The 144,179-nt window shown below is 35.8% G+C and overlaps 1 protein-coding gene, 1 long non-coding RNA gene and 1 other non-coding gene across 5 annotated transcripts; 2 read left to right on the forward strand and 1 right to left on the reverse strand.

The window, feature by feature from the left end:
* Nucleotides 1-1,119: 1,119 nt before the first annotated feature.
* Nucleotides 1,120-110,784, forward strand: LOC145689828 (UNC93-like protein). Of its 3 annotated transcripts, none has more exons than XM_081764045.1 (6): nt 1,120-1,440; nt 90,581-91,248; nt 94,012-94,225; nt 99,069-99,225; nt 102,947-103,214; nt 107,776-110,784. In XM_081764045.1, exons 2-6 carry the CDS (start codon nt 90,594-90,596, stop codon nt 107,994-107,996), a joined length of 1,515 nt encoding a protein of 504 aa, XP_081620171.1. In that variant the 5' UTR covers nt 1,120-1,440; nt 90,581-90,593; the 3' UTR covers nt 107,997-110,784. The 3 variants fall into 3 exon arrangements, with proteins under 3 accessions (XP_081620171.1, XP_081620172.1, XP_081620169.1); XM_081764046.1 differs by lacking the exon at nt 1,120-1,440 and adding an exon at nt 35,059-35,151; XM_081764043.1 differs by lacking the exon at nt 1,120-1,440 and adding an exon at nt 82,688-82,854.
* On the forward strand, nt 4,651-4,724 carry TRNAQ-UUG (transfer RNA glutamine (anticodon UUG)). Its single transcript has one exon. It is a non-coding gene; the product is annotated as a tRNA-Gln (tRNA).
* On the reverse strand, nt 95,811-102,929 carry LOC145689829 (uncharacterized). The gene is made up of 2 exons (XR_014132112.1): nt 100,338-102,929; nt 95,811-96,158 (listed from the first exon to the last, which is right to left on the reverse strand). It is a non-coding gene; the product is annotated as an uncharacterized LOC145689829 (long non-coding RNA).
* Nucleotides 110,785-144,179: the final 33,395 nt, after the last annotated feature.

Here is a 144,179-nt window from a genome sequence, read left to right on the forward strand (position 1 = left end):
CCCTGTAGGGGGACATTTTCAGGAGGAGAGAGGTAATATTTGGGATTTTTTCATCTCCCACTGTAATAAAGCTGTGCATCAATTTTTACAAAAATTTGAGATTGTCAAGTCTGATGACTTGTTGATTTGACATGGAATGCCCCCTATGTTACGTGATTGGTTTATTCCATATCTGCAAGATCGGAGACTGTTCGGTCATGTATGGCTCCAGCAGGATAGAGCACCAACCCATTATGCTATTACTGTTAGAGAATACTACCTTAATGAGGTATTTTCTGATAATGGATTGGACATGATTCTGTCCATTGACCACCTTGAAGTCCTGATCTGTCATTTTGTCACAATGCCTTATTAAACAAAAAGTTGCTGCCACACGTTACGAAACAGTTGATGAACTTAATGATGCTGTTCAACGTGCATTCACTACCATCATGCCAGCAATGTTGAGGAGAATTTCATCGCACATAAAGGAGAATCATACTCTATTATGAAAACGATGGTGTACACATAGACACTCTGGAATAAATAGTAAAAATGGTCACACTACCTCAAAGTGGTCCTCTGCCACGATCCCGTACTAATACAATGCGACCATCTATGAATATATGGACACGCGATGAGGGATAATCTTTGTGATCACTCTGTATATAACCTCGTTGCTAACGAAGGCTATAAATACTAATCAATCAATCAAACTGTAGCTCTTGTTTTACATAGCTTCGTTAAGAATCAATTAAAACATTGTGTTTTATATAGCCTCCATGGTGACGAAGGACGTAAATACCAATCAATCAACCAAATTACAATAAGCCTCATAGTAAACACGTTATGTTTCATTAAAAATTGAATAGATTTTACGAAGTTATCGTGAAACAGATACATACACACAGACAGACAGACGCAGAAGCTCGATTCAACAATGTTGAAAGAAATCGTCGTTCGGAAAGGTCTGATTGCTGTGCTTGCTATAAGGGAGAGAACTAGTTCATACTATCTCGACTGCCACAGGCTTTCACCTGTTAGATAAGGAGAAACTGGATTTGACGCCAAGACATCATGAGGATATGCTGTTTCCTCAATATTCAAACGACCTTCAAGCCATATTTTATAACGTTCTACTGAAAAAAGACTAAATAAGTGGGATCTGTTTGGTGGAAGTTGTTGTGTAACGTTACAGGAACTGCACATTCACACAATCAAACGTGGAAATGATTTGCGTGTTGCCATCTGCAAATGAAATTTTTCCTTCAAAAGGTTGATTTGACGGTGTTGCGTTCCATTCATTGCACTCACATTCCTTCTGTATTTAACGCAACATCTAATTTCGCTGTCTGAAAATGTTTAAACAAAAATACGTCAACGTACAGGAGTGATAGAAGCAGGTGTACCAGAGTTCAGTTCCAAGTGAATGATTTGATAGCGGAATTCCTATTATATAAGGTAAATTTTATTTAATTTTATTTTCATTTCTACAACTAATTTCTATAATTAATTTTGGTCGTTGGTGTCAACAAATTCAATTTGGCAAGTCTTTACTTTGACTCCAACTGTGACTTTAATCGGTTCTTATAGGTTTAGTAACATTGTGGCCCTTGTACTTATAGTATAATTCTTAACTTCGTATAGTAACATTGTGGCCCTTGTACTTATAGTATAATTCTTAACATCGTATAGTAACATTGTGGCCCTTGACTTATAGTATAATTCTTAACAGAAGTCACAGTTGGAGTCAAAGTAAAAATTTGCCTTCAATTTTAAAGTATACTTAACACATAGACCTAAGGATCCAGTTTTATATTTAAACTTTAATAAATATTTTCAGCACTGCGATTGCATGAGACGGACCTGGAATCAAATTCTAGTTTAACCGGTACCCTTGCAATAGTTTTTTTTTTTTTTTTTTTTTTTTAAGCGATCGGTGGTTAGTTGGATTGAAACTATAAAATTGCTTTCAGCATCAATGCTATAATAGACATTGACCGAACAATATGACTTCTTGCTAGGAAAAAAGACATCTTCCGGGCCAAAGCAATGTATATTAACCACATACCCATAGGTGAGCTCAATTTCTGTCACATATTCGTAGTGTGGTGGAGAATACCTAGTTTTACGCGAAGTGATCTTTCGTGATGGTCTATGGCCTAGGGTTGCTAGCGAGAAGAGACCATTTTCATGACAATATTTGCGACGAAGCAGAACTCTTTCACTACAAACAGATATACTTGGAGACGAGACAAATCTTTAAATACAAACATATTTCTAGACGAGACAAAGTTATTTCCATACAAACAGATATATTTCGAGACGAGGAGAGTTGTTTCAATACAAGTAGATAAAGGTTTCGAGACGCGACGTCATTTTCACGACGCATTTTAGAGACGAAACAGCCTCAAGTCTTATTTCGTTCACATTCCTATTGTGGACTCCTTAATTACATTAGATTGAAGTAAGGCGTAGGTTTCGGTCCATGCAAGTAGTAGTGTTGCATTAGAATATCAAGACGAGGCACGATCATCGAAGCCAGTTTCAATAATTCCACCAGATTCTCCACTGGAAGTATCACCTCCTTCCAATGATCAATCAAAACGCCCCATGATCATTAGTACCCTTTAGGTGTAGGCATATAACAGTGCTGCATAAAATTTATTTGATATGAGACGAGAAACTTTAAAAATTTATTTGATATGAGACGAGAAACTTCAAAAATTTATTTGATATGAGACGAGAAACTTCAAAAATTTTTAGAACAAAGAACATGATTTTTTTTGAAAGCTAAAATTAAGAAACATGAATTAAATATGATAATACTAAAAACAAAAACGTTCGGGACATGAAAGGTATCAACAACTGTGGGAAAGGCTATCAATATCGTGCGTATATATTACAGAAAGGCGACGATACAATTCTTATAGATACAGATAGTATTTTGAATAGATGGAAACATTTCTTTGGCAATTTCTCAACGCACAGCTGAAACATAACATAGCATACGTAGAGAAACTTAAATACATACAAGGAGATCAGTATATTCCAGTGCCTAATCGAACAGAAATAGAAATTGCTGTAACGAAATTAAAGAAACACAAATCCCGGGTGTAGATGAAATTTCTGGTTAAGTTAATTTTAGCTGGAGGGGGAAAATTAGGAAACAAAATACACAAACTAATTATCTTCGTCTGGAACAAGGAGGAATTGCCACAACAAATGAAATCTTTCAGTTTAACGTCCCACAATTATACCCTTTAGGCTAAGGGAGACAATGATTAAAGCAAATAGATGATGATGATGATGATGATGAAAGAGTTGGTGGAATGAGAAAGTGGGAGGAAACTAGAATACCGCGAGAAAACCCACGGACACAATGTTGTCCGAATTACCACAAGAGTGGAAATACTCAATCATTTCTTTAATTGACAAGACAGGCGACAAAACTGATTGTAATAACACCGGCCTGCGAAATAAAACTTTTTCTCTCCGGCAAAAGCTTGAGGAGGTGATTTAACCTAATTTAGCTGGGCTGATTTCAAATATCGAAACCGTTTTGGCCTATCATGTACAGTTTTTTTTTTTTTTTTTTTTTTTTTTTTGCTATTTGTAATCGAAGTGTTCCATATTGTTGTAATTTCGATAGAAAACACCATAATGCCTAGGTAGAGAATATGTGTAATTTGAATGGGACATGATCAACGAATATACAGAACACTACTTTATGTAACAGGTTTATTCGTGACAGGTATAAATCTCACCACAAAAACACTAAATTTTTGTCTATCACATACAGTTTGCTACTATATGAAATCAATTCTTTTCATACTGTTTTAATTTCAACACAAAGTTCACCATGAGAGACAATATCTGCAATGTGAAGAACATGATCCAATTGTAACGAATATACAAAAAAGCACTACTCAATGTAACATGTTTATTGCTAGAATGTAATGGATCTCACTACAAGAACACTTATTTTTTGCTGCGCTTTGATGTGTTCCTGAGTAAGGTTATCTCGCACTAGACACCAACAGTAATCTGACATCATGGATACATCCCATCGCCCCTGATATCTTCGTTCCATTTCTTTTATGTCTTGATGGAACAGGTCACCATGTTCCTCGCTGAATGCTCCTAAATTTGCAGGAAAATAGTCCACATGGCTGTGCAGGAAATGTAATTTTTAAGCTCATGTGGCAACCTAATTTCTGCAAGTTGTACAGCATGGTTTCGATAATCTGTTGGTAATTGTCATCTTTAACATTACCCATGAATTTGCTGGAAACATCCTTGAATGATTCCCATGCTTGACGCTGTGTTTCGTTCAACGTCGTAGTGAATGTAGGATCCTTCATAAGCTAGAGCTCCTCCGTGGCTAAGTGGTTAGCGTAGGCGCCTTGGGCGCGGGAGATCCGGGTTCGATTCCCGGCGGGAGCTCATGTAGTTCGGATTTCACTTTAATCAGTAGGTCCATGTTTCATATAGCCTCGCTGCTGAAAAGGGACGTTAAACTCAAAATCAACTCAACTCCTGCATAAGCTTCCGAATTTGGGAACCGTCAAAAACTCCTTCCTTAATTTTGGCATAAGACAGTCCTGGAAATTTTTGACAGAGGTACCGAAAGTAGGGACCACTTCTACCCAAACTCTTAACGTACTGGTGGCCCCGCATGGCGTAGTCGCTAACGCTCTCGCCTTTGGTGCGAGCGGTCCCGGATTCGATTCCCGGTGGGGGCACTCGGTCGAAAAAGTGTAACACGCTTTTTCAGCCCAGCCACCCTGAATGAGGTTTTCCTGGGTTTTCCTCATTCACACCAGGCAAATGCCGGGGTGGTACCTAACTTATAGGTCCCAGGGCGCTTCCTTCCTTCTCTTTCCCCGGATAGTGTGCTCGCCAAGGGACGTCATCTTTCAAATCGTGAAGGATTAAATGGCCTTAGATGCCGAAAACCCAGAAATCTAAAATCCTAAAATCTTAACGTACTGCTTCATAATCAACAATTTTATGTTTAAAGGGGGCAATAGCCCATTTTGAGGATCAAGTAATGGACGATTTACAATGATTTTTTGCTCCTGGAACGAACTGTTTCCTCTTGATCCACTGAGATACTAACCAGTGTCTATCCTTGTCCCGAGAGTCCCACACACAGAAAACACGGGAACTTTGTATAACCTGCTTGCTGTCCCAACATGATACCGCACACTTTTAAATCATAGCACAGTAACCATCTATGTTCATTGTATTTCGATTTCTACAAAACCATAGATAAATTGTGATAGTTTTTACCAAGAGATGTTGAATGGGCAACTGGCACTGAAGCAAGTTTATTCCCATTGTTCAGAAGAATACCTTTGAAACTTCTTTTACTCGAATCAATAAACAGACGCCAATCTTTTGCTTGGTAAACTATTCCAAGACGACGAATCAAGCCAGGAATATCACAGCAAAACACAAGTTCTTCTTGAACAAAAAAACTGCCTGAATTCTTCCTCGCGATTTCTGTAACAATACGAATTTGTCCCAGGAATTAAAAGATTTCTCTCTTTTAATCTTGATCCTAAAAGTTTACTCTTTTCTTTAGAGAGGCCTAGGTCATGCATCAAATCATTTAAGTCACACTGATTAAAAAAACGTGGAGTTTTATCTTCAACATCCGGTATAAGGTATCATCATCACCATCCTCCGCAGCTGAAGATGACGAAGACACACACTCTCTGGTATGCAACTGCACATATTTGCACTTTTGGGGAATATAGCGCATGAAAATGTTTTAGGATAAACGCATTCTGGATGTAGTGTGAATTGAACTATGATGAATGTGAGAGCAAGTGTTAGTTATTAGACGTGTGATGATCCCCATGCACGCACTCACAAACTTGAATATAAGTCGATTCTGCGAATTTTGCACCCAAACCTCGTTGGGGCTTCGCCGCTAAGCCCCATCTTATTCCCAATATTTAGTCATACTTCTCGGTCATTCACCCACAAAAATAAACTCTAGTCATCCATATTTGATTAATGGTGGCGACATTTTGAAACGCCAATGTTTGCTAAACAATCTACGGGCCATAAGGTAGTATCATATTTAAAATGGTGTTGATTAATTCACTTTTTTTTGCAATGCGTGCACAGAAGTGAGATTGGAATCAACCGTAATCAACACTCGCTCCAACTCAGTGTTCGAATCAAAGAACTGAAATGAGCACACGTATTTCACGATGCAAGATATGAAAGTTCCACAGCATTTAAGATTAATATCGTATGAGATGAACGTAAAAGGTTACGTATTCACATGATCAAGAACAATGTATTTTGGATAATTTTCGGTACGTTAATCAAAATCATTTTAAAAAGGCATCCGATATTCGGTCGGTTTACCATACTTTTATGTTCACAGCTGTAATAATTTATGACATCTTAGATTACTAATGGTATGCCATATCGATCCATACTAGCCCAATTAGATGAATAACGTTGTCGACGAGATGAGATGAGAAATAAAGATTTCTTCTGTCGTCTCGATTTGTACATTTATGTACAAAATTTATGCCGCGTCACTAGAGGTCTACGAAGGGTGTGGTATAACAACATTTAAACCATATTTGTTGTTGAAGTATATTGTGTAGTGCAGTGGTTCTCAAACTTTCCGATAACACGGACCCTCTGTTCATTCGGAAAACGATCTGCGGACCCTTTTGCAATGCTATCTGAAATTTCACATGGTTTTAAAAAAACATAGGCCTACTAGTTAGAATTACCACTGACAAGAAAAATAATGCAATAAGTAATTTATTCTAAAGATACATCATTGTTTAATAATGAACGAAATTTCAATTGAAAATACAGAAACTTTCAAGACTAAAAATCATTTTTTAAAAAAGGAAACCCACTTGATAAACAATGTTCTCAAAAGTGAGGTCACTAATGTGAGAAATGTAAGTCTGTATTTTTTCCATAATTACATTGAAATCTCGAATAAGTTTTGTCACCATCAATCTTAGGTCCGATTCCACATTAAGACGATTTCGCTTTAAGATTTTTTAAAACTGCTCTTCAAAAAGTGCCCTATCAAAGAAGGAATTTCTCTCACTTTAAGTAGTCCTATATAACGGTTGACCGGCTTCAGGGCAGAAATTTAGTAAAATAGAAAAAATATTTAAATTTACAAACGTAGGTATTATTTCTAATTGCATTCATTCTAGTACCTGAAAAATACGTTTTGCATAACAGCTGAGAGTTTCATTTTATTACAAGACATTTCAATTTTTAGGCGTCGCGGATCCCCTAGCTAGGTCTCGCTGACTCCCAGGTGTCCGTGGACCCCACTTTGAGAACTGCTGGTGTAGTGAATAGCGTATCTTTAAACGTTGCTAAATTCTTTTCATTGTGTTTCGTACAATTCCTATTTCTCGTCTCACCTGGAATTTATAAATCAGTCAGTTTTCACGGAGTATTCCTGTTTCCTCCCACATTCGCATTCCACCAATCCTTCCATCATCAATAACTTGCTTTAATCATTCGTCTCCCGTGGCCTAAAGAGCATAATCGTGGTACATTAAACTGAAAAATTTCATTTTTGAATTTATAAATGTACTTCTTCTTGTCTCGACCCATTTCTTTTTCGAAATTTATCCTATCGTGGGCCGCTCAAAATAGGCGAATTACAAGGCATCTGTCTGCCATTTTATCTGAATTTCTTCTGCATTAATGATCGTAGGTACTGTAAGTCTCCTTTCTTAGTAGATAATAACAAGGGGGTCAATTTTCCTTAAGAACCCTTAATTCTCCAAAGAAATATTATTCTTACTTCCAATAACAAATTAGGGGCTGCGGTGGCTCAGTGGTAGAGCGTTCATCTCTTCTGCTTGGGGTCCGCACTGTGTACGTGGGTTTTCGCGGGGTTCTCCTGTTTCCTCCCACTTTCTTCATTCCACCATTTCATTCATTATTTCATAATCACCGTCTCCTTTAGCCAAGCCGCCATATCCGTGTGACGTAAAACTCGAAGATTTCATTTCATTTCCAATAACAAATTCGTCATTAGTGCAGATCGCGATTCGAAAAACAGGACAATTCTCAGCCAGGGGCGGATCCAGGGCGGACTTCTGGATGAGGGAAAGCGATGGAGGGTAATAAATAAAACCCATTTAAGAGCTCCAAACTCTGGAATGGGTTTTATTTATATATAAAATAAGAAAGTTTCCTCTCCTGGGAAACGACGCCCCAATCGCCCCCCTGGATCCGCCCCTGTTCTCAGCTCATTTTCGAGACAAGATGGGAAATTTCACGAGTCTCGTCGGGAACACTAGTTCACCCAAAATTTTAGATGTCAATACTATTTAATGTTATCCTATTTACAGTATACAAATTCGTAAAAAAAAAAAAAAATTGTAGGAACATAAAGAAAAGTATTTATAAATGTTTAAAGATACGCTAGTCTTTATACTGTATGGTTTCAATGTTATATCATATTCTTCGTCGATCTCTCGTGACGTGAAAGGATTCTGGCAATTTCTAAATGAAAATAGGAAAAAAATCTCGATATACATTTTGTAGATAAATTTTCAAAACGAGACAAAATGGGAAGCTTTTTTTTTTTTTTTTTTTTTTTGGAAATCGAGACCAGATTTCTGAAAAATTTAGAAGATAAAGAAAAATTTATTTTTCGTCTCTTCTAGTGGGGAAAACTACCTCCACGCAGGCCCGTAGCCAGCCCCAAAATGTAGGGGAGTCGGTAGAATTTAGGGGGGGCCGACCCAACCATATTATAGTTGATCACCATATTATAGTTCATTTGCAAGCCTACCATGAAAATTTTTGGGGGCCAGTGAAAATTTAGGGGGGCCCGGCCCACCCTAGCCCCCCCGTGGATACGGGCCTGCCTCCACGGTGTGTCCTTGATACAAACATACTGTTCTTCTGTACACTATAAACTTCTTTATAGATACAGGTTGCTACTGATTTCAATCTAAATGTTGGCGTCTTCTTCCAAAAACAAATTTCGATGACGCAGTCTGGGATCCTGGTCCTACGTCCCTTGCGGATATCGTTGTCATTGAAATAAAAGGCATGGGCTACTGCACTAACCTTTTCGCTCCTATTTCCTAATTGTTTTTCAAACCATGTCATACCTCAGTTACTAAGCAGTATGTTAAACACTGCTAGGAGTGTGAGAGTCACTGTTAGAAATGTGAAATGAAATTAGGGATGCGCACGAGACGAGTCGAGACAGGATTTTCCTGACAAAATTCAAGTCGAGACACGGTTCTTCCAATAGTGAAATATACATTTTTCGAGTCGAGACATCACATTTACAGCACATTTTCGAGACGAGACAGTCACAAATCTTGTCTCGTGCGCATCTTTAAATGAAATGAAATCTTTAAGTTTTACGTCCCATGATTATGCCGGTTAGGCTAAAGGAGACGGTGATGATGAATAATGAATGAAATGGTGGAATGAAGAAAGTGGGAGGAAACGGGAGAACCCCGAGAAAACCCACGCACACGGTGTTTGTCCACCACAAAGTTCACTTGGCGGGGGCTGGGATCGAACCCGGGACCCCAAGCACCAGAGGTGAACGCTCTACCACTGAGCTACCGCGGCCCCTTGAGAAATGAGTGAAATAGTAGAATGAAGAAAGTAGGAGGAAACGGGAGAACTCCGAGAAAATTCACGAGCACGGTGTTTGTCCACCACAAAGTTCACACGGCGCGAGCTGGGATCGAACCAGGGACCCCAAGCACCGGAGGTAAACGCTCTACCATTGAGCCACCGCTCCCCCTGTTAGAAATGTGTGTGTCACTTTTAGCAGCATGTGTGTGTCACCGTTAGGATCATGTGTGTCACTCCTTGAAACGTGTGTGTCATTGATAGGAGGGTATGTGTCATATGTTAATTTGATTCTATTCAACATGTCCTTTTCATTCTCTTGAAAAAAAAAACTGCATATGAAAGAAATCTCAAGTAAAGCCAGTACCTCTGTCAACCCTGCCACGCGGTTGACGCTACTTGTAAACAAGGAAATTAGTCCCCTACTTTTCCACACGCATAGATAAATGAAAAGATTAATAGACTCCTATCATGGCAACTGTGAACTACGAAGAGCTTGGGGTGTTCTTACATTAAAATAAGAATTCAAAAATCTTTCAAATGTAAACAAAGGCAACTAACGATCACTTCAGATGTACAGTACAAGTGAATTCACCAGAAGGAACTACAATAAGAATTTTGTTCCATTCCCACCCACCCGTTGCTTAGTACTGTCCAAATAATTCATTGTAGATAACAAATCCCATTAAGTCCTTTCTTCAAAGACAGTTGTGGTCATTTGTCTTTCAAATGAATTCCTTACATTTTCTTTCTGAATTCACATTAGGTGATTCTGGCTTATCTAGAAACAAAAACGAAAGGTGAATGACCACACTGGCGCCACTAAGGTTCCAAACTAGATTTTATCTGATTTCACTTGTCAATCAGAAAATCTCCGGGTAGTATATTGTATCCAAGTTTCGCTTCTATTTTCTCTCTCTTTATATATATATATATATTGAAGTAGCCAATATTCAAAAATGTATTACCGGTATTGGTAGCTAAACAGTTGTATTATTTTTATATTTTCCAAAAACAGAAATTCTTTCTAAAGGTATGGTAGGTCCATGCTTCGCTAGTTAAATAAAGTGGATAATATGTAATACAACTTAGTGTTAAAAATGCCCTGTTAACACGTTAGTTAACACGTAAGTTCCAAGAGATAATAAGCGACAAAATCATATTTTCTGTATTGAATAAATATGTAGTACAAAACAGATCGAAAAAAAAAAAATATTACGAAAACACTGAAGCAATCAAACGTAATCGTGAAGTTACTTCAGATAATTTGACAGTTTTTTTTTTTTTTTTTTTTTTTTTTTTTTTTTTTTTAACACAGTTCCTCACTTGATGAGGCAATGAAATCAATTACTTTTTCTTTTTCTACATTCTGGAATAAATCTTTTCCTGTAAACATAAAAAGTAAAGGAGACAAATGGTTTTGACTTCATCGTAAGTCTTAGAAAATGCCCTCTCAAATGTGACTTGAGTGCCCTCCCGCATGCGAACTTAGGCTTCCGCAACCTTTTTGATAGGAAGACTCACGAAATCATTTGCGATCGCGAAAATTCGACCAAGGCCTAGAGGTCCTGCGCCTCGTGATCCCAGCATGGCGCCTCGGGTCCTTGGCAGTCGCCAAGTAGCCAACGTGGCCAGTCCAGCACTGGTTTGTTCCCCTGCAATCAAAAGTTACGGCACTGAAACCCACTAATTCTCACTTTGGGACATGAATTGATACCAAAACTATATTCCATGGTCTCGCAGTCCTTAAAGTTCTATAAGCACTCTAGATTGTTTTTAGTTGTTTGATGGTAGGACTCAGTCTGACCCGCTGATCCTGAAGTAGGCAGTATAATACAGACCCTAAGGCATAACTGCAGAATTGTCCAGTACTTGAGGTCAAATATTCATTGTTCAATTTCTCATGAGACATTATTTCTAAATCAAGATTATCATGTTTTGAATGCACCAAATATAATTGCATGTTTCGTCCAGAGATGGAGTGGGTTGTGGATCAGACTTATGAGTGGGTCAGTGGGTCGTTGTCAATAGAAAGTGACCCGCTGCAACTCACCACCCACCGTGACCCACTCTGACTCACCATGACCCACTCTGCTCAGTGCATTGCAGGCAGTATCTTCTGAACACTGATAAATTTTTCTAAGATTTACTTTCAAGGCCTCCATTTTTCTTCCGTTTCCATTTGTTTCTATTTAGTTACCTGAGATGAGCATATCTAACTTAAGTGGAAAAAGTAGGGGAGACCAGGGCACGTTTTCCACCTGCCTTTAGTTCTGAAAGGATCCGGTAGATCGCTCCTTCGAGTAGACTGGCTGAAGCAGTAATGTACTACGCAAGTTTCAGTTGAGTAACTGTGTTGACGTAGGCAGGCAGGCCCGTATCCAGGCGGTGTCTAGGAGGGCGGCCCCCCCTAAATTTTCGCTGCCCCCCTAAAATTTTCACGGTAGGCTTGCAAATGCACTATAATATAGTGATGAACTATAAATAGTTGGATCGTCCCCCCCCCCCAACTTCAGCCGGCCCCCCTACATTTTTGGGCTGGCTACCGGCCTGGGCAGGAGATCTTGTGAAATATTTTTTTCGAATGTGAGTAAAGTATCAGATCTGTATTAAAACTTAAAATAAATATACTAGCATTAAACGTACTGCTTTGACATTGCATGTGCTAAAGATGGTGTTCTTTCTTTACGTAATGATGTGTTTATTTTGCAACCCATTACCCGTCAAGGTTATGTTGAAGTTCAAAAATGGCGATGGGGCAGGTTTACCAACAACATACGGGGCACGTATTCCAATATTTTTCCGGTCTCAGTCAGTTTCTCTAATTTTAGCAGGACTATAACAAATGCATGTAGGGCCTACTGTGTAATAAAAAATCTCCGAAATGACAATGTATGGCACAAAATATGTAGCCCTTGACCAGGCACGCAGCCAGGGAAGGTGTAAACATCCAAGCCTAAAATAAACTTTAATTCGAGTGATGAAGATTGTTTATGTATTTATTGCTTTAAACCTTTCTCCAACTCTCAGGTAAAGTGGGTGAGGTGCACAAATACAACAACTGGGCACACGAAAACTGTACAGAAGAAGATGTATTTTTTGCTTGCGTTCATTATGATTCAGACAATGATGACTTTTGTTAACTTGTTAACTAGGACTACCATAATCTCACTTCTGTATACTGTCCAAGCAACAAACAATAGGTACATTTTCAGTAAAAGCAACGATTTATTACCTGTGTTTTAGCATGTGAAGAAGTTCGAACACTTGCCTTGTATAGTTTTAGTAGGTTGGCCAACTTGCCCCGCGTACGGGGCACATTTTCCAACGTCACATGATCACATTTAACCATTGATAGTGAAAATCTATATTCATTTTGTTAAAAAAAAAAAAAACTGTTCCACTTTGTTCACAAAGATATAAGGAATATAATGATATCCTATTTACCTCTAAATAGGTTTCAGATATAATACAACACATGCAATTAAAAGAGTTAGCAAATGTGCCCCGGTCTCCCCTACTTCGGGCACTTTTGGATATTGATCTTTGTAATTGTAATAATAGCAATCGGACTTATTACTTGGCTTTCAAAACACATACGAATTTTACACTGTTTTTATTTTATTTTCCCTTTATCTTGGTCTAGTTTACCTTGATTTGATACTTTCAAATGTCATCTTATTTTCCATGAACAGTATCTGTAATTCAACAAGGAAGTAATTATACATGATAATTAAATTAAAAGTAATGGTATTATGTCCCATGACAAACACTTTACCATTTTATATGATAACGGTCAGGTTCACTGATATTGTAACAGAGCAGTAATTGAGCGAGATAATTTCACAGCCTTGTTTTATTACAAGTGAAAACTCTTTAGTCAGTGGAGAGGAGGGAGTGGATCATGGATCAGATTTAATGACGATGGGTTTTGGTGGGTAGTGGGTCAGAGTGGGTCATGGAAGGTGGTGGTTCGGAGTGGGGCATGGTTGGTGGTGGTTGAGGTAGGTTATGGGTCACAATGAGTGGTGTATCAGTTTATCATGGGTCAAGTTTTGATTGACCAATGCCATCTCTGCCTATAGTCATCTCCCCATCCCAAAAAGTAATACAGTCGCTTCGAACATAGACCCGGGGCGGATCCAGGACGGACTTCTTGGGGTTGTAATACTGCTACTTAGAGCTACTTTTAAGAGCTCCAAACTCTGCGATGAGTTTTATTTATATATAAAATAAAAAAGTTTTCTCTTCTGGATCCGCCAGTGACATAGGCCATACTAAAAGATCTAACAAAATACTGTTTTGGGCTGAGGACGACTCAGCGGAATGTCCCATGTCCAACAGGACAAGTCTTAGAGGTTTGCTTGATTCAACTTTGATATCCCTAATAATAATAATAATAATAATAATAATAATAATAATAATAATAATAATAATAATAATACGCTAGCTTTTCCGTACGGTAATTTTCACATACATTTTGATAGACCTTCCAGTTAAATTTAAGTAATTGTTTTTACATATAGACTTACACAAGAAAGAAAATTATTGATTTAGTGAGAATATATATATATATATATATATATATATACTATCTGCTGCTAAGAGCAGGAATTTGGACGTGGGAGTAACAAAGAGAATGTAAGCAGTGGCGCAAATCTGTCATCATCATTTGTGGGGACGGGTAAGACAGTCCCTTTTTTTTATGTTCAAAATATTTATGAAGTTGAAAAAGAATGCTGTGGAGGATCAGAGAAGCAGAGCTGTCTTCAACATTGGGAAGCGGACACATTTGAGGCTTATTCTGGGGAGAGACTCATATTACGTTAGATGAATCTGATTTCTGAGGTGAACCTGTTATATATTATATAATCAGACAATATAGATGAAGTGGCAGTCGGACAGAAATCATCATTTCTCTCCAAAACACAAATTTCAAATCGGTTTATTGGGGGAACAGTTCCCCCAGTTCCAAGATTGAGGGGGACATGTCCCATTCATCCTCCGGGATTTGCGCCAGTGAATGTAAGAGAGGGTGAAATTAAAAAAAAAAAGTATGTGGCGTTCTGTGACCGCAGAATCACGGTGATCAATAAAGGGATGATTTACAAAACAAGGCTACCAATGATATACGGAGCAAAAATATGACCAGTAAAGAAAGCGTAGGAAAAGAGATTTAATATTACCGAAATAAGAAATGCTGCACTGAATGTTGTAACGTTGCATGCTCACACATACAACTGTGGTCCCGCGTTCAATTTGTCCACAGGTAAAAGTCAAACCTTGCCCAATTAACAGACACAATTCCTTCCTTTACCTGCACACAAATCAAACACAAGCACACTAGTCGAGTTAGATTCCCCGATTCTTGTTTTGGCAATAGCAGAGTAAAAGCACTGAAAAATAATATGTTTTTTTTTCCTGGAAGCAATCAAGCCTGTTTTGACTAGGAGATATATGTAAACTCTCAAAATTCAACTTGAACAATTTATTATAAACAGAATATAGGTATAACAACAACAAGAAATTTTTAAACCCCGTAGCAAAACGATTAAATATTGAAATAACTCCAAAAACTTCCCAACAAATGACAATTTCAACAATTAACATTTAATTTATCCAAAGTTACGAAAATATCAAATTCTTTGAACAATAATTAGTCAAAAGCAACGTGAAAAGTTTCAAAAGATACAATTTTACCCGTATATACATTTACTCTTTCAATTCACTGAAGTTTACCACCCTTCCGGCACTCAGTGACAATCCGGATACACGTGAATAATTAATTTTGCTTTTCTTTCCCCAAAACTCACAATATTTATTGGTTAGGTTAGGAATTAACAGTAATACGTCTACTCGGGTATTACGCGTTTGTTCCCACATGAAAATTCCTACTTAAATATTCTCCCAATAATATTTTTAAAGTTGGCATAAATGTGCTTAATGGGATCCGAACCCAGCATGCGCGATCCGAACCAATATATATTATAATGGGATCCAAACCCAAGGATTGGGAGTCCCATGCACTGCTCTGACAAATAACGCGAGGACGAATAAATTTCGAATCTCCTTCTACAGCCAAAAGAGGTTAAATAATTCGTCCTCACCTTATTCCCCAGGACAGTACTAAGAGCACACCCAATACTCCACGTTAGTAGAAAAATAGCACTCTACTTACCAAAGAAAACACACACAAAAAATTCTTAAACATGCATTAATATTCATAATATTCTGTTCACACACTAATTGAAGCAATCTTTCATATAGTATCAAGCCAACTGTCACATAATTCCAAAACCATATGTTCGAAAGGGAATTTCAATGTTATATCATACCGAAAAATGAATTTAACTAATTTCAAAGAGTCTTAATCTAACCCTTACCCTTTCCAATCTTCAAGTGACCGAATTGCTGGGCAAACCCACCCAGCTGCTACAGCCACAAGTGCTGCCATCTCTTGAGATTCGAGGGAACTCCTCGTGACAAGCACTCATAAGTGAAGTGGAAGGGCATCTATTGAGTAGAAGCCGTATTACCTAACTCCTACCTTTACATCCAAATATACAATTATAATTCCACCACAAATTCTTTTTTTTTTTCTTCGACGGAAACGCTATATACGTTACATATAGATCCGTCTGCCCAAAAATTTTTAATTACATCCATCAAAAGTATATGCGTTTAAGGAGAAAAATCTTGATCTTAATTCTAATTACAAATTCCATGCATTGCATGCTTATAGACAAAAATTTTACAACTTACAGTCTCCATCCATCTATACTTTGAGGACGTGCTTTATTACAATGGTAAGATAGATCCGCGTACAAATGAGTATCCATTTTCGGGTATATACTGGAAGATCGTCTTCCCTCATTCTTTCGGACATAACCACAAAAGACATTAGGACCAAAACCACGGACAGCTCCTGCAGGATACAAAAATTAAGCGACACAAACAATTCACACAAACATGTCACAAATATATACATATATATAGAAACATGATAAAATGATCTTCCCTACAAAAAAATTTTTTTTTCTTACACCTAAACCTTTTAGTCTCCAACCTGGTTCACGGGTTGCGCATTTCTCGGCAGAATATACCGTTTACAATGCTGAACATGTCTCTTTATTTTGACCTGGGGGTTGTCCACCTTCTCCAACCATAAGGTATTCATAGTTGGTTGACCAACTACATAATAAGGACCCTCCCAAAGTTCAGCAAGTTTTGGGTTGAAATGCTTTTCTAATGATGCCTTCATGAATCTTTTGGTTAAGACTTGGTCACCAACTTTAAAGTTAACTGGCAAATGCCTCTTAGAGTAGGTCTTTTCACATCTTTTCCAGGCGTTCTCCAAATTTCTTTTTATGATTTCATATTTCGTATTTTTATCGACTTCTTCGTCTAATATTCCCAAATCTACTAGCCACTTGACATCAAGCGGGCTGTACATGGTTCTTCCATAGTAGATATCACATGGAGAGAGACCCGTAGTTTCATTAAGACTCACATTGATAGAGAAAGCAATTTTAGATAGTAATTGGGCCCAATTCCTTTGATTCTTATCAATGTACGCCTTCAGAATTCCCTTCAAACTACGTATCGTTCTCTCACAAATGTTCGGAGATGGATTATAAGGCGAAGTTTTTATGTCCTGTATCCCTAGGCTGTACAGGAAATGAGTAAAGTACTGTGATACGAAATATGTCGCGCAATCATGAACCACCTTAGAGACAAATCCAGTTCTTAAAAATATATCCATCAATTTCTTACAAATAGCTTGACTTGAGAGTTTCCTTAAAGGTTCTAAGAATACAAACTTACTACAGGCGTCCACTACAACTAATACATATTCATACCCCTGACTACTAGGCCATTTCCCGGCAATATCAATAAAAAACGTGTTGTTTGGAGCTTTTACATGTCTCGTATAATAATTTCCCTGAGGCAAGGTGTTCCTATCACGAATCCTTTGACATTTAGAACAAGATCTCACAAACTCACTGATATCTTTAAACATATTCGGCCATGTCATACGTCTAGCAATGGCGGCAGTTGTCTTTCTTACCCCTCTATGAGCACCACTTATCAACTGAGAATGGAAATAGTCTAGTATAGTTGGTACTAAACCTTGTGGAACTACTACTCTATAACCATCCCCAATCTGGCTCTTCGTTTTCTTTAACAAGATACCATCTCTCAAAACATACGAGTCTACACTTTCTTTCTTTTTTAATTTACCTATAATTTCTTGAAGATCTTTATCTGACTGTTGATGTTCTTTCAAAGGTTCGTTTAACAACGGCAATTTCCAAAAATTTACAAAACTCAAGTTGACATTTTTACCATTATCTTTGATAACCTCAGCTGTATTAGGTTCATTAGTATAGAATTCTACATGATTTCCTATTCGCGAGAGGAAATCTGCAGCAATGTTAGAGCTCGTCCTGATATGGAGAATTTTAAACTTAAACTGAGAAATTTTCTCCATCAGAGTACCGTACTTCCTTTGCCGTTTATGATTATGTAACAACCAAGATAAAGCCTTCGAATCTGTGTAAACTACAAAGAAATTATGCAAATAATATTCGAAACGTTCTAACGCCAAAGATAACGCCTTCGCCTCCAACTCGTACACATTTTTGCTCCAATCTGATGGTGGTATGGCCTTTGAAAACATATGTACTGGCATTAATTCGCCATCTTTATTATATTGAGATAATATCGCACTGTAGTTTTTCAGAGAAGAATCACAATGAATAACAAAACTTGAATTCATATCCGGGACCTTCAGGATTACCTCGTCACAAAACGCATCTTTAAGTTTTTGAAAAGCATCATCGTGTTCTTTAGTCCATTTAAATGGAACTTTTGCGGAACGCATCTCCTGTAAAGGTGCAATGAGTTCAGCAAAGTTATGTACAAATTTTGAAAAGAATTGGAAAAATGCACACACCCTATTCAAGCCTTTCCTATTCTTGGGTTTCGGTAAATTTTTAATGGTTTCAAGTCGGTCCTCATCTATGGTCATCGTTCCACGTTCAAATTGAAACCCTAGATATTTTATTCTGGTTTGAAACAAAAGAGTTTTGGAAGGTGATACAGTTAACCCAGCTTCCCTGAACCTACTTAGAACTTCCTCAACCAGTTTTTTATGTGATTCTAAATCAGGTGTAAATATTAACACATCGTCATAAAATATTTCTAAGTTATCCCCAATTAAGCCATCTAATATTTTAGACATCAAATAACTCAAAACATGAGGTGAAGTTGATAACCCCATTGGCAAACGCCGAAATTGATACATCTTATTCTTAGTTACAAAGGCAGTTACCTGTTTACTATCCTCAGTGAGCAAGCACTGGTAAAAACTTTTCTTGAGGTCAATCTTTGAAAATATATGGTTATTTGATATGCTAGAGATAACATTTTCAAGATTGGGTGACGGAAAGTTCCGTGTAATTATCTTTTTGTTCACAGAGCCGTAAGCCACGACTAATCTCTTACTTTGGTCCCTATTCTGGACCAAAAAGCATGGACTGGAAAATGGAGAAGCATTAATCTCTTCTACCACCCCCTCTTTTACTAAATCTTGAATAAAATTATCTAATTCTTTTTGTTTATAGTTTGGTACACTATACGGTTGTAACTTAACTGGAGTTTTATCAATTAATTCAATTTGATAATAGAAATCCTTCACACATCCTAAACGATCCGAAATGATATCTGAAAAGGAAGTTACTAAATTATTTACATAATTTTGTAATTCAGGATCTTGAACTAAAAGTTCCGAAGAAACTTTATAATTACCTTCAGAAGGTGCTGCATTCTGCCCAGAATCAGTAACCTGAAGCACCTCATGATCCACATAGGTTTCCAATTCGGCAGCCAACTGTTGTTCTCCAAGCGCCTGCTGTTCTGATCTGCAAGTCTGATTTTGTAAGGTTCTAGGGAATCGAGCAGCCTCCTCAGCCCCCTTCGAGCATGCGGGAGTGGGATGAACCACGCTATCCCTAGAAGATAAAAAGTTTGTCCGAGGAGTAGACTGTTGTAGGTTAGATGGGGGATTTATAGGAATTATTAACTTCCTAGCTTGGATTTTGTAAAGACTGTTTGACACATCTATCACTGCTTGATATTTTCGATGGAAACTATTTCCCAATAAGAGATCAAACTCTGAAGATGGAACTATATAAAAGTTTTCTGTAAACTGTTGAAAACCCATCCGAAAATATAAGCGAACTCGTGATTTTACTGTCACTTGTTGATCACCAAGTCCTACAACTTGCAAACTAACATCTACTTCTCTGATTTTACACTGTTTTTGCAGATTTCTAAAGAATACTTCACTCACAAAGCAGGACTCGCTCCCTGTATCGAGGATTGTGTTAACTAATTTCCCTTTTATATATGCAGGCACAACCAGAAGATCTCTATTATGTTTATTAGGTTGTGAAGAATTTATATTTTGGAAACCAGATTCATTCACCAATGACGTATGTTCAGAATTTCTACCCAAAGCACTGTTCCTTTTTCGAAAATGTTTGTTTGAACTCGAAGAACTAGTCACAATATTCTTCCTAATGGCACCTGTATTACCTTGATATTGTTCACTACCTGATGACGTATGAGTATTCTTACCAGAAACTATTACATTTTGATTTTGTTCAGGATTTCCGTCTAAACATCTACCTTCTACCAAATTTACCGGTTTATTATTTACACTAGGTTGACTAATTACATTACAAGTAGCCGTTTTATTTGTTATTCCCTTATGGGGATTTTTATTTACACTACCCATTACTGGTCCGACAGCATTTCTCAATTTGTAATAATCGCTACTATATCTATACATATTATCAAAATGTAAAGCTGCGTCCTCAAGCTGTTCAAAAGTCATCGGTACTCCCCTACAGTTGAAAAATTTATGAACCATTGGACTAACCATATTACAAATTAAGTTACAAATCACTGGTTCTTCGAAGTTCATATCTAAAACATGTATTAATGCAAATTTTTCCTCCACAAATTCATACAAGGTTTGATTTTCCCTCATAACACGGTAAAACTCTAAACGCATAAACTGTGTTCTAGCCAAAGGTGAGATGAATTTAATGACAAGTTGTCTACAAATGTCTCCCCAAACCGATCCTGTACCAATCATCGACTGCAAAAGATAATTAAATTCCCCTTTAGTCCGCGCTAAACTAGCTATTAAAATAACATCACACGGTAAATCTTTACTACGCACTATTTTGTCTAGTTTCAAAATGAATTGGAATGACAATTCTGTATTTGTACCGTCTACTAAAGGCAATTGATTAGTCTCGGCTAACAACAATTTATACACCCCTTCGGTTGCTAATTTATTAAAATCAAACTTCAAATGCTCAGAACGCATATTATGTCTGTGTACATTTCGTCTATCTAAGCCTGGAACAGAGGAAGAACGTATCCGTGGCCTCCCACGATTTGGTTCAACAAAGTTACTATCAAAATTTGTCGCAGCATTATGAAAGCAAGGATTTTCAAAAGCTACATAACCTACAAATCCTTCTTCACTACTCGAACTACTACGATCAAAATTATCTATATTTTCATAATTCTGCCTATTATCCATCATTCCTGTAGCCAGAATGCAAAATTATCCGTAAATTCTTCTCCTTTTACAAACAATAAGCAAATGCGCAACAACTCGTGCCAACTTGTGCTAGGTGCACCCTCAAAAATTTCTTCACACAAATTTATTTTCTTATCATATATCTCCTGAATATTACTCTGCGCTTTATTTCCAACATTAAATTCTAATCTAAGCAAGTATATAGCCAAAACAAGTGGCACTTGAAGATTGGAAAGTTGTAACGTTGCATGCTCACACATACAACTGTGGTCCCGCGTTCAATTTGTCCACAGGTAAAAGTCAAACCTTGCCCAATTAACAGACACAATTCCTTCCTTTACCTGCACACAAATCAAACACAAGCACACTAGTCGAGTTAGATTCCCCGATTCTTGTTTTGGCAATAGCAGAGTAAAAGCACTGAAAAATAATATTTTTTTTTTTCCTGGAAGCAATCAAGCCTGTTTTGACTAGGAGATATATGTAAACTCTCAAAATTCAACTTGAACAATTTATTATAAACAGAATATAGGTATAACAACAACAAGAAATTTTTAAACCCCGTAGCAAAACGATTAAATATTGAAATAACTCCAAAAACTTCCCAACAAATGACAATTTCAACAATTAACATTTAATTTATCCAAAGTTACGAAAATATCAAATTCTTTGAACAATAATTAGTCAAAAGCAACGTGAAAAGTTTCAAAAGATACAATTTTACCCGTATATACATTTACTCTTTCAATTCACTGAAGTTTACCACCCTTCCGGCACTCAGTGACAATCCGGATACACGTGAATAATTAATTTTGCTTTTCTTTCCCCAAAACTCACAATATTTATTGGTTAGGTTAGGAATTAACAGTAATACGTCTACTCGGGTATTACGCGTTTGTTCCCACATGAAAATTCCTACTTAAATATTCTCCCAATAATATTTTTAAAGTTGGCATAAATGTGCTTAATGGGATCCGAACCCAGCATGCGCGATCCGAACCAATATATATTATAATGGGATCCAAACCCAAGGATTGGGAGTCCCATGCACTGCTCTGACAAATAACGCGAGGACGAATAAATTTCGAATCTCCTTCTACAGCCAAAAGAGGTTAAATAATTCGTCCTCACCTTATTCCCCAGGACAGTACTAAGAGCACACCCAATACTCCACGTTAGTAGAAAAATAGCACTCTACTTACCAAAGAAAACACACACAAAAAATTCTTAAACATGCATTAATATTCATAATATTCTGTTCACACACTAATTGAAGCAATCTTTCATATAGTATCAAGCCAACTGTCACATAATTCCAAAACCATATGTTCGAAAGGGAATTTCAATGTTATATCATACCGAAAAATGAATTTAACTAATTTCAAAGAGTCTTAATCTAACCCTTACCCTTTCCAATCTTCAAGTGACCGAATTGCTGGGCAAACCCACCCAGCTGCTACAGCCACAAGTGCTGCCATCTCTTGAGATTCGAGGGAACTCCTCGTGACAAGCACTCATAAGTGAAGTGGAAGGGCATCTATTGAGTAGAAGCCGTATTACCTAACTCCTACCTTTACATCCAAATATACAATTATAATTCCACCACAAATTCTTTTTTTTTTTTTCTTCGACGGAAACGCTATATACGTTACAATGTGTGGGATAACAAGAACAGTGAGGGAAGTGGTGATGGTATGTTCTCTTGATATGCTGAATAGATTGCCAAAAACCAATTGTTAATGTATATCACCGTTTCTGTTGTGTGGTGGTCAACGTTGAACCGGAAATGGTTAATTTCTACCTCTTCCGGTTTGAGTAGAAAGTTAACGGAGGAGATTGAATCTATTCTCGGAATGACCAATCGATTCCATAAAACACATTTTCGATATCTTTTATCGTTTCGGCTTGTGAAAATTAAAATTGAAACCGGAAATACTAATAATAAATTTCAACCAGTACCGGTCTTCGTAGAGTGTTGCGAGTAGTGATGATATGTTCTCTTGATACGCTGAATCAACTGCTAAAAAAAAAAAACACTTGTCACTATCTATTATTATCTATGGCGATCAGCGTTGAAACCAAAAACAGATTATTTCTACCACTTCCGGTTTGAATAGCCGGTTAACGGAGGATGCGGACCACTCTTGAGATGCTGAATCGATTGCATGAAAATCCTTCTCGATATTCCTTACTGTTTTTCTTCTATGTATGGGAATCTATGTTAAAACCGGAAGCAGTAGTAGATTTCAATCATTTCCAGTTTCCGTAGAGTATTGTACGTTCTCACCAGACGATTAATCGAATGCTGTCTATTACCGTTTTTTGTTCTATTGGGATAAACGATGAACATGAAACCGGAAATAGTTAATCTTAACTACTTGCGGTTTGAGTAGAGGCTTAACGAAGGACATGGAATCTATTTTTGGGATGATAATCGATTTTTAAAAAAAAAAAAAAACAAAAAAAGCTACTCGATATGTTTTACCGCTTTTGCTATATGGAAATCAGTATCAGAACTGGAAGTACTGATAAATTTGGACCATTTCCGGTTTGTGTATTGTGTTGTGACGATACATTCTCACGAGACACTGAGTCAATTGAAGAAAACCTTTTCCTCTATATCTATTATCGTTTTATTCTATGGTGATATAGCTACTACATTAAAGCCAAAACTGGTTAATTTGGCTACATTCGCCTCTGCTTGTGCAACCTATTCATAGACGCTGAATCGACTGCAAAATAATAATAATAATAATAATAATAATAATAATAATAATAATAATAATAATAATAATAATAATAATAATAATAATAATAAAGTGAACCTTATTTCTTGTATCGTATCGTATGAACACCAATTATGAGGCAAGACAAACTGCGGGATGAGAGCTGGGCACATCTTTAAAAAATCAGGCCTGTCTTTCCCTACACACGACTTCTTATCTAGAATTACTTGCATGTCGCCATTTTGAAACTCTTCCATCTTTTCCAGCAATTTTCTTTCCGTTTGTTTCTTTTGAGTGAAAATATGTTTTTGTTTCGTCTTCGTATTCTCAGAATTTCCCTGCAAAAGAGGATATACTCTTTTACTTGAATACTGTATTTTTGTCGTTTTTTTTTTTTTTTTTTTTGGTCAGTTGCGTCAACGTGACATTACGCGACGCAAAGACTCATAAAACAATCTCAGTCTTTGCCAGGTTGTAATTTAAAACATATTAATAACAGAGTCAATCACAAAGTACTATTACATAAGCTAGGCGAATATAATTTCTCTTCTCCCTTGATCAAGTTTTTTCCATCATATTTAAATAATCGAAAACATACTGTTATATACAAAGAATATGAATCATCTGATTATATTGCATATTCTGGAATTCCCCAAGGCTCTAATCTAGGTCCGTTATTGTTCCTTTTATTCATTAACGATCTCCCTGATTATATATTATTAAGTAACAAATTGCTTTTTGCTGATGACCTCAAAATATATGGTAGGATAAAGACCATCCATGACTGTCTCGATTTACAACGTGACATGGAAAATATTGCTAATTGGTGTTCTCTTAACAAACTTAATGTAAACATAAACAAATGTAACATTTTATCGTTTACCAGAAACAAAAGTCAAATAGAGTTTGATTACTCAATGAATCAGATCTTACTAAATAGATTAAATTCAGTCAAATATCTTGGAGTTATATTTGATACGAAACTGACATTTAATAACCATATAGAGAACATAGTTAACGAATCTTTCAAGATGTTAGGGTTCATAATTAGAACTGGAAAGGAATTTAACAATAGTACTACACTAACAAAAATGTATTATGCCTATGTCCGATCAAAACTGGAATATGCTGCTGTGATCTGGAACGCATCGCAACAACAATACCGATACCAACAGGAAAAAGTCCAATCTAAATTTACCAAATACTTGACGTACAAGAAAACTCTAATCTATTCATATTATGAAAATTATGTAACATTAATATACAACTTCTGAATCCCTACATTAGAACAAAGGCGAAATGTGGTAGATCTGATTTTGCTCTTTAAAATAGTACAAAATGAATTTAATTGTATGGATCTCATAGCAACACTAAATTTTCATGTCCCGACACTCAAAACTCGTGCTAATAACTCTGGTCTGTTTTATTGCAAAAAAAGTAAGGACCAACGTATTATTGAAATCACTAACCTGGAAATGTGTTCTACTTATAACAAAATATGTATCGTACACAAAGAAATTGACATCTGCAATATGAACTCTATGTTTAAGAAAACTATTGTAAATGTATTATGTAATACACCAACTCTATAATTGGGCTTATGCCTGTTGTGTTGATGGCAAATAAATAATTAAATAAATAATCTTTATGTTAAATGTTTGAAACATAAGTCATTCTACGAGTAAGTCTCTGTAAGACGCAACCTGTTTCTTAAGAAGGTTGTGTCTTGTATAGTTGTCAGATATTTTAGAGGAAAAAGGAAGACTTTCATTTCAGTGATATGAGATATTCAAACACACACAGACACGCATATATCTATATCTATATCTATCTATCTATATCTATATCTACCTATCTATCTACAGTGGCGGATCCAAGGGGGGCTACAGTGGCGTCCCCTTGACGCTCAGGTATACACTGGATAAAATGGGCTTCAATCCTGCTTTACAGTGGATAAAACGGCAAAATATGGTTTAGCCCCTCCCTTGTGTGTGTGTGTGTGTGCATGTCCGGCTCTACCATATGTGCAACACCTGCACTTGCATGGGGCGGCAAATTCGAGGGTCTGCAAAATCTGACATATAACTGTGTTATTTAAAATAAATATTTATTGTTGAAAACAGACTCTATGATGATGGTAGTTGAATTTAGTAAGCTGACCTTCAGTTTGAATACTACATTCATAAATCATGTTTAGGTTGCATTGGTTTAAGGTCAGATGGCTAGTACTAAAACAAATGGTCAAATAAATTCCAGCATGAATTGCTTGATTCTTGATTAATTAAATTTAAGTATTAAATATTAAATGTAAGAAAATTCGATTTTCACAAAATAAGGGCATTTAAAAAGATTTGAAGAACGGATCAGTAAAATCAAAACATTCAAATTTCAGACTATTTCAAGTAAAAAAAAATCTCGTATAAATCAATGGGCTAAAAACAAAGATGGAACAGGTACCCAACACCGTTAATTCATGTAAATCGGAGCATAAAGTGTACACTAAATTTGAAGTGGAATGCGTTTCTAAGGGCGTTAAATTCAACTCTTACTCTTTACCGAGTTGAACATTAAGCAATGAGTTATTTGGAGAGCCTTAAAGAAAGTTTCATTAAAATATTATGCATTTTACGGAAGTTATCATATAACACACGGACAAAGAATGTCTAGTATTTCGTGTTGAACATTAGAACCCTATTAGGATTGTCATATTTCGAAAACAAAATATAGAACTCGCTCCTTGGTACATGGTTAGCAAACGCACCTACGGCGCAGGATACCTAACTTCGATTTCCGGTGGAAGCTCATATGGTTTGGGTCCCACATTAGGCTGTATTTTACGTCTCATATAGCCTCAATGCTGAAATATACTATAAACTCCAATTCAACCACACAACCAACCAAAACAAAATGTAGGGATACTTCGTGTAGGTAAGGGGACTGGGTATACAAGAGACTTTTGACCGTAAAAATGCAATATAACTCTTTGAAGCGAAGAGTGAATGGTATTTATTTACTTTACTAAAGGAAAGTGAAACAATTGAACACAATCCGTACGGGCTACGAATTCAGCCCACTGTGCTTAACGTAAAAGGCTTCCAAATGTAAGAGCTTTTACTATAAAAAAATGAAATTAAATTAAATATTTTAGTTTTACGTCCCACGGTTATGCCGGATAGGCTAAACGAGATGGTAATGATGAAAAATGAATTAAGGAAGTAGGAGAATATGGGAGAGTCCCGAGAACCACCCACCCACCCACACACACATACACACGAACTTCGTCCACCGCAAAGTCCACTTGGCGCAGCAGTTATTGTCTATGTTTTGCGGATCTAAACCACATGAGCTCGCGTCGGTAATATGTCTGCAGCGTTAAAACACTTTACTCCTATATATGGCTGCCCGCGGCGGGGAACAGGGGGAGCAGTGCCCCTGGATTTTCGAATTCTGTTCAGTTCTTGGAAGATCACGTTAAGAGATACTAATTTGCTTTCACATACTATAGCACTTAGTATATTTATAGTATTATAGTTTACCTATTTACTGTACTTAATAAGGTTATATGTGTGTAAATAATTGTCGTTTTATTGTATAGATGCTGAAATACCCGTTCTTCGCACGGGAAACAATAATTATGCAATATATTAATATTATATTTGAAAGTGACAAATGAACGAAATAACTAACGAGGACAAGGACTTCCGGCGTTTCCTCTTTCGATTTCACAGTAATAAATAAATAAATACTGAAAAGGAACGCCTTTGGGGGTTGTTTCTCTCAATATGAGGGAAATAAATAAATACCGAAAACATTGTCTTCGATTATATCTCTGTCAGCTCCAGGACTGGCTGCTATGTCGCTCCGTGCATAAATTTGGGCTCAAATGACGATGTGACTGTCACCAGTCAGCTTAACGATCCCAAAAGCCATGGATGATTGTACCTATGTCCTCCATACATCTTTCATGATGATGCGAGCTAAAGTTGGACCTATACAGCATCGGAAGTCTTACTTGTAACTTACTCTGTACAGATTTTCAAGTTAATAGGAAATTATTCAAGGAATAAAGAATTTTAACGCATACTTCTACTAAAAGAACATTAGTTTGTGAAAATCATTGTGATCACGTGTGTATCAAATTGTGTGTGTTCGCGATTGCGCTTGTGAGTATATCTTTTGTCCCCTGAAATCGCTCTTTTGTTCCTCTTTAGAAAAGTCCTGCAGGCGTTCCTGGCCATATATAAGATAATATATAACAATAAAAAAAATACAGGCAAATTAAATAGCACGTAACGCTCGCTTCTGTTGTTACAGTATTCTCTCCGCAACAATGAAGAGAACACCAGACCCTGGATAGTCTTTGTCTCCACTTGAAAGAAGTTCAAATCAGATTTATTTGTTTTTATTAGGGTTTCCAACCAATTGTCAGGAAGCAAATGCTATTAAAAGACAGAGAATATAAAAAGAGACGAAACAGAGATCGTCTTCCGCGTAATAAATCTGAAGCCGTGATTATCATTGCAAACACAGAATGGTTGCATAAAAAATTGAGGTCGTAACACCGAAGAACCTCGAAGCAAACTGGATTATAGTAGTCCTGAGGCTTTTACTCTTATTTCCTGAGATCCCGAAGTCAGCTGGAGCCCACGAGGGCAATGATCCTTCATGCGAGAAGGTAGTAAAAGTGTCCTTGAACGTCGAGCACTTACCAGTGACCTTGCCTCGAGAGTCCAATCTTAACTTGGGAATCTAGGTTAAGGTTTTAATAACAAAAAAAGTGTTTCAACGCAAGCTTTCCTCGCAAATGAATAACAAATTCAATTGAAGCCTTTTGTCCAAGCTTTTTGTCAAACTAGGAAGAGCTCATCTGTGTTTATGCGTGATTGAAATTTTAAAAAAAGAAAGAAAAAAATAGTTTTACATTCTTTGTTTCTGGATGTTGAGAAAGGTGAAGGAATAACAATCAGTTAATGTTTACTGCATGAAATGACCAAGTACTGAGAAAATGGGAAACGGGGACTAGAAACTATTAGAACGGACTAGAAATTAAATTAATATGCATCCTGTTTTGTTCAGAACAGTCGTGATTTGAAGGCTGTTGTCCCGGTGTCCCGTCATTTTACATTTTGTCCCGGCTTTTAGTTGTGACAGTTTTCAACCCTTTCTTATGTACCCTATCTCCATAGCAATATCCTAAAATTTATTATTATTATTATTATTATTATTATTATTATTATTATTATTATTATTATTATTATTATTATTATTATTATTATTATTATTAACTGAAAATTCAGTAATATGACTGTTATCGCAGTTTATTTGTTTCCTAAATGAGGGAGTTCCAGCTTCCAATTTTGTTTCTTTAATTAATTTTCAAAATACTGGAAAATTAAAGAATATTCCCAAAATTCTTTTTTGTTATTATTTAGTACACAAAATGTATTATTAAATGAAATAGTCTATGTTGATAATACGTTCCCCTTTGTCAAAGGACGCACTTTCAGAGCCATTTTATTGTTGTAGTTTACAGAGATGAACTAAACAACAACAAACGTTGATTAGTTTATTCAATAGTAGTTTGGAGAATTGAAGATCAAAAGCATTGAGTGAATTTCAAATTATTCGTACTATTTTAAAAGGGGCTGAATGTTAGCAGAACTTTAAGAATTGAATTATCTATCATGAACAAGATGCTCTTCCTAAAATGTTAATCTTGGCAAAATTGAAACTTAACAGAAATATACCTTCCATCAATTACGCACGTTATTGTGTAGAATTAAGAGTTGAGTTGATTTTGAGTTTAACGCCCCTTTCAGCAGCGAGGATGTATGAGACGTGGACCTACTGATTAACGTGAAATCCGAACCACATGAGTTCGCGCCGGTGTGTAAGCATTCTCATAATTATTTTTTTAACTATACAAAGACACGAAGATCAAAATTTACTTATCTACCTAAGAAAAACTTACAATAATACAAGAGTCATTCAAAAACTTCAAGATCCCACTACAAGAAATCCTTATTATAAAATAAAAACATGCAAGTCTATGCAGATCTGGCTTAAGGGGACTAGAAAGATTGCTTCCAATTGAGCTTCGTGCGAGTGTAATGTACACGTGGCTTGTCAGGTACAAACAACATATTTCAAGTTGACTGGGAAGCTAGGTCCGACCAAAATTGTTCCCGATTGGGCTCCGCACCTCCTAAGGCCGACCCAGAATCAGTGACGCTAATATAAAAGCTTCGAAACGGTTGAGAGTTACAGGTTGCATAAACCACCCAGGTGAAATTATTTATATACTCTTAATTTTTATTATACACGAATGAAGCTTGAGTCTATCAGTTATACAAATTCCCAATATTAGACAGCCAGGTAATTGTAGTCCTTACCTGCGTTGCCTCCTACCTGACGCCAAGATATGCAGGCTATTGTGCCTGTGGGGGTTTGGGAAGAACAAATAGTTATCAGCTTTTGATTTTGCGGTTTGTCACTGAATCTTAAAACTTCGTAACACTTTGCACAAGAGCTTTTGTATTCATGTCTTTGGAAGTGACGGTAACGTGTTTCGAAGTCATTAAAGTGTAAGTCACTTAGAAAATGGTCCCGAAAGGATGTGATCAAATACTTCAATTAAGAATAAGACATGTTGCCCACGGAGCACAAAAGATTATCAACCTCGAGGATGGCCGAAACTAGTGACCACGAACAATCATGTGGAAGCCATCTACAGTATGGTTATGAAACACAGCGAGTGACGTTAAACATATTGCAGAGTGCTGTTGTCTCCGTTCACACAATTTTGACTGATACTTTAGCCATGGGCAATCCTTTACAATGTGCGTATTCCACATGAAGCGACCGGATCAAAAGTTCAACAGATTTCAAACAGTGTCCGTTTCAGAAAATTTATCCAAAGCTGTGACCAAGATAAAACTTCGGCATCTTGATCAGGAATCAAAATGCAGAGCAAGCAATGGAATCACACACAAGTTCTCCGCCTTATAAGAAGTGCAAATGGCAAAGTGGTAACATCAGTCTTTTGGAGCAGTGAGAGAGTGATAATTATCGACTTCTTCAAAAGGAGGAGGCATTAATTGGAGTACAACAAGTCAGAATTTTATTAACGGAAAAAAATCAGTCAAAGAAAAGAGCCGAGAAAAGCTTTAAGAAGGTATACCACCGCTTCTAGATAATGTCCCCGCTCACAAAACGCAGAAATAGCCAAGTATGGGTTCGAAATGTTGTTCCATGAACCTTAGTCACCCGATTTAGCACCGTTGTATTTTTATTTGTTTCTGGAACTGAAATTTCACCTTGTTGAGAGGCATTTGCATCTAAAAAGTCTAGATAAGACTTTCTACAAAGGGATAGCGAAGCTGGAACATTCATGTAAGAAGTGAATTGAAGTTGTAGAAAACTATGTGCAGAAATAATGCACAAAAAATAATCTGCACTGACGTCTCCCAGGTGAGGTCAAAAACTCTTTGAAGGACCCTTTTAACTGTGTATAATAATTTATATCGTACATGCAACATTGAACCAATTTTTGATTCGCGGAATACAAACTACTTTCTATTATGTATTTTGTATTTTGTGGACATAATTAAATTAATTACTTTCCGAAGATCATATTAATTATTAGCATTCAGTTAATTCGCATGTTTTATTTGTAACACCAAAATTAAAACAACTTCCTACAAGGGTATTGCAATTTTAATAATAAAATTATTCTGAAATTTCCATCACTTTCTCCATTGAAAATATTATAATAATGTATCATATTGTCCTATCTCCAATGAAAGCATACTTCCTGGTAGGAAATTAGATTTATTTTGAAATACTCCCTTGGCTGCTCTGTTGATGTTCAGTTGTTTGCTTCTGAAACACAAGATATGCTTTCTTTACATTAAAATACGTTTCATACAAGGTTCAGACGTCACAATATTAGAAATGTATGCTGTACTCTCATGGAAACGAAAAACAAGATGTAAATATTTTTAAAGTTGGAGTCTGCCGACCAGCGACTTATTAACTGAAGCAGTTTAACTCAAAGAAAGCCTTCGATTGGCCTCCGATACCCACTCATTATCCAACATTTTGTTCTACATCGATAATCAAACCAGGAAACACGCACATCAGGTCATCGAAGGAAAACAACAGGAACACAGGGAGTACTTATTCCCATGAAAAGACTTTGCATTATTATTATTATTATTATTATTATTATTATTATTATTATTATTATTATTATTATTATTATTATTATTATTATTATTATGGATACACACTGTGTTGTTAATGCTTCCGTCCGTTAGTACACACGATAACTCTTGAACGGGTGTTTTTTTTTTTTTTTGAATAAATAGCTAAAGCACCAATATCAGCTGAGTTCGTTAATGAGGTCAACCCTTTAACGTGTTAACGGATAACAAGAACTTTACTGATGAATATCTATATCTCATATCCCATATACGTAAGCGAATTTTTGAGTTCTGTTTCTTGCAACATATACCTAGAACCAATGTTCGAAGTGAAAAAAAGAACAGAGACGGTATGTTTTATCACAATTTTGACCTGACATACCGGTTATCTAAATGTTGAAATGCATTGAGGGTATGTTGCCTGAAAGATTGCATTTCTATTTACATAAGGACTAAAAATTATTGAAGAGCTTTTCTGTATTAACGTGGGAGGGGAGGGGCATGGAGAAACTTTGATCCCCTTCAACTTTCTGGAAAAAAAATCCCCTTATGTTGTATTATAGAGAATTATACACGAAAATGATGAAAAACCGAATGAGGATATTAATAATTTTCTGTGGGAAAACTACCCGTTTCCCACTCCACTGTGGGGTATACGAAACACCACGAAGGTCCGCTCCTAAACCTGCCCATGCTCAAAACATGGCATTTATATGCATTAAGGCAAGAATCACACACATACATACATACATTACAAAGAAAAATTCAATATGGCACATCAAAATATAAAATAGGAAACTTCTTTCCAGACACCTCATTTTAAAGACGGAAAAAGGTAAGAATAATATCGGTGTTGTCTACTCTTCTACATAAGAAATAAAACCTTTTACGTGCAAAGCTTTTCGTCAATTACTGTGTATAAAAATGGATTCATGAAATATATTTAGCATTTATTTTCTAGTGACGGTATGTTTTAATCATTGAAAAACCAGAGACTGTATGCCTTCATCACTGAAAAACCAGAGGCGGTATGGCATACCACCGCATACCGTCTCAATTCGACCACTACCTAGAACAGTTACTTCAAGAGTTAATACATTATGTGTTTGCTTTACAAAATTATGTTTTGGAATATGTTGGCAACATGCTCTTTGAATAATTAAAGCAACTGAAAAGAAAAAAATGAAATTAAATCTTTGAGTTTAACGTCCCACGCATATGTCTATTAGGCTAAGGGAGAAGGATTATTAAGGCAAGTGAAGGATGATGGAAGAATTGGTGGAATGAAATGTGGGAGGAAACGGGAGTACTTCGAGAAAACCCACGGACACGATTTTGTCCACCACAAACTTACTTGGCCAGAAAACGAACCAGGAACCCCACGCACCAGATATAAGCACTTCACTACTGAGCCACCGCGCAATAACAAAGAGAATAAAATATATTGAATCCCAACTCAAAATTGTGTGCTGTTTAAATCAACCCTGATATACCACGATTGTTCCATCATCTTATATGTAATGTAACAGTGTACGGAATTTGAGTAAAGATATTTTTAGTATTTTTTGTAAATATTCGAGTCGAAACCGAGACTACAAGTGTCGTCTCGAATTACAAAAGTCTGCCTTAATTTCGGTCTCGTCTCGAGTAAGTCTCGATATGTTGATTCTCGGTCTTGTCTCAATTTACAAAGGTCCGTCTCGACCTTAGTGTGATCTGTAAATTTTGAGACGAGACGAGTCCGATACTAGTCGGTTTGGGTACACCCATAAAGAAATTCTGTATCATCTTCTTGTCTCAATCCTCTATTCAAACCGGAAGTGGAATAAATCAACCATTTCCGGTTTTAATGTTGATGACTGTAGAGTAAAAATGACGATAATAGAGAGCGGGAAGCTGTCTCTTGCAATCAATTAAGCGTCCCAAGAATATATTTCATATTCACTTTAATATCTCAACTAAAACTATGTACTACTACTTCCGATTTCAATATCATTTGAGAAAATATAACACTACACAAACCAAACTCCTTCCCGTGGTGTACATAGAACACTGCTACTTCTCAGCAAAGTTGTAGTGTTATTTTGTTAAATCGTAGTAGGTATTTGTGTAAACCAGCAACATGGGATTGATTTTATCGCCTTAAACTTGTTTATTCTGAATATACTTCAACCTCAGAGAATATCCAAATTCCTTAAGGCAGGAGGAAAGCACATACAAAGTTTCATTAAAATTGGATAAATTTCACAAATTAGCGTCGAGCAGTCAGACCAATTCAGTCGGAGGCACGGTGGCTCAGTGGTAGAGCGTTCACCTCTGGTGCGTGGGGTCCCTAGTTAGATCCCAGCTTGAGCCTGGTGAACTTTGTGATGGACAAATACCGTGTTTGTGAGTTTTCTCGGCGTTCTCCCGTTTCATCCCACTTTATTCATTTAATCATTGCATTCCTTTCTTATCATCACCGTCTCCTTTAGCCTACACGATATAACCGTGGAACATAAAACTGAAATATTTAATTTTCATTTTAAATTCAGTCGAATGGTAGAACCTTGCGTAACCTCGCTTCAAAAAGTTTATCCTTAAATTATCCAATACCATTCACTCTCTGGCGAAAAAAAAAAAAAGTTCCTTATCACACATTACAGAAAGATTCATTGACATGATTCCCCTTGAAAAGAAGAAAATATTTTGATAGTTGGGTTGACTCGAATTGTGTCAAATGTTGATCCAGTATTTATGAGATGGCAATGCACGTCCACCCATAATTAGAGGGAGAGAGAGAGAGAGAGACAGGAGAAAGAAAACCTTGCGCAATGCCGTATTGTCGTTGAAAGTAAAACAGCCAACCCAACGACCGCGATCAAGGAAACTGTTGTGTAATGCCCAGGGAAATATGGAAAAGAGAAATATTTTGAGCGCGACGTTTCTGAGTTGTAGTTGTGTTTAATGCTTTCATATATCAAGCAGGAGCGTCGACGTTGAAGCTGCTGTCAATTTAGAGGTAAGACCTTTCTCACACTTTTGAAGAAGAGCGACTGGCGTCAAACGTCGCTTTGCCATTCATTAATCGAAGTGAATTTATAAAAAGTAAGAAATACACACAACCGGAGACTAAAGTAGAAATATATGCTTAGTGTAGGCACCTTCTGTGCTGGAGACCCGCCTCCGATTCCCGGTGCGGCCTCATTTGTTTCGGATCCCACGTTAAGATCTAAGCTAATGTCTCACATAGTCTCAGTGTTGAAAGGGACGTTAAACTGCAAATTAGCCAACCAGAGACAAAAGCTTAAATGAATCAAATTTCTTGTTTCATATCCTTCGGTTGTGTTGGCCGTTAATAAACAAGATAATTTGTGACGGAATACTACATTTGAATTGATTATAAGTTGAAAAAATAAAGGATACAACGACGAGTGACGCACACACTGTACTAGTTTGATTAGAGCAGGCTTTCTCAACCTATTTCATACCATGACCCCCTTTTATCACATCCTGTTACCAGCAATCCCTATAAGTAATTTCTAGTTTGTAACAAGCTTTATCTATTGCCGCTCATTGCTTATGAAGCCTAGTGAAATAACACCAGGCTATTGCCACTTTTGCTTATAAATCCTAGTGGAATGACACCAGGCTATTGCCACTTATAACTTACGAATCCTAGTGGAATAACACCAGGCTATTGCCACTTATGGCTTATGAATCCTAGTGGAATAACACCAGGCTATTGCCACTTACGGCTTATGAAGCCTAGCAAAACTAGAACAGGCTATTGCCACTTATGGCACCAGGCATAAAATCACACCAGGCATATGTTTCTCACTAGCCATTTTGAATTATATTTTAATCTTCAACTTTTTCTTGTATTCGTTGTCTCGTGTTTCAATCAGCAGTTTTTCACCTGTTCCGTTCCTTCTCTATTCCAAATATTTTCTTAAACAATTCTCTATTTGTTAATATTTGGTTTAATATTATATGCTATAATTGACATTACGTATGGAAATAAAGATATGCCTATCAAAATAAGAACTAAATATAATCTATATTTTTCCCGTACTACATCCTAATATATTTATCTATTTGACTTACGCGATCCCCATGGATTCCTCTCGCGACCCATTGGTTGAAAACACCCAATTTAGAGTTTATAACATCACTGTTTAGTCCTGAGGCTACGAGAAATGGACTAGTAGTTAGGGTTACGATATTCTGAAATGCGAAAATCCAGACAGTTTCATATGACAAAGTCATCACGCTTTACGTACGTAAACATTAACTATTGAGAATGTGCTGTTCTCTACACAGGGGGCCGCGGTGGCTCAGTGATAAGGCATTCACCTCTGATGCATGGGGTCCTTGGTTTGATCCCAGCTCGAGCCAAGTAAACTTTGTGGTGCATAAACACCGTGCGCGTGGGTTTTCTCGGGGTTCTCCCGTTTCCTCCCACTTTATTCATTCCACCATTTCATTCATTTCTCATCATCACTGTCTCCTTTAGCCTAGCTGGCATAACTGTGGGACGTAAAACTTAAGGATTTCAGTTTTCAATCACGGTATGCCTAGTTTGAAACATTTAAATATGATAATGTATTCACACCGAAAGCATAAATGAAGTAGAGAGGTGATTCCAATAAATACCTATTATTTTAGGTTGTCGGGCACAAAATCAGGTTCAGAAGTAATTGCATTGTTTCCACAGAGAACCAAACACTACTATAAAACTACCTAAGCAGATATACATTGTAGACTATTTCATTTTGTAGTTGTAACAAGAAAATATTTCACAAGACTAGGGATGTGCACGAGACGAATCGAGACAGGAATTTCCTGACAAAATTCGAGTCGAGACACGGCTCTTCCAATAGAAAAATATACATTTTTCGAGTAGAGACATCAATTTTACAGCACATTTTCGAGACGAGACAGCCACAAATCTTGTCTCGTGCGCATCCCTACACGAGACTTCTCAATAATGAAGTGTATGGTAAAAATAGTGAAGAAATCTTCTACCACTGGGCAAAAGCTACTTGTGTCTGCTTAATCTGTTTAATCCACTGAAACTCCCAATCACAACCAACAGCAATGTTATAGTGTGCATCATGTGAACAAGTTTGATTTGATTTCAGTTTAGCGTCCCTTTTAGCAACGAGGCTATAAGAGACGTGTATCTACAGCTTGGCATAGGATGCGAACCACATGAGCTCCCGCCGGGAATCAAACCCAGGTCTCCCACGCCAAAGGCGCGTACGCTAACCGATAAGCCAGGAGGTGGCTAGTGAATAAATTCGGTTTGTTTTTTGGTAAACCGAGTTTCTTAATAACAAGCTGTATTTTACTAAGCGTAGGATTAACCTTAACATTTTTCCTCAAATTGAATGAAGTATTTGAGAATGCATGAATATTTGAAAATGGAAACTCAAATACAAATAAAACATTCAATTTTTTAGATTTGTAGTAGAAACTAATTTATTATTTTAGCGTTGTATTACAGGGACAGATTAGTAATTTTCACCCTCAGCATTATACAAACCCGCTAACCTAAAGAGCACTGCGGGTAGTCGACCAAGCAAGGATATTCATATCTACTTTAATCACAAGTGCTAGAAATTTACTACGCTTTATGGTTTCAATATTTATTCCCATATTGCAATGGTAATAGGAGATTATGAAATTTCTTTCTTTAACCCTTTGGTGATCATATGGTACAAATTTGTACCATACGGGTGTTTCATGGCACATTGCGTTATAACTCTCCTATTTGAGCTTTTTCGTCCGTTTTTTTTTTTCAAGTCCAGAGGCAGTGTAGAAGACCTTACGTATGGTTTCACACCTTCCTGCGTCGAGACATAGGAGGTGATGATGTCATAATTCTAAAATATATATTTTCATTTATTAAGCCTATGCTCATTATTTTTGGCGGGTTTATTTTTGCACGTAGAAGGTTGAAATTTTGCACAAACATTCAGTCCACCGAGTAGTATTTACCAGATTTTTTTTCAGATTTCTGAGTTAAAACAGGGGGTCCAGAGGGGCAAAGGGTTGAAAAAGGGATATTTTTACCTAAAAAATCCATTTCTTCGGGATTTTCCCGCCTTAGATACATGATGGAGACACGTGAGTCATGCCGTCTGAAAAGCAGTTTTATTCTGAAGAGAATGATGGGCGAAACATAACCCTAGGGTAATTAGGGATGTCTCAGGTAATTTTTACAAAATATCCTTCTGTATACGGGAGTATGGTACATTGTAGGTATATATATATATTTTTTGGCGGGCTTACTTTTGTACCTAGAAGATTGAAATTGTGCACAAACATTCAGTCCACCGAGTAGTATTTAACAGACTTTTTTTTCAGATTTATGCGTTAAAATAGGGTGGGGGGTTCTAACTTTGGAATTAATCTACATATAATTTAAACATAAAATCTAGGGATGGTACCGAGACCGAGACTAATCTCGGTCTCGTCTCGGTCTCGTCTCGAATTATCGAGACGAGACCGAGACCGAGACGGACTTTTACATACCGAGACGAGACCGAGACCGAGACGGACTTTTAAATACCGAGACGAGACCGAGACCGAGACAGACCTCTATAAATCGAGACGAGACCGAGACGAGACTTAGGTCAGTCTCGAAAGTCTCGGTCTCGTCTCGAATATTGATATTAATATATACTAAAATTGCCTTCACTCGAAATTTGTTTTGTTGCTGTGCTAGGTAATATGAGAACGGTTGACTGATGCACAGTGACGTATTTAGGAGGTGGTTTCAGGCTCAAACCCCTCCCCAAATAGATTTGTGATCATTTTTTGCATTGCACGTACAACGCAAATGTTTCTTACTCGTTCCTCAAGCCTTTCCTGAAAGAAAATCCACTGCTGCTGATGCAAATAGAATTCTCTCTCTCTCTCTCTCTCTCTCTCTCTCTCTCTCTACATATATATATATATATATATATATATATATATATGGTCGCACCCACCCAGGGCCGCCCTGCATGGGTTCCCGGGGCCCAACTTTAATTTTAAATGGAAGCAAGGGGTGAGTGGTACCTCGTTCGATATATCTTTAAAAACTAAAAAGCGTTCTGGCAAAAGATCTTTCATATCGGGCACTGTATTCAAAATGGCCGCCAAGACATGTTGCCTCTACCAGATACAGTAAAACGTGCAGTACCACTAATATGAAAACGGTTGAACATAAATGAACCGAACAACAACTCAAATAGAAAATGTTATGTGGCACATCAATGATATTGTTGCGGAGGCTTCCAAAGCCACCCTTCATTGGGGCCCAGGGCGCAACTTCAAAATTGTAAATGGAAACATGGAGTGAGTGATACCTCGTCCGACGTATCTTTAAAAACTAAAGAGTGCTGTTGCAAAAGATTGTTCATATGGGTCACCGTTTTCAAAATTACCACCAAGACATGGTACCTGCATCAGATAAAACGTCCAGTATTACTAATATGAAAACACCAGAACAAATATTCGAATAGGAAATCACAGAGGGTATTTATCATTCTATATCTCGGGAATGTTGCAACAGTCAAAAGGATGATTAGAGTGAAAGTACCATAATGGTAAGGAAGAAATCTAACTCCTAGAAAATTATCGCTCCAACTTCACTCCGTAAGTGAGTGAAGCGGGAAGGATCGGTGGAATTGCAGATGAGAGCCTTAGTTTTTGCAAATTGTATCTACGAAACAAAGTTATTTGAAATATGTTTTTATGAGAGATAGATGTGTCTGTAATGGGATAAAGTATGTAAAATTCTTGTTAAATGGTACCTTCCATTTTGATTGCAGGCAATGGTTTGATGCAAAAATGAATCAACTGGAATGCGAAACAAATTTGTCGAACAATGTAATTTTAGAACAATATTTACAAACGTTGGTTTTGTTCAACAGTCGTCTGCATGATATTGGTTCGCTCCTTTTCCTTCTATGTCTTCTTGCATGTGATAGAATAAGAGTTTCACTGAGATGTTGTCCACAGTTACATTCCGAATAACTTGGTAATTACAGTTGTAATCCTTAGTAACGAAACGGTACATACTGATGCAGATATGTACCAAAAATCTTGCACGCAATGCGTTAAATTATCAGGGTCGAAGCGGCGGGTAAAATGTTGTTAAACTTAAATTTTACCTTATTTTTATTCACCTTATTTTTATTCATTATAGTACCAGTAATTTGTACACACAAATGTTTCAAACAAACCATATCTATTGCAAATAAAAGTGAGGTTCTCATTTGAGATTTTACCATTCATTCCCGCTTCACCTACTTACGGACAGAGATCGGAAAAATAATTTTCTATCATTTCCTCTTTTGCATCATGTCAATTATACTTTAATAATCTTTTTCTCCGTTGCATTTAACTTGAGGTGTTGAATGATAAATACCCTTTGTGCTTTCCTATACGAGTTTTATTCTGTTCATTTATCTCCAACTATTTTCATATTAGGGGTCTAGTGGTACTGGACGTTTTATCAGATACAGGCACCGCTTCTTGGCAGCCATCTTGAATACGGTGAACGATATGAAAAATCTTTTGCCAGAACGCTTTTTACTTTTTAAAGATCTATGGAACGAGGTATTACTCGCCCCATGTTTCCATTTAAAATTTTAAATTTTGGTCCTGGGACCCTATGAAGGGCGGCCCCGGGAGGCACCGCGGCAACACCGTTCGGTGTGCCCCATGGCATTTCCTATTTGAGTTTTTGTTCGGTTCTTTATGTTCAATCGTTTTCGAGATATCTTCGTGGAAAGATTAAAATTGCCCATCCTTTCTCTCTCTCTCTCTCCCTCTCTCTCTATAAGATATATATATATATATACAGCCACGGATCCAGTGTATGATCAAGGGAGGGGCTAAACTATGGTTTACCATTTTATCCAGTGTAAAGAAAGTAAGATTGAAGTCCATTTTATCCAGAGTATACCTGAGCGTTAAGGGGGGCTATAGTCCGTATAGCCCTCCCCTAGGATCTGCGATATACACACACATATATATATATATATATATATATATATATATATATATATATATATATATATATATATATATATATATATATCTTAAAATGCTGAAATTTTGTACCAAGTTGGAAAATTCTTCTTCTAGATACTCTCCAATACCACTAGATAAACAAGCAATGTTGCTAAAGCAATATAAAGTTGTATTTTCTCAAATTGCGCTACGTAAAGTATTACATATTTCTAATTTAGTTATTTAACAAAACCACAATAGCCCATACATTATTTAGTGTAAAAAAGAACAACACAGTATCACTAACATCAACATTTTGGAGATCTCTAATAACTCAAATGGCATGGACGGTGCAATGCGCATGAACTGTATCTTAGCTAGGGATGCGCTCGAGTCGAGACATGTCTCGAATCTCGACTCGACTCGACTCGAATTCGAGTCGAGATTCGAGTCGAGACACACTTTGTAAAATTCGAGACGAGTCGAGACAAACGTATTTCTCGACTCGAATTTTCGAGTCGAGACACGAGTCGAGTCGAGACGGCTCTTAAAAATCTCGACTCGACTCGAATGTCTCGAAAAACTTTCTATAATTTTTAATATTATTTTGAAGAAAGTATTCACTCAGAAACAGCCTTGAAACCAATTCCAGCTTTTATTCCTTCAGAAAGGTACAGAACGCATAAAATTAATAGTTAATCTTTAAAGATCAAAATTTAATTTTCAGGTCAATTCAGTTAATTAGAACTAATAGTTAATGTCATTGTATTTGGTTGTACTGCAAATATAATGATAATAATAATAATAATAATTGATTATCCAGTTTGTATAAAACTATTATCCGTAGTCTAAATCTAGTTTGTATAAAACTATTGCGATAAAGTGAACTTCATAAATTCTCTGAATGAGCAGTTGGTAGTCTATAGTAATTTAGCATAGTTATAATTATTGTGTTTTCGTTCCCATGAACGCAATAGGGTTACGTAACTTCTGGATTATTCGCTTTCCCAACTATTCTGAGGCTTTAATATGTTGCAGCATATCACGAGCTACGGATAATATATAATGTAACATTTGTTGAACATCACATATTATGATACGAGACTATTTTACATAGTATATCTTATCTAATATAAATAAAATAAAGAGTTTGTTTGTGTGTTTGTCTGTCTGTCTGTGTGCGACCTGTGGACCAGACGAGTGGACCGAGAGTTCCCAAAATTTGGTCACGGGTACCTTAGTCCAGGCCCCAGATCAAGACGAAGCGTTTTTTTTTTAATTTCAAACCAGGGGGTCTCGGGGGGACGTTTACTGGGACCGACCTGGGGACTAGACAAGTTGACCGAGAGTTACCAAATTTTGGTCACGGATACCTTGGTCCAGGTCCCAGTCTAAGGCGAAGCGTTTTTGTCAAAATTGGAACCAAGGGGTCTCAGGGGGGCGTTTAGCGAGACATGTAGTAAAAGTAATCCAAATTGATCGACATTAGTGTCAAATCCATAGTTTTCACGGTCGCTGAGATCAATGGTGACACTTCCATCAGCGATGACTTGCAAATTCAGCTACTACTGTATGCGGGCCGGGTGTCAGCGGGTGAGGAATACCGAGACATGTATAAATAGCCCATATTGATTGATACTAGTGTCAAATCCATAGTTTTCGCGGTCACTGAAATGAATGGTGATACTTCCACAGGTGTTGACTTCCAAATACAGCCCCCATGCGAAGAATGGGTATATTAAGCTAGTATTACAATAAATGGACTGCTTGGATGCCAAGAACTAGTACAGATAAGTACCATTCACTTCTATGAATAGGTATTTTTTAAAAGGATTTTTGTAAACACTAAGTTATAAAACAATGAACTACATACAGTAGTTATGGTTTTGGTTCCCAACATAAAAGAAATATGGATTGTTCATGAGATATGGAACTTCAACTTTCACTCCTGGAAAATTTCAATTTTGGAGTTAGGCCACTTGGCATCAAAGCAGTTCACTGTAAGATAAATACATTCCGCACATTAGTAACATAGTTGTTCAGGGGCCTTCGATTTCCATCCTCTCAAATGAAAGCTGAACGATTGCTTGATACATGCTGACTATATAGGAGAAATAGTGTATTAAGTTTTCGAGCTTTGGTGCGTATCCGTATTTACACTCTGATATAACTTTAAGTTCACACTCAAATCGAGCTAATTGTTTAATGCATTTCGAAAGCTTTTGTTTTTATGCAGCTCATTAAGGAAAATCTATTTCATAATCGTAACATTTATGTACTAAGAAACTATGAACGTAAAGTGGACTCGACCTAGCCCCGTGGCCGCTGCGACTCAGTGGCACAGCTCTCACCCTTGGTGTGTGAGGACTCTGATTCTGTGTGTGTGTGTGAACTCCGCGGCTAGTGTACGCGTCTTTGGCGCGGAAGACTCGGGTTCAATTCCCGGCGCGAGCTCATGTAGTTCGGATTCCACGTTAATCAGTAGGTCTACATTTCATATATCCTCGCTGCTGAAAGAGACGGTAAAGTCAAAATCAAATCAACAATATATATGTGTGTGTGCTTATGTGAATTTCCTCGTGGCTGTATGGTTAACACATACGCCTTGATCGCGGGAGACTCTGGTTCGATTTACGGTGGAAGCTCATGAAGTTGTTACCGGTATCCCACTTTAAACTGTAGATCCATGCCTCATATAACCATAGATATAATATATATGCCTTTGATACACTTATTTTCCAACTTGGAAGCCATCGAAAATTTCCGGACACAGAGTCCCGTAGACCGAAAATGAGAAACATGGGTACAGAGTAAAACTGCCATAGAAATTTAAGCTTTTTAGGCTAACTTAATCCTTACATATAATGCAATAGCTTGGCCAAGTTATAATGGAGGAAATGCTATCATTGCAACACTCTGAGAATAGAAAATGTTCGTCAGGTATTACTATCCCCCCTCTCCTGCAGAATGAAAACCCTGACTAAAACTCAATATATATATATATATATAAAACTATTTTGTGTAATGTAACAAACAGTGGCGGATAGTATTCATGTTTCCTTGCAGAGGTCCTTACGAAGGTTCGCTTCCATCTTCCTCTCCCCAAGAACTAAGATAAATTAAAAAATCGCTATTACTTGTTAATCTTGTACAAAGGACGCAATTAAAGTCCGAGTGTAACATACCTTCACATTTAGATTCTTCCCCTGGAAGAAAACCAGTTATTATTGTTTCTCGATTTCTCAGTCTCACCTACACAAACATACGAATAGAATTACAGGATAGGACATGTTTAGAGTGCTTGCACGTGACATCTAACTATATTTCTCATCAAATGTGTCACAGATGAAAATTTCCGTTTGTACTGCCTCTATTTTCTGGTACATATGTTTCATTTATGTTATGTTGCTAAAATTCGTTAGAAAACAAGTACAGACTGCGCCTGTGTGCCTGACAAAACGTAAATGTACTGGATAATTATTTCTTCACTTTCTTCCAAAAAAAAAAAAATAGCCCATCTCATGTCGGCTAACCAAAGGAGGTAGCGGACCAAAGATAGCCGTTGTTTACCTAAGGTCGTTACACAGCAGGGGTTTCATTCAGTCAGAGGGAAAAGAAAAAATAATTTAAGGTTTCTACATTTGTTTTGAACTGCAATATACTTCTTCCTTTTATTTTAAGAACCATTTCCTTCTCATTTGTCTGCATCAGAAAAACAAATGCAAAAAAATCACTAGAATGTGGTTATTTACCCAAGTACGTACTAGATCACTAGTTCAATAGTAAAATTACTAAATCTAGTACGAAATCATAAATGTGGCACCCCTGGGTTGGAGCGAAAGTAATGGTTGGAGTAAAAACTAGTCCGTATTTCTACTGCGTTCTGTTGTTGAATTCACAGAAATGTTCAAAAATAAATTCAAGAAGTAAAACACGATCCTAGAAAAGACTGTTTACTTGCTCACTGGTTTTAGTATTGTGAACTGAAACTCAAATGCGTAGTCATGTTGAATACTTCTGTCCCTTTCTACTTTACAACTTGAGGTGGGAGTCGGAAGTGGTATGTATTGTTTATACTACTTACAACGTTACCCCCCACATAAAATATAAATTCAACCTTTCTCCCTTTCCTTTTTCGAATACAATGAACCGACTCTTTTGCTGAAGAAAGATGCTAAAAGAAAATTGAAACATCTGTGTCTAAACTTTCTTTGAAGCGCAGTCTTTTGAATTTGTAAGGTTTTGCGAGTGTTTTCGAGATAGCCAAAACTTTTACCATGGACTCCTGCTGCGAACTGACCGTGAGTAAACACCCGATCTCGCTGTGCTCAATTTCTCTCGCACACGTGAAATGGGTTTGTTGTTTTCAAAACAAATAGGAAGTTACCTTGTGCTTTTGCATTTCTGCACGCACACAGGTACCATTGCTATATTTTAATGATCAGAAGAAATATCAAAACAATTCGATATATATGATACGAAACAGCAAACAGAGGGAGGTAAAGATAAAAGTAGGCCTATACCAAGTTTTCCGCGTGGTACCATTATGGAGAATAAATATTTGATAAAGTCACGTAGATGCGCTTAAACCTATTCCATCTGTCCTTATAATTTTTCTGGTCTCATCAATTTCTCAGGAGAATACGTACAACCTATGTCCAAATTCCATATATACTCTTTCTAAACTAATGAGTAAACTCATTAAGAATACCAACTGATATCAATAAACAGGAAAGAAAACAATACTTTATACTTCTATCATTTGGTACACATCTCTATGAAGCACAGCTTGTTTCTTTTCGAAATAGCTCCTTCGTGTCACAGCTGTGGCTAGTTTTGTTTTGTGTTAGGATGAAAGAGAGAAATGCAACATTTGCTTCGCGGTGAAGTTATATATATTATTAAGATGAGCGGTGATAAGCGAGGTTTAACAAAGAGTGCCTTTTGGATGCACAATTTAACGGGTAGTTGCAGTCCGTGTTGAGAATCGAACCAAGGCTATGTAAGACATGTTAATATTGAGCTCTTTTGTGGTAAAAGTGAACTTCAGAAACACACAAAAGACTTGAAACATCAAGCTAATGTAAAGCAATTGAAAAATAGCCTACCTATCGCTGCATCTTTTCTGTGGCTAGGAACATGCAGTGTGTAGCAACAAGAATCGTGTTAAGGACTTTTTTTTCGAACATAACATTCCCTTCCACACCATAAAAGACAATTTAATGTTTGTTAAAAGAAAGTGCACATAATATTTTTAAATTTTGTTTGTGATCCTATCATGCATAATTATAAATAATGCCTTTCATGCTACGAGAATGAGTTCAACTATACGTCATGGCCCCTCTAAAGCGGGGCCGCGGGGGCTCAGTGGTAGATCGTTCACCTCTGGTGCTTGGGGACCGTGGTTCGATTCCAGCTCGCACCAAGTGAACTTTGTGGTGGACAAACACCGTGTGCGTGGGTTTCCTCGGGGTTCTTCCGTTCCTCCCACTTTCTTCATTCCACGATTTCACTAATTTCTCATCATCACCCCTCTCCTTTAGCCTAACCGGCATAACCGTGGGACGTAAAACTCAAAGATTTCACTTCATTTTTTCCCTCGAAAGCGATATCTTTCAAAATTATTTATTGTTAGATATTGTAAATTTACGGTATCTATTTTAGTGGACGGGAAATTTTGCATCTAATCGGATAATTTCATGGCTTCTAACAGGAATTCGCAGTTACGAAATTTGCATCACTGTCTTTTGAAAGGATCCCTAGAAAAAATACTACTAGAAAATAACTGAAAACACAAAATGGATTTGATAGCCAAATTCACGTCATCTTGGTGCGTCATCATTTTTCTTTAAATATTTGTATTTAGTGTTAGATTAGAGTTCAGTGTCTCTTTCAGCATCAAGGCTATATGAGACGTGAACTTACAAATTAACGTGGGTTCAGAACCACAGGAGTTCCCATCGGAAATCGAACCTAGGTCTCCCGCACCAAAGACGCGTACGCTAATCATATGGACAAGGGTGTTCGATATTTAGTAATGTGTTCATAAAGTTGTGAAATTGCGCTTGTATAATGCAATGCAATTCCTTCTACTGACATAAACCTTCACAATACTTAGCTGGACAAAGTATCTTTAAAAAGAAAATGTCACTCTTTATGTTTCAGTTCCTGGTTCGACTGAAGGATGGAACAAATTGCAATGAGCGTTTTTGGATCCTACTTTGTGTAGTTGATTCATCATAAACTTGGTATTTGATACGGATATGAACTAAAAACGTACAAATATAAATTTAAGTCATTCAAATACCTTTAAACAAAAATTGAATATATATATGAAAGAGTCATGTTATTTCTTTAATACAAGTACATGAATACAGTTAGCTCCTCTTAATGAAAATAAGTGGTGGTTGGTCTTTAAAACTAGTGTGGAAAGATTAGTAAAGAATCTGGCATAATTTAGAAAAATATATGGTAATTCAGGCCCGTGTTTGGCATCATCGATTGTCTCAAGAGTGGCAACCCTGACTTAAAGGTTTCTCTTCGAGAATAATGGATTATCTGGGATATATTAGATATACAACTCGAGTTGGAGCAGTATTCTCTATAACAAACTTTGAAGCAGGTAGCATATCTGTTGAAATAAGTTATTTCTGAGTATATGAGTGGAATTCAGAACTATTTTGAGTCAGTTCGACTTGTTTCTAGTTAAGGCAAGGTAAATCAATCCCCGGATAGAGAAATAGATTACTCTTATGTTATTTCTTAGTAGGGAACATCTAACATTTTCACGGGAGACAGTGTCTTTTTATGAATATTGACATTTCCACGTATATTTAAGATTGCTAGCAATACCTGGTTTCCATAGTAACGGAGCAAGTCGTAGGGATTTTAGAGTGAGAGCCTTATTTGAATTGTGAGCAAGAACGATGCTTGTTTACGAGGTTCAAAGACTGTTTTTAAACCACAGTCTGACTGTATTCAACTGAGTGTGAACTTATAGAATACTGGACTAGTTCTCGATGAGAACCTAACCTCAAACAAGACTCTGCTGAAGGCGCTTTACTTCTCTGGTGAGAGGAATTTTCTTATATTCAACCAACTCAATCCTATAAGTAACAGAATTAGCCTTTTTGATGGAGAGTCTGTTTATAGACCATTCCATGTTTAGGACTTTAGGCCAGACAGCTTTCTGATTATTGAAATTGTCTTTTAGATGTGAGGGAGTATGATGTAAGAAAACACGTGTTCTGCTCTCTCATGATTGAAGCACAGCTTAGCTGCGTTAAAGAAAATCGATTTGAAGTTATAGTTTCATGAAGGCTTAAGTAGGCGACTTCTTCTCCGGACTGAAAAGTTGGTCTTTTATTTCATGGCAGTTAAAGGAAATTCTTCTCAAATCAGAGCACCATTCTTAAGCACTAAAATATCCTGTGTGGACTGTGGAAATGCTTTATTTATCAAAGTTTCCTTAAACATGTGGTATGTACTACTCTGTGCTTGTTAATTACCCTAAACAAACTTACCGGGCAGTTCAAATTTTTACAGTTAAAGAAAAGATTACAAGACTAATAGTTATTTACTATATGTTATTTTAAATGCGACACTAGTAGCAATAGAAGCCACGAACTCATTTTCTTTTCTTTTCTTTCTTTCTTTTTTTAATCGCACACACAAGAACACATGTACACCAAAACGATCATGTTCGACAATGTTCCTGGGTTCATTACGTGTTTCTATCTCTTGGTAGATGAATGTTTGTCCAGAATCACTATTGGAAATCGGGTTGCAGACCGCGAAATGCATGTTTAACCCTTTGAGACCTGGTGGTAACATTTGCGTACATCATATTTGCGAGCACAAAATACTACTTAGTAAATAACCAGTGGATAGTCTTTGTTACTACTTAGTTTATTATCTAAACAAATTAGATGGAGCACTATGGCTCAGTGGTAGAGCGCTTACCTCTGGTGCGTGGGGCTGTGGTTCGATTCCCGGCAAAGTAGTTTTGTAGTGGACAACATCGTGCTCGTGGGTTTTCTCGGGGTACTCCCGTTTCCTCTCACAATTTCATTCCAACAATTCTTCCATCATCATTCACTTACTTTAATCATTATCTCCCTTAGCCTAACAGACATAATCCTGGGACGTTAAACTCAAAGATTTCATTTCATTTTTTTAAAAAAACCAATTAAATCATAATTAAATTGAAGGCTTATTCTTTTAGTATGGGAAACATATTGACACCTATGGCCGTAATCAGGCTTGAAGATTAGGTCGGACAGACATCATTTGGGGTCAGGCTCTTAAGTATTCTTTTAATAAACAATGCTGAACAAAGTAGACAATCGTGTTTTAGGATTGTAGAAAACGACCGTAAATTATGTTCAAACATAATTATTATTATATTTATTTCTCTGACTATTGGATCTTTATACCCTACATTACAGTGTTAAACAAAAGAAAATAATTGTTTGTATAATAGTATTCAAGAGTTTTCTCATCATGATTAGTTTTGTAAACAATTCAATTACACTTATTTGGTGTTTATTTCTAAATAATAAGTCCTAATACAATTTCATAAAGTTGTAATTCTTCTTTAGTTTGTATCACTTTACACAATGACAAATCCAAAAGGTGTGTTGTATCGGTGCAGTACCAGTTTTTCACGTTTTTCAAAATGTTCCAAAACCCAAAGAATAATCTTTAATTTCTGATATTTTAGTCGTCACAAATTACAATTTTATAATGTAGTCAATGTTTATAATTACTGGGCAGTTGGGCGTTTAAACTAATGACATCATAATAAAGTCAAAACCATAATTTTGAGTTGAATTGATTCTGAGTTTAACGTCCCGTTCAGCAGCGAGGCTATGTGAGACGTGGACCTACTGATTAACGTGGAATCCGAACCACATGAACTCCCACCGGGAATCAAGCCCAGGTTTCCCACGCCAAAGGCAAGTATGCTAACCGTTAGCCACGAAGGAGCTCCACCATAATTTTAGTGGGCGATAAGAAATATCTCGCCAGTGCTTTTACAATAAATAAAATTTTATAAGTATTAAAGAATAGTGGTAAGAGATTTTATAATAGCTCTTTTATTTATGAGATATGAGTATTTAAAAAAAACAACTAAAGAATAGGTTGGCGGAACCACAAAAGACTCGTAAAATAAACTTTCTTATAAATACATACGCACCATACTCACCTTTTATAATTGCTATGCTTACGTTCTCCATAACAAAAGAAATTCTCTTTTAGTGATACTTTACACAAGATCATGAAGTGGGTTCAAATTTAATTAAAGGCAAAATACAATACAATAATCCACAAATATTGCCTCAAGTGAGTTTAAAGATTTCTAAACACTAGTGCGAAACCGGGCTCTGCCGTTGCGATCGATTTACAGGTCTTGAGACGAAAGTAAGGGACTTACGCACACAGTAAGTAAAAACAATTACTATGCCTGTAACTTTCCCCCAAATGGGTGTATCTTAAAACTAAGCTCACCATTATTTTTCTAATTAAATTCTAGCCCGAAATTATGTTTCATATTACCCTATTCCCATTTGAAAACTTGACCTTAATTCAAAATGGCGGATTTCAAGATGGCTGCCATCAAGGTCATATCTACCATACGACTTCCCCTCAGGACTTAAATGTATCCACATGGTTTTTATTCACTTTTCTTCATTAACGCTCCGTTTACAAAGGGTAGTAAGGGACTTTTGTAGTAATCTCTAATAACCACATCACAACTCTTAAAAGTTAATAAAAAAAAAAAATAGAAAACATGCACCATGGCAAAAATTTGTCATCACAAGTAATGATGCATACATGCCTTCTATCAGCAAAAAAAAAAGTTTCATTGAAATTGGAGCCGGACATTTGAGTGATGTCCCTTGTGGGATGTGATTGAACGTGACGTCAGAACACATCGCCCCCCTTCCCGGAATTTACGGGAATTAGGTGACCTGAGTGAGCACATGTGGATCATTGCGTGTATGCCAAGACGTGTCGCCGTTTTTATCCATGCCAAAAGTCGACATACTGACAATTAGGTAGGTAGTCATGATGGTCTGGCTGATGTGTGCGTATATTTTAACTCGTATATTTTGTCTCGACTCGAATTTCGAGACGTCTCGACTCGAATTCGAGTCGAGTCGAGACAGAGACTGTCGAGTCGAGACACGAGTCGAGACAGAAACATATTTTCGAGTCGAGACACGAGTCGAGACAACATTTTCTCGAGACGAGTCGAGACAGGCTTAAATCTCGACTCGACTCGACTCGAATGCATCCCTAATCTTAGTGTCAAATACTATGATCATGATATAGTATATTTCGAATGAATAAAGGAAAAAAAATTTAAAAAATGGAAAATTTAAATGTTTCTAAAGACTTTACTTCGAAAACGCGCTGACATATCACGTCTCATCATGTAGATGCTTCTAAAAGACTAAAATGCTTATAACGCCATTTACAACAATTGTTATTTCAAATCGTTTCAGAGATACCAAACACATTGGTAGTGATTGTTATACTGCTTAAAATGACGTATTTGCAATAATTTTTTATAATGATTATTGATTTCCTATACTTCTATAACATTACAACAATAGTATTTGGTGGTTTTAATTACAAGTCGCAGTTACATTATTTTAAGCAGTGTTGCCCACTTAAACAAATTGCTAAATATTATTCTAAATATGTGCAAATAACGTAGATAAACTGCAAAATATTTTAAAATTACTTGTAATTTGTTTTATGGTGCAAGAAGACACGACGTTTTTCATAGTCTTTGGGCTACTTATAATGTTAATGTTTAATTCTTCGCTCCAGCAATAAATGTAAATGCAAATTGTAACTGAAATTAAATGTAACTGATACATTTTCAGTAACACTAGTTGTTCTTCCTAAGCCTTAGGCCAGGTATACACTTTAGATTAAGACCCTGCTTAAATAAAAGTTCTAATTACAACCCTTATTACATTTCACTTGCTTTAGTTTGACCACCGACCACCTCAAACTCGATCCATACCATATAGCTATATGCAATTATTCAAGGACTTACAGTTAGTAATACACAGTGTTCACTTTTGTTTTGGTTTGTTTTAGGGTAACGTCCCACAGTTATGTTAGGGCGGCTAAAGGAGACGTGGAGCTAATGATTATAGTGGAATCCGAACCACTTCTGTCGTTCAACATTACTCCTACCGGAAATCGAACTCGGGACCACGCGAACCGAAATCAAGCGTGCTATCCGCTAGACCAAATTGGGGTCCTCACATGGTGTTGATTTAAATCATTCAGTCATGTTGCCATATCCAAGGAATAAAAAGTAGCGTGTCTGTACTCCGAAAGTAGCGAATTCGAACTATTTGTAGCCCAAATATGTAGAAATGAATACTGGGTGCTAATGAAATAATTTAATATGGAAAATGTGCTGGACGTATTGCAAGAAGAAATTATGATCGACGGACGAAAACAATTCTAGACTGGATACCACGAGAAAAAAACAGCCTAGGAAACCTCCGCATACAAGAAGGTGTGATGAAATCAAGAGCCACTGAGGAGTAACCTGGAAAACAATTGCCCAAGTTAGATAGTTGTGGAGAAGACTTGGAAAGACCTTCATCCAGCAGTGGATTGATAATGGTTGATTATGATGATGGTGATGATTTTATTATATCTCGACCTCAAAGGTAAACTAAATCAAGTCATAATTTCGTAATTTTACAGAAGCGAAAAACCGGTTCCTCAACCAAGACCTATAGTACTGTTTTCCAAACTTACAAAGTAGTTACAAAGTAGTAGGATGCTTTCAAACTTACATTATTACACCACTAGAAAGAACAGTCTATTAAAAAAGCATTCTTAACTCAATTTCGACCAAAAAGTGACTTAGCATAGTCTACCTCTAAAGTTCATATGTATGGGTCATATATATAAAACTTTTACTAGATAAGGTAGGGTAAAAATGGATTCAAAATTTAATGAAAGTCGTAGAGCGAAAAAATATTTTTGACTATTCAGTCCGTCATGTTGCAGCAAAACTACGAAAATTAATACAAAATAAAACTGGAAAGTTAAGAATCACTTGTTTTGGCGAGTGAGAAAAAAATAGACACAGATAATTTGAATTACCTATATATTTATATAATATGTATGTCCATGTTTCGCAAGTAATTTTCGATCAACATAAAATTTCAACGTAATGAACACACGATTAGTTTTCTCGAATAAAGATTGCATGCACTGCTGAGAGCTCAGGAATAAGATTAATCTATGCTACGGCAATGGATATGTGCTTATGTATTGCATTACGACCTTATGAACTTGTATAAAAAACAGAATGCACTTAAAATAAGACGCGAACTATGTGAAACATCGGACTTTGAATCTAACTTGTTTTGTGATCTATCTCGATACCTCACATAGCAAAGATGAGTGTAGTAGCTCCCACCACAAGGTTCAGGACGTTCGTGTTATAAAGTGTCAATTAAACACGGAGATGTGAAACGGTAATAAAGCATTTCATCAATTTGAAACAAAATACGTATATTGTAGTAATAATTTACCCTATTTGTTAAGATATGAACGTTATATTCTGTTTTGAAAATGACAGTCAAAGCAGAATGTATTGAATAATAAATGAGAAATTGTAAAGTTTGAATTTCAGTACAAATAAATACATTCGTGCTGGTATGTGTTGCGTTATCCGTTAAGAGGTATTGAACAATTTTGATTCAAAGGAAGGAAATAAACTGGAGTAATAGGAGTATAGTACTGGAGTATACTATAACTGGACTATAGTACTGGAGTTAATTTTAATAGAGTTTAATTGTGTAGGCAGTACTGAGGCTATATGAGACAAACTCTATTGCTGAAAGTGAAATATGGGCTACTTTTAAGGTTTTAGGGTGATATACCCACTGATCATTGAACCTGGAATACACGCATGGAAAACATTAGCACTAGCAAATTATCTATGAAGAGATACACCATACCATAATTCTAAGTCAAAAATGAAAGGAAAAAATAAGCGGAAACAACAGACTGCACGAGAATAATACTTTCATTATTTTAATTTCAAGCTATTTATTTCGAGACTTTCGAGACGAGACCGAGACTTGGTACTCGAGACCGAGACCGAGATCGAGACAAGCATCTGTTGACCGAGACGAGACCGAGACGGTGATTTTTTTACTCGAGACGAGACCGAGACCGTTATTTATCAACCGAGACGAGACCGAGACTGTACAAAGTCTCGTCTCGTCTCGTCTCGATACCATCCCTAATAAAATCTGGCGAAAGTAAATGCTTGTAGTTCCTAATCTATGTTACAGTTCCGGCAATATATTATAATGAATCTGATGAAGATAATGTATTGCTGAAACTATAAGAGAGATTAGTATACCTAATAATAACTATTTGCTTTGGTTAGATTTTATTTCTATTTAAGTTACGCTTTTTTTATGCGTTTATGATTCCATATGTCAGCTGTTATTCTTCTATTGAAACTAGTTACAGTAAAATCTAATACAATTTCCTGTTTCACTATTGACTCCAGTAGAGCAAAAACTACGAGAAATACAGAGATATTGTTTATTATACGGGTTCAGCATCCCGACTTATCGCTATATTGCAAACAGATTGCAATCAGAAGTAGTTGCTTACGAGACGAAAAATGTCGTCTCGAAAACGAGACGAGACTTACCTTTTAAGTGCAAGACGAGACGAGAAGCATCACCATTCTTCTCTTTTGTTTCCGAGACGAGATTATGAATTCCTCGACATGGGTGTCACCCAAGTTACATCTCAAACACTGTTTTTGTGTTACATGATCCACAGTATAAAAACTATAAATTGATAAAGAGATTGTACGAACACAATAAAGAGAATTTGCCAGCATTTAAAGATACGCTAGTCATTATGCAATATATTCCATTAATAAATAATGGTTTAAATGTTGTTATACCACACCCATCGTGGACCTCTCGTGACATGGTAGGATTTTGATAACTTTTATTGAAATTAAGAAAAAACTCAGAACATAAATTTTCTACATACTAAACCACTTGGCATAGCAGCCCCTTGTGGGCCTAAGCCGCTCCAACGCCATCTGTTAGCGACCGGCTGAACTACGTACGAACATATGGTTAGGAGCTTTCTAGACCTAATGGCCGTCACATCTTTTATTTACGTGACTTCCCAGTTTGCCTCACAACGCTTGATGGACGCCAAAAATTGGGAAGCACTGGCCGGGGATCGAACCCGGAACCACGCGGACGTGAGTTCAACACTCTAACCACTAATATACGGTGTCCTCTATCTTCTGCATAAATTTACAAAACAACACGAGAAAAATTTCTTGACTAGACAAAAATCGAGACAAAATTTCTACAAAATTGGCCAGACGAGACAACCTTATTTCTCGTCTCGTCTCGTCTCGTAGCCAATTAACTAGAAGTGATGCACTTACTATTTCATTTCAAACTTGAATCGTCATATTTTGAAAGTCTATTTCAGTTTCACCTGGAACGATATTCGCTTTGCGAGAGACGTCTTTGTAGAAGAAAAAGGAGACTGATTTTGTATTTGTGTGCGAACCGAGCTTCTGTATAACAGGAGATGTGTAATGCAACTGTGAAACGTGTAATAAGGATTTTGCAATTACTGAGTAGTACGTTAAAAAGGATGTTTGTGAATATTTTTCAACTCTTACAAATCTTTGTTTCTCATAATCGGTTACGGGCTAATAAAGACACGTGGAAGCGTTATCCCTTTTGCGAAATAGTCTACAGAATGTTGAAGCATGGAAGAAAATGAAATTAACTCTTTCCTTTAATGTCTTACGCTCATGGCATGTGCATTGAGAAAAGTTATTCGCAATAAATGTTAATATATCATTTGGTGGTGGGAGAAAGTAGGAAAAAACAAGAAAATTCACGAACGCATGTTGTCAATAACTTTCCTGACCAAGTGATTACCGCGAATACTTTCTATCTATCTAGTGCTAAGTTCGATTTCCGGGGATGGTGAATGCCTCCAATACACGCACACTAGTAGTGGTTCTGAACAGAAGGTTTCGTCTCATATAGCCTGGGCCCAGAAAATAAACGACAATCTTTAACCGTCCAACAATACAAGACCGTCCAACAAAAACAGGCTTTGCCTGGGATAATCAGAGGCGCTAAGCACTTTAAGCGGTTACTGTTTCTCTTCAACTACCATATCGGCTCCCATTATATAGGAATAAACCAGTCTCTGCCACAAACATAACAAATTCCTTTGTGTATGCTGTTCGAATGTTATGTTAAACTGTAAGTCTTAGGCTATTAAGCCATTAGAGCAGGAGTAGGAAGCTAGTTCCTTTCTTCTATAGTTCACGAAGGTGTATGAGAAAAAGAATATGACTTGGAATCGAAAGGATAGAAGAGGATTATGATTGGGGATATGAGGAATTGGAATACAAGAACATAACTTACATCTCCACACAGGTTGTTACTTCCTCCTAAAGGCTGTTCCCCTCGATGCAAGGCTCTGTGATTTCTTTCTAGTGTCAAGGATAACTACCGTCAGAGGGAGCTATAAAACATGAAGTTGAAGAGCTTGCATCAAGTAATATTACAGAAGTCACCACGTGTGGAAAGTGAATATCCGCACAGTAGAGATATAATTATTCAGTTGTTCTGTCAATAATAATCCTAATTCTAACTCTTAATTTATTTCTTGATTCTAGCTTCCTGACTTCTGTTTTTTCCTAGACCTTTTTAAAATCACAGCACAAAGGAAATGGAAACATGACTATGATATATTACCATACGAACCAGTCCTTCAATTGGATTTTTTTTTTTTTAATTTAACAGTTGAAAAATAAAGTCTCTAACTAGCTAACGAATTCTATGGCCTATGAAACCCGGAGGATCAATACCGCATTCATAAAAGCTCTCCATTGACTTCTGTCCTTAGTCAATTGGATCCAGTTTCTACTTTGTGTTTCTATTTCTGTGAGATCCATCTTAATCTTCTCATCTATGCCTAGGCCTTTTTATACTAATTTTCTGATTCGGTTTCCAGTTAAAATATTCAATGCGTTGGTAGTGGGTACAGTACCTCCCCACCTGAGCTTCCTAGACTTAATAACACTAACAATGTTAGGTAAACGCAATAAATTATACAGTTCCTCGTCATGATGTTTCTGACATTCCCCCATTCCCGTCCTTCTTGGATCCGAACAGTGTTGGGTAAGTTACTTGTAAAAATGTAACGCGTTACAAGTTACTTTACTTTCTCTTAAAATGTAACGCGTTAGTAACGCGTTACTTGCCCCCAAAAAGTAACTGTTACTTTACTTCGAAAGTAACGCGTTACTAACGCGTTACTTTTAGGTCCGAAACTAAAAATGTGAAAAAAAATATGACTTAAATTTTCCGTACTACTATTACTACCGCTATTATTATTATTATTATTATTATTATTATTATTATTATTATTATTATTATTATTATTATTATTATTATTATTATTATTATTATTGCACGTTCTGAATCGCTTTATGTAAATGCAAGGACAATTTTTTACTTGATATATGAACATTTCCATATAATGTAACATTGATAAAATGCCATACTGCGTTACTCGTAGGGATGGACACGAGCGAGTTTTCTTTGACACTCGATTCGACTAGAAACAGACATCTTTGAACTCGACCCAAGAACTCGACTCGAAAAATTTCCTCCAACTCGGCTCGAATTGGGATCAAGTTTCGAGTCGACTCGAGCCAAATCCGGTGTGTAGTTTCGAGTACACTCTTGAAGTATATTACATAGACAGTATAATTATTATCAATGACACTACTACTACTACAACTTATTATTATTATTATTTTAACAACACTGTATATAAAACGAAAGATAGAAGGTTTGTATTTGAATACTAAAAAACTAGTTGATTGCCAACCTCGGTAGTCGTGGAGTCTAGGAGTCAAAGACATTGTTCACGAGCTTCTGAATTTGGGTTGAGGGTCTAGGTTGAGTATTCGAGCTCGAGCCAAACACTGTTAAAAGTTGGAGAGCACTGGCCAAATATCTTCAAAACTGCTCGGCCCGGGTTTAGAATTGTCAACGACTCGTGCAGCTCGGCTCACAGCTCATTCACTATTGACCCGAACCGAGAAGTAAGCCGAGCCAACAGCTCACCCAACCGATTCGGCTCAGTTGAACCGAACCGAGCAAATGGCTCATCCCTACCAAGCCAGATCGAGCCGATGGCTCACCCCAAGTGAGCCGGCTCGAGCCATCTTCTCAGTTGAGCCGAGCCGAGCTGAGATTGTTATAAAAAAATCTCTTTGATCTCGCTATCGAGATGAGACGAGATGCAAGCCGTGTCCCTTCTTGTGAGCAAGACTAAAAGTATTCCATATTACTGTTTAGCTTATCTACATTTCTCATGACTTTCGTTTTCCAGTGTAATCAGCCCATGATTTCAAGATGACTTAAAACGAACGAACCATTTATAAACTCGACTGGACTCGAAACTCGATACGAAAAACTGAATCGGCTCGGAACTCGACTCGAGGATATTACCCTTGACTTGACTCGAAACTCGACTTGAATTCGAGTCGAATCGAGTCGAGTTTTAGCTTGACTCGTGCTCATACCTATACGTTAGAAAAAAATGATTGCTTATTATTATTCTGTTAAACTAATTACATAATAATAACAATGTTGTTATGTAAAATTAAAAATAAAGAATATAGAGAAACATTACACTACTCTATAATAATCAACGGGACTCTAGGATAAGCAAATTGATCTGAAAGAACTCCAATATTACATACCATCAGCAAGCTATTTTCTAGTAATAAAGCAGCTCATCAGAACACAGTTTATTCATATTAACACCTTACTGTAAATCGTTAATTATGGCACCCTAGTTGTTGATAAGTATTTTCCGCCGGGGCACTTCAGATATTTTACTTTTAAATTCTGTCCACCATCATCCTCAGCTCTTAAGAGAAAAGTATTCTTTCAAATGTTCGAACGGTAAAATATTTTCGTTCTTCATCTTTATAAAAACAACACCAATCAAAGTAAAATAGACTACCGGTATCATTGCACTCCTAGTTCACTCACTGAATGTATTGATTTGGAGCTGTCAAAATCTACGACAAAATCTTCCAGGTGCTTGCAATCAGTACACGTGATTTCCCTAAGGCTGTCCTCATCTTCAAAAAACAGCAAGTGGCAGTATGAACTTATCTGTTTCTCTCTGTGTCTATGACTGTCGGTCACTGACATACGTAGTTCATGCTCGATTGTTTCATTCTGAGAAATTCACTTACAGGAAAGAAACATTTGTTTCCGAAAAAAATTACATATATTGTAGTTACTCATCCGAAATGTAACGCGAAAAAAGTAACGCAAACTAGGTACGTTACTTAAAAATTTGTAACGCGTTACCGTTACAGTTACTTTGGGAAAAATATAACGCGTTACTAGGAAACGTTACTTAAAAAGTAACGCGTTACAAGTAACGCGTTACTTGCGTTACGTTACTTCCCAACACTGGATCCGAATATTCACCTTTGGATTTTATTTTGAAATATTTTCAGACTACGTCCTTTCCACAGATTAAGCGACCATGTCTCACAACCATACTGTGCAACACACATATAATTATCGTTTTATATATTTTAAACTTCAAATTGTTCGATAGAATTCGCGAAGACAATTTGGACTGAATAATAACACGAATTTCTTGCTTTTAGACAACCTTTAATCTCTTCATGGAATGGTTTTGGTCTATTAATGTGGATTCTGGATATTTGAAAGTACCTATTTTGTCGAAAGTATTATTTCATATTTTAAGACATGTAACTTGCAGTAGTACGGTCACGACCAACTTTCATGTACTTAATTTTCTTTGCGTACAGAATAGTTATTGATATTATTAAACTTTTAAGAAAACTATTTCTTGTCGTTCAACGCTAAGCTAATAGCTCCAGGTCCGTATCCAAAGGGGGTCTAGGGGGGCCGGACCCCCCCTAAATTTTTGCTGACCCCCTAAAAGTTTTACAGTAGGCTTGCAAAAGATCTATAATATGGTGATGAACTATCATATGGTTGGATCGGGCAACCTCTAACTTCAGCCGGGCCCCCCCCTACATTTTTGGGCTGGCTACGGGCCTGAATAGCTCTATATATTAGTTGGAACTAGAGTGTCTCCATAGATTTGCACTTTTTGGCTTAAAACATCCAATATATTTCAATTAAAAATTTTCTTGTAGGCCTTATATCTGGAGAACTACATATAATGTCACCTAACCCAAACTATCACTCAACTCAGTATGATGTCCTTGTTCCGTAGAAAATATGAAAACTCGATTTAGGGGCCGTTCAAAATATTTGTGGTCCCTCATCCAAAAACTAATTATTGGGCCAAGATCGCAATCTTTCCATGTATTTTTTTTGTATCATTCCTAAAATAATTCTTCTGTTGTATCGAATGAAAAATTTTCTTTCGTTCTTAAGAATTTTCTTTTGAGAATGCAATAATTAAATGTTTTTACGTGTTGTAATGGAAGAACCAAGGCGGAACGTACTATTATCTTTCCACTAAATTAAAATATTTTTAAAAAGCCCAAAATTTCCCACGGAAAATGTCACGGGGAAAACAACTTTTTCTTTCCAAAAAAGTGTTTTATTCCAGCCTTTGCATCTTTAATGTTCAGTGAATAGAAGGTTACAAGCTCCATATAAAGAATGAAAATTATTTTAAAATCTTACCAAAAAAACTAATTAAAAGATGTATATCTAATTCAGCCCACCCACCCAACCATATACAAAAGCATGGAGTTCGATATTTTCTTAAAGAACATAGCAGATTTTCATGACCCTCACATTATAAAAGATCGAGATATCAAATGTATAATAATATAAATTAGTCCTTGCTTCTCTATTCTTCTTAGCCATTTATAAAAGACAAAAATGAAGGTTGAAACAAATTTAAATCATTAAATTTAAATTTCAGCTCGTGCATATTAAGCCCTGTTTTAAATTCGTGATAACGATTAATTAAAAAATAATAATTTCCAGCTCTTGAATCATATTTCTCCGTGATGCTCCAGGATTTTAGGGAAATAAGCAGGCAATTAACCATAACTGAATTAATGTAGATACAGCAGAATATCTCAAACGATATCTCATATGCTGCTTAACTGCAATAGAAATACTGGCTGAGTCAAAATGATGTTCCCGATTTAAGTTATTATTCGAACAATAATGAGTTTTAGGCTATATATAAAATATGGAATATAATCTCAAAACTTTTTTTCTCTTTCTATTGTAGAGGCATAGTTATGTAGACATTCGACAGAAGGCAGTTTAGTGGAAGTGAACAATATGGCTTCTACAGACCACAGAGCGTTCTGTGTGTTTGATTTTCATGTGACTAACGTAAGTCCATTGCCGAAATTCAACGGCATTTCTGTGCAAAAGTCAGGGTATTTGTGACCCATGGGCGCCCATGTTGTGGTTTCCAAGGGGGGCAAGTATAAGCGACGTTTCAAATATAGTTTCAAATTTTCCTGTAACTAATGTAAAAATTCTATTGGGTTTTCGATATTCCCAAGTACAATTTCCTCTAGGAGGGGGCGAGTGCCCCACCTTGCCCCCCCTGATGGGCGCCTTTGCGCGCCACTTTCTACAACTGTGATTGACTTGCGTGAGAGGATCACTGCAGTTGTGGCCGATATCGACCCTGACATGCTACGGAGAGTTTGGCAGGAACTTCTTTATGACCAGATGTTTCGTATAACCCTTGGATCACATATTGAACATTTATACGTTAGAAAAAAAACTTTTTTGAGTTGATTAATCAATGTGTATAATCTATGTTTACATATGTGTTGTTCAAACAAATAATAATAATAATAATAATAATAATAATAATAATAATAATAATAATAATAATAATAATAATAATAATAAATGGGAACATCATTTTGACGCCCCCTGTATTTGTCTAATTTGGTTTTACTGGGAACAGCTGTGCTGACTTTTACTTTTAAATACAGACGCTTCTGGACACCAAAATAATTTTACAAAGAAATTAATTTGGTTACAGAAAGATAGAAAATTTAATAGATGACAGTTTGAAGCCTATATTATTAGAATGCATACAGCTATAAGAGTTAGTTCAGTTATGTCTACCATAGTACTCTTCTTTCCTGTGCAATCAAATGTATGAATAACAATACTCAATTAGATGTTATCTACTTTGATCTCTCGAAGGCCTTTGATTCTGTCAGTCAAATTCATCTTCTTCATAAACTCTCCAATAGATTCAATGTACATGGCAAATTTCTCTCTCTAATCACAAGCTACTTGAAGGACCGTAAACAGAGAGTTGTTCTTTCAGGGGCGACTTCTAACCCCCAACCCGTGATCTCAGGGGTGCCTCAGGGGAGTGTACTTGGGCCTCTGCTGTTTGTCCTGTATATGGATGATCTCTACACGCACTTATCAGCTCAACCTAGTAGCCTTCTGCTTTTTGCTGACGATTGTAAGTTGTACAGAGAAATATCGTGTCTCCATGACACAATTGCTCTACAGGAAGACATAAATTACCTTACAGGCTGGTGTGAAATGTGGCACTTGAAACTCAACAGTAAGAAATGTGACAGTATTACTATTACTTTGAAAAAGTCTCCTGTTCCCTCCACATACCATATCAACGATTCTCCTATCACACATTCTGCTAGTCATAACGATCTTGGTGTCATCTTTGATTCAAAACTCACCTTCTCTGACCACATCTCCTCAATACTAAAGAATTCAATGCGCATGTTGGGACTTCTTTATCGATTCACCGAACTACGCACTGTTTCTTCATTAGCAACTTTTTAGAAGACTTTAATAGCGCCCAAGATCGAATACTGCTCTCCCATATGGGCCATGGCAGCACCTACACATCTCTCCAGACTTGATTCTGTTCTCAATTTCTTCATCGCTATAGTCCGTTTTCGTGTTCCTGCACTTCGAATATTATCTAAGAAGGAGCTCTTGCGACATCTTAATATTCAGACTCCTGAAATACGCAGAATTATCTCTGACCTGAAATATCTACATAAAATAGGTAATGGAAGCTTAAGATCGGAAATATTACTTCAGGAACTATCCTTAATTGTCCCTTCCCGCATCACCCGGAATACCCACCTATTCCATCTTGCCCGTCCTAGGTTGGCTATTATACAGAGGTCTCTTTTTTATAGAATACCAAACTGTTATAATGAAGTAACAACTGATGTGGACATATTTTCGAGCTACCCAGTGTTTGAAAGAGCAATTAAGCGAGCTTTGACGGAATAGTTTTACTCTTACACTCTTTTTTCTATGTTGTTGTTATTGTTGTCTTGATTTTTTTTCTTTCTTTTGTTAGCATGTCCCTGTGTAAAATGGCAAAGTTATGCTGTATCTGGGAATTTGTTCAATAAATAAATAAATAAATAAATATGCAAGAGGAATATTATAAGAACATTTTCTTAATTTTTGTAGTTAATTAACTGATATTCGAAATAATAAAATAAAGATAACACTTAATTTTAGACAACAGCCATATACAATAATTTTAATTACAAACAAGTAGGCCTATACAGAGGCTGCTTCTCATTTGTGAATATTTTCTTTTTTTTATTTTCTGGAAACTAAATTTATGTATCTCGGGAAATGAAAAAGAATGGTTTCTTGAAAACATTTTTTAAAATAATAGTGTATTTAGAAATTTAATTCTATTAAAAATAAATTAATAATTAATTAGGAACAGAGAAACTGTTACCTTTAAAAAAAAAGTGATTTTTGGTTATTGATCTCTGCAGACCCGAAACCAGCCACGGAGGTTTGGGGGGTCATGAATATGTTTGGGAGGGAAGTCATTAAAAATGCACTTACAAATATCTAAATTATGTTTTTTTGTATTAATAATAGCCATTTTGTATTGAGGTCTGGAGGAGCCACGAAAAGTTAAGGGGTCTACGCCCTCCTAGCCCCCCTCTGGTTGAGGGCCTGTATCTCTGTTTGTCCCTATGTATTTTCACACGTCTTGAGAAATACTGTTCAACATATTCGGTCAAGATTTTAATGTTAAGTTTTTTTATGTGGTTTTCAACGATTTTTAACATTTCTTCCTACCCTTCATAATGAGAGTAGTTTGGTGGAAGTTGATAATTCAATATTACGATTTTACACATATAAACACATATAATATTAAATTATAAAACCACATAGACCTAATATTAGTGTATCATTAAACACATATAAAGTAACGTACTTGTGTGTGTGTGTCCGAGGGTCCATAAGATTTTCGCATACAAAGGAGTCAACTAGAACGTCCAAATTATTGTACACAAATAGATTTTCTACACCAGATCTCTTACCCTACGAAGGTATTTTGTTTTTCGATTTTCGACTCAAGGTAAATTTGAGGGTGTTAAGACTAAAAATACACATATGTACAGTTATGATGCATAGTTCCTGTAATATAGGCAACCCAACCATTCTTTCTGTGGTATAGAATGCGTAATTTCCTTTACTTAAATTTCAAAGATTGTTCATAATCATTTGCGGGGACATTCTTCTTCCTCTCCTTTCGTCCATTAAGGGGGGGGGGGCACGATGGCTCAGTAATAGAGAGCATACCTCTGATGCATGGCGTACGCGCCTTTGGCGTGGGATACCCGGGTTCGATTCCCGGCGGAAGCTCATGTGGTTCGGATTCCACGTTAATCAGTAGGTCCACGTCTCATATAGCCTCGCTGCTGAACGGGACGTTAAACTCAAAATTAAGTCAACCTCTGATGCATGGAATCTTGGTTCTATCTCCGGCCAAATAAGTTTGATGAGTTCGATAATATCTTCCTTCTCCCTTTCTATTCTCTCTAAATCTATCAGTTTCTTTCCTTCTTCAAATGACTGTGCATATGTGTTAGAATTGCACTGAAAGATAACCGCAACAGCTGTCAGAGTATTATCGCGTGAGAATCACAGAAAATATGTTTCTTATAAAGAATGTCGAAGTCTAAGCAAGGGAGACTAAAACTACTGAAAATAATTGTCTTTGTTCCCTGCAATTAATTGTACAGAGTGAAAATATTCGAGACGGTGGTATGATAACTTTCTCGAAGCTGTTACATGTTACAGCTTATTGCTCATTCACTAATTACAGGATTCCCAGTCAACGTCAGATTATTTTTCTTTTTCACTTTCTGAATAATCTGATATTAATAGCAGAAACGAGACGGGATTAAAATACGGGACATTTGGCTGTCCCAACTAAAGTTACGGGGACGTAGGACACGGTTCCAAAATCAGGACTGTCCCGTTTTTTACGGGAAGTATGGCAGGCTTAGCGTACACTCATATCTAAATACGTTGAGGAAGCAATCAATGAATTAACTAAAAGTTACGTGACGTCATTATTGCTGTGCAGTTACATAAACCCATGGCGTGAAAATAGGATTTTTTTTTAACATTCTAAAATACTTATGACAGGAAGAGAGAATAGACTTAATACTCTGTTGCTATGTAACGGAGATTGTTTTAATACTTTATGTAATGACAGCTATTTTTAAAAAATGGCTACATCTTTAAACAATGGAAGAGTGGCATTACAAATGACATTCAGTGATTCTTATTCTTGAATGCCAAAGAACTTTAAGAAATAATTGTTGTGCGTGCACGAAAACAAATAATAATATTTTCACGGCGAGAAAAAAACTATCATCACACCGTTATTATAATATACGGTTTAGCTTTAATTCTTGAAAGGAAAATTCCACAGAAAATCTTTCTTCAGCTTCTTCTATTTCTAAAAATAAGCATTTGCTTTGGAAGAATAGAGCGATCACTGCGAAGAGGAGGTAATAACTGCTAATGCCTTTACATTTTGAGAGAGTTATATAAGAATTTAGAGGTAATGGCACCAGAACATTTTTTTTTTTTTTGACACTCTTTAGTACCAGTATGCTTGTATACTTAGTAGAGGTCTGCACCGGCCGGAATTTTTAGCCCGGGCACAGCCCGGCCTGTGAATTTATAATGTGAGGCCCGACCCGAGCCCAAAATATGTTTTAGCCTTTAGGCCCAATCCCTTGTGATAAGTCAAATGAGCCCGAAATAAGCCCGAATTACAGAAACGTAATAATTAACGCAAAATTGTATTTTTATTTACAGCAATAAGAAGTTTAATTTTGCAGTTGTGCTTTAAAAATTCTCCAGAAAGAACGATCCGATAAATATCGTAGTATAGTATGTTTACAAAGTTAGGCCCGAAAAGGCCCGAGAAATGTGGTTGTATATTTAAAAATTTACGACCCGAGCCCGAATAGATCTATGCTTTGTAGGCCGGAATCCGGCCCTTGCAGACCTCTAATGCTTAGGCCTGTCTTGGGTATACTTTTCACAGGTTGTTGCTTATTGTGTTCACTTATCAAAATTAACGCTGTATTTCCCCTGCCTAAACTAATATTGTACGAGTCATTCCGTGTTACTGAAAAGTGTGCTTAAAACAAGAATGCGGAAGTTGTAATATCATGCGTGCCATGCTGGGTAAACCATTAATTGCATTCCATTATGGTCAAGGTCGTTCTAATGTTTTGCCGGCCCTAAACCTTGAAGTATTTGACGCCCCTTACCCCGTGATACAAAATTTTAAAATAAAAAATGATTTTAAAACTTATTTTATGCATACCTTTGTTTCAATATGAACATTTTCATATAAACTTTAATATATGTTCATTTTGAATCTGTTGTAAAGAAAGATTTGAAAATCTTTGAGCTTTACGTCCCACGCTTATGCTGGTGAGGTTAAAGGAGACGGTGATTATGAGTAATGAATGAAATGGTGGAATAAGAAAGTGGGAGGAAACGGGAGAACCCTGAGAAAACCGGTGTTTGTCCACCAAAAAGTTCACTTGGTGGGGGCTGGGATCGAACCCGGGACCCCAAGCACCAGAATTGAGCGCTCTACCACTGAGCCACCGCGGCCCCAAAGAAAGATTTGAATTGATACAAGTTTACCTTTTTAAAAAAAATAAAATAAAGTTACAAGAAATGATGTTTCCTTTTAACACCAAAAGAAATTCGTTTTGAACTTCCGTCCATTATAGTGTGAATATTCTAAATACTAGAAAAATATGAGAAAATTTATGATTCTACTATACAGTAGAGTTCCGAAAACTCGGCCTAAAGTTGTCCGAAGGGTGACCAGTTTGTGAAAATGTCAAGCTATCGGGAATGAGGTTAAAAAAAAAAAAAAGAATAATTACGAGTGTTTCCTCAGAAAATAGAGTACTGTACTTGTAAGTATTGTTTGCTTGAGAATACAACAGAGAATAAAGTGCCTAATTACCCTTAATCAAAAGAAAAGTACGTACTTTATGAAGGCATAGAGCCTTTACTATACATGAAAATGAAAATTAATGAATATACTCTACCAGTGGCGTATTTATGATTTTGTTTCGGGAGGGGCTTTGCTAACTTTCGGGGGGGGGGGGGCTTTGCCTGGAAATGTGAAAATTCCGCAAGATATTTCATTTACTTTACTATACTAAGTAAGATTTCGCCCCGGAAGCCACCCCCCTAAATACGCCACTGTACTCTACAGTAATTTACCTGATAAGACAGACTTCAGAAAAATAATTTATGAAGACCCCGGGTCTGTGCGCTTTTTTTTTTTTTTTTTTTCCTGCCAGCGTGTGACCGAGTCATCCGAACTGCCGGCTTATCGAGTACCAAGATTAAGCACTCTATTGTAATTCAAAATGATTAGTTTTATTATAACAAAATAAAAAAAAACTAATTTTTACAACACTACTTTTGGGCTGTGCGGGATCACACAAGAGCACCAACCTGAGGGTCACGAAGATAAGCGGAAAATATAAATATAATTAAAATCTAATACCGGAAAATATTTTTAAATATTATTTTGAATTTTGTTCTGATAGGTATATTTTTATTTTTATAGATATATACTGCTAAGAACAACAAAACGTAGGTCTACTTAACTTTTTCAACAGGTGCAGAGTTGCCTAAAAATCAATTTAAATGGAAGATATACCATATGAAACTACTGAGAACTGCATATTGAAATACCAGAAAAATACAAATGCAACAAAACCTACATATTGAAACACAATTAAAATTGAAAGCTAATGAGATACCTGAATATAGTATAATATCACTAATGCGGCAATGTCCGGTTCAATCTTCGTGTTGCACATTATCAAGTCATTTAATATACCCAATAACTTTTTTTTCTAACAACTGTCCAACATTTTTAAAACCAAAATTAGAAATCACTTTATTTTTTATCATATAACACAAAATTAAGGGAAATATGAAATTTTAAAATTTTCAAACGGTCTCCATTTTGAAACAGTATGACAAACCGGATTTGATATTTGTAACGTGAATGCATTGACCAAATTTGCTTTTAATCCATTCGATTTTAGGGAAGTTACTGTATCCACTATATACAAGAAATGGATTCTACTATTATAGAAATAGATGGATTTAGTGGGATCTCCTCAATATGTATATTAAAAATCCCATCCAAGCTTATTACAAACAAGAAATTATAAGAGGGTCGCTGACAAGAGGATGTGATAAAGTGAGGGTCGTCATAGGAATTAGGTTGAGAAAAACTGTGCTAGTGTTAGATCCGCCTGTACACAACTGTCTACTGCAAATACAGCATTCAACTTCAACCACTAGTGACAGGAGCCAATGGATTCGCTAAATGAATTATTACTTGGAAGGCATTTACTCTGATTTTAATAATAGTTAATTTTGTTATTTGGCTTTTGCATTTTTTTCCTTTTTCTTATTAAGTTTCCTTTTTCTTATTAACTTCCCCACCTAAGAACGTTGAGCCTTTAGGTATGGTCCAAAAGATGGAGTAGGTCGTGGGTCAAGATTTGCGAGTGGGTCAACAGAACATGACTTACTCCAACCCACCACCTACCGTGACCCAATCTGACCAACCATGACCCACTCTGCTCAGTGCATTGTAGACAGCATCTTCTGAACACCGGTGAATTTGTCTACGATTTACTTTCAAGGCCTCTATTTGTCTTTCTTTCTCATTTGTTTCTATTTACTTACCTGAGAACAATATATCTAAGTGAAGAAAAGAATTTCAGGCATTTTTGAATATTGATATTTGTAATTGTAGTAATAGCAATAGGACTTACTACTTGGCTTTCGAGACAAAGTCGAATTTTACACCTCCCCCCTTTATGTTGGCCTGCTTTACTTTGATTTTAGACATTCAAATTTGATCCTGTTTTCCACTGAAAAGTATCTGTAATTCAACCAGGAAATAATTACATATGATAATTAAATTTAAATTCATCGTAAATTGGACCATGACAAACACTTTACCATTTTACTGTACATCGTAAAGATCAGATCAACCGATATCATAACAGAGCGGTGCTTGAGCAATCGACCGTAGAAATTCAAACTTCGATTAGTCATAATTTCACAGCCTTGATTTGTTACAAGTGAAACTCTTTAGTCAGTGAAGAGGAGGGCGTAGATCATGGGTCAGAGTTGATGACGATAGGTTTTGGTGGATGGTGAGTCTTACTGCGTCATGTAGGTGGTGGGTCACGATGGGTGGTGGGTCAAGGTGGGTCGTGAGTCATAGTAGGTAACGGTGTGTGGTAGGTCATGGATCAAGCTTTCATTGATCCACGCGATCTCTTGTCCAGGATTAGTCTAGGGGTAAATCCGGCCCTGATTATGGTGTAATCAACCTTAAATGGTGGATCTACGTTTCACACAGTTCAGTGCTTAACTTAAATAAATACTATTATAACTTTAATAAATAAATAAATAAATAATAGTGTCATTCAGGGGCGGATCCAGGACCGACTTCTGGGGGGGCGGTGGGTTGTCATACTGCTACTTTTAAGGGCTCCAAACTTTGGGATGGGTTTTATTTATATATATATAATAAGAAAGTCTCCTCTTCTGGGAGGGGGGCGATCGCCCCGATCGCCCCCCTGGATCCGCCCCTCGTGTCATTACAGATTACTTTTCATAAATAGGAAACTTGTATATGAATATATTTAAGTTGACCAAAACCAGGACACCCAGTGCAATTCAAAAGAGCAAGAAATTATAAATGAGAGAGAGAGAGAGCGAGAGCGAAATAACAAATGAAGTACTTTGCACTTGTACATTACTTGAATAGTAGAGCATGGGTTTTTAGAACTGATAAAACTTTTGGTATTTTAATTTAATATTGGTATGCCATACCGGCTTATACTAACTCAATTCGACCACTCGAAATTCCCTGAATGCCGTATTTCCATCCTGCTTGGTGTGGGTTGTTAATATATTAGTAGTACTACTTTTCACCCCTCCCTTCCACAGGCTTCCCACAGGCATTTTTCAGGGCCCTGGTTGTGCCCATTAGATTATTTGGGAATGACATAATTTTTCATTAAAAATGGTATAATCAAACGGGATAACGGTATTTTGGAGAAGGAAATGTATATTTGAAGCGCAGAATGATAAATTTGGGAACTACTCGTAAGTTTGGGTGAGCAATATATGTTCGAATTAAGAAAGGTAAGTTTGGGGGAGATAATGATAAATTTAGGGGAAAGAATTGAAAATTTTTGGGCGCAGAATGGTAAATTTTGGGGGATAATATCCAAGCCATTGGGAAAATGGGCATCAGTGTATTGAGAGTTCCTCGGAGGGAAAGTTTATCAAAATGTATATCGGGATTTTGAGGCTTTGTAGTATTTATTGCAATTAACTTACAATTATAAATATCAAATGAAAGAGTAACTCAAATAGTTTTGTACACACGCATGCGCATGCACTGTTTCCTCTGTCTGCCATTAGAAAGCGCTAGTAGCAAAGATGGCGACTAGTGAACAAAAAGCTTTTAGTGCTTCACATTTTGCGAAGATGGAATCTGTAGTTATAGTGCAAGCATCTTTGTGGAGAATTTTAAGGAGATACTTTCAACCACGTCCTTATCGTTTGCAGTTGCTATAAGCTCTAAAGCCTACAGACTATGGTTTATGTGCCAATTTTGCAAATGAAATGTTGCTGCATGCAGGGACGTACGGAAGGGGGGGGACACGGGGGTCCGGACCCCCCCCCGAAATTTCGACTTTTTAAAAATTTAGCCTAATTTTAGGGGCAATTTTAGCAATTTTAATATAAAATAGCTTCATATTTAGTTTGAACCCCCCCCCCGAAATAAATTCCTGGGTACGCTACTGGCTGCATGACAATGAAGATTTTCTGAATCATGTCGTCTTCAGTCATGAATCGACATTTCACCTAAGTGGTGGTGTGAACACTCACAATGTTCGCACATGGAGGTCAGCAAATCCCCACAACAGGGTACGGTTGCAACGAGACTCCTCTAAATTGAATATATTTTGTGCCGCATCCCGGCCTTTCTCCCTATCGATTCGATATGTACTGGATGACGAATGGAGCTCACATTGAACACTTGTAGCAAAAACTGTTTGAGTTGCTCTTGAGTTGATGTGTTATTTAAAATTGTACGTTAAATGTAATAAATACTACAAAGCCTTAATATCCCGATTTCATTTTGAAACACCCTATATTTCCCGTGCTAAAAACTGTATGACATCTTGTGAATACGGTCATGTATTTGGAATCATGTTTTGAGACGTCATGAGGAGTATAACCGAGGTTCTGTGAGCAGCATACGATAAGAGAAACCAGTTGAGTGACAGAAACAAAATATTCAAATGGCAAATTGATAAGGACAAGCAAGAACTATAACAGCAAGGTCTGGAGTAGTTTTGTTTCCACGCGCAAAACAGGTGACGAATATTCTACACAAAAACCTTTAAACAATTTTCTTTTCTTTTCTTTCTTTCTTTCTTTTTTTTTTTAAGTTCCCAATAAACCCAGGCAGTAAATAGACCATCAAGTTTGCTAACGCATGTAATGAAGTATTTATTACTGGATACGTACGTCATTTTTTTTTTCATTCTGCATGGTTCAGCAAGGAGAGATATAGGTTTAACAATTCGAACATAAACCAATTTGAGGCCTCTGTTGTACATCTTAGTCGATACGTATTAATAAAATAGCTGCAGAAAAAGTGATCCCGGAAGAGTTGTTCCGAAAAAAAAATTACTCCGGAAGAATTTCTCTTGGTTTTCATGGCAGCCGGAAAAAGTGACCATGGCTTTACTTTTTTTAAAAAGTAAAAACTGGTGGTGCACAGTAGTATTATTAGAATACGGAAGAATATATTTAGGACTGTGATTATGAAGGTTGTGTATTTTAATTCTAGAATTGAAATCATAAGTGTCATTGGAACAGGTAAGTGTTGGTATTTAATCGTGCGTATTCACAAGATTTTGTTTTACTAAAATTCTTATAGTTGTATGCATCATTGTTAGAAATATGTGAGTCACTGTTAGAAATATGTGAATCATTGTTTGGAATATGTGTCATTGTTAGGAATATAAGTGAATCACTGACAGGAATATGTGTCACTATTATAAATATGTCAGCCATTGTTAGGAATATATGTGCCACTGTTAGGAATATATGTGAATCACTGGCAGGAATATGTGTCACTGTTAGGAATATGTCATTCAGTGTTAGGAATATGTGAATCACTGTTTGGAATATATGTGACATTTTAGGAATATGTGTGCCACTTTTAGAAATGTGTGTCACTGTTAGGAATATGCGTGTCAGTTTTAGGGGTATATGCGATCACTCTTAGGAATATGCGAGTCACTGTTAAGAATATATGTGTCACTGTTAGAAATGTGTGTCATTGTTAGGAATATATGTGAATCCCTGTTAGGAATATGTCTCACGTTAGGAATATGTGTGTCATTGTTAGGACTATATGGTCACTGTTAGGAGTACTGTCACCGTTAAGGTAAGAGAAAAGAATAGATACAATCTACTGGTTAACATTGTATTTAACATTATTTTACATACAGGTTACAATACAAAAATAAACTACTTTCGAAGCAGTATATAAAATGTCAATTATTTTTGGCAAGTAATGACATACTTTCTTATAAACTAAAACTGAACTCTTGGCAGAGGCTGAGGGCCTTCTAGCAGAAATATCACACTCATGCCTTTGTGGTGATGTGTCTTGAGCACACTAGCTCCCCTTTTCCATTCTAGAGCAAAGTTAACTATTTCTTTGATTGAAGTAGCTCACCGTTTATCCTCACGATGCCGTAATGACACCACCATCTGGTGAGTACGCAGGTAACCCATTCTTCCTCTGACCCAGATCCTTGCGCTGCTTGACTTTGCTGATTTGACGAGAAACGATGTTATGATCTGTATCTATCGATACAGAAATATCTCATCTTCGGACAAATAAACAGAAATTGAATTTTAGGAATTAATCATAATTTTGGTCTATTTCTCATTAACTGTAGTCCTGCTTACGTCATGATGGAAAATTTAACGAGGATAAACTTCAATTTGAGTGTTATTTCAATAAATGGCATGGTTAACGTCCATTACCATTTTTTACGATTACGAAAAAATCTAGATATCAGGGTTTACACTCCTATATCATTTTGTTCAGCTTAATAGATTTATCTATGGTATACATTAGGGATGACCACAAAGTTCCGGTTCCCCGTGGAACCGGTTATCGGAGATCCGGTTTTCAGAACCGGTTCCAGACCTGGATCCGAAAACCCGGTTCCAGAACCGGATCTTAGGAACAGGTTCCAGACCTGAATCCGAAAGCCCCCAAAGACCCGTAAAGGAGGCAGAAAGTTCACCTTCAAAAAAATGCAAAGAGGACCATGCGCTTGTGCCTTCCCCACCCAGACCCGCTTGTGCCCCCAGAAAAAAATTTTGGTCCACCAGTGGGTGTTTAGCCAAATGAGTTGGCCAGTTTGGCCAGAGTTTGAAAGTTACCCAGTTTATTTAGCCAAACGAGACAAGCTGTCGCTGCCTGGGCGCCTGCCTGTCGCTTCCACCATTTCATCTAGCATACTGTTCACAGCCTGCCAGCAGCTCGGGTTTAGCGTAGGGATGGTCACAAAGTCTCGGTTCCAGCGGAGGTTCTTGGAGATCCGGTTTTCAGAACCGGTTCTGGATCCGGTTCCAGACATGGATCCGAAGAACCGGTTCTAGACCTGGATCCAAACAACCGGTTCCAGACCTGAATCCGAAGAACCGGTTCTAAACCTGGATTCGAAGAACCGGTTCTAGACCTGGATCCGAAGAACCGGTTCCAGACCTGGATCCGAAAAACCGGTTCGGAAACCGGATCTCCTAGAACCGGATCCGTTCAGAACTGAAAACCGGTTCCACCAGTAACCGGTTCTGGCCATCCCTAGTATACATCTCATCATTGGACATCTTTTCATTAACGATAATAAAATTGTATTCATATAAATTGTTAGGATTAACATTGAATGTTTAAATCTCATTTATTTTAGTACAGTTTTCCAAATTATTGGTAGTCTTATTCACCCTTGGCAACAGTCAGAGTTCTATGTAATGACATCATTTGACGTTCCTCTTTCTCCAAATGCTACCCCATCGTGAACAATGAAGGGAAGGGAAAGTGCAATCGCACTCAGAAAAGCTACAAGTACAATCTCGTTATGTCTGTTTTTGATTTACATAATAGTGTATTACAGCGCTGCCCACGGCGAGCAGATAGTGGAAACTCTCCTCGTGAACGCTCACGAGCATTCTACGAGCAAATACCATTGTTCGTGCTTCGTGGATCTTCGGGTTTTGTCCTTAGAGGAGCGGAAGTGTTGTCAACCTTGAGGGTAATCACTAGCTTACCAAAAAAAAAAAAAAGTATGTATGGTAACTGATTGCCATTTAGTGTAAAGTGTTTTTTTACAATGTGGTAACCGTTAACTATAGACAATACAAACTTGTAACAGCAATCAAATGATAAACTATGTACGTTCCTTTTCTTCTTTTTTCTTTCCTTTTGTTAAAGAGGGATGTGGGTTTGTTATATCCGAGTGTGGGTTTGTTATATTATGTTGTTTCGCTTTTTAGGAAAAGAGATAATCTGTTGATAAGAAAAAAAACTGTAGCACTTGTTTGTAATTATCTAAGTATATCTCCAGAAAATTAGCTTATGCATGTATGTGTGTACGAATAGGCTTAGCAAGGGGTTGGTTGTGGAGATTAGAAGCCACTATTACACTATCAATAGGAAGAATAGTATTTCTTACTCCACTTTTAAAGTTACTTTGATCGCAAAGAATCAAACAAAATATTAAGAGAGCCAAAGAGATTTTCCATTTTTAAGTGTGACCGTTAGTGACTGCAATTAGTTTTTTTTTTTTTTTTTTTTTTTTTTTTAACAAGGAGTGTCTTTTTAATAAGGAAAAATGTATTGTCCCTGGCTGGTTGCTTGCCGGTGGCTTGTTAAAAGTGAAAAAGAATGTTAAATCATTTCAACGACTGAAGCTACAAGCTTGTCTTTCTTCGATAGTTACTGACTGATTTTGAAAGTCACAATGTTGTAGGCCTACTGTAATAGCGTAGGCCTACTGTAATAGCGTAGGCCTACTGTAATAGCGTAGGTCTACTGTAATAGCGTAAATTCGAAAGGAAACGTTCCAACTGAATGATACGAACAATTATTCCCAATGTCTTGAACATGAAACGTGGGTTGCACGGATAACGCTTAAAGTAGGCTGGACTGCACTGGAATTTCCTTCCGGCAAATTAGTGTTTGGTCGAAACTCGGTTCTTCTGTGTAATTGTCTCTTAACAACATTTGAACATTTCTTTTAGATAATAATAACTAACTAACTCTATGGTCTATGGAACCCGAAGGTTCAATGCCGCGTTTACAAATTATTTCCACTAACTTATGTCCTTAGCCAACTGGATCCAGTTTCTACTCTGTACTCTTATTTCTGCAAGATCCATCTTAATATTGTCTTCCCATCTACGCCTAGGTCTTCCTAGTGGTCTTCTTCCAATTGGGTTTTCAGTTAAAATTATGAAAGCGATTCTAATTTCTTCCATTCTGGCTACATGGCCTGCCCACCTGAGCCTTCTACACTTCATAACCCTAATAATGTTAGGTGAGCGGTATAAACTATGCAATTCCTAGTTATGAATTTCCTCCAATCCCCATTTTCATCCCTCTTTGGTCCGAATAATAATAATAATAATAATAATAATAATAATAATAATAATAATAATAATAATAATAATAATAATAATAATAATAATAATGCGTATTATTATTATTATTATTATTATTATTATTATTATTATTATTATTATTATTATTATTATTATTATTATTATTATTATTATTATTATTATTTTCAACCCATCGTTCTCCTATCAATCTAGCAACGAAAGGCGTTTACAACTTAGCAAACGTGAAGCGAATGACAAATTACAGACCGAGTGCTAATGTAATACAACGTCACGAATTGTGTAAGCAAGCTAAAAAGGTCTGAAACAATTCGTTTCCGATTTTTGCAGTCGTTTTTGCGTCTGTAAGATGACATGTTTAATATTAGTTTCTTTCTTTCTTTCTTTCTTGTTCATTTGTTAGTTACTTCAACGCTAACTGTAACCTCTATCATGCGTCTTCCTCAACCAAAAAACGTACCAATTTTATTTCCTGCAGTGTTTTCGCGTCACTGCTTTCGAAATGGGGAGGGGGAGAGCACACCTGCACATTTCACGCTTGCGTCTGCACAATGCTTATCATCGTGCGAATTTCTGGCCAGGCTTGGCCATGGGTTTTTCGCCATCATGTGTGGTTGGCAACACTTATCGGATGCAGTGGAAGAAGCGAAGCTAGCAGCACCTGTGCTCACCTGTTCTTATCTTCGCTCGTGCCCGCTCACGCTTTGGCTCCGGGAGCCAATTCATGGACAGGCCTGGTGTATTATGTTTGTGAAAAATAAAGCAAACATACCCGCAGATGAAAGATGGTGGTCCTTTTTATATAATTCAATATCGAGCTTCAATTTCAATATATCAGTTTACAATTCCAGTGCAACTAATTCTTTTATCTTTATTTCTTGATTTTGCTTCTACATTTTTTTAAATGTTGTTTCCATCTTCAATGATAAGGAACTTGTTTGTGACAAAGACAAGACTAGTTTTCATACCAAAACTCTGATAACTAACTAAATGGAACAGGTATTCGCTACTGTTCGAGAATTGAGTTCTTGTATTTGACAACAGTCAAGCAATTCATGCTGGGATTTGTTTGACCATTTGCTTTAGTACTGTCCATGTGACCTTAAACTAATGCGATCTAAACATGATTTATGAATGTAGTATTCAAATAGAAAGTCAGCTCAGTAAATTTAACTACCATTATCATGAAGTCTGTTTCCGTTAATAAATGTTTATTTTAAATAATATAGTTATGACAGATTTTGGAGCCCCGTGCAAATGCACGTGTTGCACATATGATAGAGCCGGTCCTGGCAATAGTACCTCGTAGGAAATTCAAAGCTGGTCAACAATGATCTTGGTCTTCGAGCTTAGTGCACGGCCTCTCGATGTGTTCGCAACGTGTTTTTATTCCTCATGCGTACACTTGGAATAGGCTGACCATGTATTTAAATGTGGATGGCTAATCACAACGCGCTACAAACGTGAAAGCAATAAAAAAAAAAAAAAACGCGCAGAAGACGTTGGTTTGAGCATATTTGGTGTGTTTCGGACAATGCTGTTTCGGAATCAGTAAAAGATGTCTAAAGGAAGAAAAAAAAAAACAGAAACGACGTGTTGCTAGACAAGGGGATGTTAACAAGAAACAGCTACTCGGAAGATGCTTTGTGATTTATTATTATTATTATTATTATTATTATTATTATTATTATTATTATTATTATTATTATATTTAAGTTTCAGGTTTGGGTAACGTTACTCTTCAATCAACCAAAAGGAATAATTCAAAATTAATACGTCATGTTTCATGACATTTTTTAAAAACTAAATTTATCTTGAAACAAAATTCATAAAAGAGGACGAGAATTAACTCTCTTGACCCTCCACTACAAAAGTGATGGCTTATCCGAACTTATCGAAGAATGGATAGAGACCCGCAAATACGTGATGAGTAAATGCTGGAAGCTCGCTTATGCTAGCTATAATTAATATCTGTGATTTGAATACATTTTATAAGTATTGTAAACGACTACATTTGATTTGATTTTAGTATCCCTTTCAGCAGCGAGGCTGTGTGAGACGTGGACGTACAGCTTAACGTGGAGTCCGAACCACATGAGCTCCCACCGGGAATCGAACCCGGATCTCCCACGCCAAGGGCGCGTACGCTAACCGCTTAGCCGAGAGGAAGCTTTTTAATGACCATAGATCGGATGTTGCGCGAATGCAAAATGACTCTTTTTGTTCACGTTAGAGGGATGATAAAAATGAAGGTGCTCAAGGTCATTTTGGGAGTATTAGCTTCAATTTCAATTAAAAATTAATTGTGATTTGTTTGCCTGTTTCACTATTGCCTATATTATTGCTTAGATGCCTAATTAACTACGTATCAGTGCCTTACGCAACGGAAAGTTTCGGCGTTTAACTCTCTTAAACAATATATTATGATAAAAATGAACACTATATTATAACTTACAGTGTGTTTTAGAAGGAGAGAACAATGCTTTGGGTGATTCTAAGCCAAAAAGTTATATGAACATTGTTCTTTCCTCAACGACTTGAGAGCCAGGCTGTGAACCACTTTTTACTTTATATCATTTATTGCTTGGTCTGTACATATTCTACAGGAGTAAGGCATAGCGCATTTGAAAGGTGATGGAATAGTCTTTCCCAAGCTATGTAATTTGTGGCAATGATTTCTCTGGGAAGTTATTAAGGGAAAGCTTGGAATTAGTGCTGATCAGCGGCGTAAATAAGGGCTCCGCAGACCCCGCATTGCAGGGGACCTCAAACCATCAGGGGGCCCCAAATCATGAAGTGAGACATAGAGAAGGGGCCCCACTTCACGCTGTTCGCGGGGAGGCCCCCAAGCCTTTAGTTACGCCACTGGTGCTGATATTCAATTTTCTTAGGCACTCTCAAAATAGGTTCTAATCTTCCCCAAATGTCCCTCAATAACCTCCCTTCCAAAGATACCATTGCCACATTATGCATACCGTTGGAAAAGCCATCCCATTACCTTTGAAATGCGCTGTATTACTTCTGTAGAATAACCACAGGGTGGGCACTAAGCAACGTAAGTTCAAAAACGGTTAATAACATGTAGCTCTTAAATCGTTGAGAATAGGACTAATGCTTATGTGAAGTCTCTTGCTTCTTACAAGGGAACCTTCTGAAAATGATAGTTGCAGTGAAAGATGTGACCTATGCCAATTGAAAGAGCTGTAACAGAGATGAGCATTCCCAAAAAATTAGCTGCCCATAGCAATAGGTTCAAGAAATATAAGAGGTGGAAGTTCGGTAAACAGCAAGGTTGGACAAGGGGAAAAAGTGCAAATTCCGCAAAAAAAGGGGGCACGGCGAAATACAATGCTGACAAGTGATGTATAGAAAGAGACTTGCCACAATAGGGAACAAATGAAGGCCACCAGTAGGGTTAACAGTGTTGCCAACTGCAATAAAAAGTACATGTTTTGCAAAGAGCACTATATGAAGTGAGTGCAATATTTAGTGTCATGTAGAACATAAGATATGACGTGTATAATCAGTCGTACAATCTAACAAAAGAGAATAGAAAAAACAGAAGTACGAAAAATACGGAAAAGACGAAGTTGGCCATAATGCGCCACATTTGATCACGAGCTGTGCATATTAGAATGAACAAAACAAGAAGCACCAACTATGAAGGAAACCGACGTACCTAGAGTCGAAAAGAAAAACGAGTTCCAAAGTTGTCAGCACTGGCCATGAAAATCCAGACAATTCTAATATAGTTAGGCCACTCGCTTCACAAAAAGAAAATTCCGGCAACAGGCATCACTCGGAATGCATCAATGCTAGGGTGATTGAGGCAATGTCAAGTCGGGAAACATCAAATGGTTGGGTTGAGCCAACAACCGATAATAGATGTAAACATTATGTCATGGTTGGGTCGTATGTAGGAATATACAGGGTGTCCCACCAAACTTTGTGACCTGAAGGATTTGAGAAACGAACAAAAATGTGACGGATCCAGTTGTGCAGGAATGTACCAATGTCAGGGGGTGATAAAAGTCTGTGAGAAGCAAGTGCCCCCAGGATCCCCATCATAGGGCCCCAGGAGCCAACTTCAAACTTTCAAATGACAACAGGGACCGAGTGGTACCTCTCTCGATAGATCATGGAATGTGCAACAACACATATAGGAAATATTTGCTATATGAAGCATGTTTCTCAAAATGGCAGCCACAAATATGTGTTGTGTCTTAACATGACATCGAACATTGTGATCTCAAATTGCTGCGAAGCGAAAGGAGATGCAAATCCAATTGCACAGGAATGTACTCATGTCGAGGGCCAAGAAAACTTTGTAAGAAGCAAGTCCCCCAGGGTCCCCATCATAAGGTTCGAGGGATCAACCGCAACATTTCAAATGGGAACAGGGGGAGGATGATATTTCTCTGGATAGATACAACACCGCCTATAAGAAACATTTGCCATATGAAGCACGGGTTTCAAAATGGCCGCTAAAAAAGCACGTTGTTGTTGTCACCGACCAGATATTTTTGGCGGCCATTTTGAAAGCCCATATAGTAAATATTTCTGATATGCGTTGTTGCATATTCCATGATTTATCGAAATAAATATAACTCGACCGATTGTGCTATTTGAAATTTTGAAGTTGGCCCCTGGGACCCTATGATGGGGGACTTGGGGGCACTTGCGTCTCATAGAAGTTTGTCGCCCGCTGACATGGGTACATTCCTGCACAACTGGATATGTCACATTTTTTTCGCTTTGAAACTATTTCAGTCACAGAGTTAGGTGGGACACTCTGGATATATCATATAGGCGGTGATAGTACTGCAGACTGCAACACACAGCAGATCAACCCTTTGATTATATTTGCTTTCTACAGGTGTGGATATGCGATAGAAAGACCACCAAAGGTTCCGACACCTCTAGAGTACTGTTTCGAGACATTCACAGGCGATCATTGTATCATGTGTGACGGATTGGCAGTATTCCGCTGTGCTCACTGCAAATGTATCTTCTGTTTGGACCATTGTCTCATCGAACAATTGCACGTACATTGTGGACGAGCATGTACAAATTATGCGAAGGCTAATGCCTCTTGCCGGAATTTTCTTTTTGTGAAGCGAGTGGCCTAACTCTATTAGAATTGTCTGGATTTTCATGGCCAGTGCTGACAACTTTGGAACTCGTTTTTCTTTTCGACTCTAGATACGTCGGTTTCCTGCATAGTTGGTGCTTTCTTGTTTTGTTCATTTTAATATGCACAGCTCGTGATCAAATGTGGCGCATTATGGCCAACTCCGTCTTTTCCGTATTTTTCGTACTTCTGTTTTTTTCCATTTTCTTTTGTTAGATTGTACGACTGATTATACACGTCATATCTTATGTTCTACATGACACTAAATATTGCACTCACTTCATATAGTGCTCTTTGCAAAACATGTACTTTTTATTGCAGTTGGCAACACTGTTAACCCTACTGGTGGCCTTCATTTGTTCCCTATTGTGGCAAGTCTCTTTCTATACATCACTTGTCAGCATTGTATTTCGCCGTGCCCCCTTTTTTGCGGAATTTGCACTTTTTTCCCTTGTCCAACCTTGCTGTTTACCGAACTTCCACCTCTTATATTTCTTGAACCTATTGCTATGGGCAGCTAATTTTTTGGGAATGCTCATCTCTGTTACAGCTCTTTCAATTGGCATAGGCCACATCTTTCACTGCAACTATCATTTTCGGAAGGTTCCCTTGTTAGAATCACTTTTCAAAGTATTGGCCTTTCCCTCTGAAACACCCTGTATACAAAAATCGTGTATGTTTTGAGGGGATATAAGAACTCCCCCCCTTAATGAAATTCTGCGTACGCCACTGCCGTATTCTTTATATTCTTTTTCAAAGTCAGTATTTCTCTGGGGTGATTACGTATCTCTTGTTTGCATAAAACAAATTCTGTCAGTTCCAATAAATCTTAAAATAACAAGAAGTAACTTGTATAGGTCAAGGTCAAGTTCTCCCCTAATCCACGGAAACAATATCGCTGGAAGGAATGTGAGCAACTTGTTACGACCACAAGGACAGACTAAATTGCTCGAAAGTGAAAATGAACCAAGCGAATTAATTACATCTCTAGTTATGACTATTTTAAAAACTCTTTAACTAACCTTTGACAACATATGTTACAGGTAAAGACGTGATCATTTCCTTGGGTTCTCAATAGAAATTGGACTTTGCCTGTCACTGTTCATGTGATTGAGATTCTTATCAATTTTGCAGGTGAGCGTTGTTTTTGCCCCGGGGGGTTGCATTCAATAGCTCAGCTCCAACAGGTTATGGGATTTGCTAATATTAGGCCAAGCATCCGCATCTCCCTCTTTCATTTGTGTTGAGTTCGTGACGTGAAAAGGGTGCAATACCGTATCTGCCGAGGGTGCAAGTGTCTTTGGTTAGCCTTATTCGTCGAGCTGTCTTCAAGTAAAGAAAGCGCGGGAAGTTTTTGTCAGGTCAAGAGGTGAGTAACTAGATGATTCTTGCAGCATTTCATTACTAGATATCTGATGTTAAGATACTTAAAACATAGGCATGCAAATAGACAATTATAATTCAAGAAATAGGCATTAAAATCTGACTCGAAAGAACGAGTATAAATATTCAATGGCACATAGAAACTGAAATTAAGTCATGCATAGTTTCTAAACTAATCCATAATCATGCTTGGTCGTTGTTTCTCGAAAGAATATCTAGAGAAAGGCACGAGATTGGTTCATATTGGTTTAAAAGTTGCATACATTTCAGGGCATTAATAATAATAATAATAATAATAATAATAATAATAATAATAATAATAATAATAATAATAATGTCCAGTAGCGTATCACTGCAGTCCTGTAACTAAAAACTTTTAGTTACATGTATATATAAAGATGCTTTAAAAGTGTCTGATTCTTCCGTCTTAATTTTATAATACAATAAACGTAATGATAATCAATATTTCTTAGTGATTTTTTTTTTTTTTTTTTTTTTTTTTGTCTTTCTGTAAAGAGGCGAAAGTAAGCTGACAAAATTTCAATAACAACACACATACAGAACATTATTCACATAATGTTTTTCAGAGTACTAGTCATGTTAGCAAAATGTTCTACAAATCTCTACTAAATTAATGGTTAAACTGCGAAAAATGTAGGGTTGTTTTCACTTAATCCTCTTCCTAATAATGAACAAAGACAATTAATTGGATACATTAAAACAGGAAGTGAGTAAAGGCTCCTCTGAGGAGAAAGTACAGAGTTAGAGTCTGAACAGAATTTTTGGTATTGGCTTTCAGTTTAGTCGCTTAGAGGCTATAGAATCAGTGTTCATAATATCATGTTAATAAGAAGCATAAATTCTCAATAAAAATATTTGCAATTGGGATAATTTGATTCACAAAGAAATGAATTTTGAATTCTAATTGCAATCAGAGATAATTGGAGGGTCCGGGTTAGCTTTAAAATTGTAATTTCTATGTAAATTTGTGCATAATTTTTGACGTGTTATTTAATCTTATATATTGTATTATTCACACTTAATTTGGAATCCCTGGGAAAGAAATGTCTGGGGATATATCTGCTTGCAATGATTTAGTGTATACATCTTGACGAGAAGGTGAAGTGTTCAGAGGATTAATATATAGTGGGAGACAAGTTTTGAATAAGCTATTTTCTCTTCTAAAGTTAAAATAAGATACTTCTACAATTCACAGTAGTTTTTTTTTTTTTTTTTTTTTTTTTAACTAATAGATTTTGACAGGAAAAGGGAGTATCTTATTACTTCACGCAGCAGTGCGAAGCTTTACAACACTTTAACTTTACACCCAATAATTCGAACAAAGAAATTATTGATCACTTTCGAATGGGAGATATGTTATTAAGTATATTCTAATTTAATGCATTTTGGAAGCAATCACAAATATCGATTACAGATGATAGCAAGGTATTTTTTCGAGTTTTCAATTGATAATTATCTATTTGATAGTACAACACATTTTTAAAACTCTAACAACAACTCTTTCTATTTTCGTGAATATAACTGGAGCATATTAAAAAGCTCGCCAGAACACGGGAATTGATACATTTTCACCTTTGAGCTCTTGCTCAGTTCCTTTTAATTTGTCCAAGGGCTCTTCATCCGCATTTACTCGGTAGTATTTCTTGAGGCGACATTCTTTCATGTATCGAGGTGACGACCTTCATTGAAGTTCATTTCTGTTATTTTTAAATTTCTAGGAAGCGACGGAAACGTTAATTGAACAGATCTATGTAATTATCCCAATGCAGTCCTGATTTTGAAGGAAATGCAAAGAATAGACTATTGTCGGCATTAAAGAAATGCAGTCCCCACGAGAAATAAGTAGTTATCGTCTAGTTTCGTTTCGTTTTGTAAATTTGTGTTCAAAATCAGGACCTTGGAAGAGAAAAGGCGAATCCTGAAGTTGGGGTGTTGGGAAATCAAGCTGAAAGTTTTGCAACTACATTAAGATAGCATAAGTGAGTCTTTGTTTATCTGGAAACTGTGAGAAAACTAAGGGGAAACCAGGGCAAAACGCGGTATCTGTGTGTTGTCCAGAGCTGTCCGATGCGAGGGAAAAAAAATCGAGTTTTCGAGTTAGCTCTTTCTTTTCCAAGGTCCTGAAATTTATGCTCCTACTTTTTTTTTTTTTTTAAATCATAGAGAAGTTATAACGTTTCCATGTCACGAGACAGTTACGAAGGGTATGGTGTAATAATATTTGATTCATATTTATTATTGAAGCATAGTGTGTAATGACTTGCGTATCTTTGAACGTTGCAGTGGCGGATCTAACCCGGGGTCGGTGAGGGCCCAATCTCCCCAGTTTTTTGAGTGACAAAAATAAGTTTATAGTAAACTCATGATATACCTATCATAGTGTGGGTCCTGTCTTCCCCCCCCCCCTTTTTACCTTCTAGATCCGTCATTGGTTGATAAATGTTCATTGTGTTCCCACCATCATTTTATCAATTTATACATTTTATTCGAGAATAATCAATTTATAGTCATACTATGAATCACGTAGTCTTTGAGATCTAAGGCTGGGGAGAATTGTAGACTAATGTTTCTCGTCCCGTCTGAAATTTAAAATATACTTTTTGTCTCGCTTTAAGGGCAAAATTATTATAACTTACTGGTGAAAGGTATTCTCAGCTTTAGACTATCTTCAATAAGACTTGTTTGGTTTTTCACCCTTTTCTTTTTAACACAAATTCTCTTGCACCTTTTTTTTTTTTTTTTTTTTTTTTGCGTACGCCTTTGGTACAGAGTAAAGTGAGTGCTGTCCTGCAACACAATAGTCATTCCCGCTGGTCTAGTGGATAGCGCGCGAGCCTTTTGCACTTATTTTCGAAAAAAAGTACAACTGCCTGTCAATTAATTAAACATCATTGCAACTAATTTTGAAATAACATTTTCCTGCCTATTAGGAGTTTATTTATTCCTAAAAAGTAACATATATAACAAAATTATAACGCATTAAGTTTTCATATAAAACTCTCATGGTAACAAATACCTATTTCGGACGTGACTCAGTGGTAGAGCGTTCACCTCTGGTGCTTGGGGTCCCGGGTTCGATCCCAGCCCCCGCCAAGTGAACCTTGTGGTGGACAAACACCGTGTGCGTGGGTTTTCTCGGGGTTCTCCCGTTTCCTCCCACTTTCTTCATTCCACCATTTCATTCATTACTCATCATCATCGTCTCCTTTAGCCTAACCGGCATAATCGTGGGACCTAAAACTCAAAGATTTCATTTCATTTCATTTTTTTCTTTAAACAATTACTAAAACACGCCTGTTTTCTGTGGATACTGACCCGAGTAGGAATTCAGACCTTTCTGAAACACTTGGGGAGGGGGGGGGGAGCACGGTGGCTTGGGAGCATACTCTGGTGCATGGGTCACTTGGCGGCCAAGTAAGTTTGGGATGGACAACACCCTGTCTGTGGACTTTCTCGGAGTGCTCCCGTTTCCTTCCACATTATCATTGCACCAATTCTTCCATCATGATTCACTTGTCTTAATCACCCCCCCCTCCTTTGTCTAACAGGTGTAATGTCGGACGCTAAGCTGGAAAAGTTTTTTTTTTTTTTTTTTTAACTGAAACACGAAGTACGTATAAAGAACTCAAACAGTAGGATTCCGTGTCATATATCTCTGTGGCCTCTTTCCGTTTGGCTCAGAACTCATACAGGCCCGAAACCAGCGGGGGGGCCTACCCTCCCCCCTAAAATTTTCGTAGCCCCTCCAGACCTCAATACAAAAATCATAATTTAGATATTTGTAAGATAATTTTTAATTACTTTGGCCCCCTAACACATTTATGCCCCCCCCAAACCACTGTGGCTAGTTGCGGGCCTGAGCTCATATACCTTAAGAACGTTAAGTTCAAATAAATCCATTCCAGTTTAACACTTTCGAAAGCTCTTCTCTTGATTTACACCTGTATATGTATATTGCCATCTTATATGCGAGTATTATTTAGCAATGATAGTGCATTTTTGTTGTTAGTTTTCAAGAATTTTCATACAAGCATTGAAAACAAACCAAAGGAAAGAAAAAGCAGTGTAGGGTTCGGATGTCTTTCCATTGTTCTCTCTCTCTCTTGCTAACTTAAAATATTCTTTCTTTAGACCATTTCGATGAAATTACGTTATTATTATTATTATTATTATTATTATTATTATTATTATTATTATTATTATTATTATTATTATTATTATTATTAGGATGAACTCAAAAAGCCCTTCTTGTCTTGTTTTGTAAATTTGTACGTTAATTTCATCAAAAAGTTATCGTACTCTTTCTGTCACGAGAGGACAACGAAAGGTGTCATACAACAACACTTAAACGATATTTATTATTATTAGAGGATATTGTATAATGACGTACATATGTTTAAACGTTCATAATTGAGCTTCTTCATGGCTAAACGGTTAGCGTACGCGCATTTGGTATGGGAGACCCGGGTTCGATTCCCGGCGGAAGCTCATGTGGTTCGGATTTTCACGTTAATCAGTAGGTCCCGTCTCATATAGCTTCGCTGCTGAAAGGAACGTTAAACTCAAAATCAACTCATTTAAACGTTCATAAATGCTCTTCGTTGTGTTCGTACATTCCCTTTATCGATTTATAGCTTTTATACTATGAAGTATGTAACACTGAAATATTGTTTGAGATCTTGAGTTAACTAGTTTTTTCCACGGGACTCGGGAAATTTCTCTTCGCAAGGGAAAACATAACTTGCAGGTTTGTTACCCTTAAGTACTCGCGCGAGGTGTTCACAGACCCCCCAATCAGGTAACTTTTGTGTTGCTAGCCAGAAATCCTGATGAATAAATATTTAAAAAAATATCTCAAAATGAGTTCAAAAAATCTGATTGTAGCAAATACTTTTAAAAACATGGCTAGAGTTACGCTACATTGTCTTAATTATTTAAAAATATATATATATTTTTATTGTAATAAAACAAATATCAATTTGGGGGTCTACTGGACCCCCGCGCTACTACTAGTGTCATTAAAAGGAGGCGAGTACTTACAGGTTAAACGACAAAAAAAAAAAAAAAAAGTTTTAAGCCACAGTTTTGCAGTTTTTAAGGCCATAAACGATTGTTTTCTTTCTAGCATTTGTAAGTCAGGCTTATATTTTTACAGAGCATATTTAGCAAGCGTTATTGTGAATAAAAAGCCCGAGCTCAGGTTCAAGAGAATGTGACCTCCAAAGAGGTTACTAAACGCGAGTCTTGTTTAGAGCACGAACCCGAACCAGTGGGAGGTCCCTGAGATGAGCGAGAGTGAGCTTCAGTCTGTGGACAATGATGCAAAAATGACAGGGCTCATAGCAAGTCACTTTTTTTTTAACTAATAGTTACTTTTTTTAAAAGTTGGTCACTAAAAGTTACTTTTTTTTTAGGGTAAAGTCATTTTTTCATGTGATTTTTGTTTTGCATTGGGGTTGAAGAAAGTAAGGTAAGATTTGCAAAATGAACAAAAACGATCGTTGACTTGCAGAAAATGGTGCATAGGAAAAGAGATACCTTAATAACTCACTTATTTATGAAGAAAGGCTACGCTTATGTGAAAATGTGTAAATCTGTTAACGTACGTTCTTGTTACTGCTTTTCTCTGGTGCTTGGGGTCCTGGGTTCGATCCCAGCCCCCGCCAAGTGAACTTTGTGGTGGACAAACACCGTGTGCGTGGGTTTTCTCGGGGTTCTCCTGTTTCCTCCCACTTTCTTCATTCCACCATTTCATTCATCACTCATCATCACCATCTCCGTTAGCTTAACTGGCATAATCGTGAGACGTAAAACTTAAAGATTTGATTTCATTTTATTTTGTTACTGCTTTCTATTCCATTTTTGTATGCAACTGCATTTTTAGTTAACATTTCTAATTAACATTTTAAAAGTTCATAATACTGGTATAAACATAATCCACATTATTTGCTTAGATTTTATTGTGTTAAAGGAGAATGACATATTTTTACTTGTTTACGGTTTACTTTTCATTGTATGCGGAATGTTGGTAGCAGCCATACCTATGTTTACGAATGAGTGATACCAAGACAAAATTTGTAACAAACCAATTGTACAAGGCAAAATTGTATTACTAGTTAATGGTAGTCTAGATACTATGTATTAATTACGTTACTTTAGTTCTGTATTATTGGCCATAATGAAAATATAGAAATTTGGCCTTACCCATGGGTACCCGAAGGGGAGCATGGGGATCTCGCCCGCTCTTGGCTAAAGAAAACAACTTAAATTTCTGAAGATGTTCTTAATACAAATAAAAAATACGAAACGTAAAATAGCAACCAGGGAGATGTCCTCCTACAAAATTTTCTTCGGGGGCCCATGGCCTTACCCCACCCACATCAAAGTTGAAAAACAAAACTGTTCAAAGTTAGAAATTAATAATGAACCTCTAAACTCAAGTAATGCAACATTTTATTAGCTGACAAACTTAAGTAAAATAATTTTTAATCTTAACATTTTAAAACATTACGTAGTTCAGCTGTTATCCAGCGGCCCTATTTTGATTTTAAAAAAATGTAAAATTCAATTTATGCCCAGGTTTAACATCAAAGTTTAAAGTTAGTTTTTGATGAGATTTTGGTCAGTTTTTGGTCACTTTTTCATGTGCTTTTGGTCACTTTTCAACTATTTAGAAGAGACCAAACCACTATGAGTCCTGAAATTACCATCTGTAATATAGATTGCTGTTACCCGCCTGACTTAGATCTTGCTTTATAGGTATTATCTTCAACCTTCTTGGCCTACCCGAAGGTCTCTTTTTCCCATTCCGAATGTCCATGCAATTTATATGTATTACTCTTGCGATGGACCTATCCCTCCCACCTTACACTCTCGATCTTATTATCTGTATGACATTCGGTGATCTACAGTTATTGTGAAGTTGAATGTAGTGCCTCTGCGGTTAGCGACTACTACCACATAGCTGAAGTTGTGCTCGGTGGTCTAGTGGGTAGTACACCTGGATTTGATGCAAGATGCCTCCGGTTCAATTCCCGGTAAGAAATTGTCAAACACACTACAATGCTTCAGATTCCATTTTAAACTACTGGGTCTTGTAGCCTCGTTGCTGACAAAGGACAAAGATAGCAAGTATACACCAAAGGAGTTGGCTTTGCATCGCGTGATATTTTCTCAAAATTGAAAATGGAAGTATTTTTATACCACTTCCGGTTTTAGTAGAGAGATTAGAGAAGACATGAAACATATTTTTGACACTTAATTGATTGCTCGAAACCGCTTTTCACTATCTACACTGGTTCAAAATTTAAGCAAAGCTGAACTTCCCTGAAGCTGCAGTTGTTTGTTCATATATATGTTTGAATGTAAGATGAGCTCAAGTCAACCCGCTTCCCAAATTAAGTCGCCCCTCGTGTTAGTGCTCTAACTATAGCCATAGCCAAGTAAACTCTGTTGGATTCTAGTTTTAACACAATCCGCGCTGGTGTTGTACAGTAGTACATAACATCTTCACTATTCACCTTCTCACTCTTCAAGCCATGCCTATGATTCTTGCAGGATAATCTAACACTGTTTCTAAAGTTTACTATTGTTTTATGGTTTACATTTAAACTTTTTTTTTTTTTTTTTTGTATTTCATATGATATAGTTATTCTTAATTAATAACTAACATATTTTTGTTATATTTTCAGGTTTTCTAACAAAATGAGCGAATCACATCCTATATCTGAGAAATCTGCAGAAGAAGGAGGAAAGGAGGGGGGATATGTGAATTATGGACTGATATTGGAAGTACAAGCAATACCTAGAGCAGTGCCGCAACCATCACAACTTCCAAAGAAATCTTCTTCCACTGACGTCAGCAGTACAGAATCAAGACTATCGCAATGGGTTATCTTGAAGGATGTGCTAATATTGAGCTTAGCTTTTATGTTTGAGTTCACTGCATACTTAGGTAACGCACATTTGCAGAGCTCAGTGAACGCAGAAGCTGGTCTTGGGACGGCATCGATGGCCGCCACCTATGCAGCGCTTATCATTTCATGTCTGTTGCTTCCGTCCAAAGTGATTCAGCTGCTCGGATGCAAATGGGCTCTCTGCTTCTCGCTCCTCACTTACGTCCCGTACATCGCTGTACAATTCTATCCTCGATTCTCAACGTTTGTTCCTGCAGGAATTTTGGTTGGCATTGGAGGGGGAGTGCTTTGGAGCTCACAGGGAACTTATCTCACGATTCTAAGTGAACTGTACGCTGAACTGAAAGGAGAGGACCAAAGTGCGATTTCGACAAGATTTTTTGGGTTCTTCTTCACTCTGTTTCATACCAGTATCCTTTGGGGAAATCTCATTTCATATGCACGTAAGTTTAAAGATTGAATCCTTTTTTGCAGTATTATTACTATTATTAGTCTTACTGTGATATATATTATTCTGTATCCAGGGCTATATTAATTTTTTTTACCTGTCCAGGGGACTGAAAAATTGCCGCCCCCTCAATATCAATATTAATCTGTAAATACATTTTGAGAGTGAAGTAATCAATATTTAAATGGGAGTGTAAAAATAAATTATACAATAAATAGGTAAAATAGTATATAATTTTTCAGTTTCAGTTATTAAAATTATAGCTAATTAGATTATTCACGAACATAAGGTCGTTGCTGAAGAGAAATAAGAAAATAAAAAAAAAATCCTAGAAGATTTGGCGACCCCAAAACTTACTGGCCGGGGCTATGGTTCATGCGTAAATACAGCCCTGCTTATGATACTTTCTTGTGTGTTTCAAATATTTCTACAAATATATGCAGAGTTCTGCTCGGATTGTGAAATATATCTATCCGCACCCACGTCCACAGTAGTTGTTTGTTATGATTATTATTATTTGTTTTTACATTATGTAAAACTCGTGCTTTTTCAATGAGATTTTCATATTTTCAGGTTCACTTACGAATATGAATACTGATTTAAGAATTACGAACTACCAAGAAACTGAATAGTTATTGCATTCATGAAGAATACTGACCGTTTAAATCCCAAATGGCATTTTAATGTAAATTAATTAGTTTCTTAACTTTCTTTTGTCTTTCTGCTGTTCATTTCATTTGCTGAAAGCAGAACGATTGTTATTATCATTATTATTTATTAGGGAACGATTCCATCAAAATTTTAGGTTTTACGTAATGTGAAAACAAACTGAAAGAAATGTTTTTGAAGTCTTACCTTAAATTATCCCTATATCTATCTAAGACAAACAAGGCATACACTAGCACTGTTTTGTAAAAGCAGAAACTCTGTAGAGTAGCTGAAGATTTCCATATTGATTGATCTAGAGTGTTCATTTTCCAAGATCAATATAACACGGGTTTTCCAAGCTAGGTAGAATGTCGTACAAGTAGGTAGGTAGTCATAGCTCATTACTTGGTAGTGGTCAGTGGAGAGCAAAGGGTTCAATATCAAATTTAAGTATATATTTCAGGGTATCTTTTGTTATATATATTTACTCATGTTTCCTTGGAGGTTTAAAAATCGCTTCTATAGAGATGGAGATTGAAGTCGGTCAAGGCTATGATGAAAATCTTCGAAGTTATAATAATAATAATTATTATTATTATTTTAAGCCTTTCGCTCGCATCAACAGTATGGTGAATACTTAAATCTATTTACTTAAAGTATAAACTTAGGACTCAGAAATTTATGATGAACTATTTTTGTAGAAAGGAATTACGAAGCGATGGAAAGAAATTGGGAGACACTTAAATTAACATCATTGAATATTTGCAGCTTAGCCACCGATCTATTTACGGAGTTATTTATTTATTTTTGACCTTTGAAATGAAATGGAATTTAAGCTCAAATTACTTACCTGTTATATTCCCTATCAATCTTTCCTCCGATATTTCGAGTGAGATTTTGAGTCACTGTTTTTCAAGGGCTGCCAATGGCTTAAGGTGTTTTTACAACACGATATTTACAGAGACAAAAACAGTGTGAAGATCGTGTTGTAAAAAGGCCTTAGGCCATTCTGTGCGCCTCTGAAGAAAACTGACCGAGGATGCTTCTCGAAATATCGGAGGAAATATTGATGAGGAACAAAACAGCTGAATGGTTTAGGATATTCAATGCGTTTCATACGCTCGATAAGTAATTATGCTATAAAATAATTTGATTTTACTGATTTCATCTTCTAATGTATTTAGATGTCCTTTACTGCACGAAAATTTAAATTTTCTAGTATGTTATTTTAATGTTTAATAATCGATTTTAATTCAACTAATAACAGTAGAATGTAAATTCATTTTGAAAAAGCAAGGAACATTTAACTAAACTTGAAGAAAAAGTGAATAAAATTAAAATTCCAGTTCATTTCAAAGAAAAATTTTTTCCAAATAGCATAAAACATTTATCTAAACATCATTTAATGTTCCTTTCAAAACATTGTTCAGCGTAAACTCTAAACTCCGATAAACAAAATATTTGTATCCTTCCGCTTGTCACAAATACGATTGGCTAGTGACGTATCACTCCCACTCCCCACGGGGAGGAGCAAATTATGCATGTGCATTTTGACAATACTGTCTCGTGTTGTCCAGATACTTACAACAGCAGCAGAAAGGAAACTCGAAAGATAAAAAAAAAAAGTATTTGAATTTCGCTCGTAAACAATTGTTGCTTAGTAAGTAAAGGTTTACCTTGTTGGTGTTTCACCACAACACTCGCGGAACCGGGATTCATGTCAGTCATCTTTCAGACTTTAAAAGCAGAACACCCGTCCACAGTTGAGTTGGCGCCATAATTACTGTGCATGCTTAGTGTTTATTTCTATTGTTTCATTAGCCACACTCGATTACAGTATTATTAGATAGTCCGTGTTATATTTTTGTCATTTCTGATAATATAGCAGTTTTATATAAAGCTTCATAGTAAAAGTAATAATGGAATCACATGAACTATTTTGCGGAGGAGTACAAGCGTCGGTAGGACAACAGCAAATCAGCGAGATTTAGTTTCACGTGCCTTTGTTTATCGCAGTTTAAAGCTTACGCCGAACAATGTATAGTGCGTGTCACATTTTGACTTTAGTTTTTTCTCATACGTATATATTAATTAAACTATATTCTTTCAGTTTTAAATGAACATGAAGCTCCTAAGAACACGTCCAGCTTTGGGGCAGTGAATCTGACTTCATGTGGAGCAAACTTTGTACCTAATAACTATAAAGAAAACGTGAATCTGGAGCGGCCCGCTGACAGTCAAATCTACCCTATCTTTGGAATTTATATTGCCTGTATGGTGTTCGCAGCACTCCTTGTGGCAGTATTCATGAATTCCCTTACCAGGTGAGTTTTTGAGCTTTATTCAGTTTTTAACGGACTATTTTAAAATACAAGTTTAACCAAATCCTATTTTGGTTTCAGAATTTAATGCTAAGTAATTAAAATAATTAAAATATTATCTATATTTATTTTTATTCAGGTTTTTCTTTCCTTTTCTATTTTTATTTATTTATATTTTTACCATACGTTAAAAATAATACTATCTGTTTCTGTAGAATTTTGTTATTTTTATTGACAAAAATGGCCACAGAGAATATGAAAACGGACTGAATATTCAATTAAGAAAAAAGAAAAGAATTAAAAGGTGAAATAATACATCACGTGATTTCATTGGTTTTAGTAACGAGCAGAGAGTATTAAAGGTCTTCGCTAATCTCACTCTCACTTTTTAATTAATGTAAAAACGATGTAGAATATCGAAAACTTACAAAGTAAACCAGGTACTATCTACCAAATGCTATTGCATACATTATGATTTTTTTCTAATTTATTTTATTTGTTTAATTTTTTGTGTGTAATTTATAAATTTGAGGGATTAAAAGTATGACTTCATAAACTACATAAATCCATAGTTCCGTTCTATCAGAAAAGGTTTGTAAAGAGTTACTTTTATTTTGTAGATGTACATGGCTTAATTTATACATGTTTTAATCTTTTTTCCACCTTAAGTTATTCACAACATAAAAAGCATAAAAAAAAAGAAAGTAAATTTAACGAAGAGCTGATTTTTTTTATTTGTTGTAACTATAATATCTGTCATACTTGAAACTAAAGAATTCGGAATTGGGCATGCAAAACACATTACTTGCAAGAAGATAGTAGAAAACATTTTCACAAGAAACTATATAAGACGTGAAACTAAGTACTTTCGTTAAATGCTTTGTAAGAAGACGGAAGACAAAGTAAAATTATAAAACACAAAAATATTCAATATAGAGGCCTGAGCGTTTTTTTCAAATATCGTCGTTGAAGATGTGATACCTCGTATGTTCAATTTGTTAATTTTCCACGAGACAGAAAAACTTCATTAATTTATATTTACAATATTAATATTTCAAACGTTCTAAAAAGTACGTTATCTTTTTTTTATCATTTTTTTAATTTTTTTTTTTAACGGTGACATAGCTGATTTTATCACAACACAAATGTCATGGCTATAATTCGTTGAACACACTTCCATACGAGGTACCACCTGAAGTTTCCACCAATCGACAAGCAAGCCAACACTGTAATCAATTGTTTCTCAGCAATCGATTTCTTGTGACGTACGAGGGTTTGGTAGAACGCTTTCTCATCAGGTTTATGCCAAAAACTCAAAATTGCAAGGGTTGGACATACGAGGGATTACATCTTAAACGACAATTTTATTTCTTCTGTTTCTTGCCTGCCAAAGTATTTAACGAAAGACCTTATAGGCTATTTCCTTGAATTGGAGTTTATCGTTTCTTCAAGCACCGAGGTTATATAAAACATTGGCCTACAGCTTAGCACAGGATCCAACTCTTAATTGTAAGCCAGTCTTAGAAAAATCTTCCGTACAATTACTACACCAAAACTAAGTTCTTCAGGCACTAAAACAACATATCTTATTTAATCACTTTATTCTTAATCTGTGCTCATACTAGTTTCTTTATTTATTCAATTCTATTCCTACATACCAATATCATAACCTAATTCACAATTTAAATCTTCGTAATCAAGTTCGCACATTCCATGTAGTCTTGATTAACAAAATCAATCTATCTTCAAAACTCAATCTTATTTCTTTCTGTCTTATTTGCACATATTATCGCCTATTGACTTAGCAATTGTCAGTGTTACATTAATAAACAGTTTGTGCCACTCTTACATTCCAACACAAACCATATGAACTCTTGTCGGGAATCCAACCCGGGTCTTCCACGTAACAGTATATTTGCGTAGTAGATGTAAAAATCTAACATGTGAAGTAAATACAAATATAGGAAAATATAGAACTGGTAAAATATATTTTAAAAAATAGAAGAAAAAGGTGTAAATTTGAAAACTTATAAGTAATCTTACATGAAAGTGTTGGTTTTAGGATTACCAAAAAAAAGTCATGATGTAAAACAAAAAGGTTGTACTTAAAATAGGGATGACAAATGATAACAGTCGAATGCGAGGAGGCAGGGACATAATAAACAACCTCTTTGCACTGATCTTTCGACATAGAGAGTTCACATGTTTGAACATCGACAATTGTTAAACTGTGTAAAATAAGGGAACCGCTAACCACTAGTTCACCCTTTAATTACATATGAAGTAATTACTGTGATCAATTTGAAAAATTCTGCTAATAGCAATGTCATTTCATTCATTTTTCTCCCAGTATGGTGAATTTTCTTCCAAGAATATTAAGTGGTGGAATTCCTTCCCAAGATTTTTCACTCTGACATAACCTGAATTAGGATTCGAATTAGATTTCTGAGCTTTGGCAGCAATGGCATGTTACCTTCTCAGGCATGAGGGATGGTGTCCCTCGGTGATCACGGGAGTTAAGAAAAGAAGCGGCCTGGGGTCATTATGTTAGGTACCATCTCAGCATTTGTCTGGTATAAATTATGAAAGCTTCACTCAGTACGGCTGGCCTAAAAAAGTTTTTACACTTTTCGAGGGAATCTTCTCACCTCAAAAAGTGTTGGTAGAGGAACAGATCATACTAATAGCGGCGAGACCACAAAGGAATCTGAGAGACGAGATGAGTGCCATAAGTATTGTGAAAAACATTATTTAGTAGCATGAAAATAATTAGTAAAGTGCATTTCAAGTTTGTGTGCATGTATCCGTATTCGTAAAGACTAGCTTAGTTCGGATGTAGTTATTTTCAATAAGTAAAAGTAATAGCTATAAAAGTAATAGGTTCCATGAGAAAAGTATAATTTTAGTCTTCATATGTATTTCCTTTGACTGGACAGAGAAAGTCACAATTTCGACAATTTGTTTTCAGTTATTCTGCATTCCCGTCACTTCCATACTCGGACACGAAACATTTCGAGTTCAACAGGCTATTAGAACGGGAGGTAAGGGCATGCAAAATTGACACAGGAATGTCCACATTGCTATGTGAAAAATACTTCGAATCAGTTTCCCACAATGTTGTATTGTTGGTATGGTGAGGTCCGAAAGAAACAGCCTACGTAACAGATAACGTTGCTGTTTCTTTTAACATAGGGCACCTTGCCAGTTTGGAAGCCAAACGATTAATGCGATTTAAAAAAAAAAAAAAAAAAAAAAAATTAAAAACCAACTTCCCTCCCTCTCTCTCTTTTTTTCACCTTTACTCACAGTGGCCCCGGACTTGATACACCCTATATCATTGCTCAAAATTTCAAAGCCAGTGGCAATCGCAAATCCAAAAATGATGATCGCCAGTATGTCTCTCGCACAAATTACCTGAGGTCCCCCCCCACCCATGGAGACAAACCATTTCGATTGAGGGTGGGAAAGGAGGGGCGAATTACAACGTTGTGAAGACTTCACATTCTGCGTTTTCTCTCTCTCAGTGACAATTATTTTCGTGCGGAACAGAAACCATTCCTACTAAACCTGGTCGCCAGGTCTAAATTTCTAGTCGCCAATGGTGACCTGGCGACCGGAAAATTTGCGCTCTGCCCTATATAATGATGAATATTTGTGAGCCATGCTGAATCGAAACTCTTAAGCTATACTAGCAGTATTCACTCTGCTCCCTCTTAAGTTATATATACAAGTATAAATGACCTAACAATAATATGGGTGAGAGCGTATACAATAATTGACGAAATTGTTAAATCTAGTTCAAAATCCTAAAAGATGCAGAAACGTAGATTTATTCATTATGTAAGGGAGGAGAAAAAGAATTAAATAGTATCAGTCGTGTTCAAAACCCATGTTATACTGGATACTATTAAGTTGCTACCATGCTGTAACTTTAGATAAGTTTTGAGCTTCTCCAAAAGTGTTTCTTACCTGTTTTGTCTATTGATTTCGTTTACGTTAACATGGGGGGAGCACAGTGGCTTTGTCATTGAGTATAATATAAATAGTATAAAGACATACATATACGGTAGTACACATTCATGTAATTCCCAAAGCTATAGTCAACCTTTTGAGTTAGTATCCTTATGTAACACCGAGGTTATGATGGACGGAACCTGCTACTAAGAAACCACCTCGTAGTTGGCTGGTGCACAGAGCATCCTGTAAGATCAACACTCACAATCTGGTTCGTTTCTCACCGCACTAACTTGCCTCCAAGATAACTGAATTGCTGAATCTTCCCACCGCCTCTGACTCAAATTTTACAAACAATAACACGAAAATAAAATACGTAATCATTTTGAAACTTCATTTAAGTACTCATTATGACAGTAAAATATTAGATGCTTTATCTTCTATGTTTCTAATCTGTAAAGTAATTTTAGATCCTGAACGTTCCTTTGTTTTGTTGTATTAATTGTCTTATTTACCAGCTCTACAGTTAGCTTTCTTTGCTTATGATAAAGGATTCCGCAGAGCTCGAAATATGACAATGGTGCTAAATAACATTAATTAAACGAGATGCATGTTTGCCTATCTGTCTGTCTGTCTCTTTCTTTCTTTCTTTTTCCTTTGTCTCTCCTTTTCTTTCTTTCTTTTATTTCTTTCTTTCTTTCCTTTCTTCCTTTTCTTTCTCTCTCTATTTCTTTCTTTTCTTCTTTTTTCTCTCTCTATTTCCTTCTTTCTTTTTATTTATTTGTTTTTCTTTTTTATTTATTTATTTCGTCATTTGTTTTATGATGATGCTTTCCAGTGGAACTTAAAATTCAACGATTTGATATTAAATTTCCTCTGTTTCCATTTATAGTAAGAAAGGCGAAGAAACGAGGAACAGTCAATTGTCAAATCTTCAATTTGCTGCAGCCACATTGAAAGAAACAAAGAAAAAGAAGCACCTTCTTCTGATACCTCTCGCTTTCTACACAGGAATGAACCCAGCCTTCTACATGTCAGATGTCAATCAGGTATTCTCTCTTTTACTCTTATAATCTTAAAGTAGTTATATATTGTCACAGTTCGTCAATTTATATTTTGTAGCCATTAATAGTCACACTAGTATACACTGTTCACTGCATATATAGAAACGCATTAACTAAACTTGCCTTAGTATTCAATATATTGTAGATATTTTCCTTATACATAGTTGAAAACTTACATACGTCCTTATAGTTTGGCGTTCTATTCTATTATATCTTCCCAATGTCAATAATTAAGTACATAGACAGTGCTAAAATAGACAGTAGACAGTGCTGTAGTCCTAAAATTTTCAGAGGGTATACGCCGTATTGTGATCATCTATGATTGTCATTAAAGACATAAGGCATTTTTTAATGAACAATGTAAAAGAAAAATTAAAATATAAACGAAACATTACTGTTTTATAGTCTAAAAGCATTTCATGCTATTTTCTTGATGACACTCCGTACATCACACCCTTAATAACATAAATGGGTGTAGGTATGGAGAAAGAACCAACTCATTCCGAGAAGAAATAGAAAAAATTGCGCCTGATCAGCCAGAAGTAAGAAAATTGTTTCCAAATTTAACTATAAAATTATTAAGGCATGAAATGTTTGTTTCAATTAATAAGTTCTGTATTGCTCAAAGTTACGTATTAACATACGCGTGATATTGAAAATATTCATATCTTAGTTTTAAAATGTCGAACAAGTTTGGTTCTTTTCAGCAGAGAACAAACGTTCAAGCAATTGCAAAATCACAGCCGTCGACCTTCAAAGCGCTTGGATATCCCCCCAGAACAAAAATGTGCCATTTTGCATCGATCTATTCCCTCATCCCAAAACTAACAATTTTGTGTTTTAATTCCTTCAATAACATCCAAATAATAATAGCTAGTAATAACAGTAACAATGTAAACCCGTAAAATATAAGACGTGACACTAACCTTGATAAAGCCTTCTCCGGAAGGTATCTGCGTCCGTTTGCTCAATAAAACTCTAAAGTGCAACTTTTAATTGTCCTCACACTTGTCACTAGAACACTTTTCAAAAATACCTTAAATATCACTAATAATACAAAACATAGAAAGCTTAAACAAAATAGTTTGAACACCTACCATTAACTTTCTCTGCAATAATAAATTCTTCCTATGAAGCTATTCACATCTCTTAACTCGAACGTACTCCACATTTATCACATGTAAACTCTTAATAATTAAATAACACTGCTAGAAGATTTTTAAAAGCTTGAACAAAATAACGTTATTTTAAAGATCTTATTATTTATCTTCAACAGTATAGTTGTGTTCTAGAGCTATTTGCACCGGTTCACTTAAAAATGCTCCAAAGCGCACTTTTTGATTCTTCACAAGTGTCACTATCGCTTTTTTGTACAAACTTTTGGTTTGCTGTCATTTGCAGCACGGTGATTTTGAAGACATGTGTTCACATAATCTAAGCTATGAACTGATCAAGTGGTGGTCCATTTGATTTGATGAACATAAGACTGGAGACGTGGGTAAACAGCAATAATGATCTGAAGTCAGTGATAATATTATTCATCAAGCTTAATCCTCGCTCACACTCTGCTGTGGAACATGGCAATGTGGAAATTGTTCTCATCACTGGTAATATTAACGTCATATCACAGTACTATACGCTTTAAAACAGAAGGTACACTCTAATTACTAAGATTAAGCAGAGGGTGTACGGCGTGTACCTCCGTGTACCCTCGATTACAGCCCTGTACATAGATACCATATCATCTCTTAGCAAGCGAAATCAATATGGATTCGTTGTTATAACAACAAGTAAATAACAGAAGTCAACATAAAAACTGAAAATAATCGAAAAACAAATCAATATTAATCAGTACATTTTAAACTAACTTTCTATTTCTTTCTCTTCTGGTTAGTAACATTTAGAAGCGCTTTTAGCCCTAAAGATTAACGCACATAAATGTTATCGTTACACTCTGTACAATTTGTTTGGTTTTCGTTCTATTTACCTTTCAACTTTAAGTAAGGAATGCCTATAACTTCTGGATACACGTTTGTAAACACGATTTCTATTTTATAATACAGTATACGTAGCTAAAACACTTAATATTTTTCTGTCTCTTGCTTCCGTATTTGCCAGTGTGTAAAACATATTCTTTTAGAATAAGCCTAGAGTTATAATTCGTCTTCTACGCCAATACTGAGATTTGGATTATTTTAATTTCAATAACTGTTCCCTATTCTGTGTTGTTTGATGTCTTCCTTGTTGCCTTATAATAAAGAATAGTATTTCCGCACATGAGTTATAGATGTTCCCATACCCGCTTGTGACTCACATTTAGTTAAGTATTCTTAACTCTGCATATATTTCTTGTTAAAATATCATTTTGTATTTTTTAAACATTCATATAATATGCAGTGAAAATATTTTTTCCCCTTCAAAAGTGAATACCAAAAATAGAGTGCATCTTATATGCTGGCAGATGCTATTAATTTATTTAGTGTTTAATGTACTACAATATTGCGTAGAACAATATTAATGGGAATTTCGATGAGTCAAATGTTAAAAATACGTGCAATTTATACTCAAATATAGTGAAAAATGTTTGAATGACTAAGAACTACAGGGTGTTCAATATACAATGCAACCTGGAGTTTGAGATAGTAGAACTTTTGAACCTGAAGCGATATACAAATAGTGGTTATACCAAAATGAAGCTTTGTTCATGCATATATTTTTAAACTAGAAAGAAACGATTGAAGTACACTAGGAACTATACAGTGTTGCCAGATGTAACCGAAGCTGTAAATCAAGTTTTTTGCAAAACATGTAAATTGATTCATAACTCGTACGTATGGATATTCTGTTCAGTTAATGTTCAGTTTGTTTAGTTGGAATAGCTTGTAAGCTATGGAGTAGAAACAAGAATTTTTCGTTTTCACCGATAAGTAATCGGATGAAGCCTCTATAAGGGGAGACTAGGGAAATCGTAGTTTTCATAAATTAACACTGAATTGGCAACTTTGCTGATGTTTCAGTGCATCAAAAGGTGTGTTAAGGATCTGTCTACATTATGCAATTCCTGAAAACAATGAAAAAGAAACTTTGAAATTATCATGATAAAACTTTTACTTACATGCACCGGCAACAATGCTACTATCTCGAAACGAGTTATCAGCTCTACAGCGATGCTGGGAGTGCCCCTGTTTTGATTTAAACACTGGTTCACACGTTTCACCATGTTGGTAGCAACTTTACGAAGAGTAGAAGTGTTAATGTTCTCAATGGCACTGTAAATGTTCGTGTTCAGGTCTTGTATAGTTCGAGAATATGTTCTTGTATACTTTTTGCTTTAAATAGCCCCATAGAGAGTCTCTTTTGACTATTCGAATAACGTTTTGATATATTTTCTCTGTATTCTTGATGTATTTCTATGTGGGCTCTAAATTTAAACGGGAAATTTATGAAAGTTTTCCAAAGTTTATATATACATAATAATTGTACTATATAATTTTGTTTCGAAATTTTTATTTCTCGCGTGGCCCACCTCTTCGGGTTTTTGGAATGCTATGTTAAAATTATGCAGAAAAGTATCAATTAAATAATTGAATTTATTATTAGCATTTAAGAACTTTTGGTTAAAACCAAATTACTTAGACACACTAATTGAGCACTTTGTTGTTGTTGTTATGTTGAATGTTCCTAACTTGTATTTGTCTCTCTGCAGGCTTTTGTGTCATGTGCCTGGGGTATTTCTAAGATCGGCATCGTGAGTATTTGTAATGGTGGTGCTTCTGCTGTTTCTGCCATTTTCATGGGACACGTATCAAAATACGTTGGACGGATTCCTGTGATGATTTTTGGTGGAGCTTTGAATATAACTGTAGCTTCCACATTGCTCTACTGGCATCCATCTCCTGACGATAGTTTTATGTTTTTCTTGATGGCAGGGTTAATTGGAGTTAGTGATGGAGCTGTTATGCCTATGATTAATGGTAAGTTTAAAAAAATTATTTAAATAGCCTTAGTAAAGTAGTATGGTAATGTAATTATTGACGCGGAAAAGTGAACAAATTCTAATTCTAAAATGTGTATTAGTAGTTGTCACTAATTTGCATACCAATCACTGATTTAATTTTAGGGAAGACAGTAGAGACTGGAAGACTGTTTCCATTTAATGAAGATGATTACATTCATTGATGCAAATCAATTATTCTTGCATTACCCTTTCCCTTAAAAAAATAATAACTAACTCTATGGCCTATGCAACTCGTAGGTTCAATGTCGCGTTCACAAAAGCTCTCCATTAACTTCTGTCCTTAGTCAACTGGATCCAGTTTCTACTTCGTATTCCTATTTCTGCGAGATCCATCTTAATATTGTCCTCTCATCTGCACCTAGGTCTTCCTAATAGTCGTTTTCCGATTGGATTTCCAGTTAAAACTTTGAAAGCGTTCCTGTTTTCTTGCATTCTAGCTATATGACCTACCCACTTAAGCCTCCTAGATTTGATGACCCTAACAATGTTGGGTAAAACGACATAAATTATGTAGTTCCTCTGGAATCTTTTGAATATTCGTCTCAGGATCTTGTTCTCAAACACTTTCAGTCTGCGTTCTTTCCCAAGAGTAAACGACCATGTTTTGCAACCATACAACACAAAGTAGAAAAAATTAAAAAAATGGTGTTCAATTGGCATAGACAGATATTTTTTAAATTAATTTTTTGGTACTTGGTTGCACCCTCAACGTTACAAATTAGAGGACTAACAGGCTACAAATATTTTGATTGTAGTTCTTGTCATTGTTCTGTGTAATGTGTTCTTTACCAGGCCAGTTTATATTTTAAAGTGTGATGTACTAGGACGATTAAAATTTTAATCAGCGATTAACTTACCACAAATTTCTTTACTCTAATCTATGGCACTGTAACCAAATTCAAGAGGTCTGTTTTTATCTGTGAATCAAGTAGATAAAAATTTCGGTTAATCTAAAACAATATTTATTTACTTTCAAGATTTCGGAAAGACGTTATACGGAATTACTTAAACAAAAAAACCACTCGATACTACAATGTTACGTACCATGTTACAGGGAGGGAAGTTAGATAATCTTAAAGAAAAAATGAAAGAAAATAAACTAGACTTTGTAGGAGTTTATGAAGTTAGATGGGAAGGTAATGAAGTGTTCAACAGTGAAGGATATAGGATGTTTTATTCAGGCAATGGAAAGGGCAGTCATAATGGTGTAGGAATAATTCTGGTAAGCACCTAAAAGAGAAGACAGTGAAAGTAAAATTTGTTGATGTTACAGTTGTGATATTAAGACTTCAAGGGAAAAAGAAAGATATAGTAGTGATACAGACATACGCACCAACCACTTCGCATACAACAGAGAAAGTAGAAGAAAATTATGAGAAAATAAAAGAAGTTTTTGAATTAACTTATAAAACAACTGTTTAAGCGAGTTACATTTACAGTCAGTGGTGATATTCGCCGGTTCGCACCGGTTCGTTAGAACCGGTTGTTGAAACATTTCGAGTTCGCAGAACCGTTTGTTATATCCAATAAATTTTACCCACTTACACCCAGGAACAGTAAATTTTAGTTTAACTATCTTTGTTTTTAGAAATTCTTACCGCTACAGGGTTAAACATATGATCCCTCAGAACAAATTATAAGCGTTTATTTCTTAATCTCAAATGCTCAGATATCAAGAATAAGAACTGGGATCACATGAATGTAGTGGTGAGAGTTATTTATATTTGAAACGCACACATACCATTATCAATAATTGTCGATCCATTGATGGGTTAAGGTCTTTCCAATACATTTTGACAACGATCTAATCTCGCATAATTCGTTTCCAAGATATTCGCAGTGCTATACCTAATTTCGTCACACCACTTTGTATTAGGATGCTGTGTAGTTCCCTACATGTTACTTCTGGTATCCAATAAAAGATTTTTTTTTTGTCTATCTTGCATGATTAGTTTTCCAAAAGAGTTATATCTATCCATCTACTATATTTCCTCTCTCTCTCTCTCTCTCTCTATATATATATATATATATATATATATATATATATATATATATATGTGTGTGTGTGTGTGTGTGTGTGTGTGTGTGTGTGTATTCAGAACCGGTTGTTGAAAAATTAGAATAACAGCCCTGTTTACAGTGGATATCATTGTATCCGTATTTACTTAAGTAGTTGAATGAACGGGTACATAAGGCGTAACATGTTCCTTCTGGCTGAAAAGTAGATAGCATGACAAAAACGACTACTGATCCCAAACTTACTGTCTTCCATCTCCTGTTAATATGGGTGTGTGGGAAATGATGATAAAGAATGGACGTAAAAATGGTTTTGGGTACTCTGCTTTATTATTATTAACTTTTTGTGTTCTTATGATCTCTTTACGATGCATACTTTTTTCTGTTTGAAGACATAATTTTCCAGAATTGATTCTCTTTCCAAACTAATGCCTTCGTACTGTTCGAAAAGTTATATTACAATTTATTTACATTCTTAATTTTCAGTGCCTTCTTTCCAGTTCTATAAATCCTATGATTTGTTATCAATCAAATTCAAGCTAAACATTCAATACAGTCTCTTTCGATTGTAAGTAAACTATGCTTAATAAAATAAAATTCATGCAGACACAAATTACTTTTTTTTTTTTTTTTTTTAACTATAGTTATCTCAATTGCAGGTTTTTAACAAGAAAATTGTCAATTTAGTCAATATCATTTCAGAACACTTTGTTATTATTATTTTTTTTTTATTTCGTTTCTAAAAGGCATTGGTATCTTTATTCACAACACAAATTTAGAAGTCCTTGAAAACAAAAAAAAGTAACATCATACGAACTCACATAAAGACACATTCAGTGCCGGATTTAGGTTTGATGGGGTCCTAATCTATTGAAAGCAGTCCTTTATACGTCAATCTTTAGAGGCCCTTTATACATCAAGCTTTTTTTTTTTTTTTTTTTTTTCAGCGACAAAATGCCGCCTGTTTTTAAGTTTGAATATTTGCTAATTTATAGACCTATGGATATCTAAATGGAAACAAAAGCCCATTACAAGCGGGCTACGAAACGAGGGCTCCATTATAAGCGGGGTTGGGTAACAGGGGCCTCATTACAAGTGGGGCTGAGAAATAGAGCTCTATTACTTGCTTCATAAAAGCTTAGAACATAATAATACAAAATACCATTGTTGTATGTGCGTTTATTTGCTTTCTTCTTGTTATTTGGAAATTACATAACAATCAGTTTTTCTTTATTTTTTTTTTTGGGGGGGGGGCTCCCAAGCGAGTGTGGGGCCCTAAGCTATACCTTGTTTAGCTTATACGTAAATCCGGCACTGGACACATTAGCACTTCATATTTATTATAGGATTTCAAAACCAGAAAGAGAAAGCAAGCTGGAAAAAACTGAACGAAATAGAGTTTTGATCTGGCTGTTATTTGTAATAATAGAGTAATCAAACAAGTCAATAGTTATTTATGGTTCTTTAGTTCTTTCAAGAAATGATCACGAAAATTACGCGTACATTTTTCATATGCATCCTCGATTTTATACACTATCCGCAATGTCTGCATCCGCTCAGACTATATTATGTATATATAGTTAGAATGAACAAATGTTATCATTTCTCAAATATCAACAAGGTCAATTAAAATTTATTGCTAGTAAATGCTTAAAAAAGATTTGTTTTGAAAAATGAAATGAAGTATCTAGTTTATCGACCAACGGTTATGCCTTTAAACTAAAGGATACGATGAGTAATGCTACCATAAGCTTTCAAGCTCCCGAACTCAAGGTTCCCTTATACCAGAGGTGAATGCTCTACCACAGAGCCATCGTGTCCGTAAAAACTGCAAAGATAAAGAGCATTGTTGTATCAGCATGAAAATATTTCATTAGAAGGTTTTAATCTCGAAAGCAATATACCTATCTCAAGATTATGAATTACTGATAAGCATGATCTTCAATCGAAATATTGTTATACAAAGTTAGCATTTACCGAACATGTACACTCATGTCCAAAATTATTGTCGCATGTCTGTAAATATGTTGTTGTAGGAATATAATTTTTGATAAGGAATTTTCCCGGTATTTCTTATAATGTTAGTATGTGTATAATCGGCAAAGACATGTATGTGGTAAATTTCATGTCAAAAGAGCAGTAAATAAGAACAATGAAACGAAAATAAAACTTTCTTCTTTTTAGTAACATTTTTATTTATTCACTCTAATTTTCGTATTTATAATTCTTTTCCTATGAAATTCACCTCAAATATACATTTCCCGATTATACACTCAGTGTCAGTATTAAAAGTACCCTGCAAAATCATTATCGAATTTGCGACAATCATTTTGAACATGAGTGTACATGTATATTTACGTATTTATCAGACTTGTATATTTTCAAGTAATAAAGACGAAGCTTATACGTCATAGATTTCCAATATTATTTTATTTATTAATTTTCCAACTTTTTTTTGTGTATTTATTTATTTATTTATTTATTTATTTATTTTGTTCCAGCTGTTTATGGTTTGTTTTTCCCAGACGCAAAGGAAGCTGCCTACAGCAATTACAGACTCTGGGAGTCCGTTGGATTCTTTGTCACTTACATGTATGCGACATTCTTTATCACGTCTACCAAAATATATATTTTGATAACCAGTTTATCAGTCGGTCTCATCTGCTATCTGATAGCAGAGTACGAGCACCATAAGGATGCTAAAAAGACATACAGCATGTGATTGTGATGATTTATTGTGATACTATTGTTTGAGTTTGAAATTTGATCAAATTTCAAATGGAAGTTTACACAGGCTAAACTTCACAAGTATAAATTGTGATGATAAATGCAAACTTCACAGTGAAGTTGCGCAGTATAAGCTTACTTATACGACGTATTTGCTTATTAACATACAATATTATTGTAACTAGTTTTCACCATCTCATTTCAAGCGTAGATATATATATGTATATGTATAGTTTATGACTTAAAATTTTATAAAATTAAATTGTGTGTATCAAGAACCAAAATGGATGAATTTTTCAGTTGTTTTGAGTTTCTTGGTTTTTTTTTTTTTTTTTTAGCTAAGGTGAAAACTGACGAAAATAAAAGATCTCAAAGTCACCATTCAAATATATCAATTTTTCTTCACGATGTTTCGAACCACGCGATGTTCTTCTTCAGGTACAAGAATTAAAAGGAATGTTAAAAATGCTGAAGAAAACGCAATCTCTTTGTCATCGATCTACTGAGAATAGTTTAGTTATCGCTTTGCTCTCTGTATTAATCCCTTAAGTGCAATTACGTAGTACGAGTCGAACTGCAAAGTGAGCATTTTTTCCCCAAAAAATCATTTTTTGTTTGTTTTTTAACGTCATTTTACGCCTAATACAAATTGCCAGATGATATGAAAAAGTTATCAGAAAAAAAAATCACCAAAATTTCTAACGCTTACGAAATGCATTAGCGTCTTTAAACGGGAACTTTCATTCGCAGGAATGGCACATAAGTAACATAGATGAGTTAAAGTACAAACTATACGTATCTTATAGCGTCTTACGACGGGTTAACCATTTAAGAGATTAATAATAGATGGCATAGCCTATTCTGCTTCTGTACGAATTTTCTTTATACACCTATAACTGCGTTTCAAGTCCTTTTTACATTCCCCAAGTCGAGGTTTAAGGTTTTCGTTTTAATAAAAGAAAATGATTTTAAAAATCCTGGATTAAACCCATTCTCGGGGAAAGAGTTTGAACGCAGTTATAGGTGTATTAGGAAAATTTGGTTCACATCGTTGAATAGAATATAGCTACTATTCTCATCAGAATGATTAAGCGTTCAGTGGACATGGTGATAATTAAATGCGGCTCACCGGTTTCGATTTAAGGAGTCTAGGTAATATTAACTTTTTCCAATATTTTTAACCTTTTTTTTAAAAAAATTTGCACACGAATAAGACCAATTCGTTCGAAACTTTGTAAAGAAATAATGACATATTTGAATAATGAGTTCAGAATATTTTATTTTATAAGAACAACAATTCATATGGTTAATTTTCATTAAGGTTGAAATAATTCGAAATGTAATGTTTCAAGCAAAAGCCAGTATCTTAGCAGGGTCTCATAAAATTTTATATTTTGTGTACTTTCCTTATAAGAAAAGATACATAAGGTTTCCTCTTACAATTAGTTGATTAACCCACCTTGTTATGAATCTCAGTGTGTTTCGATGCACGTTGGACGATAATGAATATTCTTTACGGAGTGAGGATACATTTATTTTCCTCAAACGACATGTACCTGTATTGTTATTTATTTGATCGTTTATCTAATAATTGAAGCAGTTATAAATTAATTTTTAGCAGGAACATTTTTTTAAATTAAGAATATAAATTTTAAGATTCTAGTTTGTTTCTAATGTGAAAGCATTCAGTCTATCGGCTATTCATACAGTAACACTTAATTTGTTAATGATCTACATTATGATGAACAAGTGTATTTGAGATATTTTAAACCCATTTACTTTTGTCGATTTGTTCACTCATAATGGACATCGTGCGCAGATAATTGAACAATTTATCAGTACAATACGATGCAAAAAATGAATACAAAATGTTATAATTACACAATATGAAGGACACGTCTTTAGGGCATATAAGTTCTGTACAAAGGAATACACTTTCTTTTTTTTTTTTAAAAAAAAGTAATAAAAATCTGTGTAGCAATTACACTGTTGATTTTTGACGCAAACCTAGTTAGTAACAATGTAAATAAAACGAAATTTAAAAACATATGTACATACGCAAAGAGTGCTAATTAACTGATTAGTAAATCAGCTATTATTTTCAATGATTATAAAGAATACTCATTTTTAGAAAGACTTTTCGCAGACCATCATCATGTGTGCTGCTATTTTCAAACTAATCTTGAAAAATGACTCTTTAGGGCATGTATCTATGCTTCCTGTGCTAGTGGTTTCTGTTTACCCAATGTATAATTTCTAGATCTTGAAACAGGTGTCAGATGGAATAACACAGTAGCGAAGATTTTATTACAATATTATACATTTTTTTATATCTGTTTCTGATATTTTGTCTTTAATTGACTGATATTACCTTCGTTATCAAACACTTAAGTGAAAGGCAGCTATATTGTAAACTATACTCTGTTATTAAGAGTAGCCCTACTTGCACTGAAATGCACGTTAAGCAAATGAGAGAAAGTATTTTATGTCTCCATTAAAGGTATTTCAATTCCATTATTTGCTAGAATACAAATATAATGTATATTTACTCTATCTTTTCTCTTAGTATTTCAACTCATAATGTTTTATATGTTAAGTACTGAATTAATGGTAGAATTTTTAATATGTACTGACATATATATATACTGTATTTGTAAAAGTATATAAACAGAAATCACCAATTTTTAAGAAGATATTTTTAAAATGTAGAGTACAAAATCTGTATTTTAAGTTTACCTGAGTTGTTTGTAATATAACGTACATTATATTGTAAAGTAAATAAAAAATCTACATTTTTTTGTAATTCGTTGATTCTTTTCTTTGAAATACAACCCATCTCTCATGCACAAATCAGAAGTAGGTAAAAAAAAAGAGAAAAAAAAAGTTATATCTTAAACTTGTTTAGAAATGCTTAAATGAGAAAGTAACATAACCAGATTGCTACATAGTTCCTATTCTTAACAACTAGAAAACTGTAAATGGAACAAGAGTTTTAAGAATGATTGAAAAAAAAAATGGATCAAAAGATTGCGATCTTGGCCAATAATTAGTTTTTGGATCAGGGGCCATAAAATTTTTAAACGGACTCTAAATCGAGTTATCGTATCTTTTAAGGAATAAGCACATCAAACTGAGTGAAGTGATAGTTTGGGTTTGGCTACACTATATGTAGTTTTCCAGATATAAGGCGTAGAAGAAAATTTTTGATTGAATGAAATATATTAGGTTTTGGATCATGGATCAGGGACCACAAGATTTTTTAACTGCTTCTAAATCGAGGTGTTTTTTTCTTTCTTTCTTTCTTTTTCTTTTTTTTTTTTTTTTTTTTTTTTTTTTTTTTTAAACGGAATAAGCACATTATAATAAGTTAAGTGATAATTTGGGTTTGGCTACACTATATGTAGTTCTCCAAATATAAGGCGCAGAAGAAAATTTTTGATTGAAATATATTGGATCTTTTGATCCAAAAATGGATTTTGAATTCGCATAGTATCAAAGAAGCTTGCAAATTGGACCGAAGTATCGAAAAACATTTAACCAACTAAAAATATATTTTATTTCAGCAACGTAATATAGTGGATTTTACGTGGATGCTTGTAGTTACAAAATTGATTGATAACGCGAAAAGAATTCTAAGAGTTAGTAAAAGAAAATATTAAAGATGCAAACAATGAGAATCCAATGTCAGGTGTATCAAAACATCTTAAAAGAAAATCATGACGGTAGGAAAGATGTTGGAAGTTTTATATAAAACTGATAATTTTGAAAGATCGACTATTATTTGTTAAAAGAAAAGGAGAAAAGTGTAAACTATAAAAATACATAGGAATAGTACATGAACAAAATTAGACAAGTTCTGTAGCTAGACACATTTAATATTACAAATGTAACAATACAAATAGATTAACTAGCAAATACAAAAGAAAATAAAAAAAAGGAATCGAAATTATCCAAACGAAATTGATGAAGTCCAAATTTCTCTCAGTTTATACATTTCATTTTTTTTTTTCAAAGAAAATCAGAAGTATAGGAACTCCATAACAGTAATGCAATGCCTAATATACTTGATATTCCAAAAATAGTATAGCTTTGGACACTAGGAGTTCTACCTTTCGCTCTCTGGTACCATATTCGGTCATTTATTAATTGTAGTATTTGGTTTCCTATAAGAAAGAGAGGCTTACATAAACAAATAGTTGTTTGGAGACAGTTTAAGTAAGTTGATGAACATGTTAACGACGACTGGATGTTACTTTTGTAGTGTTACTTTAGTTTGCTAATTTGCCATATTTTCTACCTAGGTACATATGGTGAAATTAAGCATTTGTGTATAATAACAAAAAATTGGTTACTTACCAATATATCCTCCCGTGAGATAACTAAATATTCTCCAGGCATATCGGAACAACAAGGTAGTTCTGTCTTCAGTAGTAAGGTAACAGGAATAAAAACCGTTAAGAGAAATATACTATGGGAACAGGCAGTGGCGTATTTACGATTTTGTTTCGGGAGGGGCTTTGCTAACTTTCGGGGGGGGGGCTTTACCTGAAAATGTGAAAATTCTGCAAGATATTTCATAAACTTTACTATAGTAAGATTTCGGGGGGGGGCTTAAGCCCGGAATCCCCCCCTAAATACGCCACTGGGAACAGGTATACGTATAACCAAATCTTCTATTTGTGTATAATAACATCTGTAATATTAGAATAACACAACTACGGTTACCTTGTGTAATTTGAAATTAAAGATGAAATTATTTAATTAATCATTTTTAAGTTTGTCGATGTATCTGAATATGTTCTTCCAGTCTAGTGAAACGAAATTACAAGTTTTCAGGAAACATAACTTTAACAGAGCAGTGAAGAAAACTTCAGTTACAAAAATTTCTTTATTAAGCTACTTGATTCCTCAGCTATCTATGAAGTCTCATACACTATATGTATGCCAAGACACATATAACATTTTATTCAGTGCATAAGAAAATCAAGTCCACTTTTAGTCAGTTTGGATATATTTCATGTTTAAGACCTCCCTCTGAAGTTTTTTTTTTTTTTTTTTTTTTCTCCACAACTTAAAAGATTCATGTCGAAATATTGTTAATTCAAAGTGTTTCAAAATGAACTTCGGTGTTTTAAGACTGTAATATTTATTACAATTAACTTGTAATTATAAATTATACATCAAAGGAAAGAGCAACTCAAACAGTTTTGTACGCATGCACTGTTTTCTCTGTTTGTCGTTAGAAAGCGCTAGTAGCAAAGATAGCAACTAGTGAGCAGAAAGCTTTTTGTGTTTTACATTTTGCAAAGATTGAATCTCTGGTTACAGTGCAACGTGCTTTCCGTCTTAAGATCAATTGAATCTCTTTCTGTTAAAAGGGTGTATGTAACATTTTTAACAATTTTAACTTTTTTTTCTAAAGAAATGAGTACTTTAAAGGTAGATGTAACAATTTGTGTTAAAAGGACATGCGTTTCTTGAAACGTGTTATAAATATAAGACATTTTTCTTTTTTTTTTTTTCATAAACTAAACCGTCTCGTAAGGAAACAGTTTTTGTCATTTCATTTTTTTATTGCACATACGCCCTTTTAACAAAAAACGATTCAATTACAATCCACCAAGAGATAATAACAGCTGTAGATGATATCATTAGTTTGAAAACACTGGTTGTCTGTGCAATGGGAAGAGTACGGAACGACCCAGTGTGACTGAAGAACGTGTTGAACGTGTGAGAGAGTCTTTCACGCGTAGCCCCAAGAAATCAATTTGGAAGGCTAGTCGTGAATTAGCAATTCTAGTGACGTCTGTGAGGAGAATTTTTTAGAAGTTTGAGGAACTTAAGAAAGAGAATTGAAACAGTTGTTGCAACAATTACTCCAAACACATTGATCAAGCTTTGGGAAGAACTCGACTATTGACTCGATGTGTGTCATGTCATGAATGGTGCTCATATTGTACACTTTTAGCAAAAACTGCTTGAGTTGCTCTTTCATCTGATGTATTATTTATAATTGTACGTTAAATATAATAAATACCAAAAAGTCTTAAGACCTTGATATTCATTTAGAAACACTCTATATGTCTTATGTTAAAAATAGTGCAACTTTTCCAAATACTTAAGCGTAACGTACAAACTTTGTCTCTTTTTCTAAAAGCAGAGAGTCGGTAATTTGACTTGAAAATGAAATGGAATCTTTGAGTTTTACGTCCCACGGTTATGCCGGTTAGGCTAAAGGAGACGGTGATGATGAGTAATGAATGAAATGGTGGAATGAAGAAAGTGGGAGGAAACGGGAGAACCCCGAGAAAACCCAGGCACACGGTGTTTGTCCACCACAAAGTTCACTTGGCGGGGGCTGGGATCGAACCCGAGGCCCCTAGCACCAGAGGTGAACGCTCTACCACTGAGCCACCGCGGCCCCAATAATTTGACTTGATTCCCTTGTACTGTGAACGTCCTCATTTATAGTCATGACAAAGAAAAACACTCAGATTAGATAACATCAATATAGTGCAAATGATCAAAAAGTACTTTTCTCATTCGAACGAGACCAAAGTTAAATTCGGAAGTTTGCACTTTAGACAAAAGTTGAAATAATATCATTAACATTTTACCTCGGCACCAACCACTGAAGAACCAGAATTTAATATCTGTACTTTTTGAAGCAGCAATATCTTTTCATTTATTAGCGTAAATATTTAATTCTCACACATTGTGATCCCACTAAATACCTTTGTTTAATTAAGTTTTAAGAATGCTGTCAGCAAAAATTGGATACTTAAGTTGATCCTTTTGACAATGTATAAATTTTCAGAAGCAAAATGAGTACCTTGTGGGTTTATGGAAGTTTAATGACCTATACTTAATACTTTTTAAAGTATGAAGAGGAAGAAATAGAAAGAATGAAAAGCAGAAAACAATCTATAAACAATAAAATCTGATAAACATAGTAACTATGTATTAACGATAACTTGTGCTGCAGTTTCGAAAATTTATCAATTCCTTTATAGGCAGGCCTACATTATCTCTAGGTATAAGTAAGAATATCAAACTCTCATCAAAGCTGTAACTAATATTAATAATAACATCTTTTGTTGCAGTTTTATTATTATCCAGAGTATCTACTGGCCTGGAAACACTGGAATTTACTTTTATACCTGCAGTTAATCAGAAACCTGGATTTGCTCGAACTTATCATTTTTACTACATTATCCAATTTCCATAGTGGCTTATGTTTTGTGAGTATATGGATGGCGACCACAGAGATACCCGACCTGTCTGTCACTGCTTAAAAGATTATAATTGCTTTAAAAAAATCGTTTCTTGACGGCATTACGGAATCAGCAATTAATAAACAGTTCCAGAAAGATATATTTAAAACCAGCTACAAGCTTAGACAATTCATGGAGTGCCTAAGTTACTACCTTCTAGACATATATAGACTCTTATTGTTTCTTCTATTTTGTTTTTCATTATCATATTTGCTTATAATACACAAAATGGTTTACTTTTAATTATATTATTTTATGTCAATGTAAAATTTTTATTACTACTCAATGCCGAAAATGTGATATAAAACTTAAAAATCGCTATGCAAAATTAAATTGGTTTATTTGTATATAGGAGAACAGGGATATGAGAAACTGAGATGGAAAATAAATTACTTACCAGAAAAGACTATCACAGATTATAAAAGTAAGTAAACCATATGTACTTTCGCTAATTCTTCGTTAGATAGATTTGACTTTCAGTTTAGAGTCCCTTTCAACAGCATAGGCTATGTAAGAAGTGGACCTACAGCTTAACGTAAGATCCGAATCACATGGGATTCAGCCAGGAATCGAACCCGGATGTACCACGCCTTCCTTAGAGTGAGCAGAAGTAAGAAGAAAAGAGAAATAACTCTTAAGTGCAGGGTCACCATATTTCAAAAATGGAAATCTGGGACGCTACTAAATTATGAGAATCTATGAAATGCTTAAAATGAAAAGAAGTGTTATATACTAATTTACTTTCTTCCATTAGATAGAGTTGTTCAAGTATTATGTAATCACATCTTTAGTCATTTTAGTAAACCTTCTCCTCCTTGTTAAGTAAAGATAAGCAGATGAGTTACCCCTATCCCTGATAAGCAATTTTTTTTTTCTTTTTTAAATTTCTTAGAATCTGTTATATTTCGTGGCTTTCAGAGGCTGTTTTAGTTCATTCAAGATATCATGTTTCCTTTCACAGTTTTTTTTTTTTTTTTTTTTTTTTTTTTTTTACGAACGGTTAATTTATTGGCAATATGTTCTAGCGGTGTTTGTTATCTTCAAAGAACTTCTGTCGTTGAATTTTTACTTTCCATACTTCTGTCGTTGAATTGAACGAATGGCAACCCTACTTAAGTGTCCATTTAAATGCCATGTTCTAATCCAGAGTAATACAATAGTGTTGTCAGATTCAAACTGGAGACAGTTTATTCCAGGAAGATGAAATTAGTAGATGAGCTGTTTTTATGTTATTTTATTTCTTTTTTTACATATAGTTTAGAGATACGGTCAGTTTACAGCTAATTTAACCTAACTTAAACTTTACGCTTGAAAACAATATGTAAAAGGCACATAACCAATTGCAAAACGGTTACTATAAAGTGCTAGAAATATAATGTAAGAGTTAGATCTACAAACCACAGCGTATCTAGATTCGATAATTGGAATTACGCTAAAATATTTGATGATTACATTTGACGAATATCCAGATATAAACTCTTGAGTTGTACTTGTGTTTAGCCTTGATGTTAACAAAGACATTTCTTTTCTAAATTTGCAAATTCCACAATCCGAATTGTGTGGCGTGAGTCTGTCCGAAATTTTAAGTACGAGTACACCCGTGTACTCCACATACATACATACATACATACATACATACATACATACATACATACATACATACATACACACACACACACACACACACACACACACACACACACACACACACACACACACACACACACACACACACACACACACACACACACACACACACACACACACACACACACACACACACACACACACACACACACACACACACACACACACACACACACACACACACACACACACACACACACACAAATAAAAGGAGACCAGAATAATTAATGGGAGAAAAATCACATACGTATATCTAATATAAATAAAATTAAGAGTTTGTCTGTGTGTCTGTCTGGCTGTGTGCAGTCTGTGGATCAGATGAGTGGACCCAGAGTTACCAAATCTGGATCACGGGTACCTTGGTCCAGGCCCCAGACCAAGACGAAGCGTTTCTTTTCTTTCTTTTAAATTCTATCGACTGGGGGCCAAAGGCGTTTTTTTTTTTTTATTTAATTCTAACCAGGAAGTCTCAGGGGCGTTCACCAGGATAGGTAAAAGTAGTAGAAAATGACTGATACTTTTTCCTTTTGTTTTTCAGTTTGTTTACATAGATATTTTATCTCACCCACACCAAGAATGGGTATTTCAGCTAATGAAATTATTTTTTAAAAAAATGAAATTTTTCAGTTTTATGTCAGACGGTTATACCGCGTAGATAAAGGAGACGCTGATGATGAGAAATGAAAGAAATAGTGGAATTAATAAAGTGGGAGGAAACGGTAGAAAAGCCTGAAAAGACCCACGCACACGGTGATTGTCCAACACAAAACCCACTTGGTGCGAGCTGGGATCGAACCAGAGATCCCACGTACCAGAGGTGAATGCTCTATCACTGAATCACCGCGGCCACAAAATAATTTTTAAAATGACAACAAAGACAAAAAAAAAAAAGTATAAGAAACGAAGGAGTGTTGGCTAAAGGGAGCCGTAGACGCACACACTTTAATGACCAACCTTACATGAAAGATTTGTTTCATCATGCATGTTGTTGGAAGAATTTTTTGCCTACACACGTACCAACTTGCTGTTCAACTTACTAGATCATCCATCGTTAACGACCTCGGTATTACGGAGGAAAGAGTCACGTGATTTATTCCGATGTCGTGATTGACGGACCTAAATATAAAACAACCAACTTGCATGAACGAGTACATACACGACAAACATGCATGAAGAACGGCAAAACTATCATTCAAGTTTACAGAAGATTTTGATAACTTTCAAAATACATGAACGAGGCCATACACGATCAACTTGCTTGTGGTTGTGTCAATTTTCATGCCTATTGGAAGGTTTCTTCATGCATGTCTCTGCGTGTATAGGTTCCTTAAGAGGGATATTGTAAACAACTAAAACCAGCTTAACAAATGGCGATGTAGCCGTAAACGACATACAACAATTTTGCGCATACAAATACGTGACCTTTTTTTTTTTTTTTTTTTTTTTTTTTTTTTTTTTTTTTTTTTTTACATTCGGAAATGGTTATACGCAGCAAGTAAATTAGCTTTCTTAGACGTAAGATAATTTATCATCATTTCTTTTAATATCATCCAGGTGATCTACGTAATTTTAAGTAATCCAAATATATAGGTCTACAGTAAAATTTATACGTGCATTAAGAATAATTTCTTACAGCTGAGTTTGCTATTATTCTTATCACACGTTTTCGTTATTAGCTCAATTATAGGATCAAAACCATCGATTTTCTAACAATGCTCAAATTAACTGTTTGCCTGTCCCATAACACATTATAATCAATCACAACATTACCTTTGACCACTCTTTCCCCGTAAGTATCCTCATATTCTTCTCTAAGATTCTTCCATGTATTTATATCTTAGAAAAAGAAGGGAAACATTTACATTACTATTCTATCCACAAACTGTTCCTCTAGTTTTAACCAACTACGATTACCTCACTTTGCTTCTAGTACATACCGTAATTTTTAAAAATATTTTGTATGTACATAATTCTCATATTCTACTATTTCCATTGCTGTTCTAACTTCATTATTTTATTTTATTTTATTTTTCAAAGCTTGCTAATTTATTCTTGCATTATTTTACACAATTATAGTAGCCTCTCGAGTATCTGGTCTAATGTGCCGGAAGGGCAGGCCGAATAACAAAAGAGCCGGATAGGCCGGAGTTCTATGAATAATCTCCTCCATAGTCACTACAACTGTTTTCCTTTTATAATCCATTTTCAGATCTTCACTGTTGTACACTTAAAAAAAATAATAATAATAATAAATAAGCATATCCCAAGAACAATTTACGAATACAGTATTGTATGTACTTGTACAGTTATAATCAGGAACAGCGGCAAGTGTACTGTATTCAGGTCCGTGACACATTGACAAAATAAAAAACAAGGAGCAGAACGCTGCTCTTTTCCTGTCATAACTTGTATTTTGCACACGACACGTAGGAGGATCGTATGCTTTCAATGCCTTGGCAATATTGCCAATGCAACACCTTGCTTTCCTCATTTAATTACGATAAAAGAAAACTAGGCCGCATACTCTGTATTCATTTTTTTCTATTTATTACCGTTTCTGTTATTTGGCAATTCTACCACCTCTGGTTTTAAAAGGCAGAAAGATAGAAAAAGCAACTGTTTGTATAGTGCTGCCAAAATGTCTTGAGCCGTGGCAATTATGTGAACTAAAGCTCACACCCATGCGTTGAGCCAATAAGGGTTCGACTCTTGCTAAGCGAGAGAGCCGTAGCGAAAGGGAGTGGAATTCATTCAGCCAATAGCAGCGCTTGGAACGGAAGACTAGGTGTCAAGTCAATGTGGTATATCTATAGAAGGCTTAAATCCAAATTAAACTACTCACTGGGCAAAACAAAACGTTTATTGTAGAAGTTATTAACGTGTAACAGTTTCGCCAACTATTCACTTTGGCTTCATTAGACAACAGATAGTGTCTAATGAAGTCAAGTGGATACACGGACAAACTGTTACACGTTAATAACTTCTACAATAAACGTTTTGTTTTGCTCTACGAGTAGCTGAATCCGTATAAGGAAATCGTGCCTCTCTACTCGTTATCATTCTTACTTCAAGGAGAGCGAGAGGAGAAGACTTTCTTTACTCTCAGCATTGATTCGTTAGCGAACATAAATACGTTCGGTTTTGGTTGTTCAATCTGTGCAATAAAGCCTGGAAAAGCCTAACCAAAATATGTGGTAGCTATACAGGTAGGCTATACTACTATAACGGTGGATATTTTTGGTGCTGGTTTCTTGAGCCTGTGGCGATAAGCTCAAAGAATCAAGTGTATGATTGATCTAAACGTATGCATGAACAGTTGTACAGAGGTTGTTCGGCCTACGTTTCGCCGATTTCGTTCCTTCCCCCTCCCGGGCAGAATGAACTCACCCGACCTGGCTCGTGGCGTCCTGCAGTGTTGTGCAGTAGCTCCCTGGGAACGGAGTTGTTTTTCCGTGCGGACGACAATAACGCACAAAACAGGACCATTGTTGTGAGTGTTGTGTTAAATTTGTTTCCAAGTGTGTGGGTTTCCGTTCTGTGACCAAAATGCCGCCCAAACTAAGCCGGTTTTGGGAAGGCTATGTTGCGGCTCTTTATGACGCCCATTTTAGTGTTTCTGTCATTAGAAAACAGTGCAAGAAGAATTGTTACAGCATCAGTTTAAGTGGAATAAAAAATGTTATTAAAAAGTACAAGGGCAATGAAGCTCCAATATTTGGATCACCAACGAAGTTGCCTAGGAAGCGGGAATGCACCAAGGCCACCTCCACCATGCAGAGGAAACTTCGTAAAATGACAATGCAAGAAAATCCGCCAACACAAAGGTGTATGGCTAATCGTCTTGACGTGTCTTTGGGGACTGTGAGCCGGACGTTACACCATCAACTCAAGCTGGAAAAAGCCATGAAAGCTCGTGGTCATCTTCTTACGGATGCCTACCAAAAGGAACGAAAATGTAACACCCAGAAGCTGTACGAACGGCATCTGGCAAAACAAAAGTGGATGTACGTCGTAACGCTTGATGAAGCATGGATTTACCTTTCCGACTGCGGCAAACCGAGAGCCATCATGCAACGAGAGAAAGGCGCCAAGAACTTCAGAAGGTGGGCCCGTGTCTGTAAAGAATCCTTCCCAAAAGTCGTTACTGGCTACTATTACCGAGGTAAACTGAAGATTCGTAGGGTGGCGAAGAACTGCAAAATAAATTCGCAGTATTTTCAGGAGCAGATCATGCGGCCGATCTACGAGCATGAAATTCCAACAATGTACGGAAATGACGCCAATCTGGTGGGCATTCACATGGACAAGGCCTCATCACATACCTCACGATCTTCCCTCGCATTCTACAGGGAGATGGAGGAGGCAAGTGGTATACAGGTGATATCTTTCAATGAGGTACCTGTTAAATCTCCAGATGCAAGTCCTATGGACTATTGTGGATTTGGATTGCTGAAGCGGGCTTTGGAAAAACGGCGTGTGACAACTGTGGAAGGACTTTGGAAAGCTGTGCAAAGGGAATGGGACAAGATTCCCCTCCCAGTTCTTCAGAGGAGCCTATTACAGTGGAAATTACACTGTCGGGTTATTGTTAGGAACAAAAGGAAACACATTGAGCACTTACGAATCTGGCACCATAGATTCTTCTAAATTTTTAGGTAAGTCGAAATTGGCCAAATGTAGACTGAACAACCTCTGTAGGGACGAGGGTGAGATGCTTCAAGCACCCTTAAACTAGAAATTTATAGTTTACCCTTGTGTTGCATGTAAGGGATTGGGACCTGTAATATAAGATGCGCAATTTATTTCACCTTGATGAAAACGAGAGAAAGAACACACTGGGCCTTATGCAGAGTCGTTCTGACGCGTGATTAGTGCCATACTAAAGACTTCGACTAAAATATGTTTCCTGCAGTAGTTATACCTTTAGTATGACGCTAATCATTCATCAAAACGACTCTGCATAAGGCGGTCTTTGTCTAAAATCTAACCAGATCAGGGATTTTGGGGTTGATTGATTAATTAGTTTATATTTATCTTCTTTGTCAACAGCGAAGTCATATAGGACGAGATCTAAAGTTTAACGTGTAAGAGATAATAAACCACAAATACTGAACAGCTGTAGGATTAAATACTTAAAAATAATAATAATAAATAAATAATAAAAAAACGAGGGAAGCAGTTTGTTTTGTACCCACTACGAAAGGGTCTACGTGCCTCATTTCAGTCAGAGCCTACCTTTGCTAATTGAATTGCGTAATGGAAGAAAGCAATGAATGAGATTTTATTGTGGTTTTTGCAAGCACTTACAATGCAATTCACCACCTGTCTACTTTGATTGCAGCTGCGGTCGTAATACGCGTTGTGATAAAAACACAATAACTGAAGGATTCAGAAGGCACAAAAGAGCAATTCAAACATGTCATTGTTTTGGCAACGAGTAAAACAGAAAGATAATCAGGCAAACTATATTCGTAAGTTGGAAGATTATAACCTTTTTGAAGTGTTTTTTTGTTTGTAAAGATTATGAAGTGTAAAGAATACTTTTCCTGGAAAGTTAAACTGACAAAATATCAAAGCTGTAAAAGAAATTATAACGCTCTGTACCCGATTGTAAGTACAACGCAGAGAAAATTGAGTTAAACAGAGTTTCTAATTACGGAAGTAAACATGAACAGTTAATAGATAGGGCTATAAGGACGTAGATAAAGAAACCAGGGCCGTATTTATGCATGAGCCGGGGTGCTAAGTTTGGAAGCGGCAAATTTTCTCGAACCAGTTTTTTTTATTATTATTATTCTTTACTTCTGGAAATTTCAGAAATGGATATGATACGCGCAAATGAACATAACACGAGAGTTTATATTTGTAAATGTTTATTTATTTATTTCCTCCAAGAGAGAAATTTCTCCAACTGCTAGAGATTAATGAATAGTACATTAAATAAGATAGTTCTAAATTCAAAACCTATATTATAGTGCGATATAGAGCAATATAGTGCAATATAGAGTAATTCCATTTTCCATTCTTAATATACATTCAAAATTTCATCTATAGGCAGGGGTGCCCACAAGGGAGGGGCTATGACGCAAAGTGCGTCATTGAAATATTGGGGGGGGGGTAAAAATCTGTATAAATATGTTTGAGAGAGTGTAAAAATTAATCGAAAAGAAGGATTTTTTTCATGGAAGAACACTTACGGGTAGACAATTGGGGGGGGGGGGGTGCGTCATGGACATAAGGGGGGTGGGCACCCCTGCTATAGGTATACCTATGCGCACATGTAAAAAGATCACTTTTTACAATATGTCTGTATAGTTCATTAACACTCTGTGTATATATATCCAAAAACTAGAAACCAATGAGTGGCGTCATTTTCAGAGAAAGTCACTTATATGCCATCAAAAATGTATATTTCAGCAGGGTGGAATGAGTACATAAGAGACTCCCTAAATGGTATAATTCCCAAACACAATGCTATGAGATTTTTCACATATGCTGTGAATAAAAGATGAGTACAAAGTAGGTAAAAGGTAAAATCTTGACAGCAGCCAGTGGCGTAGGGAAGGGATGGGCCCATGAGCCCCCCAAAGGGTTCCGACAAGGAACTTTGGTACTTTGATGTTCGTAATTTTTTCTCATATGAAATAGCAATTGTCTTTCATATACTGTATTTGAAAACAAAATATGTCACTAAACAGTTCCTAAACAAGCTGTGTTCGCCAACGTTGTCTTTATTCTTTAAAGATGTTTGCATTTTGGGAAGTATGGAAATCGTGTTTTCCAAGAATCCCTGCTGTTCAAAGGGAAGAAAGGAAAGAAAGAGTGAGGGCCTAGATGCATATGATGACCTTGAAGTTATTGTTCTACTGTTTGACGTAGCAATGATCACAGTTTTCACGTGTCTTCTTTGACGCAAAGCCTTTTACAGACTGAACCAGGTAATACTGAAAAGAATTAGTTCCTTTCTGATCATAAAAGGAAATTCTGTAAAGAAAAATATTTTATCTTAGTTGAAGGGTTAAGAAAGAATGGACATGTTTGAACCCAAGAAATCATTGACCTACATAAAAATAACAAAACACGTGACTTTCATCGTCTATTTTGACTCATTCACCGCCGTTCCCAATAGGATTATCTACAAGAAACCTCGGTTCACTTTTAGCCGCAATTGACATTGAAGAAAGCGGCAATCAATTGATTTCTGTAAATGCTCAGGAGCCAATTTAGTTTTCTTAACTTACAAGGAGGAAACCTATGGAACTACAGTATGTCACAGCTATCTCTGAAATTTGATCAATTAGAGCAGTTCAGAAGATTTGCTTGAGTTAGACGTGTGGTGTCGAAATAAGAACATACTTTGCAATTGCAAAATGTCGGAAAACGTTTTACAATAGTGGTTAAAGTGGCAATTGTGTTAATTTTGGTGAGGAAAATATGCACTCAAAGAACCCTCCCCCGCAAAAGAAAAAAAAAACAGCAACGAAGAAAAATCTAAACAAGATATTAATTCAGACAAAGACTCGAAAAATGATGTAGAAAAATGGCTAGAACGAAAAAAAGAGACAGTAGTGGCGTTAATTTTGGCGAAGAAAATGTTCAGAAACAGCAATCGAGAAACAACAAAGAAATATCTAAAGAAGCCGGCACTTCACAGAAAGATAAAGTATTATGTTACATTATATTATTATTATTATTAAAAACTAAACATTCTGGCTCAACAAAGGTCTTATATATATATAGGAGAAGTGTGCACAGTACCGGACAGTAGTAGTAAAGTCCGTATCCGATAGATGACAGACATGTAATGGTTATCATCACCATTGTGCAAGTTCAAGGTGTAGGTGAGCAAGCTGTGACTTGTATCAAGCCAATGTGGAGCGAGACATTGGCGTTTGTAGCTGAGTACGTTGGTGCTGTGTGTTAAGTTTTGTCTACTGTGTCGACTGTACGGGTAAGTACGTGAACATTTTTTTACATATATGACTTCTCTTATTGTGTGATGTACCCAAAAATGCTAATAAATATTGAATTACGGAAACTGTTACTACGTGATCCGACATTATATGTTAACATGTTAATTTCCCAGTACCAGACAGCATGTATGTTCCCAGTATCGGACAAGGACACAATGTCGTCCTTACGGAAATTTTATAATAGTAGCGTTTCTCGTTCTTGTTTTATCCAGGCAATATGGCAAGCAAGAAAAAGGGGAAATGGGTGGAAGAGGACATGAGGAAGGCAACGCAAGCAGTCATGGAAGGGCAAATCAATCTGAGGGTAGCAGCACGTAACTTTCTGATACCTAAGAGCACTTTAGAGGATAGAGTGAAAGACTTGAAAATTGGAAACTCAATAGAAATGACTCCTCAAATGGGCCGATACAACAACATTTTCAGAAGAAATGGAGACGCAGCTGTTAATCATCTAAAGGACTTGGACAACCAATTGCTGTCAATGAACAAAAATAAGTTTTTGAAATTTGTTTTCGATTTAGCAGAGCATCTCAAAATTAATCATCAGTTTAATAAAGACAAAAAATGTGCTGGACAGAAGTTCTACTACAGTTTCATGAAACGTCATCCTGAACTGTCGTTGCGTATTCCTCAGTCGACGAGCATGCAGAGAGCTGTGAGGTTTAGTAAAATGCACGTTGATTTTTTTTTTTGACAAATATGAAGAGTTACTTGCAAAGTGCAACTTTAAACCTTCTAATATATTTAACCGTGATGAGACTGGAGTGTCAGTGGATCACGATAATGCAATTAAAGTTCTCTCGCAGAAAGGAAAGAAACAGGTCGGAGAAAATACTTCAGGAGAAAGAGGCAGAAATATCAGAGTACTACTCACGATTAAGGCAACTGATGATCAGTTTCTTCCCCCGTTGTTTGGGTGCAGTGTATTTTGTGTCACAAATGGGTTCATGTTGCATGCACAAATCAAGAGAATCTTGACTATTACATATGTGATCGGTGCAAATTTGTTTAGTGCTTGTTTATGTTCAGGTGAGATAGGACTAATTCACATTTTCACACTCCTTGTTCAGTACTGGGATATTGGCTTGACATTTTTGCTTGTATTATTATTGTTTCTGCAACGATAAAACGAGATGTGTTTTATTTACTTAAATATTTATAGAAGTGCCTTCAGACGTTTTTTACGTTCATATATCATTCTATTCGTTGCATATAAAAGAAAACAAATGTATTTTATGTTGTGTCCGGTACTAGGTAACGTTTTTGTGTGTGTGTGAATTTGAACCTCATTTTCATTTTCATTTTAAAAATATAGGCTCTCCATTGTTGTAGTTTCTTTTATGGCAGCTCTTACAATACATGGTTGCATTACTTTCATGATGTACACTCATGTCCAAAATTATTGTCGCATATCTATAACAGTCTTCTTGTAAGAATATAATTTGATAATGATTTTGCAGGGTACTTTTAATACTGATACTATGTGTATAATCGGAAAATGTATATTTGTATGTGGTAAATTTCATGGGAAAAGTTATAAATACGAAAATTAGAATGAGTAAAACAAAATGTTGCGAAATGGACAAGAAAGTTTTATTTTCGTTTTATTGTTCTTATTTACTGCTCTTTTCACATGAAATTTGCCACATACATGTCTTTGCCGATTATACACATACTAATATTGTAAGAAATACCGTGCGAATTCGTTAGAATTCGTTATCAAATTATATTCCTACAACAACATATTTATAGACATGCGACAATAATTTTGGACATGAGTGTACCTCTTACTTATCTCGTGGATTCGAAAAAACCTTAGGTGTCCGGTACTGTGCGCACCTCCCCTATATATATATATATATATATATATATATATATATTTATTTAACCTGCTCGGTCCCTGCGTCGCCTCCAGGCGACATGAAATTTAGTAGTCCTTCAGTCCCAGGAATAATAAAAAAAGAAGCCTTTAGTCCCAGCGTCTCCTCACGGCGACATGAAACACTACATTTTCCAACAATTAGTTTATAAATTTGTAACGAAACTTATTGTTGTTGGCTGTTTCTATTTTTAGATCATGGTTGGAATTATTTAGAAAAAAAGTTATGGCAACATCGCATTTGTTTTTACCTCAGAAAACATAGTGAGAAGTTGACTCCTGGTGAAGACAGAAGTTTTGCCTCAAGCAGACATGGGTAAGCTATTATTTCGAGATTTAATTAATTCTGCAATTGCATTATTTTCTCACGACATTGTAGTTAAATATTCATAGTATATTTACAAAGAATCAAAAGATCAAAAATATTACTAAAAGTATCCAGAATCATGTTGCAAGTTTTCGTGTCTTCTATAGGCGACATTGGGACCCAAGCTTGAAACACGGAAATGAAGAGGACATTATACTTTCAATTCTTGCACTTGCATTTAGGGAACTTCAGGCAACAATAAATTCATTTTTCTTATTTATTTTATCTACATTCACTACTAATAATGTTCGGAACATTGTTTTGGAGTTTACGACTTCAATCATGAACTAGTATTATTCCGATTTCCTTTATGAACTCTTAAATTCACCATCTATTTAATTTTGGAATTTTGAACTTTTATTAAAGGTCTTTAATATTTTAAAATACGGGTTGGGATAGTGGATAGGAAATATAGGTCTAGCTGAAGAAATCAAGCCTTGCCTTATTGAAGGTATGATCCCAGTATTTAAATGGTGTGACAGAATTTAAACAGAAAAACTCTCGATCGGGATGGCCGAAACGAAAATCGAACCTGAGTCCTCGCATTATTCGCCATTTAGGGCCCAATCTGTAACCATGTCGCTCCCAGCGTCCCCCACAGGGGACATAAGATATGACGAATTTATTATTTGTTTACAACTTTAGAATGAGACTGGCAGCATTGAAAACTGTTTACAGGGGATGCTCATTGATTAATCATCCCCTGTAAATAGTTTTCAATGCTGCCACTCTGATTTCAAAGTTGTAAAGAACTAATAATTTCGTCATATTTTATGTCCCCTGTGCGGAATCCCGGGACCGACATGGGTGAAGTTAGTTTGTGATCACTCTCTCTATATATCTCTGTAATCATTATTGTTTTGTTTTTAAATTTGATAAACTGCCTTTACATCTCTACATGGTATTAATTACTTTTTATTTCTTTCCAGATTCTAAGAAATTCGTTGACTGGGTAATGGATGAGCTTGATGGTGATGTATCAGACTATGATCTTACTGATGATGAATATAATGATCCAACTTACGTCGAGCCACATAGTGAAATAGAGAGTAGAAGTGCTTCTGAAGAAGAAGATGGCAAAGATCAAGATGGAAGTGAAAGTGAAACATATTTCAGTGTTCCTGATTCAAAACGGAGAAATTTTTGGAAGAGAACTGAGGACTTCAATCCACTGCCACCAGCACCCGAGCATATTGAAGATGAACAAAATCCAGTAAATATTTCTCCTTATGACTATTTCAGTAAGTACATACCTGAGCAAATTTTTATTGATATGTGCACCTACACTAACCAGCGATATTTGAGTGATACAGATAAGGAACTAAAATGCACGGTTGAAGAAATGAAAACATTTATTGGCGTAACCATTTTATCATGTCTTATCTAAAACATCCCAGAATAAAAATGTATTGGTCTGGAAACACTAGAATAGAAGCTGTAGCTAGTAAAATTACAAAAAAACGATATTTTCAGTTGAGGCGTAATTTGAAAATCAGAGACGATTTTTCAGTGTTACAGGAGGAAAAATGTGCAAATAAGTTTTGGAAGGTTCAACCTATAATTCAATCAGTGCAAACAGGTTGTAGGTTAAATCCAAGATCAAGAGACATATCAATAGATGAACAAATGATACCATTTTAAGGGCATGTATCTACTCATCAATATGTGAAAGATAAACCAATTCCTTGTGGTATAAAAAACTTTGTTGCAACAGCACCAGATGGCCTTCCTTTGGACTTTTTCTTATACCAGGGCAAAGGTGACATAATTCTTGATGATGACAAATTCAGTTATTTAGATATCTTTGGAAAATCGGTAATCAAGCTCTGTGAAACTCTACCTAAAGGTGTCACCATTTACATGGACCGTTTTTTTTCTTCAGTTCCACTTCTTGACGTGTTGCACTCCCATGCGGAATACCAAGGTACAGGCACCATTCAGAAAGGAAGAATACCGACCAATTGTTCTTTGAAACCAGATCAAGTTATGAAGAAAAATAGAGGGTCGATCGATCAAGTTGTGAGAAATGATGGTCAAATTGCTGTCGTAAAATGGTACGATAATAGACCAGTGACTCTCGTATCATCAAAAGAGGCTTCAAATCCAATCGATATGTGTAAACGATGGTCAAAGAAAGAGAAACGACATGAAGAAATTCAGCGACCTGCAGTTATTAAATCATATAACAGAAGTATGGGAGGTGTGGATCTTCTTGATAGAATAATTGGCATGTACAGAATATCTGCACGTACTAAAAAATGGACGGTTCGAGTGTTGATGCCCTTTCTTGATTTCTCCATCGCAGCTTCCTGGATTGAATATAGGCGAGACCAAATAGCATTACAAACTCCGATGAAAGATATTTTAGATTACCTAGATTTCAGGCAGAAGATAGAAGAATGGCTTATTCAAGATGATGGACAGGAAGATACTACTGATCCCGAATACGTTCCTCTTCATTCAGAATCAAGACATCCACGAGCCATCGTACCGCATCCATCTGACGAGGTACGATGGAAAAGCGTTCTCCATCTTCCTGAATTTCCTCCTTTAGTTAAAAAGAACCGATGTCGCTTACCAGGTTGCTCTTCAAACTCAGCTAGAATAAGATGCTCTACGTGTAAAGTATTTCTTTGTTTGCAGGAATCAAGAAATTGTTTCCAACTCTATCATCTCCTCTAAACAAGGGTAAAAAATTGTGGGTTTACTTAGTGCACTAAACACAGACTGCAAAATTCTAGCACAAATGGTGCATAACATATACTGTAACATGTTTATACTAAAAGCAAATTGTTTTTAACACCAATAAAATGTTGTACAAGGAAACAGCATTAGTTCTATGTGAAAAATCGAAAAATACTTTAGTATTGATTTTAAGTGTACTTTCGTACTTTAGAGTTCCAATGTCTCCTCCAGGATACATTAAGTTCTCCGCAAACCACGTGACCTAAAAAGTAAAAAGATCCATTTTCTTACTAAGACAAATGTAGTTATGTAAATTTTAATGGAGGAAGTAGTTTTTTCAAAACTTTTTTTTCCTTGGGACTGAAGGACTTCAAAATCTCATGTCACCTCGAGAAGACATTGGGACTAAATGAGTTATTTTTTTTTTAATTCCTGGGACCGAAGAGGATATGCAGAGGCGTACGCAGGGGGTGGGTCCTGGGTGGTCCGGATCCCCTCCCCCGAAATACCGACTTGTTTGTAAATGTAGTCTACTTTTAGGGGCAATTTTGAAAATTTTCATATAATTTATCCGTAAGTTGTATTTGAAACCCCCCCGAAACGCTTTAGACCCCTCCCGAAATAAAGTCCTGCGTACGTCCCTGTATATATATATATATATATATATATATATATATATATATATATATATATATATATATATATATATGCTCCAACACTAAGCCCCGTAAACAAAAGTCCTGGCTACGCTACTGACAGCAGCGAACATGTAATGTGTTGGTAGGAAGTTGGTAGTGTTGTAAACCACCAATTCCACAGTTTCTCGTGTTGGGAATAACGCATGATAGGATGTATTGTTTCAGATATTATTATTATTATTATTATTATTATTATTATTATTATTATTATTATTATTATTATTATTATTATTATTATTATTATTATTATTATTATTTAGTATTCTATCTTTTGGCAAGTGTTGGGACTAATGAGTTTTTCTCCTTAATCTGTAGTTGGGCCTGTAAATGTTTCTTCCATGTTTCTCGATTTTCAGGCTTATAAGTGTATAATAACTTGAATATACCGTGAAAGAATACACCACAGCATGTGTTATTCCTCTTACGAGGAACTGGAACTAGTAGTTCGTAATACTTCCGATATCCTGCCAGCGCTGTCAAGACTTATTTTTCGCCTACTTTGAATCCACCTTTAATTCAGATAACATCTGAAAATTCTATTGGGAGCATGTATGCAAATTATGCTATGTAGGGAATCCCATACGCACTCATTGCATATTGCTGAAATAAGGTTATTACTTTTAAGCTAATAATGACCCCACTCCACGGTTTCTATATTTTGAAAAAACGCGTGTTGCAATGTAGTTATTTTCACGTTTTTGAACGACCCTAGTTCTGAAAATATGCACTTTTCGTCACAGGTCCATATTAACTTTTTCTTATTTTCTTATTTCTTGCAGTTTGTCGGTATAGTTCATTAACACCCTGTATATATAGGATGGAGCATTTATCTTGATATGCCCTTACAATTTCAAACGAATGGCCAAAAAAAAAAAAAAAATGTATCATGCGCATATCAGCAGAGGGAGGTCAGGTTATTACCCATTTCAAATCTATATGTTAAGCAAAAATTTCCGATGCTACATTTATCATTCATTGTTGCAAACTTAGGACGTTACAATATCACAAATATCCAAATTTTGGTGACCCCTACAGCAGTAATAACGTCAATAAGACAAACAGGGCAATACACACTCAAGTGTGTCTAATACTATAACCATGATGTGACGGATTTTGAATGGACACAAGCAAAGTTATAAGGAATTTAAAATTTGACTTTTTTTTTTTTCAAAACTCTTTGTTTCGAAAAACTATTTCGACCATTACCTCATTCAATTACATAAATGGTTTTCGATAGATATGAAGATTACAATGTTGTTTATAGCAATTTGATATCTCCAACCGTTCTGGAAATATGGTAAAAACTATTAAAGTTTGCAACATGGCTTAAAATCATGGCTTCCGAGAAATTATTGTAATTACAGTTACCAAAAATATTGTTGTAATATTTCAGAAGCAAAGTAAATTAAAAATTGTTTTAGGAAATATCCAGAAATTAATATGCCATTTTAAGCAATACAACAAATTTTACGATTTTTCAAAATTTCAGCGTTTTATGTTCATTAGTTTATAAATTACAAGAGCGTGTCGAGATAAATGGACTACCCTTTATATTCAGGGTATTACTTAATTAATGTTATGAATAGAGACCGGATGTTTAGGCATTAAAAACCTTGAAAATAGTCAGGCAAATAGGCACTTACAATTTTAAAATAGGCAGTAAAATAGGCACTAAAACATAACTCATAACAATGAAGATAAACGCTCAATAAAATTTTAAAAAATTCAAGTTATAGATAATGTTCAAAGAATATAGAAACATACCTGTTTGTTAATATCTTAAAAAATGAAGCTTGACGTGTATTCCATGTTTGGTAAATGTATTCTATACAGCATTTTCTGACTACACATAACAGTCCAAACTTTATACACTTTATCAGTAGCCCTACACACAGGAGTCCAAAGTTTTACATCACTTCATTAGTACACATAGAAGTCCAAAGTTTTACAGCACTTTATCAGTACACGTAGCAGTCCAAAGTTTTACGGCATCTTGCCACTACAAACAGCACTTATATTTCTCGGAAGAGGCAGAATACTATCTTGAAATACTAAATTATATATTTTCCCCAATAATGTCTTATTGTGAAGAAAATGCATAGAATAGGTAACTTTAGGCACTAAAGCAGTTATTTAGGCAGGAAGCGGTAAAATAAGCAAAATACGCAAAAATAAAATTGGCTTAAATTGAAACTATCACCCACCATATAAACTTTAAAACGTTATTTTTGAGCATATCTTTAATATTAAAGAATAGGCATTTTGCCTAACAACCGGTCTCTAGTTATGAACGTCGGCAGGTGATTTCCTGACTCATGTTCAAAAAGATCTTATGAACATATAGTATATTGAATATATTGGCAAAATTAGCGAGGAACAAAAGCGTGGGAATAGTAAGTTCGAAGTAGTAGATACCGAAAACCAATAAGCTTAGAGGAAAACGTGGAAAAACTAAGAATAAGATAGCTGAAAAATATTTTTGAGAGGTATTTATTAGCCATTGTTTAGTTTTTAGATTCATACAACTTACTTACAATAGTAGGTATGAATAGTGACAATCCAATATATATTAATCAATCCTTGGCCCCAACCAGGAAAATATTGTTTGCTAAAGCAAAGCAGCTGCAACGTGATAAAAACTATAAATATCTGTGGGTGGATTATGGTGGGAAAGTTAAAATCAGGAAAGGTGACCAAAGCCCCATTCATGTAATCTCCTCAGAGGAGGACTTAGACAAAATACAGGGTTAAATTTGTTGTGCTTTGGTCATAAAATCCTTATTAATTTCATTATAATTGTACCTTTTCATGTATAATGGTTTTTATTATCTCACTGATATCAATTGGTTAATATTTATAAATACTCGTATAGGAGATGGAGTACAAAAATAAACTGTCATTATATTATCAAAATGTTAGGGGTCTCAGGACCAAAACTCACCTTTTTCTCAAAAACGTATTAAGTAGTAATTATGATATTATAGCCTTAACAGAAACATTTTTGAATACTGATGTTAAGACTGCTGAATTATTCGATAACAGGTATAATGTTTTTAGAAATGATAGAGACCTTAGGTTATCAGGTAAATCTGGAGGTGGCGATGTACTTGTGGCGGTTAAGAAGTTATATAAAACTATTCATGAGGTAACATATAATGCACAAAATTATGAATCACTCACAATATATATTCGTGATGAAACTCAAAAGTTATTTATAAATGTTGTTTATATAACACCATCTTCCCCAATAAGTGTATATCAAGATTATTTTAATCATTTAGAACAGAACAATTGTTTAGTTGCTTCCGACATCTTTATAGTTGGAGACTTTAATATAAAAGAAATTGGTAATTCAAATCATAATCTCCTAGGAGGATCGAGAACGTGTCAAAGGCTCCAACAATTTATTTCATATTTTAACATGGCTTCATATAATACTATACAAAATTATAACCTAAGAACCTTAGACTTGGTTCTAGCGAATGTTATAGTGGAACTCGAGCAAGATGAGTCTCCCTTAGTACCTGAAGATGTTAATCATCCTAGTCTATCAATTTCAGTACCGTCAGTCAAAAAAATGCCCATAAGTAAGACAACGCAAAGAAAATATTATAATTATAGGAAAGCTGATTTTTATAAATTATACTGTACACTGCGTGATTATGACTGAAAAGACCTATATGATTTCGATAGTGTCGACTTAGCATTAATCTTTCTATATGATTCTTTATATAAATGTTTTGATAATTGTATACCAATATGTACGCAAGTTAGGAAGTCTAGGTATCTGGTGTGGTTTACCAGAGAAATAATTCAAACTATTAAAATTAAGAAAAAATGTGCTAAAAAGCGTAAATTCTCTAGGTATTATGACGAAAGATTCAGGAACTTAAGGTCGGAATTAAAACAGCTTATACATAGAGCTTATGATGATTACATAGAACAACTCCAAATGAATGTCAATGATAATATAAAACGTTTTTGGTCATTTGTAAATACCAAACAACAACATAACGTAAGAAATCTAGTGTACACTTTGAATAACGAGAACTTTTCCCAAGGCAATATTTCAAACGGTTTTGCAAACTATTTTTCTTCAGTTTACAGTCAAACCAACTTTAGTTATAAAATTAATGATGTTCTTGGAGATTTTCCGAACATACATCACAAACTTGATATTTTGCATTTTAACTATGTTACTTCAGATGAGGTAAAAAGTGCTATTAAGCATCTCAAACCCAAACAATCTTGTGGCCCAGATGGAATTCCTTCTTACGTTATTAAAGCATGTGGAGATGTTCTATGCGAACAAAGTAAATTTATTATTAATTTGTCATTGAAAACTAATATTTTTCCTCAAAAATGGAAAGAAACAAAAATAACTCCAATTTTGAAATCAGGTAATTCGAACGTTATGACAAATTATAGGCCTATTTCAATAATTAATTCAATGTGTAAAGTATATGAATACATACTATACGAAAAGGTGTTTAATCATGTGAAAATTTGCATTTCTCCAAATCAACATGGCTTTTTCCCTAACAGATCAACAGTAACTAACTTGTTGGAATTCTCACAGGAGATCTACAATTGTTTTGAAAAAAAGGAACAAATGGATGTAATATATTTGGACTTTGCTAAGGCTTTTGACAAAATAGATCATGAAATATTAATCAAGAAACTTATAACATTCGGATTATCCAAAAATTTAATTATGTTGTTTCTATCTTATTTACATAATAGAAATCAATATGTAGAGTTTCAACAAGAAATTTCTTATCAGTTTGTAAGTTCATCTGGTGTTCCGCAAGGTTCCAATCTTGGTCCTTTGTTGTTTCTAATTTTAATTAATGATTTGCCTGAGGCTGTAGAAAATTCCAATTGTTTGTTATTTGCCGACGATGTAAAGATTTATAAATCAGTTACAGTTGAAGAAGATAGCAAAATTTTACAACAAAACTTGAATAAAATTATAGATTGGTGTGGTTTAAATAAACTACAACTGAACGTAAATAAGTGTAAAAGTGTAACCTTTAATAGAAAAAACAAATTAGTTAAATATGTATACAAAATTAACAATATCCAAATAGAAAATGTTACATCGATTAGAGATCTTGGTGTAATTTTTGATTGTAAATTAACATTTGGTAATCATTTAGTTAGTGTTATAGACTCAGCAAATAGAGCCTTAGGTTTTGTTATCAGAAACACAAAAATATTTTCACAACCATCAGTAATTATCAAGTTATATGCAACCCTAGTTAGAAGCAAATTAGAGTATGCGTCGGTAATCTGGAGTCCCCACTTTAAGAGAGACATCCAAGCAATTGAGGTGATTTAAGAGAGACATCCAAGCAATTGAGGTGATTCAAAACAAATTTTTGAGATATTTATATTATAAAACATTTAAACCAGATTCAACAACTTACTTGTCAGTGTCACTTTTACGCTCGCTATTCAACCTAAGTAGCTTAAAGGATAGAAGAATTGTACATTCTCTTATTATTTTAAGAAATATATTGACAAATAGAACTAATAGTTCAACACTGTTGCTACATATCCCTTTCTATGTATCCTCGTCGCCAGAAGTGCCTTTACATCACCGTGACGGGTATGTGACACCGCAGTACTCCAAGGAAGGGATGGTTGTATAAGAATTTGTGATTAATTTTGAAGAGTTTTTATTTTGACTAGGGAATTAACATAGGTGAAGGGAGTAAAGACACAGATTTGAAGCATCAGTGCACTGTTATTGAAGCATCAGTGCACGAAAAGATTCGTATTCTCAGTTTTTCTATTTATTGTTTTATATGTTAAGTTAAACACCACAATATGTATCACTGATATCGCAGATCGTATTATTTTTTAAAATCGTGTTTGTAACCTATTATCAAAACATTCATCTCCAGACATGATGTAGAGAGAAGAGAAAGAGATACGTCATCTGTAATATATGTATATGTGATTCACTAAGTAACTGTAGAAATTAGTTAAAGGACACATAAGAGAGCGAAAAGGAGGTCTAGAAGTCTGAACTTTTTAGAGACGTCCTAGATAGGTGAAAATATAGTTAAAAATTGCAAAGGGTATCATGTAATTTACCTTTCTTTTCTTATATTCTAGTATACTTTTTCTTTCACATCCAAACATCTCTATTCAGAATTATGAGATAAAGGTGAAGAGAGAAACATTTCCATTTCAAGAATTATATCAGGAAAAAAATCTTTTGACTTAGACTAGATTCGAACTCGCAACCCTTGAATCCATGGCTCAGCGCTCTACCGATTGAGCTAACAACTTCTGTTGGCAAAGCCTGATTTCTACAACTACCGGTTGCTGAATGGTGTGTATTAACCAAGTTTGCCGAGATAATTGCTTCATATAGGTATTGCAATAATAATAATAATAATAATAATAATAATAATAATAATAATAATAATAATAATAATAATAATAATAATAATAATAATAATAATAATAATAAAGCAGAAGAAGAAGAAGAACAGAATTTAAAAGTCGCATATGTTAAAAGTTTGACGTGCAGAGTAAGTCCTAATATGAGATTTTATTATTTTTATATAATAAATATAAGCGTGGTTTATTCGTGCGTGCTACTCAAACTGCGCAACTCACTACCTAGTCCCATAAGAGTAGGTACAGTAGCCTTGCGTCCTCCAACCGTGAAGAATGTTTGGGTTTGAACCTATGCGTGTCCTAAGAGGAAGGAAGAGATTGAAAGAAAGAAAAGTGGTTTAGAAATTATGCAAACGTAGAATATCTCACGAGGTGAGGTGATATAGAGTTCAGCGTGTCTTTCAACTACTACTCTATACAAGACGTGCATCTACGACTTAACGTGGAACCCGAACCACACGACTCCTGACTGGAATCGAAATCCGTATCACCTCTAGTTCTATTATGGGAGACATAGGAACATGTAAAAATAATCGAAAATGAACGATATTAATGTTAAATCCATAGCTTTTGAGTACATGAATTATGTATGATACCCTCTATATCGTTCACATCAAAGTTTAGCATTATCGGCATGGAGGTTTAATGGGAGGGGTGAAAATTAAAAATTCCTAATTGAAAGATATGAGTATCTATTCAATAGCTTTCGGGGTCGCTGAAATGAATAATTACAACCCGATACTATTAAAGCCCAAAGCTTTACTCTTTCGTTAGCAGGAAGTTTATTCATTTACTTAACTCAGGACACCTTAAAGTTAAGGATATGAAACTCGATGCATATATTTCTAATTCAAAATTATTAGATACGTATTGCAGCTTAGACTTCTAAAGAGTGGAAGGGACAATTTATGCAATGATTTCCTTCACATTCGAATAAAATACTGCCCCATTATATTGCGTAAACTCATTTCGAGTAGTGTCATTGCTAATAGTTTTCCGTATTTGTTTATATCCCTACTCATTTATAACAGTATCTCACTTTTCCTGTGACGAGAGCAACACCTAAGCAAGCATTCAGTAAAGTAAATGCCATTAAAATCTATATTCATAGCACAGTGGTGCAAATAAAGTTGAGTTCTTTGGCAATCTTTAGCATGGGAAGCGAATAAAGCCACCACATTGGAAAAGTAGCTAATGAATTCCTTTCCGAAAAAGATCACCCGCCAGGCCCGTATCCACGGGGGGGAAGGGGGGCCGGGCCCCCCTAAACTTTGGTTGGCCCCCATAAAATTTCAAGGTAGGATTTCAAATGAACTATAATATGGTGATGAAGTATAATATGATTGGGTCGGGCCCCCCTAACTTCTACCGCCCCCCCCCCTAAATTTTTGGGCTGGCTACGGGCTTGTCACCCGCACATTTATTTTACAGATTGTGGTTTATAGCTATACTTAAGTTCGTTGAAATTGCTCCAGTGGGGCGAAACACTGAAGCCATTCGTAACAAAGGGGGAAGGGACATGTTAAAGTAGTCAAATATGAACAACATTAGTATCGAAATCATAGTTTTCGTGGTCGCAGATTAATAGTTATGTTGCTTAAGTACAAGTTAAGCCTTGGTTGGCATTGAGATGAGAGGCAATAAATAAATAAATAAATAAATAAAATCGAAAACATCCTATATTTGTGTCGAATATATATTTTTCGTTATCTCTGACATAAATAATAATATTCCAGATGTGGTATATGACCAAGGTCGGCCCCATTCGCATGTGGTTTCAGAGGAGAGAACCGGTGAACATTTCAGAACCTTTTACTTAAGTTTCAGTACACTGAGAGTGAAGAGTGGTAATACACAAATACCGTTGTCACATCCGGACATATCAGAGGTAATTATGGTTTCTGGGGAACTGTCGTTGCTCCAGGGAGGCATTATCCCCTGATCAGTCCCTAAAATTCTTACTGCTTTACAGGGGCATATATATATATATATATATATATAACAGTAACAGGGTCGGTTGTAGACATTTCGTAAGTATAAGCCAACAATATTTAGGCGTCCCGCCTATAAGATAATAAAAAAATAGAATGCTGTAATGGACAAAAATTCTTCAGATAATTGTTACAATTACAAATTTCTTCAATATATAATAATTCAGTCTTCCTGTGAGTATTAAAAAAAATGGCGAAATTAAACCTAATTAACTGTGGATGAATCATGACCAAAGTCCCAGTGTTAATAATTTATATCTTTTTTTTTTAAATAAGCACAGGGAACAACTAAAATATATACCTAAGATGTGTTTTGACAAATACAGTTGAAACATAAAAGTCGAAATAGAATAAAACTACCGAGCTTCAAGTCTAACATTATCACAGGTTTGATTTTGACAAAGAGATATGCTCTTACACTTCATTAAAAGCATATTTAAATATTGTTTTCTAGTGATACAAATATGGTAATTAGCTTAATTTCTCGTTTTCTTTGTTACTGTAAAGTTCATGTTATAAAGACACTTTTCTGGCTTTCAATTTGGCAAAATTTCTTATTATCGCATCCATATCAATTTCATTCAGAATGTCATTTTCAATGGCCATCAAAGCTAGTCCATTTAATCGTTCTTGAGATATACTTGATTTCAAATAATTCTTTATTAATTTTAGTTAAACTAGTTCAATACACGACAAATGACAAAAGTGTGTGTCTTAATTGATATGTAATTTGTCCCCGATCAGTGGCAGAACTTTAAAATCAGGTTTCTCTGCAAAAAAATTCTTTTCAGGGCTCCTTAGGCCTATAGAACAATTCAATTCTTTCATGTTTCTTTCCAACATAGACGTTCGAAATCAGGCAGTAACACAATGTAAACACAAGCAATGATGCACCCAAGATTTTTCTTTGGGGTCCGAAGATTTTTTCGGAGTAGCCTATAAAATGCAAATAATTTTGTGTATTTGCCCAATGAAATTGTGCTAATTGGGGGATCCAGACTCTCAGACTAAGTGTGCCCCCCCGGAAGATTTTTTCCGAATGGAACACTGCACCTAGCGCACGAGACAAGATTTGTGGCTGTCTCGTCTCGAAAATGTGCTGTAAAAGTGATGGTTCGACTCGAAAAATGTATATTTCTCTATTGGAAGAGCCGTGTCTCGACTCGAATTTTGTCTGGAAAATCCTGTCTCGACTCCTCTCGTGCGCATCCCTAGCACCTATGTCGGTACATCCCTGAACACAAGTAACTAATAATCAAAACTCTACTTTGCAATAGAATTATTACTAATTTAAAATATCGCTCCATCTAAATTTAATAACAGAGAATGGATTATTAATTATTGTTATCTGTCATAATAAAACGAGCACCTGTATACGCTGCTGGATTGAAAGTGAGAGTACTGTAAAAAAAATACTTGTCATCCAAATGACCTTTCGTCGCTAATTGTATTCAAACAAATTTTGAAATACATGAAATTTAATTCAGACCCGTAACCGAAATGACCGTATCGTTCCATTTTAATTCAACAATTAAATCACTGCAATCAGGTAAAATAAATTTACAGCTTCAAAAGAATGTCGACCTGCAAATGCTTCGTTAACAGTGACTGATATTGACAACTCCCCACCTCAACATTTGTATGATTTTGTCCAGCACTCGAAAGAAACTTTTTAGAGCTTTCGGTTGCCCCTTATCTTCTTTCACGTTTTGTAGCTTTCTTTTCCGATAAAATGCTCACTTGGTTTTATATCGTTGGTCATTATTATTACATGAAAAACAAAGTACTATTAAAAAGTGAAAGCACACATCATTATAAATTAAAAATATAAACAAAAACGAAACGACTTAGGACAGAAATGAAAATGTTGACGAATGACAAATAGACTAATAGATATTAACAAAGTGAGCATTAAGCAGTGGACAGCGATTGTGAGTCATTAGGAACTTAAGTTAAAATTTCCCTCAGAAATGATTTTAAAAAATCCATTTGTACCGCCCGTCTTTTCTTAGTATTCGCTCCACTCCCTGGACGAATGGACAAGAAAGTCTACTTGCTTGCATGGGGGCCCGAAGAATGTTTTTAGGATGGTCATCTCCCTCGTTACTATATTACGTTTGGTATTTTGATTTGTATTAAGAAAATCTTAAGAAATTATACATATACATTATACTTGTCGTAAGCCAGGTAGGGGCCTGGCCCCTTCGTCCCCTTTTGGGCGCCCATGCTTGATTCAACTTTAATAATGTGCATTTCATTTACGGTGATCTTTCTCAACCCTTAACTGTTGAGAAAGGAATGAAGAGTCTGTTATATTTGTATTTTGTGCATATGGTGGGATTGTGGAAAGAATACCACTGTCTTTAGCTCTACGGCCATAGTGCTTAATACAACATCTATTGGAAAGCTAAATTTAGCTTCATTTTATCTCATAGTCGTAAAATATCCCTTTTCCCTCTTTAAAAGATCTATCCTGTGCCGTGGAAATTTTCCTCAAACTAGCATCTCTTGTGAGTGTGGCAGTGGCATCAATTGATGTATACGTCCATTTCATTTGTAAAGGGGTGTTTTACAGCCAACCACGCGAAGATTCAACTTTATTGTCCTTTTGGTGTATTGTATCTGTATCTCAGTCTGTACAATATTTGTTTGAAGCTATATGAGGAACATTTTTCATCATAACATTTTTTAAATAAATATTTACATTTAAAGCAAAAGTCATTTTTCTAATTTGGCGCCCTGTTCACCTGGCGCCTCTTGCGAACGCGTAGTTCGCAGGATTCAAGATCCGGCCCTGCAGTAACGATGGAATTCTGTATTACCGCCCGACTATCGTTGTTGTGAAAACATTCATCATGATATGACGTAGGAAAATGAGTTACATTAAGGTCTAAGATCTAATATCAAAGTTCAAACATCGCAAGTAAAACAAAAACATGTAATAGCAAAAAGTTTTCAACATAATTTCAGTTTAAACTAGCTGCGACTGCATTTAATTAAAAATTGAACTTCTGGAGCGCAACATATGAGCGTAACTAAAAGAAAAAATCAATAAGAACAGTCGGGATTTGAACCTAAAGAAAACAAGTAGGAGTCCCTTATACTAACCATTCATCTACTATATTTTGTTTACTAAAAATATTTTCCATGCAGCAAAATGCCATTTCACACTGAAACATTAACAACATAAGAACAAAGTTTTCAAGAAAATTTGCCAAAGCTTATGTATTAAAAGTATCCCGGTATTCGCCCAGTGGTACTGCAAAATCACTAGTCAGGATGCCTCGTATCGAAATTTGAACCTGGAGACTCCCAATTACAAAGGTCAACGCTAACCAGTAACTTACGTTCGCTCAGTAAATGTCATGAAATTACTTTTCTGTAATTATTTTTGGAAAATGTTTATTATTTTCATGAAGCAAAGAGTGCATCTTCTACTTGGGTTGAGAACTATATCTACTATACTTCTAAGAGTCAAGTAATAGTTGATGTTCATTATTTCCGTCGAATTTCCACGTCTACTAAGTTATTTCAATTTTTTATAAGTTTTCCCTTCCGGTTATGACAATGATTAGAAATGAAGGCTCCTCTTCTTATACAATTCTTGATCATTGTAACATTTTTAATCTAAATTCTGAATTATTGAAAATATTTAAATTAGAATGAAGAGGATAATACTAAAAAACATGATTAGAAAAAAAAGAAGGATTGTTGTTTAACGAAGAATCAAGCTTTTTCAAAACATAAAAAATACTGTATGGTATGGGATGATCATGGAAAAAGTAAAAATAGCCATCGAGGACACACTAACCAACCACTGTACGTAGATAAGTCAAGGTTCGTTAACTTGAAAATGAGATGAAATTAAATCTTTGAGTTTTACGTCCCGCGGTTATGCCGGTTAGGCTAAAGGAGACGGTGATGATGAGTAATGAATGAAATGGTGGAATGAAGAAAGTGGGAAGAAACGGGAGAACCCCGAGAAAACCCATGCACACGGTGTTTGTCCACCACAAAGTTCACTTTGCGGGGGCTGGGATCGAACCCGCGACCCCAAGCACCAGAGGTGAACGCTCTACCACTGATTCGTTAACTTGGTAGACGTATATGAAGAAATCACTAACAGAAAATAGCTGATAGCTTTACGCCTAACCATCTCAGCGACCTCGAAACTATGAACTCTACATTAACATCGGTTGTCGTTTTCGATCATTTTATATGTTACTTCCTTCCAAGGTGCAAGATGTCTTGCCCCTTATCCCAATGCATGAAAAGCAAATGATATTTTCGCAAACATCCAGGCGCAGGGAGTAACACAGAACGCACACAACTCGCTATATAGCTTTAGGGCAAATACCTAAAGGCACAAGCAATAGGCCACTTGACCAAGAGCAATGTTGCCAAACATAAGACAATGTAAGCCCACGCTCAGCCTGTTCGACACAAAATCACTGACCCTTCGAACAAGATAACATTGTCGTGCTCTCAGAGTCAGGTTTTAATTGCATTTGTGTTGAAGTACGTTTTCTTTGGTTTTTAAACATTTGATGAATTTCTTACACACTGTTGTGTATGAATTTTCTATGTGGAATATTATTGTATATTTTGTACTGTAAACATTGTGTAAATAGAACTCATCTGTATTTCTTACATTGACTTTGCAAACTTTAGCAATGCCCTCATGCGCTGTTTACGGCTTTAAAATGAACACACGAAATAGAAAAGTTGATGAAGAGAATGTCAAAATTCCGTTCATTTCAAAAGCAGGGAGATTTACAGCAATTGTAAAGCAATAGGGGTGTAATTTTGTCATCTGTGGTTGGACCCAAAAAGCCGTAGGTCCACGCTGCTTATGCCCTTAGCAGAGCTGAGCTGATTTTGAGTTTAACGTTCCGTTCAGCAGCGAGGCTATGTGAGACGTAGACCTACTGATTAACGTGGAATCCGAATCACATGAGCTCCAACCGGGAATCGAACCTGGGTCCCCTACGCCAAACGCGCGAACACTAAGCTTGTGCCCTTAGTTTTATGAATTTTACCAAATGAATGAATATCTACATATTTTAACACAATATATGAGTTCTTTGCTATACTGCTTTTGTAATAATACTTTTGTCATTAATTTGCTTATTATGTATCTTTCTATATAAAATAACAAGTTCTGGCTGGCTGATTGATCAACGCCTAGGCCAAACTATTTAAGCTAGAAACTTGAAGTTTAGAAAGGGCATATGATTTGTAATGTAAGGT

The sequence above is a fragment of the Thermobia domestica genome, chromosome 7, assembly GCF_964235325.1.
Source record: "Thermobia domestica chromosome 7, izTheDome1.hap1.1, whole genome shotgun sequence".
NCBI classification, from domain to species: domain Eukaryota; kingdom Metazoa; phylum Arthropoda; class Insecta; order Zygentoma; family Lepismatidae; genus Thermobia; species Thermobia domestica.

Bases quoted from the DNA above. Each gene is read 5' to 3' on its own strand.
- LOC145689828 (XM_081764045.1), top strand. From the start codon at position 90,594: ATGAGCGAATCACATCCTATATCTGAGAAATCTGCAGAAGAAGGAGGA. The intron at 91,249-94,011 runs GTAAGTTTAAAG...ATATTCTTTCAG, and splicing joins AAATCTCATTTCATATGCAC to TTTTAAATGAACATGAAGCT. The intron at 94,226-99,068 runs GTGAGTTTTTGA...TTCCATTTATAG, and splicing joins TTCATGAATTCCCTTACCAG to TAAGAAAGGCGAAGAAACGA.